The following is a 144179-nucleotide window of genomic DNA, read 5'->3' as shown; positions in this document are numbered from 1 at the left end:
ACAAGCACGATTCAAATGGCATTTTAAAAACTTCTAGAGTTCATAAAATATATTTGAAATAATTTTAAAAATTCACTTTAGTTTATTAACAATAATACTAACTAATTACTTCCACAATTTGTATGAAAAATCCTCAACACTTCTGAGGAATTCGATTAACTTAAGCACATAACCTCAAAAATATCATTTAGAAGTCAGAAAATTGTCGTTTTAACAACTTTTTAGACAATTTTTCGTTTCTAAATTAAATATTTATAGATTAAAATTCTTTATATACATTTATTTAGGGCTTAAAACGGGATTTTTAAAGTTTTGTCAATTTTTTTTAGGTTATGAATTGAAAGATATGAAAATTAGTGATTCAAATTGGGATTTTTTGGAGGAATATTAAATAAAAAACTTGAGTAATTTAGTTTTTAAGCTGAAAAAACAGAAATTATCAAAGAAAATAATATTTTACACCATTATAGATTGAGTTTCCGCTTAGATTTCACTGTGAATTATCTCCTCCTTGAGATTTGGGGCCGAAGAGACGAAAAACACACACACACATTTTGAGCAAATATTTATTTGATTTTCATTAACGAGTAGGAGAAATTATACATAATGAAAACGTGAGTTTAATAGTAAAGGAAGGAAAATATAAATCACCATCAAAATACGGTGGCAAGTTAAATAACAGTTGCGAAGCATTCTTAAGTGGCTGGCGAGAGAGAATCACGGCGAAACACAATTTTCCTCTGCGACATCAGCAATTTTCACACGCGGTGTCTTCTTTTTTTCCACCCTCTGCAAGAAAAGAGGTTGAAGGAAAAATACAGACAATTTCCGGCGAGGAATTCACGCGCGTCTCCTGAAGAGGTTTTGCCGGCAAGAAAAGGAGGCAAAATCAATTAGTTGTTCACGCTAAGCAGTCGCGCTGAATTCTTGGCGAAAGTTGAAAATCATCGTCTGCATTTTCCTCCGGTTCGCGGTGTGAAAAATGCGCTAATTTTCCAACGCCGAGGGGTGAATTGCATCGTGATTGCAGTGCAAATTGAACTGGCAGTGATTTTAGTGGGAATTTTAGTCCAACCCAGAAAAATAGTCTAAAAGTAATTATCAAGGGGGTGATAATACAGTCCAGAAGTGGTGTACAGCTCAACAAGAAGTACTTAAGAAGTTGAAGTGTTTCAAAAACATGCAATATTCCTCTCCTGAGACCTTATTTTACTGTCACATTATCTTGATTCTTTGGATTTCCTTCTGATTTTCACACAGAATCAATCATAAGAAATCTTTTTCTAGGTTATGTAACGATTTACTGACCAGATTTAGTGAATAATTCGCTAATTATTGGCAAAATTAAGCATATACTTCGAAGAAACATTGGTATTCTGACCTCTTCATGTAAAGAAATACTGCAAAAGTTGTATTGAACTCAAACATAACCTCAAAAAGTGTGTTAAAACAAGATCAATCTGAACAATTTTCACTCTGAATCAGCCATTTTTAATTCCATTTTCTTTGTTTTGATCAAGAAAGCTGCCAAGTGAAGTTTTTAAATATCTTTTTAGTTATATTTTAAGGTTATGGTCGAAATTTCAGATGGAAACTTAACAGATTCATTTTAATTTGGAAATTGACGTGGAAACAGTCTGAAACTTCATGTTTTAGAAGTGTTTGGAAGTGGTGTACAAATTTAAGGCATATTATCTCCCCTTCGGTAATTATAATCGTTAACAAGGGGGAGATATTATGATCAGAAGTCATCTGAAGTACAAAGAAGTGAAAGTGTTGAAGAAATTGCAATAATTCGGATCGTTATTTTGAATTTCTACTGGATTATTTACCTCTTAGAAATCAACTTAAAATTCAGTCCTGAATTTTGATCATTTTGACATATTTTCTAGGTTATGTCACATAATTTTATGACAAAATAACACCTCAAAGTAGATAATCTTGCACTAAAAACGATAATATTTCATTTATTCATAGAATTGTGTAAAGAAACTTCATAAAAACATCAATTCTAGACTATGAATGGTAGAAAACAGGCTCAAATCAAACATAACCTCTAATTTTTGTACTTAAAAGTTGCGTTTTTCAGGTAGAAAGATTCTAATTGAGCGATTATAGTATAAAAATATTCTTTGAAGGATGAAAATCATTAAATAATATCTTAAAACATCAGAAATAAAGGTTAGAAAGTTCAATGGTTAGATTTTGGTTAGATTTCAGTTGATTTGTAGTCATTTTTCACGATGATATCGTCAAAATTAACATCATAAAAGGCAGAATATCGTTGATTAATCATTTTATTCACTTCTGTCACTTCTCTGAAGTGTTGAGGATTTTTCATACAAATTGTGGAAGTAATTAGTTAGTATTGTCGTTAATAAACTAAAGTGAATTTTTAAAATTACTTCAAATATATTTTATGGACTCTAGAAGTTCTTAAAATGCCATTTGAATCGTGCTTGTAAGAGGAAAACGATTGGTTTCTCAAAGTCTTACGTTTTTCCGACGGACATTCATACGATTGTCCGATGAAATGTCTTTTAGCATCATTATTATCACTATTTTTAAGCAAAATATCAAGGAAAAGTCACTTAATCTTCTTCAGTTTCATTTCTTCAATTCACGCCAAAGACACTGAGATTAAGTGAATCCAATTGAGCTCTTTAATCGTCAGAGAAATCACGGTTTAATTGGTTTTGAGCTGAAAGTGAGTGAAATCACGGCGGCCATTAAGTGATTAACCCCTCGCGTGCGCGACGGCGGCGGCGGTGAAGATCTGCCCAGGAAGAAGTTGCGGTGAGTCCATGGCCATTAGGAGTGCTGCGCTGCTCCTGGCGCTCCTTGCGAGTGGCGGAACTCAATTTGCCCGCCATGTCGATGGCACTGCGGATGGTAATGCGATTAGTGAGGACGGCAAAGTTGCTCTCGCGCCCGAAGATGGTAATTGCATTGGATGGATGAGTGAAAAGTTCTGGGCTACAGTTAAATGGTACTTTGCCAATGTGCGCCTCGTCATTGTTCTCGGCATTGGTGGTGAAATTGACTCAGCCACCAATAATTTTGTCAACTTTCTCAACACAGGTTTGTGTCCTTTTGACTCTTTGCCCTCAATTTGAAATCAATAGTGATGAATTTTTGGCTTTAAAGAATGTCCTGAAACTTTTCAGCACAGATTATGAGGAAGTTTCTACACATATCTGGCTGATAACCAAATTATAACCAACTGACGACCAATTTATAACTTTGACACTTAAGTTTTTAACGGATTTATGTAGAAATCTTCTCAAAACCACTCTTTTGTGCTCTTTCTCGATCTGAAACCTTAAATAAATCTAATTGATATTTCGTAATCTTGTTCAAACCGTTGCAATGTCAGAGCTAGAAGGCTATTTTCTGGTTAGATTTTGGTTATCAACATAAAATCTACCTTTTTTCATAAGAAATGTATAAAGAAACTTTTAAAATTCATCTGTACTAATAATTGGAAATAATTCTGGTTTTGATGCTAAATTTGACATTTTTGCTGGTTTAGAGAATAATTTTGAAAAAAAAAGCATCCCACTTCTGATTACATATTTCCTTTTTCACGTCTTTTGTCTTCAGTTCCAATGCCAGTTGTTCTGCTGAGGCATCAGGAACGTGATGGATTGGACAGATTGCCTTATGCTCGACGAATTGGCGCTCTTGTGGTGGCGAAGAAGTTGCAAGATCTTGAGATTTACTTCGCCAACACACCCGTTTACAATGTTGAGGGCGTCAATGCGAACTTCCTGTTCATCCTTCTGGATCAGGCATCGATGGAGGAGATAGAACTCTTTGCTCTGGACTTGTGGACAAAGCACAGCATCTTGAGTATCCTTCTGGCGATGCCTTGTTCAGAAGTTCCGAATATGTTTGGCTTCTTGGATCCATTTGTCCATCATCGTGACGATTCTTGGGGTGCCATGAAGTGGTTGAATGTGGAAGAGTTAACTGTGCAGCCTAGTGAATCGTATTCACTCTGGCACGGAGACGGAAACTTCCGGGGATTCCCTATAAAGATTGAGATGTTCCTCAAGTTCCCAACACTACTGGCTGAGGCGGAAATTCCACTTCCCTTTGCCCAATCCTACATTCAGCAGAATGCTGGAACACCAAATGGTTTTGGCGGATTGGATGCTCTGATTCTGGCCACGTTGGCGAACAAGTTGAACTTCTCCATTGCTCTGAAGATGACCAAGAAGATAGATTTCGGCTACAAGATGGACAATGGAACCTTCGCAGGCACTCTCGGTGATGTTCTGTACAAGAAGACAGACATTGCGTTCAACAACAGATTCGTCATGCTCTATGACACCGAAGATCTGGATTTTCTCAATTCCATCATGACAGATCAGTTCTGCTTGTTCACGCCTAAGGCGGGAATCAAGCCAAAATGGCTGGCAACCTTCAAGTGCTTTCGTCCGGATGTGTGGCTGATTATTCTGCTCAGCAATCTCATCTGTGGCTTCATCAGGCACTGCATCAAGCGATGGCAGAGACTGATTGCCCCGAAGCAGGAGAAGAAGCATCCTCTGGCCAGAATTCTCTTCGAGACGTGGAATGTTATGATGGCTGCGCCATCTATAATGCTCCCAAAACGCTCTGCCGAGAGATTCTTCATGGCCATTTGTCTTCTGATGAATGTCATCATCACGGGAACCTTCCAAGGCACACTCTTCACATCCATCACAACTCCGGGAAGCTACAAAGACATTAACACACTTCAGGAACTCGATGAATCCGGACTGATTATCAGCACACCGTCTGAGCAATTGTTTGAATTGTTCGGAGATGGTGGAACACCAGTTCTGGACTCTCTGAAGCGCAAGATGAAAATGATCGAGAGGACAACATTTGATAAGATAAGATACAACGAAGAAACGGTGTTCATTTCGAGGAAAGCAGACAGTGTGCTCAATATTGAGATGGAATATCTGAAGCCTGACGGCAATCCTGCTTTTCACGTCGTTCCCGAATGTCCTCGGAACTACCACATGGCCTACATTGTAAGGAAGGGATGGGCCTTCTCCACGCTCATCAACAATGTGATTAGTCGCTTTCGCGAATCAGGCGAGTGCAATTTTGATTATATTAATAGAATTAAATGGGCGGAGCTTGCGAATGGGCGGAGTATTCAGACGACATATAGGCTTTAATGCAACAGTGTCACCAGATCCTTGGGCATAATGTCTCTTTCCTTGAGACAGACAGTGTGCCATTGGTTGCGGATGGTGTCCTCGGTAGGTATTCTATCATGTGTCTCTTCTCCGGACGGATAGCAGCTTCCTCCCATGTCCAAACGTCTCGGCATCACTTGTCTCTGACTAATACATGATCCTTTTGTTCTCCTGTTGACTTTCTGCCGCATGAGATGGGGTCATGGTGTGCTCCTTCTTGGGTCGTCACGCATGCTTCTCTCTCTCTCTCTTAATGCATCGTATTCTCAAATGATCAATATTGATTTTGAGTGGCATTACTGAAGTATTTCTGAAAACTAAAGGGCTCTTGGGCTGAATCTCTGTCGCTTCTCACGGTGTCCTCCTCCTCTTGAACAGACCTGAACACCTTTTGAACATACAAGACACTCGTACACCTGTATTGTGTTCATATCTCGTTCGTTTTCCTTGCTCATGCCCTCCGTGTGTGTGTGTTTTTCTTTTCTCCTCCTATGGTCCTACTTTGCGATCTCTTGACCATGCTCTGCTCCCCGCTGGATATCTGCGCTCCTTTGCTCCTGTTCCTCCTCCATCGTTTTTGGTTATTGTTCTCAGTTCTCATCGTAACCTCAACGTCAGCACCACAAACTCTCAGAGTTTTAAGCCGTCGTTTCCTCCTCTCCTGTTCCCTTTGCGTGCTTTCTTGCATCTACGGTTGTATCTCAGTCATATCCTGACATGTAATCTATTGTAAATACAGATTATTGTAAATAGTGATTTTGTAATAGGTATAAAACGTTATTATTTTGTACTGTAAAGGACTCAAGAGTGTAATAGTAATAAATAAATAAATAGTTTCTGTTCTGTTTCTGACTGGTCACTTTGACTAGTCGTCACGACGTCGTTAGAGAGTCAAGAAATGTCATTTGGGCTGTTTTTTGTCAGACACTTTCTCAGCAGAATCTTATTGTGTTTTTCTTTCAAATTGCATTAAAAATTATATTTTACACACTAAAATTATTCTGCACTGACGCCATTTGTTGGTGGAATTTGTGAGAACGACGCTTTAACTACTTTCCGGACTTTCCGTGTACTTTCCCAAAATATTTGTTGAGGCATAAGAAAACTTAACAACCCTGATGTGTGGTTATTAAATAGTTATAGGAAAATATCTCTATTATCACGACACGTGTCAACTCATTACCTGTTTATTGAATTTTTCACGAAATACACTCAACACAGAAAATGTCTTGATGTCTTCTGTATTTACCACTTAAGGAATGTAAACAGTCTTTCCTTCAATTACACCTGGGCAAAGCTCACTGTACTTGTAATCGCACGGAATATAGAAACTCGTAAAATACACCAAAATGACATGAGCATGGCTAATTATGAAGAAATCTGACGAAAAAAAGAGGGGGTCATTTTTTTTTGGGCCGTCCTTCGTAAATGAACTTATGGTGCTTAAACGGTGAGAGATATTGACACGTGGTATTACCAAAAGTCAAAATTTTCACTGCCGCCAGAGAATGGTGATGTTAAATCCAACTCCCCACTGCTCCGTCCGCCATTTTGAACACCAGAAAAACACATTTTCCTCATTTATTCAGTCCCTATGACATTGATTGAGCCCAAATTCTAGTATGTTATAGCTGGCATCAAGACCTCTTCAACGATAGCCTACTTGTGGGGCTCAATGTTTCAGGAGCGGAGATATGGAAGGTCAAAGTTCACACCTTTACCGACCTTTATCTTCGCTATTTACCGATCGATTTCAATCATTTCTTCACCAAAAGACGCGTCTCGACGCTCTTCAGTTGGTCTCGTTTGCCATCAATCTGTGACATCATAACAAATGCCGCCATATTGAAAAAAAAACTTTAAGCGCCTGTATTTCGGCAAATTTGTTGTGCATTTCAATGAGATTTTAGCATGTTGTAGTCTAGGTCAGGACGTTTCTAAAAATATGCTATAACTTCTCACCGATATGATAGAACCGGAGTTATGGCAGTTTAAAGTTTCGATCTTGAAAACACTCTTACTTCGGTTCTATTAGTCTGATCATTACGATTTTGAGCTCGTTGGAAAGGTTTTGCGAAGCTCAACAGTTCAGTTAATATTTCTACAGTATTCTACAGTACCAGTGTTGGGCGAAATTTTTACATTTTTACTTTTACACAATTCTTTACATGGTAAAAAATGTTTTCTTTACACACTTTTTTTTTACATGTAAAGAAAAAATGTAAAATATGAAAATTGGGCTCAATTTTTCGAATCGAACATTTGTTAATATCGGGAATTTACTTCAGGCATTTTTCCATGAAGCCAAAATCATTAAGAGTTTTGTGAATTTTACCCTCGTTTAGGCAATTAAGACCAAAATGTGCACACAGATTTCTCGGTTTTATGATTCTTAGGCAAAAATTTAATCTCTTGTAATCCTTGAAGTTCTTGCCAAGATATTTGCTAAACATGGATTTTTCCCGCTGTGCATTCTGGATATGAATATAAGCAACCGTCACATTGTCCTTTTCTGTCCAGGGATGTGAAGATGATTTCTGAAGAGACGTTTTTAGTTCGGAATTGACCATCGAAGCATATCCTGCGGGCGTCTATGGGGTTCCTGGGATGTCCGAAGCTCTTGTCCGAAGACTCAAGCGTACTTAAAGTGGTTTTTATTCGCCAAAAAACAACAAAATGAAGCAATCGGCATGAAAATCGTCTTCTCTTGCCCAAAATCTAAAGAATGAAGTTTCTAAAATGCGATCCGACATTTCTATAGACCTGTCCCAATTGCTGAATGGACATTCTTCTTCCTTGCTTGGTATTTTCCCCGATGGTTAATCGGCAGCAGAAGCACCTCGAAAAGAATACAAAAATATAAGTTCAATTAGCAAATTTGCTTGTAAAATAAGAGTAAAACTTCGATATTCCGTCAAACAAATGTATTGGAACATCAGTTGTTGAATTATTAACTTACCTTACTCAATTATGCCAACAATTTGCAGATTTTCCTGAGTTTTCACTGTTTCGTGGAATTCCACGGGAATTCCACGGGAATTCCACGGGAATTCCACGGGAATTCCACGGGAATTTCAGTAGTTTTTTTAAACTTCAGAAAAGAATTTTTACATTTTACATGACATTTTACATTTTACTTTACATTTTACATTTTTTTTACACATTCTTTACATGTAAAATGTAAAGAGGTATTTTTTACCATGTAAAGGCACAACACTGTACAATACAGATAATATTTTTTGAAATCTTAAACTTAAAAATTTTCATCCAAGATTATTCTATTCTTCTAACACCTGAGTTATGAAGGTTTGAAATTATTCTATTAAAACAGGGTTTTGTCGTCTTGGTCACACTTCGAGTTGTTTGCTTCGTTTGCTTATCGTGTCTTTGAATATTTCAGACACTCCTTGAGTCACTCTGTATAACTGTAATTGCTCTTATTGATAAATTCATGAAAACTTTGACTGTTTTGTGTGCGATAAAAGAGCTTTTTCTTGACTTCACTTTCTCAAACACAAGTGCTTCGTTGTCTTGGATTAAAGTGGATTATAAAGTGTTGGATAAATATGATACTTTTGGAGTATCATAATCAATTAAGAGCACTCGTGATGAGTTACTTTGCAATTTGTCGCTGTGATTTTCTGTCAAAGTGTCACTTTTGCAATGTTAAATTGCTGGTGTTGCCGATGCATCTTCTGTTTGGGATTTTCTGCATTCTATGGCATTTCTTCTATCAAATCAACAACTATGATGATCTCTTAGACTTATCATTCACCTTTGTGTATCTCTTCATTGCCTATCAAGCTTTGGTGATTTATTGTGGATTGATTGTCACGAAAGAATTGGAGTTCTTGGAGATTTTCAAATACTACGATTCTCTGATTTGTGGTGGAAAATCCGAAATTTCTCTCCTCAGACAGAAGTGTCTTTTACCACGATTGAAACTCTCTTATCTGCTGAGCAGAGCTTTTCTCATCGCCTTGACATGCATGGGTTTCATCGTGATAACATTCAATTTGTACAATTCATCCTTCACATCACCAATGATCTTCACAATTCCTGGAATTTCACCATCAAATCACCTCTTCAGACCACTCAACATTGCTTATCAAGTGATTCTCTACTTTACAATCATCGAAATTGTTATTATCTCAGATGTTGTTGTGATGATAACAATTTCCTACATTCAAGGAGAATTTTCGGCCATTGCAGAGTTAATTTCACGACTTGACAGTGAAAATGCAGTGAAAAATCCTGAAGAAATTCTCTCAATTGCCCACAAAAGTCACACAATTCTTCTGCAATGTGTGAAGAATCTTACACAAATCTTCTGGCATTTCTATTTTCACAAACTCTTCGTCATCACACTGTATTTCTGTGGAATGTTGGTTCTTCTGCAGTCACTCAGCACTTCCTGGCCATTGGCAATCATGACTGTGTCCGCGATGGTCACGCAACTCTTCATTCTCTGCTACTTTGGACAGATCCTCGTGAATAGCTCAGAAGGACTTTCCCACGCTTTTTACCTGACAAAGTGGTATGAAATGTGTGTCAAGGATCAGAAGATCTTTCTCATCATCATGATGAATCTCCAGAAACCAGTGAGAATTGATACGTTTGCCTTTGGTGATATTTCCATCTACACTTTTGTGCAGGTTTTGAATTGTTTTTCTATACTTCCAAGGGGGAGATAATATGGCTAAAATCTGTGAAACACTTCTTAAACTCCCTCAGAATTGTAAAAATAAAGGTTTTTGTGCTTCTTAAGGGAATTTCAAAGGAAATTCCAGGAAAATTATGGGATTTTCCCATGATTATTGTGATTATTTGACTAAAATAATCAAAAAATTAATATTTTCTCAAATAAAATTGAAAAATAATCAAATTCAACAAAAAAAATTATCCAAAACGGATTCTTTTTCAAAGTAAAGTTGAAAAAAAACACAAATTTTGAATAAAATAATCAGAAAAAGAATGTTTTCCAAAATAAAATTGCAAAATAATCAAATATTGAATAAAATAATAACAAATAAATTAATATTTCCTAAAGTAAAATTGCAAAAACAAAATCAAATTCGCAAAAAAAAATAAAAAATTAATTATTATTTTCGAAAGTAAAATAACAAAGAAAAAAATCAAAATAATCAAATTCTGAACTAAATAATTTAAAAAAAAAATGAATTTTTTCTCAAGTAAAATTGAACAATATTCAAAATTTGAATTAAAATCACAAATAATTTAAAAATAATCAGAATTTGTATAAAATAAACAATTTTTAATTAAATATTCAAAAATATTCAAAAATATTCAAAAAATAATCAAATATTCAGAGAATTATTTAAAAATATCAAAATTTTGTATTAAATAATCGATTTTTAATAAAAAATTCAGAAAATAATCAAATTTTCATCAAATATTCAGTAAAAAATCAAAAAGATTATCCAAATTTTGTATGAAATAATCAAAATTTGATTAATAATCACAAATAATCATAAAAATGATTAAATAATCATAAAGTTAATGGTTTCAACTTGCGGAGTGACTTTCCCCTTGTTTTCAGCCAAAAAGTAGAGTGAAAAAGCTTTTTTGACAAGAAATTTATTGATGTTTTTGCAAAAATTCTGTCATTTTCTGTCTGGAAAGTTTATTTTGGCAATTTTTAAAGTATTTAGTTGATAATTTTGTTAAAAACTGCTTTAAATTGCTTTTCTGTATTTCTTTATTTGATCATAACCTCAAAAATAACATTGAGAAACTTCTAAAACAGTTCAGAACAAGGGGCAAATCACAAGGCGATTTTTGAGGAAACTTAATATTCTCTAATCAAATAATCAATTATTTGAGTAAAATAATCAAAAAATTAATATTTTCTCAAATAAAATTGAAAAAAAATCAAATTTTGAATAAAATAATAATAAGAGAAAAAATATTTTTAAAAGTAAAATAGAAAAATATTCAAATTCTACATGAAATATAAAAGAAAAAGCTTTTTTTTTCAATCAATCAATCAGAATATTCACAATTATTCAATTATATGCAAAATTTTGAAAAAATATTCAGAAAATAATCAGAAAATAATCCAAATTTTGTATGAAATGATAAAAATTTGTAAAAATCAAAAATAATAAGTTATGATTTTTATTCAAATTTTGATTAATTCTTGATTATAATAAAAAAAAAATCAGAATTTTTTTTGTCAAATAATCAATTTTTAATCGAATATTCAGAAAATAATCAAGAAATAATCAAAATTTGAGTAAAAATCACGAAATAAATGATTAAGACAAGTCAAAACTCTCCCAAAAATCCCAAAATTTGACGAGAAAACTCTTCCCTTGATCATTTTTCAGATTTCAATCATTTTTTTTAAGGTTATGTTTCATTTTATGACATTTTGCAGTGTTTCTTGTCATCAAACAATTCAAATCACGATCTTTATTGCGTGTAAATGCTTGATTTATTCATTAAATCATGCTTAACTTCGTCACATAACCTAGAAAATCAATATAAGGAATTTTTTGTAAGGACAAATTAAATAAAGTTCTGTTTTTGGAAGTATTTGGAAGTGGAAGTTTCTCATTTTTGTACACTTAGAGGTTATTTTTGGATAAAAGGAGTTGTTCTTTACATTTTTCTAGGTTATGTCATTGATTGAAGACAAACTTTGCCACTGAATAACCTCCAAAATCATTCTTTCTTGTGCAAATTGATCATAACCTCTAAAATATTGTTTCTGGATACAAAATTGTCTGTTTTTAAGAGCTTTTTGACAGATTTTCTACTCTAAAATAGCAGAATTTCCTCAGTGTTGTCTTTCAAATGATCTGAATAAGTTTCTTTCAGGGTTTCTTTAAGATATCTGAAGGTAATTTTTAGGTTATGTTTCTGGAAACATTAAATAATTCCTAAAAACAAGTTTTTCTGTAAATTTTCAATGTTATACAAGTGAAAATTGTGTCTTTTTAGGGACAAAGACTCCTAAATTTGAGGTTATGAGTCTTTAGGTGGTTGAAAAATAAGGTAAACGCGTGTTTTAAGCAGAGCCAAAGTTCTGAAAGTGTCAAGAAGTGCAGTGTAAACTCTTCAGCCTGATTATCTCCCCCTTGAATGTCTTCTATTTCACAACAAACCGCAGTTTTTCTTGTTTCTTTGACTTGCAGATCAGCAAAGCAGCATTTTCTTACGCCACAATTTTCTACACTGTAATCCACTGAAGACATTAATCACGACAAGTGCGCCAGACTGGAATTAATACGTTTCAATTTGCAATTTCATTGCTCTCAATTATGTATTTTGTGTGCAATTTTGGGTCATTCGAGAGAGAGAGAGAGAGAAAAAAACCGAGTGTTGTGGGAAATTGTTGGAATTTTAATTACAAGCTTTTCTGCATAAATCCAATTTTTGTTGTTGTGATAAATGGTGTAAAAAAAAAATTATAAATAAATCCTCTCACATGAAACTTTTCAATCAAGCCTGCAAATAATTAAAAAAAAAAAAACGACCACAAAAAATATATGCAAGCATTTCAAAAAGGGAGCTCATAAATTCCTTTAAGCGCGCGAGGATATTTTGCCAAGGGGCTAATCACTAGTGCAAATTGAGACTATTAACTTTGTGATTATTCAATATTTTTTCCGATTATTTCGTGATTTTTACTCAAATTTTGATTATTTCGTACAAAATTCTGATAATTTCCTGAATATTTGATTTAAAATTGATTATTTTTTGATTTTTTTAAATTATTTCCTGAATTTTGATTTAAAATTGATAATTTTTTGATTTTTTTTTTATTATTTCCTGAATATTTGATTTATAATTGATTATTTCATACAAATTCGGATTATTTTTTTGATTATTTTCTGAATATAATCAAGAAATAATCAAAATTTGAACAAAAATCATAACTTATTATTTTTGATTTTTACAAATTTTGATCATTTCATACAAAATTTGGATTATTTTCTGAATATTTTTTCAAAATTTTGCATATAATTGAATAATTGTGAATATTCTGATTGATTGATTGAAAAAAAATCTTTTTTTTTATATTTCTTGTAGAATTTGAATATTTTTCTATTTTACTTTTAAAAATTTTTTTCTCTTATTATTATTTTCTTCAAAATTTGATTATTTTGCAATTTTAATTTTTGAAAACAATAATTTTTTGATTATTTTATTTAAAATATGATAATTTTTCAAAATTTACTTAAGAAAATATTCTTTTTTTTTAAATTATTTAATTTAATATTTGGTTATATTAATTTTTGTAATTTTATTTGAGAAAATATTCCTTTTTTAAAAATAATTTCAAAAACGTTTTGATTTATTTTTATTATATTTAAAAAAAATCAAAATTTGAATAAAAATTATAAACAATTATTGTTGATTTTTATTAAAATTTTGATTAGTCCATACAAAATTTGGATTTTTTTTCTGAATATGTAATCAAATTTTGAATATAAATTGAATAATTGTGAATATTAGGAATATTCTGAATTCATTGATTGAAAATTTTTTTTTGTATATTTCATTTAGAATTTGATTATTTTTCAATTTTACTTTGGAAAATATTTATGTTTTTGTTATTATTTTATTCAAAAATTGTTTTTTTTAACTTTACTTTGGAGAACAATCATTTTTTAAATTATACAATTTAAAATTTGATTGTTTTTCATATTTAACTTGGGAAAATAATCATTTTCCTAAATTATTATATTCAGAATTTGATTATTTTTCAATTTTAGTTGAGAAAATAATCTTTTCTGATTATTCCACTCAAATAATTGATTATTTGATTATCAGAGCAAAAAGTTTCCTCAAAAAACGCCTTGTGATTCACCCTTGGTGAAAATGGAAGGAAAATGGCGCAAAAATGCGATTTCCAAACAAATAATAGTAGAAAATCTCTTAATTTCGACTGGAAAATGAAAATATTTACAACAAATTCCGCATATTCTTTGGGTTTTTTGATGTTGTCAATTTAATCAAGAATTTTATCCATTCCTTCCCATTCCTTGATATTCCTGCTGAACTGATGGTTTGTCCATTCTTCAATTTGAGCAACTCTCGCAAAAAAAAAACAAATTATAATCTGATAATGTGCGCGTGATAAATTCACAGGATTCATCGAAATGTGGTACAAAAGCACACAGGACGCCATCCTTCTGCACCGCCGGATTCACGTCGATCGGCCGGCGAGCAGGCTGAAGGCATTCAACCTGGAGGACATGCAGGCGTCCTTCTACATCCTCGGCCTGGGCCTAATCACCTGCAGCCTCGTGCTTGCCGTGGAATTAACGTGGAAGCGGCGACTCAATTAATTGCCCATTAATTTCCCACACACGGATTTCCTTGCAGCGATACAATCACTGTTTAGGGACACTTTTATGTTCATCGGAGGACTTAATCTCAAGTGTGTGTATGTTTTTCTCCCTCCCTTTCCGTGCACGAGTACAGAATAAATGTAGTGAACAAAAGACTCTCTTTGGACACTCAGAAAAATCTGCGCCTGAATCTGCCATGAAAATGGTGGAAATTACAATGAATTTCACCAGAGATTTTTGAAGCAATTCTCAGTCACACATGTTAGGCTTAAAATGGCGATTGTGTTAACAAAAAAAATCCACCACTTCTGTTATTCTGCTATTCTGGCCAACATACAGTAGCGAAAATTAGCTTAGGACACTTATGAAATTTAGGCCATTTTTCCTTTTGGTGCTCAAAATTCGGTATTTCTTTCAATTTTAGAGACATTCACCTTAAGACAAAAGATAATCAGAATTTAATGATCTTTCAAATGGCGTTGAGATCATGGCGATATCTCAATTCGAACCCGAGATATTGCAAAATGCAGAGAAATGTGCGCAAAAGGACAGCGAAAATTAAGTTAAGACACTGCTTAGCCTGCTCTAAATCCTTGTAAAAAACATGAAAATTACTCGAATAACCACATTAAATCACGAGTTTGGAATGTTTAGAAGACATTTACATTATAGAACGCCTTGATTTGCACTTGTTAAATTGCTTTTTGTATGTTTTTAGCTAATGTTTAACGCTTTTCTATCAATTTCTTCATTTTTCCCGCTCAAGCGCAGACCAAATCTTGTTCACAGGTTTTCTATGAAGTTTTGGAATAAGAGATTAAGTTAATCGCCTAGGAACAATCATGTAGATGTGAAAATTACTGCATTTTCCTCATTAAAAAGTGTTGATTTTTAGTCAATTTCTTATTATAATGTCCAGAAAATCTGTAATTTCTTATCGATGCATGACAGGAAAATGGTTCTAATTGCGTTTGCATGTCGTTTAGCATTCAAGGGTTCCATAATGTGGTAAATGGTGTTCAAGTGATGTCACAAAATCTAGAACTGTGGCGATTATTGCACACAAAATATTCCGAATAACTAAAATCCACTAAATTAAGAATCAATCAAGTGTCTTAGATGAACACCTTAGTTACCTTGGTTTTGTGTAAAGTTTGTATTGGACATCGTTGAGTGACATTTCTGGACAATTTTGATGAATCAATGAAAATATGGAATTTTTGCATCAAAAATGTAAAAATGGCCCAAATTTCATAGGTGTCTTAACCTAATTTTCGCTACTGTATGTGTTAAACAATTTTGTATTCGCCAGAATGTGTAATTTTTGACATGACTTCCAGATCTTAATCTGCAAATATCTTGCAAAAATGAATCAATCTGTCATTGTGACACTCATTTTAAGGCATAAACATGAAAGATCTTTGCAATTAATTATTTTTATCGTAGATTTACTAAATATTTACTTGAATTTTAAAAATTTTCACAAATTTCACAATTTTTTTTCCTCTTTCACACGTTGTGAAATCACTTAGAACACTAAAACATCGTTTCAGCGAGAATATCAAGGGCTGTTTTTCCTTATTCACTTCGAATGTGTTAAACTTTTACATGTTTTAATAATTGTCGTTCATTTCCACCTATGAAAATTGTCTTAAACTGCAGATATTCGGAAATATTCTTTGGGAAAAGACTCAAAATGGGAAAATATGACATATTTTTAATTTTATTCAAAGCAGAAATTAAAAAAAAAAGTATGAAAAGTGTTAAAAATTGACTTTTGACACTAATATTTTCTGTTTATTTATTAACTTTGTCATATTTCAGTTTAAATTTAAAGAAATAGCCAATAAAATCAATCGAAACATTAACAAATTAATTATTATTTATAATTTTGCTATTAATTTTGACTTTTCCATTTAAATTTCAATCATTTTTAAGATTCTTTTTAATAAAATACTGAAATATTTCATTATTTTCTCCACATTTTGCCGCCAGAGGGCAGCAGTTTAAACTCTAAAGTCATGCAGAAGTACCGATTGTATTTTCCAAAGGTAAGTTTTGACTTGTGATTAGATTTTTGTGACTTTATTTTCTCTTTTTCCTGTTTTTACGACATCTTTTTTTTTTACATCTTTGAATAATATCATTTTACTGGAATTATAGTGGATTATTATTATTTAGAGACGTTTAAACCCCCCAAAAACTAGCTTAAAAATTTAATAAAGTCTACAAATTTGCCAAAAGCTGGATTAGAACTCCGAAATGTAGGAGTAAAAGGTCGGTTCTTTGACCGCAGGGCCGAATTCGCCTTTCCGAAATACAATCGGAAATTCTACATGCCTTTGAAACTTGATCAGCTGATCAAATTTCCTTCTCTCCTGGTCAGGATCACGCCAGGAAGTCACAAAGTGGGAAAATGCATAAGAAAGTGCTGAATTTCTTTGATATTTATCCATTAATTCTCGACTATTCATTCCTAACTTGTCATAATAGATTGTAAGGTAAGTTTTTTGCTTCCATTTTTGGATTTTAGAACTCTAAATAAAGAGCTTATTGTCTAAAAATTCAGTTAGGAAGTATATTTACCTTCAGATCCCTGTAAATGAGTCGGTTAAAAGGATTTTCAACAATTTGTGAGGTTATGTATCAGCGGAACAAGCTATTTTTGGTCTCTTTCTGATCTTTACAAAACCATAAAATATTTTTTGAAGCTTTAAAACCCAAAAATAAACTGAAAATGGTTGGAAAATGCATTTTTTAAGTGCAGAAAAGATATTTTTGAGGTTATGTTCAACATTTAAACTGTTTTTCAAGTTTTACGCTAAAGAATTGAGTTTTCAAGTCATTCTAGCCTAGAAAAACATTACGAATTGATTTTCCTATGCAAAATCTTCCTTGATTTATCTTTTTAACTCTATTTTGCTCTGAAAATTGAGTCAAAATCAATCGTAATTTTGGATTCAAAGCGCTGTAACAGATGAAAATTGACAGATTGGAAATGAAAATGGTCAGTTTGTGATGAAAAGTCCTCATTATTCGTTGGTATAAAATCGGCCCTTATGAGACTATAAATATTTAGACAAGGGTTGAATTGACCTAATTACCAAATCATGCTCCGCAGGCAGAATTCATCTGAGTGCACGACGTGCCATTATCAACGATACACGTCGATAGCGTGGCTGCGCAAGGGGGAGATAATCAGGTCAGAAGTGGTGTACAATTTAACAGAAGCATTTGAGAAGTGGAAATGTTTGAATATTATCAATATAAAGCTTTTAAAAGTAAAAAATAATTGTTTTTTGCAACTTTCTAGGTTATGTTATGCATTTAAGGCAGAGTTTATCACTAAATAACCTCAAAAATCACTCATTCTTTCGCCTAAGCTGGTATAATTTGCAATTTACTGGCAGAATAATAATGAAATCTGTTAAAAATCACAAGTTTTCAATGAAAAACTGTGTTTTAATTACGCTAAGATTGAAACATAACCTCAAAAAAAACTGTTTCACGATATAAAATTGTCTATTTCATGAGCTTTTTCATTGATTTTTTACTCCAAAATAGTAAATTTTCCAGATTTGGCTTCTAAAGCTTCCAAATAAGTTTCTTTCACTGATTCTTTTTAGGTATCTCAAGATATTTTATAGGTTATGTTCCGAAATGCATCCAAAAAAGCGATTGAAAATTAAATTACATCAAGAAATTCGCTTGAAACTTCAAATATGTCTGAATTACTGCTTTTCTGTGGGTTTTAGTGTAATAAAAGTTAAAAATTGCGTCCTTTTTAAGGACAAAGAATCCTAAATTTGAGGTTATGTTACTTTAGACGCATTGGAAAAATCTATAAAGTTCAGGAAAGGGTGAAAAAAGAAGGAAAAGCCATGTTTTAAGCATTACTGATGTTCCGGAAGTGTTAAGAGAGATTCTTTATACACAAGGGGGAAATAATATGCATCAAATCTGTACACGAGACTTCCTGACACTTCCACAATTCCTCTGCAGAATCTTCAAAACTTCAGACACTTCTGAACGTTTTTTAGAAACATTTTTGATCGCTTTTTAGACTCTTTCTACTGTTTCTCACACTTAATTCTGTTTTATCACAATCATAACCTCATAATTTGTCTTCAGTAAATGCTTTGAAAACATTTGAGGTTATGAATGACTAATTTTGATATTTATACACATGAATATGAATAAATATAGTGAATCTCTGAATGTTTCTACGAGATAATGAGGTTGAATTTGACACAAAAAGTATTCTTCTAGGCTGAAATTGGATTTTTTGAGGTTATGATTGACTTTTATGCATTTTTCTCAATTAAGATCAAGTTTTTTCGATCAAAAAAGCTCAAATTTGTCAAGAAAAAAAGAAATAATCCAAGTTTTTAACACAAATTTAATGATTTTGAGGGTTATTAACTCGTCAGAATCTGTTTAAAATCAATCACATAACCTAGAAAAGCAATAAAATTTGTTTAATATAAGAAAAATTATATAGAAAATGCCTCAATTTGTTGAGCACACATTGTAATGATACCGAAACCTGGGAAAAAGCCCGATTATGTGAGCTCATATCGGCTTATTAGCCTCTTACCGATTCTCTCAAAAGTCTTCGAAAAACTACTTCTCAAACGTCTCAGACCGTCCATCCGCGAGTGTGTGAGGTTTATTCCAGATCACCAGTTTGGATTTAGAGAAAATCATGCCACAGAAGAAGAAAAGAGCGCAAGAAACTGAGAGTCTCCGTCCCGGAGCCTTTTTGTCAAATCCTGCGAGTCTTTTCTTGAAGACAGATGTCTTTACGTGCATTGCCATGGTGAATCATCGGACCTGCGAGGCGTTGAGATCGGGAGTGCCGCAGGGAAGTGTCCTGGGCCCACCATTCCTCTACTTGATCTTCACGGCTGATCTTCCAACATCCAGTCATACTTCGGTGTTCACATACGCGGATGACACTGCTATAGTATCTGTTGCACGACGATGCAGAGCGAGCCAGCCAATTCCTCCAAATACACCCTTAACATGGGTAGAAAGATGGCTGAACAAATGGAGGATCAGAGTGAATGTATCCAAATGTCAGCAAATCACCTTCACCTTGAGAAAAACTACTTGTCCTCCTTGTGAAGCTGAACAACACCGTTTTGGAGTCAAATACCTTGGCCTTCGTCTGGATAGACGCTTGACATGGAAAAAGCATATCTACGCAAAAAGAATGCAACTTAGTGCACTTTCCCGTCAAATGTACTGGTTTCTGCGATTCCAAAATAAGATCCTACCCAGTAAAAACCAATCCGCTATCCGCCGTTTTTCCACCACATTTCCGTCATGTTGCTCCAGAGCCCAAATTATGCTTTGCTGGATTCGTGCACGAAATCCATCGTCAAATCCGCCATCTGAAAATGACGGAGTCCCGCTGCAGGATTCCTCTAAGAATCCTTAAAGCCAAATCCCTCTTCCCGAAGGCCGGAAAAACGCCGGAAGCCTCCTGCAAGATTCCACCACGAATCCTGCAGGCAAATTCCCTCACCCTGAGTGGCTGAGACACTGGAAGCGCCGGGACGAAAGATTTGCCATGACGGATTAATGCTGGAATCTTGCGGGAGAATTCCAGCGCAATTCCTGCATTTTCTTTCTGAAATGCAGGAATTGCGGTGGAATTCTCCCGCAAGAATCCTCCACTATTCCGCTATTTGAAACGAAAACGGAGGAAACGCAGCAAAATCGTCCTGCAGAATTTCTACCACGAATCCTTGAAGTTAAATCCCTCTTGCCGAGTGGCGGAGATGCCGATTGCACCGGGACGAAAGATTTGCAGGACGTTTTTGTTTTCCTGCAGGATTTCTGCAGGAAAATCCGGTACAAATCCGGCATTTAAGGTCCTTTTGGCCATTGCTGGAATTTCAACGGATCATCTTGAGTGATTCCGGCGAGTAAATCCGGTAAAATTCCGCCATTGTTCTTGCGGAGTTTCAATGTGATTTTCCTCTATAATTCCGCCGAGAAATCCCGAGACCCAAAACCTCCGGGAATAATAATAAATAGCGGAATCATCTGGTGAAAATATTGCGGAATTCTGCGTATTATTCCGCCAAAATTTCTATCAAAATTTCCGCTATCCGTGCCGACAAACAGCGGATTTTTGGTGGAAGGTTCCGCTGCGGAAAACAGCGCAGATAGAGGAATATCCGGCAGGAATCCCGCACGATTCCTATAGGACTGTTTTTACTGGGTAAAGAATACAGCTATGGGGAGCCGCGGCCTTGTCAAATATCGAGATCTTGGAGAGATTCCAGAACAAAACTCTCAGGATGATCACGGGAGCACCTTGGTTTTGTTCTGAATCATGTCTTAAGAAACGATTTAAATATCCAAACGGTGAAAGAAGTTGCCCTACAACGAAGCAAAGCTTACAAAGAACGGCTAGATATGCACCCAAATCCCACGATTGATCACGAGACATCATTCAACACCACACAAGAAGGAGACTACAGCGGAAATGGATATCTTTGTCAAACCAAAATGTTAAAAATTTTATGTTTTTTACCCAAACACTTCCACAGAAGCTATAAACCACTTCCGACCACAATATCTCTGCCTCTTGTTTATAGAAATTATTGATGTGTCAAGAAGTGTTTTTGTTGTACAAATTTCATCCATATTATCCTCCCCTTGTGACTGTTGTGTTTGGGATATTCAATGTATTCGATGTAACTATTAATAATTACCGAAAATCACATCAATTATATTTTATTTATGAGTTCATATGTGTTTCAGGATTAGCGAGACTCCATTTGTCACGTCGCATTAAAGCCACACGAGCTTTTGTCCTGTGCACAGGAGGACATTTTTGAGGTTCTCCTTTTTTTCCACCCTCAATTTACATTCTCTTGCAACCTCTATTGATTCACCTGGCCTCTGTGCTGTGGGTGGGCTTTTTATCCTCCTCCTCACGGGCATATTTTTATCCTGCAAGAGAGGAAGAGAGAGAGTGAAAAATATCCATCTCCCAGTGATATTACCCGGGGTGAAAATTCCTCATCAATTAGTGTGAGGAAAATCCATAGTCATGGCTGAAGCCAACGTGGTGAAGAGTGTTTTTCACAAAGTCCAATATTTCATTGTGAATTTCCTGCGCGAGACGTCAATTCACGGTTTCGTGCATGTCGTCTCAATTGGTGTCCATCTAATTGAACGGTGAGAATTTCAGCTCGCGATGTTCTGAATATTTGTCCCAATCATCAAATTGTTTCCCAATTCGATGCACTCAGCGAGTCAAAAAAGCCAGATATTTTAGCTGAAAAAGTGCTGAAGAAGTTAAGGCTCAAATTTCAGCAGCAAATTTCAACAAATAAAGGCATTTTTAAAAATTATTTTGCTCAATAAAATCAATTTTATTGCTTTTATTAGGTCAAAAAGCTGATATTTTAGCTGAAAAGTGCTAAAAAGTGAGCTAAAATTTCAGCAGCAAATTTCAACAAATAAAGGCATTTTTAAAAAGTATTTTGCTCAATAAAATCAATTTTGTAGCTTTTATTAAGCCAAAAAAGCTAAGAAAAAAGCTGATATTTTAGCTGAAAAGTGCTAAAAAGTCTGAGCTAAAATTTCAGCAGCAAATTTCAACAAATAAAGGCATTTTTAAAAATTATTTTGATCAATAAAATCAATTTTATTGCTTTCATTAAGCCAAAAAAGCTAAGAAAAAAGCTGATATTTGAGCTGAAATATGCTAAAAAGTCTGAGCAAAAATCTCAGTAGCAAATATTTAGAATATCTGCATTGCAACACTTTCTCTTTCAGCAAATTTAGACGTTTTCTGAATTATTTTGCTCAATAAAATCAATTTTACTGGATTTTTGAGGTTATGTGATTGATTAACAACGATTCTGGCGATTAAAACACCTTCAAAATCATCAAAATTGTATTTATTGAGAAGAATTTCTCTTTTTCTTGGTGATTTTAAGTATTATGTTCAAAATATCTTCAAATTTGATGGAAAAAAGCTTAAAAGTCAATCTTAACCTCAAAAAAACTTCATTTCAGCGAAGAAAAATGTCTTTTTGCTTAATTAATTTCATGGCTTGAACTTAAAATTGTAAAATTCAACGTCGATTTCTAAAAAAAACATTATAAGATAAGATTGAAATTAGTCCAAAAAGGATTTTTTAATCTCCTTTCATAACCTCACAATTTTATCAGATGTTTACTAAGCATTTTCCAAGGGAAAAAAACTGAGAAAATTTGAGAGAAATTTGTCATTAACGAATCCTGAGATATTAAGATCAGTTCTTGTAATTTGATTCTAGAGTATTTGAAGAGTTTTTAACTTCTTGAAACGGAAAAATCTAGTTTAGATTGTAATAAACTACAAATTTTGTCAAAGAAACCAGTTGAAAACGATGGAAAATGTCTTTGAATGCGTTCAGAAGTGTCTGATGTGTTAAAGATTCTGATATGAAATCAATTTTGACACTAAAGTTAGCTAATTTTCATAGCAATTTTTATCAATTTTCCTTCTAACTTTTTAGCAGAAGATGTTGTAATTTTTGAGTCAATTTTGAGTCAATTTTTGAATCTTCGAGTCCTTGGCATTGTTCAATGGCCAAAAAATTGGCTTTTCCGCTGATTTTAGGAAGGAAAAGAGCTTCTATTCCCGTCGAATGGCTAAAATCTTAGTGGAAAAAAGCCAAGGGGCAAATCACAAGGCGATTTTTGAGGAAACTTAATGTTCTCTAATGCAATAATCAATTATTTGAGTTAAATAATCAAAAAATGATTATTTTCCCAAGTAAAATTGAAAAATAATCAAATTATGGTTTGAATAATTAAAAAAAAAAGATTATTTTCTCAACTAACATTGAAAAAAAAATCTTATTTTGAATAAATAATTTAAAAAAAAATTATTATCCCGAGTAAAATAACAAAAAAAAATCAAAATAAACAAATTCTGAATAAAATAGTCAAAAAAAATTATATTTTCTCAAATAAAATTGAAAAATAATTGGAAAAAATTTTTATTTCACAAAAAAAATTACAAAAATTTAAAAAAACCAAATTCTGAATTGAGTCATAAAAAAATGAATATTTTCTCGAAATAAATTGAAAAATAATCCAATTTAAAAAAAAATTATACAAAAATTATTATTTTCCAAAGTAAAGTTGAAAAAAAAACTAATTTTGGATAAAATAATCAAAAAATTATTGTGTTCCAAAAATTAAAATTGTAAAATAATCAAATTTTGAATCAAATAATAAAAAAAAAAAATAATTATTTCCCAAAGTAAAATTTAAAAATATTCAAATTCGAAAATAAAATATCAAAAAAATTATTATTTTCCAAAGTAAAATTACAAAAAAATTTCAAAAGAATCAAATTCCGAATTAAATAATTTAAAAAAAAGAATTTTTTCTCAAATAGAATTGAAAAAAAATCAAAATTTGAATCAAAATCACAAATAATTAAAAAATAATCCGAATTTGTGTGAAATAATCAAGTTTTGAAGAAAAATTCAGAAAATAAATCAAAAAATAATCCGAATTTGTATAAAATAAACAATTTTGCATTAAATATTCAAAAAATAATCAAATTTTGATTAAATATTCAGAAAAAAATCAAAAAATAATCAGAATTTGACTTAAAATCACAAATAATCGATAAAAAGATTGAATAATCACAAAGTTAATGATCTCAACTTGTGGAGTGATTTTCCCCTTGAAAAAAGCTAAAGAATTAGCTTTTTAAATCTCAACTTTGAGATCTTAGTATTTTATGCATGCTGAGCAGTGGATGAATTTGAATTGGACGCAGATCAGCAGAGAAGACAGAAATGGAGAGCGAGAGAGAGATTCTGCTTTTGTGGGCGGAGCATTCAAGGGGGCGTGGCATCTCAGACTATTCCGCTTACTCTTCTCTCAACAAAGCAACAAGACAAGCCATTCGAGACGTAAAATAGAAGTTAATTATATGCATTTGGAAGCTTCTATTTTTCTGCTGAATTTATTGTTATAAAAGCTCACGGTGAAAAGCTCTCTTGCGCTCTCTCTCGAGGGCACTTTGCCGTGTTGAAATTCAAAGTTGAGGCAAATCTCATTTGCTCACTACTTTTCCTCTAATTATTCTGAATTATTCTAATGTAAAATATTCCCCTGTGCCATGGAATACACAAAAACTTAAAAGGCTGGAATGGTTGGGAAAGTGCTAAAATGTGGGTGGTCGCGATGAAGAGAGGCACTTTAATGAATGCAAATTTTTCTCTCTGGCATGTGAGAAACTTTTTTTTTTCCTCTCTTTGGCAACAGTGTGGAAAATTTTCACGGTATTTTTTCCCTTTCCTTCTCTTCCGTGCAAAATTCCCTCGTTTTTCCTCACTCCTCGATTTATATATAGACAACTTTCTGTGAGAAAGAGCTTAATCACCAATTAAATATTGATGCACAAGAAAAAAAATAAAGATATCCCGCGGGAAGAGAGCGTGCGCGCGTCTTGTATCGCAAGTACGCGAATTGAGGGTGGAAAAGCAAACAGACAGAAAAAAAGGAGAAACTTTATAATCATTGCACTGCTCATGTAGTTTTGAGAAATGCGCTGCATACGGAATTTTCGCTGAGAAAGTCTTTCTATTTGCATCGTCTGTCTGCCACCCAAAAGGGGGAGATATTATGGTCCAAGAAGTGCAGCAGGAGTGCTTAAGAAGACCTCAAGAAGTGGAAGTGTTTGAATATTTACTGGCATTTTTATTTACAAAGTCATTAATACACTCAAGGGGGAGATATTATGGTCAGAAGTGGTGTACAATAATAATAATAATAATAAATTTATTCTTCCTTCTTTTTCTTTTGTGTGCGGCTGCCGCCGGCTTCATTGCCGACCACCCCCGAGCAAACGGCAGAAAGCTCGGCTCTTCGGTCGTGTTGGACTTGGGGGAAAAGTGTTAGTTACATATATACAGTAGCGAAAGTTAGGTTAGGACACCTATGAAATTTGGGCCATTTTTACATTTTTGATGCAAAAATTCCATATTTTCATTGATTCATCAAAATTGTCCAGAAATGTCACTCAACGATGTCCAATACGAACTTTACACAAAACCAAGGTAACTAAGGTGTTCATCTAAGACACTTGATTGATTCTTAATTTAGTAAATTTTAGTTATTCGGAATATCTTGTGTGCAATAATCGCCACAGTTCTAGATTTTGTGACATCACTTGAACACCATTTACCACATTATGGAACCCTTGAATGCTAAACGACATGCAAACGAAATTAGAACCATTTTCCTGCCGTTCATCAATAAGAAATTACAGATTTTCTGGACATTAGGGGTAAATGGGGCAGCTTCAGATTTCTTAATTTTCTCAGAGATTTTTGCATGAATAAATTCCTGGTCTTCACACAATGTTTGTAGTCCTTAAGGACTACAATTGACGAAAATTTGCACAGGATAGCCTTTACTGTTTAGATAAAATAAGTGAAAATTGAAAATCACTCACAAACTAGAATTTTGCTGCCGAATTGATTGCGTGTTTTCTCCATTAAAAAAGCCACAATTCGCGTGAAACACAATCAAAGGTTATTGAGAGTTAAGTAGAGATTCTAAATGTGCCCGAACTTTTCCTCCTTGGCACGGCCCTTTCAGTGGGTGGTGGAAAATGCACAAACACTGCACACGGGGCAGTTTCGGATCGCCACGGACTGACAACAGCGCGCTCTGACAGTCTGACGCAACATCACGGTCGAAATTTTCTTGTGGCAAATATTGAAGATTTTTCACAAAGTGCCGTTCTGTGCTGCATTGCTTCATCACGTTAAACGACTTCTTAGTGGAAAAGTGAGAAAATACACGCGAAAATCACTGATTAGAGCAGAAATTTCGAGAAGCACATTTTGCGCGGAACTTTCGCGGCGCGTCAAGTTGCCACCACTCACGCATGGTGGCGTTGCGATACAGGAAAAATGACGGGCAACTTGCTTTTCGCTCAGAAATTTTGACAGTGCGTGCAAGGGTCCAGAAAAGTCGCGAAAATATTACTTTAAAGGCGATTTTTAGCGAAATAAACAGTTTCAGTGCGTAGATTAGAAACCAAAGTGATCATTTGCCCGCGATTCTACAATTCCACAATGGAATTTATGGTAAATATCAGTGAAAATCTGAAACTGCCCCAGAGCAATCCGAAACATCCCCGTGCGGGGCAGTTTCAGATAAATTACAATATTATTTTCATTCTCCTTTAGAGGAAAAAGGATCAGTTTTAATGCCCAATGAAAGGCATTTTCTGAAGCTCAATAGACGAGAGTTTATTTGAGCGTTGTGATCATTTCAATATATTGAGCCGATTTTTCAAGAAAAAATCCTAAAGTTGAAACAGCATTTTGAATCTGAAGCTGCCCCACTTACCCCTAATCTCTTATTCCAAAACTTCATAGAAAACCTGTGAACAAGATTTAATCTGCGCTTGAGCGGGAGAAATGAAGAAATTGATAGAAAAGCGTTAAACATTAGCTAAAAAAACATACAAAAAGCAATTTAACAAGTGCAAATCAAGGCGTTCTATAATGTAAATGTCTTCTAAACATTCCAAACTCATGATTTAATGTGGTTATCCCAGTAATTTTCATGTTTTTTTTACAAGGATTTAGAGCAGGCTAAGCAGTGTCTTAACTTAATTTTCGCTGTCCTTTTGCGCACATTTCTCTGCATTTTGCAATATCTCGGGTTCGAATTGAGATATCGCCATGATCTCAGCGCCATTTGAAAGATCATTAAATTCTGATTATCTTTTGTCTTAAGGTAAATGTCTCTAAAATTGAAAGAAATACCGAATTTTGAGCACCAAAAGGAAAAATAGCCTAAATTTCATCATAAGTGTCCTAAGCTAATTTTCGCTACTGTAGGTTATTTAGCTGCGTCTTACAGACCAATAAGCCTCCTGCCTGTATTGTCAAAGGTATGTGAAAAGCTTATCCTGATGAAACTTTCTCCCATTCTGGAATGTGAGGGAGTGATTCCTGATCACCAGTTTGGATGCAGACGAAATCATGCCACTATCGAGCAGGTCCACAGGATATCCTCTGAAATCCAAACGGCCCTTGAGAAGAAATTATATTGTTCTGCAGTGTTCCTGGATATAGCTCAGGCATTTGATAAGGTCTGGCACGAGGGTCTCCTTCATAAACTCAGAAGAGTCGTTCCACTACAGTTCTACAATTTAATTAAATCGTACCTGGATCAGCGGAAATTCAGAGTTCGGTACAGAACTGAAGTCTCTAAACTGTGTGATATCAACTCTGGTGTCCCACAAGGAAGTGTTCTGGGCCCAGTATTGTACCAAATCTTCACCAGCGATTTGCCCTCGTCACCATATGTCACCACAGCCACCTATGTAGATGACACTCCCACGCCAATCCTAACACTGCGTCGAGGGAACTCCAGGAGCATATTTCCGCGATTGAGAAGTGGCTGACTTTATGGAGGATTAAAGTCAATGACGATAAGATAAGATAAGATAAGATATTTAATTCGACAATAGGACAAGGTGTCCATCCAGGTGATACAGATGAATTTATATAAAGAACAAAGAGGTTCTAAGTGCAATCCAATATGCGAGGAGCTGTGACGGTACTTTGGACAACATGTTCCAAAGGACAATTCCCTCAACAAAGAGGGAATTGTGGAGAATGCGACTCCTCGATCCCGGCACACTGAGAGAGGAAGACCCCTGACAGACGATCCGGCAGCCAAGAGCTCCACAAGATATCCAGGCCGGCCCATAAAAAGTAGCCGCGAAATAAAATCGACGGCTCTATCTTCAATATAGCTCAAGACTTGCGTGCCCAGTATCGTGCTCTCATAGGGAGATACATGATCAAATCTCCGCAAATCATGGACAATATCTCAGACAGGAATTAAATGCCTTTTTCAAGCGATCACGGATGTCTCCATGCTAGCGCAGAAGAAGAGCTCCGCTCCATAGGTGAAAAAGGGAACTACAAGCGCTCGGACCAACAGGAGTCTGGTGCCACTGGGTGTGAAATATTGGAGGCGCCGCAACGTACGCAATGTAAGAAAGACCTTCTTGCAGATCTCAGAGACATGGTCACTGACCAAGTCAGTGAACTATTGAAAATGACGCCCAAATTCTTGACTCGATCAGAGAAAGGAATGACTTCATCCGAGAGATAAAGCGGAGATGGGACAGAACGTCTACTAGGCGCATGAACGATTAGGGCCTGCTCTGATACTCTAACCAAAGATGGTCCACGAGTTTTCGCGAGAAACTGTGCTCACTCAGATCAGGCCGTCTCAAGTCTATAGGTAGGGCGTTATACAACATTGGGGCGATGTAGGAATAAGACCTTTTTAGCAGCTCAAGTCTGGGCCTGGGAACAAGAGCAGGGATTCCATCCCTATACGGTCTTGTTCTGGCGGAGTTCAGATATGCACCTCTTACAAAAAAGACCCGTAGCGTTCTGTACTTGACAAATATAGGACAGTGGAAGGATATTGAGCTTGAAAAAGTCTGCAAACAAGGATTCGCGCTTTTGTTTGCGCAACATCGCCCTCAAGGCGCTCCTCTGAGCTGTTCTGGCCGGTCCAATGTTCGATGGACGACCCCGTCTTCAAAACCAATAAGCCATAGCGCAGGTGCGAGTCGATGCAAGCATTGTAGAAGGTGCGCGCAATGTTTGGCGGAACTAGACGGCGAATGTGGTACAGGCCGCTGATCGCAGGGAGTAGGCCATTTTTCAGTTTGACCGCGTGGCGCCCCCAGGTCAGTCCACTATCGAAGACCACCCCCAGATATGTGAAGTCAGTGACAAAAGGGATAGTCAGATTGGATGGACAAGGCGCTCCACGAAGTGTTCCATCAGAAGTGTTTAGAAGTGGAAGTGCCAGAATATTTCCAGTATTAGGCGTTAAAGAGCTGCTTTTACAGCAAATTTACGCAATACTTTAAAAACTTTTACACTATTTTCTTCAATAAAAATCTCATTGCTTGTTTTCTAGGTTATGTAACAAACTTTAAGTGAAATTTAGTGACTAAATAACATCAGGAAACGTCAATTTATGCACGCAAATTAGAATAATTCATATTCTACAGAAAAGTTAAGCGTGAGTGACCAAATATTAAACAGTATAAATGACTTATAATGATTAAAATTGATCATAACCTCTAAAATATTGTTCAGAACTGTTTTATTATTATTATTTAACCTCTAAAATAGCCAATTTTAGCTCATTCTCGATTTAAAACTGATTAAAGTTTCTCAAATTTGTCTCTAAATTATTCCGAATAAGTTTCTTTTAAGGAGTTTTTGAGATATTTCAAAGTAATTTTTAGGTTATGGTCAACAATGTATCCAAAATAGCGTAAAAATCAGTAAAAATTGAGTCTCGTTATGACAATTACGACCTAAATTTGAGGTTATGATACTTCAGATGGTTGAAAAAATCTATAGAGTTCAGAAAAAGGAGAAGAAAATGGGGGAAAACGCATGTTTTAAGCACTTCAAAAGTTCTGAAAGTGTCAAGAAGTGGTGTTCACAGTTTGGTCATATTATCTCCCTCTTGAAAAAACTAATTGGTGTATTTTTGTTGTATAAGAACTTGAATTTCATTAAATTTATCCTCTAGACAAGATTTATCAAAGCAATTTTCTAGGTTATGTAAGAAAATAACTCCTAAAAACATTCATTTCTTACAGTTGAAGTGGAAACAATCTTATTTATTGACAGAATTAAGCATTTTCATTCGATTGAAGAGCCGAGTTTTCTGCTTTCTTTTACTCGGGGAGGTCTGTAATGAAGTCGGCGGCAGCCGCACATATGAAAATTGTGATTAACCTTTGAATAATAATCATTTTTAGATGTTTGATTAAGAAATATTGAGGTTTAAACTTTAATTTTGAGCTTTAAAGTGAATTTAAAGTCTCTTAATGCTGTTTTTTTGAGGTTATGATCAGAAAAATGCCCAGAAAAGTGATTAAAAGCAGTTTTCCACGAAAATATTGATTAGGGGGAGATAATACAGTCCAGAAGTGCTTAAGAAGTGGAAGTGTTGAAAAACCTACTAAATTCCTTTCCTGCGCGCTTCTTTTACTGACAAATCATCCAGATTCTTTGAATTTCCTTCGATTTTCACGCAGAAATAAACGTAATAATCTTTTTTCTAGGTTATGTAACGAATTAAGAACAAATTTACTGCCTATTTAGCATTCTAGCACATTAATTCTTATGCTCTAGTCGGATAAGAGAACATTTTGGGCAATTTTGACTGAGAATCACTGATTTTTAAAACCATAACCTCAAATTTTGAAGATCTCTTAGTGATATTTTAGAGGTTATGGTCGGAAAAGACGCTGAAAAAAGTGGTTCAAAACAATCTTCCTCTTGAATTGAACTCATTTCATGTCGAAAAAAGCCTCAAATTGTGTTTTCTCAAACATAACCTCAAAAATTATCATCGTTTTGGACAATTTTGGCATAAATTTGCATAAATTCTGCTATTTCTTGGCAGAATTAAGCATTTGCGAGCAATTAACAGTGTTTTCTTGATCTTTTGATGTCAAGAAACACAGAAAATTGTGCTAAGATTCGAAATAACCTCAAAAATAATCATTTCTACTTGGGAAATGTTCATTTAAACAACTTTCTGGACAATTTTGACACTGAATCAGCAATTTTGGGAAATCTTGGCAAAATTATTGGCAAATTTTGAAGATTTCTTTGTGACATTTTGAGGTTATGATCAGAAAAATGCCCGTAAAAGTGATTAAAAGCAGTTTTCCACGAAAATATTGATTGGAAACTTTTTAAATGTGTCTTGAAGTGATGTATATTATCTCCCCCTTGACGCCGTCCATCGAAACTCTGCACATCGATTACTTTAAGGCTTTGCAGACAACAGACAAATGCTCATAGAGCGAATTTTTCATCCTAATTTCACTCTCTTAAGTACATTCATTAAAAAATTTTCCATCCTTCTTTTGTAGTCGCTTTTTTTTCTCCTCCTTCGCATCCATTTCTTTAAATATCCCCTCATCACCAATGAGTGAGAGGCGTCAGTGTTGTATTTTCATATTTCCAGAAAGTTTGAGCACTTCGTCCGCTTTCCAATTATTAATTTAATGCTTCAAGTTTTTTGCCGAAAGTCAGCCATGGAAGAATTGGCTTTATTGAGAAAAAGTCCGCTCAATTGTACAAACTTACTCTGGGCAATTTGTCTGTGATGTCTTTGAGAGAAGTTTGTTCTTCAGCACATCTTCCTATCCAATTCCCAATCTTACAACTCCACTCCTCATGTACATATTCTAAGTAGTTTCGAATGCCATAGAATTTTGGTCTCTCTTTGTTAACTAAAGCAAATGTCATGAAATTCTATGAATTATTGTCGCTAACAGAATCATTAATTTCCCACACAAAGTTGCATTTGAGAGCGAGAGATGTTCAAAAGTTGTGCACTGAGAAAGATTGCAAATTGAATCTAAACTCCGCCCACTCACAAGCCACGCCTTTAAAAGAATTAAAACCTTTTTTTTACTGATAAATGATCAATTTGTAATGCGTTTTGTTCCATTAGAAATCTCAAAGAGTATTTAGAGAACAATATTTTTATTCATTTATTCATTTCCTTTTATTGAACCCCATTGTCTGCCATTTTGAACATCTCCAAAAAACGTTTTCCTCATTTGTTCAGCCCCTATGGAATACATCAAGCTCAAATTCTAGTATGTTAAAGCTGGCCTCAGGACCTTTCCAACAGATCGGCACTTAAGAACCTAGGACATTCTGGATCCTAGATATAAGGGTCCAAATTTCTAAATTAAATATAGCAATAACTGCTGTTCTAATTATCCGATCTGAATAATTTAAAGCTCATTAGATAGATCTTGTAAAATGCAATCTTTCTTCTGACCATCATAACTTGATATGACTTCCGCTAGGGGCGCTAAAGACGGAATAATGATTTTCGAACATGTAAAATGAAATATCTCAAAGCCTAGACGGTGTATTTTCTTCAAATTATAGGATGTTGTAGTTGAGGTTGAGAGCTTTCCAACGAACCTTCATTTATGGGAATTGAAATTGTAGGAGAGGAGATATGGAGGGTCAAAGTGCACACCTTGACTGACTCATATTTCTGCTGTTTACCAACCGATTTCGATAATTTCTTCACCAAAAGATGTGTTTTGACGCCATTTAGTCTATGATGTCATAACGAAAACCTTTTAACGCCTGTATCTCGACAATTAGGCTGTTTTCCTAGAAACACGTCATTTTATAAGGTTTTAATCCCTTCTTGGTTTATTTTGGACTAAAATTTGCGTACAAATCAAATAAAGCAAAAACATAAATTTAAAACTAACATTTTCCTATAGTTTTTGGAATGATTCCTTTTTCTATCATTCAATTCCGGTGCTTTTTAACTGCTTCAATGAAGGTTTTTGACAAATTGTGTTGAATTCATATCGATTGAGTTATTTTCACTGCAAAATCTTCATTATCTATCTCACTATCTAACTATCTCAGTCTGCTGAGGCTGACCCTGATGCTCTGAATGACTTCTTTTGCTCGGTTGTTCAGCGCAGAGATGTCACCATTCCTCCCCCTTCCCCGTAGTGGTGCCAATTCCTAAGGTTTCTGGTGCCTCTCTTCACCCTCTGACTTCAGGCCCATCAGTATCTTGCCTGCGCTCTCCAAGCCTCTTGAGATTCTTTTGCATGACCAGATCTCTGCGCACCTTGATAGGCACTCCCTTCTTTGTGCGTTTCAATCTGGTTTCCGGAAGAACCACAGCACTATATCAGCTCTTCTTCGAGTTAATCATGACATTGCTTCTGCAGTTGATAGTTCAATGTTTGCTGTCTTGGTTCTTTTAGAGACTTCTCGAAGGCTTTTGATAGTATTTCCCATGAGCTCTTGTGCCATAAGCTCCTTGACCGCTTCGGCTTTTCCAGTACTGCTTTGCAGCTTCTTCGCTCTTACTTGAGCTCCAGACTACAGATAGTCAGAGGTCTGGTGATGCCTCCTCATCTCCTCGTGATCTCACACCAGTGGTGTTCCTCAGGACTCCATTCTGGGACCCATTTTGTTTTCCCTGTACATTAATGAGTTGCCGCAGTGTCTCAGATACTGCGCTTATCACTTATATGCAGATGATTTGCAGATCTATTGCTTCGGGGACGATGAATGATGATCTTCGCCGGGTCACTCAGTGGGCATCTGATAATGGCCTTGCTCTCAATCCCTAAAAGTCGCAGGCCCTAATCGTTCATGCGCCTAGTAGACGTCCTGTCCAGTGTTGGGTGAATTTTTTACATTTTAACTTTTACACAATTCTTTACATAGTAAAATATGTTTTCTTTACACACAATTTTTTTTACACATAAAGAAAAAATGTAAAATATGAAAATTGTTCTGAATTTTTTAAATCGAACATTCGTTAATAACACTGGGCAACAGAAATCACACTTTTTTCTGCCCTTTTTTGAAGTGTGGATTTTCTGATTCCTTGAATCTTTGAGCTCTTTTTCCTCAAAACCCTCAAGTTCGTCCTTTTTGAGCCTATTTTCCCCTATTTTCTCCCACTTTTCTGCACTTTTGTGTTCAAATCTCGCCCAATTTCCAACGGATTTCCCCCAAATTAGACTCAAATGACAGATATTGAAATTATTTACTACTTTGTAAAACATTGTGAGTGTTTTAGATCACTTCTTGTTGGTCAAAAATGATCTTTTGTGAACCAGTAAGTAAAAAAATCCTTGATTTTTTTACCACTTTTTATCAAATATCTCCGAAACGAAGAAACTTTTATGTTGGATTATTTTTCCTGTGTTTAGAGCACTTCAAGGGATGAATTTCTCCCATACATGCCAAAGTGATATTTCTTTTCCATCTGCCGGAAGAACGAGGTTTTCCCTCGACAAGTTTTGCTTTTTTATACAACGCGCAACCGCTAAAAAACTGAAAGAAGGTAGATTTTGCTGTCTACGCACTCATTTAGATAATGATAATGCTTAGATATTAAAAGAAAAGAGAAAAAAGGCCAATATCTCGACTTTTTAGCTATTTCACGTGAATTTTTGGGGTGTTTTTTGTGCAATTGTTGTTATTAAGATCAAAAAAATTCACGAAAAATAGCTTGTAAAATAAGAGAAAAAACTTCGATATTCCATCAAACAAATGTATTGGAACATCAGTTGTTGAATTATTAACTTTACCTTACTCAATTTATGCCAACAATTTGCAGATTTTCCTAAGTTTTTCACTGTTTCTTTACAATTTTGCGACTTCTCGGCGTGAATGTGACAAAAAGTATTTTCATTGCAATTCCACGGGAATTCCACGGGAATTCCACGGGAATTTCAGTAGTTTTTTTTTAAACTTCAGAAAAGAATTTTTACATTTTACTTGACATTTTACATTTTTTACACATTCTTTACATGTAAAATGTAAAGAGGTATTTTTACCATGTAAAGGCACAACACTGTCGATTGAGTTATTTTCACTGCAAAATCTTCTCTATCTTTAGTCTGTTAAATTGGTTAAAATCGTTAATAACATATGAAATATATTCCTGGTGAGTTTATTTTTGGTCAAGAAGGACTGAATGGTTGCAATTAGAGTTGAATTTGGTGATATCAAAGTCAAGTTATTATTGCCACAATTTCCAACTGCGATGATGGCAAAAAAAAATCCACATTGCCGTCATTCGTCTCAATCACATTAATTTCTCTTCCAGCAAGTCTTTCAAGCTTCAGAAGTGGTGCTGAAAGTGTCTGAGAGAAAAGCTGGGAATTATTTACCATCGTCCGATGAAAATTTATATCCAGTGAGAGAATTTTGAGCTTCTCTTCTGCGTGCAAGAAACTTTCCCATTCACGTGAAATCAGAATTTATTGCCAATTACATTACAACTTGTACACATCCACACACACATGAGCTGTTTTTGAGCTTGCGAGAATCTGGCTTCAAGCGCCACAGTCTGAGGATTATCCAGTTGTGATAGAGAACATGCCAAGGGGGAGATAATACAGTCCAGAAGTGCTTGAAAAACCTACAAAATTCCTTTCCTGTGCGCTTCTTTTACTGACAAATCATCCAGATTCTTTGAATTTCCTTCGATTTTCACGCAGAAATAAACGTAATAATCTTTTTTCTAGGTTATGTAACGAATTAAGAACAAATTTAGTGCCTAATTAGCATTCTAGCACATTAATTCTTATGCTCTAGTCGGATAAGAGAACATTTTGGGCAATTTTGACTGAGAATCAGTGATTTTTAATATCATAACCTCAAATTTTGAAGATCTCTTAGTGATATTTTAGAGGTTATGGTCGGAAAAGACGCTGAAAAAGTGGTTTTAAATGAATCTTCCTCTTGAATTGAACTCATTTCATGCCGAGAAAAGCCTCAAATTGTGTTTTATCAAACATAACCTCAAAAATTATCATCGTTTTGGACAATTTTGACATAAATTTGCATAAATTCTGCTATTTCTTGGCAGAATTAAGCATTTGCGAGCAATTAACAGTGTTTTCTTGATCTTTTGATGTCAAGAAACACAGAAAATTGTGCTAAGATTCAACATAACCTCAAAAATAGTCATTTCTACTTGGGAAATGTTCATTTAAACAACTTTCTGGACAATTTTGACACTGAATCAGCAATTTTGGCATGTTTTGACAAAATTATTGGCAAATTTTGAAGATTCTTTGTGACATTTTGAGGTTATGATTGAAAAAACACTCGAAAAAGTGATTTTAAGTGAATTCTTACACAAATATGGAATGGAAACTCAATATAACATAATCTTTCTCTTCAATTTGGCTCATTTCATGCCGAGAAATGCCTCAAATTGTACTAAGATTGTACATAACCTCAAAAATTATGATCGTTTTGGACAAATTTGACATAAATTCGCATAAATTCTGCCAGTTTTTAGCAGAATTAAGCAGTTACAAGCATTTAACAGTGATTTTTTGATCTTTTGATGTCAAGAAACACAGAAAATTGTGCTCAGATCAAACATAACCTCAAAAATAGTCATTTTCACTTGGAAAATGTCAATTTTTGACGACTTTCTAGACATTTTTGACTGTAAATCAGCAATTTCAGGATCATTGGCAAATCATAAGAGATGTTTTTATGGTCCAGAAAGCTTTCGAATGAAGGTTTTGAAGATCTTTTGGTGACATTTTGAGGTTATGATCGAAAAAAACACCCAAAAAATTGATTTTAAGTGAATTCTTACACAAATATGGAATGGAAACTTGATATAAAAGTAATTTTTGCCTTGAATTGGACTATTTTGTTGCCAATAAATGTCTCAAATTGTGCTAAGATCGTACATAACCTCAAAAATTGTCATTTAAAAAACATTTTGGACAATTTTGAGTGTGAATCAGCAATTCTTAGTTCATTTGCAGATTATAACAGATGATTTTGTTATCTTTAAAGCTTCCAAATGGACTTTTTGAAGATCTTTTGGTGATATTTTTGAGGTTATAGTTGGAAAAATACCCAAAAAAGTTATTCAAAGTCGATTGTGTGGAAACACACTACAAATTTCATCTTCTCTAGAAGTGTCAGTTAAATTTGGAAGTGATTTGGAAGTGATTTGGAAGTTGTGTACAGATTTAAGGCATATTATCTCCCCCTTGAGAGAATGCCCAAAGTGGGTTGGTATTTTGGGAGGGTGGGGGATGGAAAATTCCATTCATCTCTCGCTGTATTTGTTCATTATCCATTGAATTTTGATGAAGCGCTGGCATGTGTTCATAAAACGGAATCTCTTAACCTCCGGAAGTGCACTAAATTCGCAATGTTCTCTATTTCAAATAATCATTTCTACATATACGCCATTCATGGTGGAATAGTAGAATAATAATAAAAAAAATTTAATTTCGCTATGCAGCAATTTATTATATGAGAAAAAGGAATATGAGAAATATTTGAATTAGATGCAATTCCGTGTGCATGCTTTCAGTGGAAATATTCCAAAGTGAAATTCACATGTCGAGAGTCACTCAATATGATTCTTCTCTATTGTGTAAAAATGTGTCCTCACAGGAGTTTTCCTATATTTAAATGTTATAAAAGATGGAAAATGCAATTAGGCTCCGCCCCTTTGGATGCTCCGCCTCTTCTAATACTCTCCCATTGAAGGTGTGTCGTGAATGTTCACGTTAAGCTAGACATTTGAAATTTTCCACAATTCTTCCTTCATTAATAAGTAATGACCATGCCAAGTTTGATGACATTCGATCTAATCCTTCATCCTTTTATGATACCAAAACCGAGCCAAAGCAGAAAACCAAGTCGAGATTTTCAATACTCACCGTAATTTTTGATTTTTTATCCAGTACATTTGTTTTGGGTTCTTCAAGTGGTTTAAAGTAAACCGAGGTGTCTTCAGGATAATTGTCCTGTGGATTATCATTTTTTTTATCTGGACTTTATAAGTGTTCGATATCAAAATTTGATTAAATGCATATAAAGTTACGAGGCGTTAATGTCACATATGAGTTCAGAGATTTTTTGACTGCGCAAGAAAGGACATTTTATCAGGGTCAATAACCAGAAGGACCCTCTTATCCCAACAAGAGAGTTTTGAGTGCAATTGATCGCGTAAAAAGGGTTGATTTCGCGGATAACATCGCGAAAAACTTTTGATCAGCCGAAATTCATCATGTCTGCTTCTAAGATCCATTAAGAATTGTTCCCTCAGGTCCCTATGATCCTTTTTAATACCGCGAGAAACAGATTTCATGAGTTTGGACTAAAAGCAAGAACGCGGAACAACAATCTGCCAAACATTTAGCTAAAACTCCTTTTCTTCTCCGTACAACGTTTAGGGTTTTTTTTAACCCCTTCCTCAGGCATACCTAGATCCCTAGATTGAAGATGGGATTCAGCTTCATTAACTGAACCACTACGAGTGATCATACACTCTGCTTGTGTGCTTGTGTGTTGTTTGAACTGTCTGCATGAACAATCCTGCTTCTTATTGACATTTCTATGTCGTGATAAGAAGATGTGTAGGGCCTCCAATGCTTTGAGTTTGTTGTTGTCGATACACCGATTTAGGGCGGTGATTTGAGTGTGTTCCGAGCGCGCTCATGTCGTTCTCTGGCCTTGTCTGTCCTGCTTGTTTCTTGATATTTTTCACCATTCTCTCATGTTGTGTCACTCTGTCCTTCAGTCTCTGTTCTTGATGTTATCTACACAGAAAGAAAAAATTAGTAGGATTTTGTTAAATTTTTCTAAAAAATTCTGAAATCGTATGGGAAAATTACGAACAGGCTAGTGAAAATGTCTTCCGGGTAAACATTTGTTAGATTTTGTAATTTTTTTTACAAAATCTGCTCGTAATAGTTTGTAATTATTCGTCAAAATTTGTGCTCGTAATTCTTACCTGCCGTTTGTAATTCTATGTAATCCTTCTAATGGGATTACAAATGCTTGTAATTTCTCGCAAAATTTTCTGGAGTTTGTAATTTTTTGGGATGTAAAAGATTATATTTTGCTTTTCTTTCATAATTTTATTGCTGTAAGAAATACATATACATATATATATGAACAAATTTTCATTAAATTCTAACATTTTTTTTTCTTTCTTTTCTATCTATAAACACAAAATGTTATCAGAGGTTAAAAAACTTAGAAAATGAACTTGATTTATTTTAAATTGACATAAAATTACTTGTAAAATGAATGATTAATATGAATTAAATCTGTGAATTATGGATCACAACCTTTTTTAATTATAACAAAATACTTTCGAAATTTTACATACTTAAGCATTTTTTGAGTTAATGAAAATAGTATTCTGAATCTTCTGTTCTTGCGATTTTCGAAAACAACCTCTAAAATCATTAATAAACTCACATTTTTGAATATGAACACACTGGAGTGTTGGTGACTTTGCTCGTTGAAATGCTCTCTAAGACAGCGTTCTTCCAACGTTGTCCGGAATCAATTCCATTTGGAGGCAAGTCCGGACGATGTTCTCTGATGCTCGCGGTCCGATTCCAGTCGTGTTGCCATGGAGTAAAGTTGTGAGGTTATGTTGTCATCTTTGCGTCCTCGGCAACTTTTGACGCACTTCTGTCCTGGACAATACGTGTCCTGCATTGGCTGGTTGAATCCCATCAACATCCTTGGTAACGCGAATTACCTGAGAATGTATGAATGTTTACGTGAGTAAATCCTGGTGTGAATGCGTGAATGTCTGCCTGTATGACTGACCTGAGAATGAAACCCAAATGCTATGAATGTCTCGTGCGTGAATGGGTATGAATGGTTGGTTCGCTACCTGTATGATATAATGAGGATAATTAGAATAATGTTAACTCCAATCCGGATCCGAATGACGAATTCTGCGGACGTCTCCTTGCTGCTTCGATTGATACACAAAACTTGTAATAATTCACTTTAATAACGACGAAAACTTAGATTTAAGAAAATGCCTTCAATGGCTGACGCTTTTTGGTTTGAATCTCCTTCTTTTCTCTCTTGTTGCCTCCTCCCGTTCGCGATCACTTCTCCTCTTCGCGGCAAGTGGCGCGCTCTCGCGGAAATCCATCTGCGTGTTCGTTTCGCGCAGATCCAATCCTTGTCATTTACTGACGATGAAGTGTGGAAAACGTTTTATCCTGAAGAAAGAAAATAAGTCAATTATGAGGCGATGAAATTCACGAATTCAAGGGAAGAAAACACTTACCAAAGAGTGTCTGGGGCAGAGATACATAATTCCACACTTGCTGATGTACATGAAGTACATTTTCATTTATTTTCCGCGGTGAAAACTGCATTTTTTGATGAATTACGGCACTTTTCACGAAACGAATGCATTCTTTTCCACCATTATTTGACAAAAACTGACTTAACACCAAAGCTGTAAAGGCTTGTCTGTCCGAATCACACGTAGCAGGGTTGATCTTAGATGGTTTGCTGGGTCTGCTGCCTTGGACGAGTCTTATGATTTTCCACTCGCTTCCAGAATTTACGCCACACAATTTGAAGCATGAAGTTGACGAGTAGGGTAACGCCGATGGCCATTATCAACTCCTTGTCGCTGTATCCCTTGATGTCTGGTGATGATGAAGCACTGACATGCGTTCTGAGCGCCATTCTGGACCAATGTTTCCCTCTTGTCCTCAGGACACGTACAAGTGCTGCCCATTGTCACTTTTATTAGATGTTTGGACTTATTATTTTTAGTTTCACTTGCTGCGTTGTATTATTAAATGGGGTTTTCTAGACTATTTCAGCATCTCGGCTTTTATCACTCTCTTCACCATTTGATTCACTTTTTCACTGTACAAACTGGCAAGATCGCCATGTAATAAGTATCTTCGGATACTTAGGAAGTAAAAACAACGAGCTCTCTTTTAGTCCGCGTTTATTTTACGTTCGTGGTCGAGTACAGTCCGTAAGAGAATCACATTATTTCTTATTGACCTAAACTCTATGGGCAACCAAAGTATTGCCAGCGTTAGCTGTCTCTGAGGTGGACACCCTCATGGTGAACCTTGCTCAGTCTACTTGCGTCAATACTTTGCTGAATGGGATTCTTATGGTTAACCCATTAGTACCTCATTACAAAGCAAATGAGACAAATATACTAAAAATGCTGAAAATATATTTGTCTCTTTCGCACTTGCAGCTGTGGTCAAATGATGGGTGGTAAAAGTTCGTAAAAGTTTGTAAACAGTTGTTATATTTCGTAAAAATGTTAAGATTTTTACGAAAAATTACCTATTTTTACATATTTTTTGGTAACTTTTCGTGAAAAAGCCAATTACTATCGTGTTTAACAAGCTTTGTCACTATTTCAACTATTTTTTTTCTTTCTGTGTAGATAAATTGTCTTTGCACTCGTTTAATAAAAATCCAATGCGCTGTGCCGATCTTTTACTGTGTTGAAAATTCCCCCGGGAACTTATGCACCGACCGCGTGTATTTATTGTCTCTTTATGATAAAAACAAAATGTAAAGGTATTTCATGGGTTAAGTTTGTCATAAAATTTTTCCAGAATATTGTGGATGTCCTTTGTCGCTGTGGCCTTTTATGGTACAGCATCGCTGAGTCAGAGGATTTGGAAGCGCTACCAGGAATCACCCACGGTCATTTCGATGGACAGGAATATGTTCTTCTGGAACACCACATTTCCGGCCGTCACCGTTTGTCCGCATCGACAATTGGACGACAGCAAAATTGCGCATTATCTGCAGGAGAACGAGGACAAGTATCCCGATGATGAGGCCAAGGAGGAGTTCAGGGACTTCGTGCAGAAGCTCTCCAGGGCGACATTTGAGAATTTTGACGAATTGTCGGTGAACAGGACATTTGGCATTGCCAGCAGTGACTTCATGGAGCTGATCTGGAACCTCAGTTGGCCCTTCAATCCTGACATCAACAGCGGTTTGGTGGGCAAATTGACACTCGTGGAAACAATCACCGAACTCGGCATTTGCTACTCAATCAATTCGCGCGTCGCGGCCTACAATTCCTTTCAGTTGAGTATTCGAAATTGTGGCAATTTCATTAATTCTGCACCAGATATGATGCACCTCAAGGGGGGAGATATATTGCGATCAGAAGTTTAGCGGAAAAGTGCAAAAGAAATAGAAGTGCTTAAAGAAGTGGTTTACCAAATCCAAGGGGCAAATCACAAGGCGATTTTTGAGGAAACTTAATGTTCTCTAATGCAATAATCCAATTATTTGAGTTAAATAATCAAAAAATGATTATTTTCCCAAGTAAAATTGAAAAATAATCAAATTATGGTTTGAATAATTAAAAAAAAAAAAAAGATTATTTTCTCAACTAACATTGAAAAAAAAATCTTATTTTGAATAAATAATTTAAAAAAAAAATTATTATCCCGAGTAAAATAACAAAAAAAAATCAAAATAAACAAATTCTGAATAAAATAGTCAAAAAAAATTATATTTTCTCAAATAAAATTGAAAAATAATCGGAAAAAAATTTTATTTCCCAAAAAAAATTACAAAAAATTTAAAATAACCAAATTCTGAATTGAGTCATTAAAAAAAGGAATATTTTCTCGAAATAAATTGAAAAATAATCAAATTAAAAAAAAATTATCCAAAAATTATTATTTTCCAAAGTAAAGTTGAAAAAAAAAAACAAATTCTGAATAAAATAATCAAAAAATTATTGTGTTCCAAATTAAAATTGTAAAATAATCAAATTTTGAATCAAATAATAATAAAAAAAATATTTATTTCCCAAAGTAGAATTTAAAAATATTCAAATTCTAAATAAAATATCAAAAAAAATATTTTTTTCCAAAGTAAAATTACAAAAAAAAATCAAGAGAATCAAATTCCGAATTAAATAATTTAAAAAAAAGAATTTTTTTCTCAAGTAAAATTGAAAAAAAAAATCAAATTTTGAATTAAAACCACAAATAATTAAAAAATAATCCGAATTTGTGTGAAATAATCAAGTTTTGAAAAAAAAATTCAGAAATAATCAAAAAATAATCCGAATTTCTATAAAATAAACAATTTTTCATTAAATATTCAAAAAATAATCATATTTTGATTAAATATTAAGAAAAAAAATCAAAAAATAATCAGAATTTGACTTAAAATCACGAAATAATCGATAAAAAGATTGAATAATCACAAAGTTAATGATCTCAACTTGCGACTGACTTTCCCCTTGACCAAATCAATTTCATACATTTCTTTGGACAAAGCTTTAAAATGTTAGAAAATAGTGATTTTATAGGTTATGTTACTAATTTCAGCAAGCAAATAGCCTCGAAAATCAACAATTCTCAAGCTCACAAGGGAAAATATCCTTATTTATAAGAAGACTTCAAAGTTTTTAACCAATAATTATCAGAATACTGAATTTTAAGATACTAAACAACGCTGAAAATTGTGTAAAAGTCTAACATAACCTCAAATTTGCGTCTGATTGTGGAAAAAAGGTTATTTCATGAGGTTTCTTATCAAGTTTTGAAGTCAAATCTTAATTTTTTGGGTTTATAAGAGAATTGCTATATAATTTTGAACAGTTTTCTTTAAATCTCAATGGTTTTTTTTGAGGTTATGATGTAGAAAAACAATTTTCAATGGTATTTTCCACAAAATTATCAACTTAACACTTTTAAAATAGTCTAATTAAAGTTTTCGCTTAGTTTTTGATAAAAATTTTCAATGAAAAAATTGACAAATTATATTATAAAGATATGAAAAATTTTGTAATTGTCAAAAACTGTCAAAAGCTGTCAAAATAATTTATTAACCTTACTTTTAGGCTGATAATCTCACAAATTCTTTGAAAATTCTTCTAAGATTCTGTTAAAAAGCCTTAAAACATTTAATTTTTGCCAATTTGAAGGATTTTAGTTAAGTTGTGTAGAAATTTGGGCCATATTTCCCCCTTGGCGAGTTGTGCATTTTCCACACTAAAGCACAGTCGGTAAAGGTGGATGTTTGGAGAGTGATATATAATTCGAATTTGTGGTCAAAGGCCCGCAACACACAAATTACTGGTCGCACTCTCCTTTTGAGTTCGAATCGACGGAATTCCATTAAATTCTTTCCTCTTTCGCCGCCGCGCTGTTGCGCGCCAAAAAAGGTACCGGAAGGCAAATGGTTGGCATCTCATCGCGTCCGGCGCTACAGTCACGGTTCATCCGCTTGATGGTGAAATTTATGCACAAATAATCAACTTGTCAACGGCATACGAGGTCAGTGTTGCTGAAATTTCCGCGCATTACAGCTGAATTAGTTAATGAATTGCTTTTCACTGCAGCGACATTAAATTCAATTGTGAACTCTCGCGCTGTCCATTTTGCAATTTAATTTCACCCTCACACACAGGACAAATCGCGGGGTGAATCGCGGGGAAAGGCTGCACATTGCATAATCCAAGGGGCAGATATTTGCCCTGAAAAAGCTTCAATTTCAACCAAATTGAGGCATTTTCCTAATTAATTTTGCTCTAAAATCAATTTTATCGCCTTTTTTGAGGTTATGTTTAATTTAAAACATGATAAAATTATCAAATTTCTCTGTTTCTTAACAGATTTGAGCATTTTCGTGCGAAAAAACTTCATTTTGATTGAGAAAAAGCCTAAAAGTCAAACATAACCTCAAAAATGTCACTTTAATGCAGAAAAATATCTGTACAAGAATATTTTCACAGTAAAAACTTCCGTTTTATCAAATTGAGGCATTTTCCTAATTAATTTTGCTCTAAAATCAATTTTATCGCCCTTTTTGAGGTTATATTTAATGTAAAAACAGATTAAATTATCAACTTTCTCTGTTTCTTGGCAGATTTGAGCATTTTTGTGCGAAAAAAGTTCATATTGATGGAGAAAAAGCCTAAAAGTCAAACATAACCTCAAAAATATCACTTAAATTGAAGAAAAATGTCTCTTTGTCTTGATTATTCTCATGGTTTTCACTTTACAAAAATATTTTCACTGCAAAAACTTTCATTTCATCAAATTGAGGCATTTTAAAAAATTATTTTGCGTAGAAAAATCAATTTGATCGCTTTATTTTTGAGGTTATGTTATAAAATTACCCTGAAAATCATTTAATTTGTGTTTAAACTTAGAATTTTCATCTTTTCTAGGCAAAATTAAGCATTAGCGTTTGAAAAAACTTAAGATTAGGTTAGAAAACAGCTTAAAAGTCAAACATAACCTCAAAAATATCACTTAATTGCAGAAAAATGTCTCTTTGCTTTGGTTATTTTCGCGGTTTTTACATTTACATAAATATTTGCACTGCAAAAGCTTCAATTTCATCAAATTGAAGCATTTTTTTTCAATTACTTTGACTAGAAAAATCAATTTGATCGCTTTGTTTTGAGGTTATGTGATAAAACAACCCTCAAAATCATTTAATTTGTGTTTAAACTGAGAATTTTTCTCTTTTCTTGTCAAAATTCAGCATTAGCGTTTGAAAAAACTTAAGATTAGGTTGGAAAACAGGTTAAATGTCAAACATAACCTCAAAAATGTCTCAGAGAATCCCCTTTGATTGGTTATTTTCACGATTTGTGCTTTAAAATGGCAAATTTAACCTCATTATTTAATGAAAAAATGGTGCTTTTCGCCATTTTTAGTCGTTTTCAGACTTGAAGTATTTTTTAAGCAAAAATTCATAACCTCACAATTTATTCAGAGTTTCTTTTCAAGCATTTTCCGAAGATTAAACTAGAAAATCAAGACAATTATGCATTTTTAAAGGCATTAAGAAGTGTCTGGAAGTGTTGAAGATTCTGCAGAGGAATTGTGGAAGTGTTTGGATGTGATGTACACTGTTCAACCATATTATCTCCCCCTTGGGTTTAATCTATAGTTTTCAGCTTTCTCACGAGCAAATAAGGTCACATTTTAACGAAATACTCTTCTTCGAATTATTGATAATTAACTTAAGAATTTGTTCACTTTACGACACTTTTCCGTGAAGTTGGAGTAATTTAATTTGCACTTCAAGATTTGAGAAATCTAAATTGATAATTTTATTATTTCTTTAGCTCATTTAATCACTCTTGGCGTGATGAGAAAGATTCTGTGCTGGAAAAATGTAAATTTGGAACATTCTGTTCTTGTTCTTCACTACTTATCACACCATATCTTCCAAAGTTCTTGCTTGATTTGCAAAAGTGACACAGATTTGGAAAGGTGACTTCACAGCCTACAAATGTCTAGAACATACTAAAGTCACCAAATGATCACAAGATAGTGTTAATGGCTATTTTTTGTCAGTAATTGATTTTTTTTAATGCATTTTGACTAAAAACACTCAGAAAAAACACTAATTCTTAGTAGATTTTCATGGGTAATCACGTTTTTGAAAGGAAATTTCACAGCTTACAAATCATAAGAACAATAAATTGAGTTAGAGATTGTTTTTATCGATTTTAAAAATATATTCAGACTGAAATCTATTGGATAAACGCTCATCAAATGCATTTTGCAATGTAAAAATACTCATAGAAGCGTCATTTTTTGATAGATTTTGAAAAATAATACCATTTAGGAAAGGTCAAAAGATATTCTACAAATCTCTAGAACACAGTTTTTCTGTCAGATAAGGTCTTCCCTTATTTTCGATGAGTTTTTAGCAAAAATGCGTACATTTTATGACACTTTTAGCCATTTAACCAATAAGAGTCACAGCCAAGGGGGAGATAATACAGTCAGAAGTGGTGTACAGTTCAGCGGAAGTACTTAAGAAATGGAAATGATCAAAAACTTACAATATTCCTTTTTCGAGTGCTTCATTTAGTATCAAATTATCCTAATTCTTCGGATTTCTTTTGATTTTGACGTAGAAACAATACTTTTTTAGGTTATGTTTAAGATATCAAGAACAGATTTAGTGTGTAATTCCTTTTCTAGTACAAGAATTAACTGAATTATGCATTTGCAGTACTTTTCTGGCACTTTGATGTAAAGAAACACAGAAAAATTGGTCAAAAATTGAACATAACCTCAAAAATACTGATTTAGAATTGGAAAATGTTTATTTTTAATGCTTTCTAGATCATTTTGACTCTGAATCAGCAATTTTAAGTTCGTTGGCACATCATAAGAGACGCTTTTGTGATCTAGAAAGCTTCCACAACAGCAAAAAGCTGAAAGCATTGGAGGCTCTGCATATCTTCTCATCGTGAAATAGAAATGTAAACAAGAAGGAAGATTATTGTGGAGCTATTCTAGTACAAGAATTAACTGAATTATGCATTTGCAGTACTTTTCTGACACTTTGATGCCAAGAAACACAGAAAAATTGGCTAAAAATTGAACATAACCTCAAAAATACTGATTTAGAATTGGAAAATGTTTATGTTTAAGGCTTTCTGGATCATTTTGACTCTGGATCAGCAATTTTAAGTTCGTTGGAACATCATAAGAGACGTTTTTGTGATCTAGAAAGCTTTCGAGTGGAGTTTTTGAAGAGCTTTTAGTAATATTTTGAGGTTATGATCAGAAAAGATGTCCAAAAACAGTGGTTTTAAGTCGATTCTTATGTTTAAGTCAAAGAAATTGCCACTCTAATGCCAAGAAACACTGCAAATTGTGCTAAAATCCAACATAACCTCAAAAATAGTCATTTCTACTTGGGAAATGTTCATTTAAACAACTTTCTGGACAATTTTGACTCTGAATCAGCAATTTTAAGTTCATTGGCAAAGCATAAGAGACGCTTTTGTGATCTAGAAAGCTTCCACAACAGCAAAAAGCTGAAAGCATTCGAGGCCCTCCACATCTTCTTATCGGGAAATAGAAATGTAAACAAGAAGGAAGATTATTGTGGAGCATGTTGATCCTGAATCAACAATTTTAAGTTTATTGGCAAATCAAAATGAGTCTTTAAGAGACTTCTTGGTGATATTTTGAGGTTATGGTCATTGAAATTTAAGAAATTGCGCTTCGCAGGTTTACTTTCACGCCGCCGTGGACATTCCGGACATTTCCAAGCGGCGCTACTCCTTCGACGACTCCGGCTACGCCACAGTGGAACTGACCGCCCTGGAGATCCGCACCACGCAGGATGCCAGGGATCTGTCGGTGTCGCAGCGTCGCTGTCGCTTCCCGGACGAGGCGGACGGCCTGCAATTCAGCGCCGTGTACAGCCTGAATCTCTGCCGGATGGAGTGTCGCATCCGGATGGCGCTGGAAGTGTGCCAATGCGTGCCACATTTCTATCCCAGTCGCAGCAAGAGCGGCAAGCGACATCCTGTGTGCGACTTGGCGGGCATGAAGTGCCTGGCGGCCATTAAGGGTAACACACACACGCCGTGCATTCCTGATGACGCACAGTAATTAATTAGTGATTGTCATTTCATCCAGATGAAATCATTTCGCTGCACTCGAACACAATGAAAATCAAATGCAAATGCGAAGAGAATTGCGATAATTCCAATTTTTTCGTGCAATCCTATGTGAGTACACGCCAACAATGGCCTCCAGTTAGTTCCGCGACAGAGTGTGATTATGATTTTTCCGCTTTCCCACCCTTATTTTCATCCACCCAGCTTAGCTGGGTGTTCTGTGTGTTCGCACTGGTGGTAATAAATTTTAATTAAAAATTGCATAAGCTCAGCTCGCCTGATAAAATCAAGGGGGAGATAATAAGGTTTAAATGTCTGTATTTTCTTCAGTTTGGTCTGTAAAGAATTAGGGGTAAATGGGGCAGCTTCAGATTGGGGCAGCTTCAGATTTCTTAATTTTCTCAGAGATTTTTACATGAATAAATTCCTGGTCTTCACACAATGTTTGTAGTCCTTAAGGACTACAATTGACGAAAATTTGCACAGGATAGCTTTTGTTGTTTAGATAAAATAAGTGAAAATTGAAAATCACTCACAAACTAGAATTTTGCTGCCGAATTGATTGCGTGTTTTCTCCATTAAAAAAGCCACAATTCGCGTGAAACTCTTTTACAGGATATTGAGAGTTAAGTAGAGATTCTAAATATGCCCGAACTTTTCCTCCTTGGCACGGCCTTTTCAGTGGGTGGTGGAAAATGCACAAACACTGCACACGGGGCAGTTTCGGATCGCCACGGACTGACAACAGCGCGCTCTGACAGTCTGACGCAACATCACGGTCGAAATTTTCTTGTGGCAAATATTGAAGATTTTTCACAAAGTGCCGTTCTGTGCTGCATTGCTTCATCACGTTAAACGACTTCTTAGTGGAAAAGTGAGAAAATACACGCGAAAATCACTGATTAGAGCAGAAATTTCGAGAAGCACATTTTGCGCGGAACTTTCGCTGCGCGTCAAGTTGCCACCACTCACGCATGGTGGCGTTGCGATACAGGAAAAATGACGGGCAACTTGCTTTTCGCTCAGACATTTTGACAGTCCGTGCAAGGGTCCAGAAAAGTCGCGAAAATAGTAATTTAAAGGCGATTTTTAGGGAATTAAACAGTTTTAGTGCGTAGATTAGGAACCAAAGTGATCATTTGCCCGCGATTCTACAATTCCACAATGGAATTTATGGTAAATATCAGTGAAAATCTGAAACTGCCCCAGAGCAATCCGAAACATCCCCGTGCGGGGCAGTTTCAGATTAATTACAATATTATTTCGATTCTCCTTTAGAGGAAAAAGGATCAGTTTTAATGCTCAATGAAAGGCATTTTCTGAAGCTCAACAGACGAGAGTTTATTTGAGCGTTGTGATCATTTCAATATATTTAGTCGATTTTTCAAGAAAAAATCCTAAAGTTGGAACAGCATTTTGAATCTGAAGCTGCCCCACTTACCCCTAACTGACTTTTTCCAATGGGCAAATCACAAGGAGTGATTTTAGAGGAAACTAAATCGATTCTTTGACTAAAATAATCAAAAAATGAATATTTTCTCAAATAAAATTGCAAAATAATCAAATATATTGAATAAAATAATAACCAAAAAAAATAAATATTTCCTAAAGTAAAATTATTATTTTCGAAAGTAAAGTAACAAAGAAAAAAAATCAAAATAATCAAATTCTGAACAACATTATTTGAAAAAAAAATTATTTTTCTCAAGTAAAATTGAAAAATATTCAAAATTTGAATTAAGATCACAAAAAATTTAAAAATAATCAGAATTTGCATCAAATAAACAAATTTTTAGTAAATATTCAAAAAAGAATCAAAAATATTCAAAAAATGATCAAATTTTAATCAAATATTCAGAAAATAATTTAAAAATATCAAAATTTTGTATTAAATAATCGGTTTTTAATAAAATATTTAAAAAAGAATCAAAAATATTCAAAAAATGATCAAATTTTCATCAAATTTTCATAAAATAATTTAAAAATATCAAAATTTTGTATTAAAAAATCGGTTTTTAATCAAATATTCAGAAAATAATCAAAATATTCAAAAAATTATCAAATTTTCATCAAGTAATTTAAAAATATCAAAATTTTGTATTAAATAATCGGTTTTAATAAAATATTTAAAAAAGAATCAAAAATATTCAAAAAATGATCAAATTTTAATCAAATATTCAGAAAATAATTTAAAAATATCAAAATTTTATATTAAATAATCGGTTTTTAATAAAATATTTAAAAAAGAATCAAAAATATTCAAAAAATGATCAAATTTTCATCAAATTTTCATAAAATAATTTAAAAATATCAAAATTTTGTATTAAAAAATCGGTTTTTAATCAAATATTCAGAAAATAATCAAAATATTCAAAAAATTATCAAATTTTCATCAAGTAATTTAAAAATATCACAATTTTGTATTAAATAATCGGTTTTAAATAAAATATTTAAAAAAGAATCAAAAATATTCAAAAAATGATCAAATTTTAATCAAATATTCAGAAAATAATTTAAAAATATCAAAATTTTATATTAAATAATCGGTTTTTAATAAAATATTTAAAAAAGAATCAAAAATATTCAAAAAATGATCAAATTTTCATCAAATTTTCATAAAATAATTTAAAAATATCAAAATTTTGTATTAAATAATCGATTTTTAATAAAATATTCAGAAAATAATCAAAATATTCAAAAAATTATCAAATTTTCATCAAATTTTCATCAAATAATTTAGAAATAATCAGAATTTGTATAAAATAAACAATTTTTTATTTAATATTCAAAAAAGAATCAAAAATATCAAAATTTTGTATGAAATAATCAAAATTTGATTAATAATCACAAATAATCATAAAAATGATTAAATAATCATAAAGTTAATGGTCTCAACTTGCGCGACTGACTTCCCACTTGACTTTTTCAGAGGTTCAAAAGAAAAAAAAACCTTAATTAGAAAATAGTTCTATGTTGAAATTATTCTAAAACCTGTTCAAAATCGTTAAATTGTCAGGTTATCAATCAAAAATTATGGATAAAAATACATTTTCCACCAATAATATCTGTGCTTATGCAATCTAAATTCATTTTAGAAGCTTTCAAAAGCAAAAGTTTTATGCACAATTATGCAAATGTTTTAACAATTTCTTCTTTGAATATCTCCCCCTTGGCCTGGGATTGTGTAATTAAAGAAATCCCGGGTGTGGTTTTTGGGTGCCAATCTCCAGTGGGGCATCAGTGATTATCCCAAAATGCAGCTCATCCGCGACGTCCTGTTTCGCTTCACGGATTTACTGGGTAAAACGCACCGACGCTAATTAATTACCTGCCGCACATTGCAATAACTCACCCTCTCTCTCTCTCTTCCGCCACCCCACAGTGTACATCGGTGGCACCGCCGGCCTATTCCTGGGCTGTAGTCTGCTCAGCTTCACGGAGTTCCTCTACTTCTTCACGTGGCGCCTCAGGAAGTTCGTCAGCGTGCACAATTGGCGGGATTTCAAGCTTTGAGGACAAGGGGCTAATCACTAGCGCAAATTGAGACCATTAACTTTGTGATTATTCAATTTTTTTTTTTTTGATTATTTCGTAGAAAATTCTGATCATTTTCTAAATATTTGATTTAAAATTGATTATTTTTTGAATATTTTTTGATTATTTTCTCAATTTTTGATTAAAAATTCTTGTATTTCATACAAATTCTGATTATTTTTTATTATTTTCCGCAAATATTTAATCAAATTTTGAATATATTCTGATTAATTGATTGAAAATAATTTATTTTTATTCATAATTTATTTCAGAATTTCATTATTGAGATTTTTATGTAATTTTACTTGGGATTTGTTTTTTTTTTTGATATTTTATTTAAAATATGATTATTTTTCAAAATCTACTTGAGAATTATATTCATTTGTTTCTGATTATTTAATTCAGAATTTGGTTATTTTGATTTTTTTGTAAATTTTTTCCAAAAATTTTTCAATTTTTGTTTGAAAAAATATTCATTTTTTGATTATTTTATTCAGAATTTGGTTATTTTGATTTTTTGTAATTTTTTTCCAAAAATTTTTCAATTTTTGTTTGAAAAAATATTCATTTTTTGATTATTTTATTCAGAATTTGGTTATTTTGTTTTTTTTTTTTGTTATTTTACTGCGGGAAAATAATCTTTTCTTTGATTATGTATTCAAAATTAGATTTTTTTTCAATTTTAGTTGAGAAAATAATCTTTTTTTTATTATTGAAATCATAATTTTTATTATTTTTCAATTTTACTCGGAAAAATAATCATTTTTTAAATTATCTTATTCAAAATTTGATTATTTTTCAATTTTACTTGGGAAAATAATCATTTTTTGATTATTCTATCCAAAATTTGTTTTTTTTTCAACTTTACTTTGGAAAATAATAATTTTTGGATAATTTTTTTTTAAATTTGATTATGTTTCAATTTATTTCGAGAAAATATTCATTTTTTTATCACTCAATTCAGAATTTGTTTATTTTGATGTTTTTTTTTGTTATTTTACTCGGGATAATAATTTTTTTTTAAATTATTTATTCAAAATAAGATGTTTTTTCAATTTTAGTTGAGAAAATAATCTTTTTTTTAATTATTCAAACCATAATTTGATTATTTTTCAATTTTACTTGGGAAAATAATCCTTTTTTTGATTATTTTACTCAAATAATTAATTAAGTTTTCTCAAAAATCGCCTTGTGATTTGCCCCTTGTTTGAGGAAGTGAAAGATGCTTTGTTTTTCGAACGTAATCTTTTTTTTATTATTCTTCACTTTCATTTATTCTGCTTAAAGTCAGTCTTTTAATATACAATAATTAAAATATGATTGTGTGTGTTTGTGTGTTGTGTGTAATAAGAAATATAACATGATTTATCGCTTCTCTTCATCCAAAAAGATTCTTCAATCTTTCTTCCCCCTTTTTTTTCTCTCTCTCGACATCCTAAACTAAAAGATACACAGAAAATGATGGGTTTTTTGTGTGGGGGGTGTGTGGTTTTGACTGGGGGGTCATCCCCAGTCCTCATGGAAAGCTCTAGAGCAGGGAGATTTTATGTCATATATATATATATATATATAGATATTGTCGGGTTTCTTGTGGTGATTTGTGAAAGAAAAGAACAACAAAGGAGTGTTAAATATCGGGAATTGTTGCGTATTCTTATCCTTAAAGTGACACACACACACATGGATTTCATTCTTCGTGACTGCAGCAAAATTGAGATATTTTCCCTTAAACACTACACTTTCTATCTATTCTACTACAATTTACTCTTCGCTCTCTATACACTTAATCAGAAAGTCATGTTTATCTCATCTTTTTTATTCCTCTCACACAATTATTTAGCACCACATTGAAGAATTTCTTTCTTTATCCTTTACCACTAATTTTTGGGGAGGGGGGAGGAAAGGGTTTTAAGACAGAGAGAAAGAGAGAGAAAATTGGCTGGAAATGCAGTTTGTGCGTGAAAAAGAGGAGCTTGAAAGTTAGACTGATTACAGACTTGCGGATGATCCACGAAAGGATTAGATTAGATTAGAGATGGGGGTGGTGCAAGAAATCTTGCTCCACGGCATCCAGAGGGCTGAATGTTGCTCCATGATCTTGAGCAGTAAATCGCGGGCAATGCGCTTCCTACCGCCGCGTTCCGGAGAGCTATCAACGGAGATAATATCTCGCTGCCGGACTTGTCGTGGAGCGCCTTGTTCATCCAATCTGACTATCCCTTTTGTCACTGACTTCACGTATCTGGGGGTGGTCTTCGATCAGTGTTGTGCCTTTACTTGGTAAAAAATACCTCTTTACATTTTACATGTAAAGAATGTGTAAAAAATGTAAAATGTAAAGTAAAATGTAAAAATTCTTTTCTGAAGTTTAAAAAAACTACTGAGATTCCCGTGGAATTCCCGTGGAATTCCCGTGGAATTCCCGTGGAATTGCAGAAAATACTTTTTGTCACATACGCGTGAAGTCGCAAAATTGTAAAGAAACAGTGAAAACTCAGGAAAATCTGCAAATTGTTGGCATAATTGAGTAAGGTAAGTTAATAATTCAACAACTGATGTTCCAATACATTTCTTTGATGGAATATCGAAGTTTTTTCTCTTATTTTACAAGCAAATTTGCAAATTGAACGTATTTTTTTGTTGTATTCTTTTCGAGGTGCTTCTGCTGCCGATTAACCATCGGGGAAAATACCAAGCAAGGAAGAAGAATGTCCATCCAGCAATTGGGACAGGTCTATGGAATGTCGGATCGCATTTTAGAAACTTCATTCTTTGGATTTTGGGCAAGAGAAGACGATTTTCATGCCGATTGCTTCATTTTGTTGTTTTTTGGCGAATAAAAACCACTTTAAGCACGCTTGAGTCTTCTAACAAGCGCTTCGGACATCCCAGGAACCCCAAAGACACCCGCAGGATATGCTTCGATGGTCAATTCCGAACTAAATGTCTCTTCAGAGATCATCTTCACATTCCTGGACAGAAAATGACAATGTGACGGTTGCTTATTATGCTTATCCAGAATGCACAGCGGGAAAAATTCATGTTTAGCAAATATCTTGGCAAGAACTTCAAGGATTGCACGAGATTAAATTTTTGCCTAAGAACCATAAAACCGAGAAATATTTCTGCACATTTTGGTCTTAATTGCCTAAACGAGGTTAAAATTCACAAAACTCTTAATAATTTTGGCTTCATGAAAAAAAGACCTGAAGTAAATTTCCGTTATTAGCAAATGTTCGATTCGAAAAATTGAACCCAATTTTCGTATTTTACATTTTTTCTTTACATGTAAAAAAAATTGTGTGTAAAGAAAACATTTTTTACCATGTAAAGAATTGTGTAAAAGTAAAAATGTAAAAAATTCGCCCAACACTGAAGGTGCTTCACCATTTCCACATTCATTTTAACGTCCAAAAAATTTCTTCTTTTTTTTCTTTTGAGAACTCAGAGTGTGTACAGTGTTAGCTTGTGGTGCTCACCAATAAAGGGGAGAAAAAAACAATAAAAAAAAATTGGAAAACCACGTGAAAAATCGAGCTAAATGAGAAGAGAAAAAGAAGTATAAAACTTATGCAACACCTTGTGTGTGACTAAAATTGAGCAAAAAAGCGAAAAATTATGAAGAAAAAGCACTGAAAATTTGAACCGCGACTATCGAGAGAGGAAAAAAAAACTGATTATGCACTGTAAGGGCTCGAAAAATATGTTGAAATTAATTTATATATGTGAAATACACACTGAGAAAACTACTTTGCCACGAGGCATGCAAAAATGATTGAAAAATTGCTCCAAAATGCGATAAATTCGATCACGAATATCACAAATTTATCACCAATGTAATCAGAAAAATTACGCAAGCACGGTGGAACTCAAAATTTTCCACGAAAAAGTTTTCTTACAGTGGAAAATTGACTATTAAAAAAAAATTACTATGACCACGAGGCATGAACAAAGGGAAAAAAGTCGTGTGCCTCGAACCACGAGTTGGGCGCCAAAAGTTGCTCCGCGGATTTCGGGGGGTTCGCTCTGAAGGTCCGCTTCCTTCGTCTTCACGCAGTTTTCCAGGAAAATTTACATATATGACGACACTCACGACACTGTTGCACTCTCAAACGCTGAACAAGAAGTGATTTTACTTCGTCAATCCGAGAAATTCGGGATGCAAGCGGCTAATCATCAAATGATAGAAATGATACAAATGATTGCCGCTTCTATATTTCCGCACAGACTGTGTCATATTTATTGAGGCAAAATGCGCCCGTAACACATTCAGTTGAAAAGCATTCAATTCTTCTGCAAATCTTCCATTTTCTTGATTTTATCGTCAAATCAAGGGGCAGATATTACAATCAGAAGTGGTGTACAGCTTTTATGGAAGTGTTAAGGGTTAGAAATGGTAAAATATTTAGAATATTTGAAGCAAATATTTCAGTTAGATAAACAAATTTTATTGTTTTTCTAGGTTATGTGATTGATTTAAAACCGATTCTGACGATTTAATAACCCTCAAAATCATTAAATTTGTGGTTAAGCGGGATTATTTCTCTGTTTCTTCACAGATTTCAGCCATTTTTATCGATAAAACTTCATATTGATTGAGAAAAAGCTTAAAAATCAAACATAACCTCAAAAAAAATCCCATTTCTGTCAAGAAGAATATTTTTTGTGACAAATTTAATCTCGTTATTGAGTAGAAACATTTAGAATTTCAATATATTTACTCATTTCCAGATAAAGATTTAAATTAACCCAGAAAAAGATTTTCTAAGCTGAATTCCTAACCTCACAATTTGGTCAGAAGTTTTCAAAGCATTTTCTGAAGGCAAAACTTAGATTTGATTGTGATAAAAGTTAGATTTGAGTACAAGAAACAGTGGAAGAAGTCTAAAAAGCGATGGAAAATGCCTTTAAAGTCAGGCATATTATCTCCGTCTTGCGTAAAATTGTCATAAATAGCAAAATTGGCGCTAGTGTCGACAAAGAAGAATAACTCCTGAGTGTTTTTAGCGCCAAATCAGCCACGACTTGTCGCTAATCTGATCTTTAAACACTCCAAACTCATCCACGGAGGGATGATTTCAGTTCCTGTCGATTCGAGGGTAAACCTCAAGTCTGTAATCGCTCTTAGGGATGACTTAATTTGCCATCCCAGGTGATACATATATATATATATGAAGAGATTGTAAGAGGGGAAATGAGGAAGAAAAATGTACGATGATGATAGTGAGATTAATTGTACAAGTTCTGTGGCGGTATCATGGTGAATGAGCACATTGAAATATCTAACAAACTTTCGTCTGGCAAAGTTTACCACCCTCTTTTTCATCCCCCCCCCCTGCCATTCAATACATTTGAATGGCAAAAGCGCGCGCGAGACGCAGTGATTTCGTGACTTTCCCAATGATTTTTACTCTCTCTCGCTTCAGTTTTGTCCAAAAGAAAATTGTTGAGTCGCGCGCCTTCCACTCATTTTACCACTTCATGAATTTTTATTTCCACCCCCTCCCTCGCCACCCCTCAAAAAGCGAAAGAGACTCCAGAGCTTCTTGCAAACTCAATTTAAAATTTTGCACTCTGAGCATCAGACAATGGGAGCAAATTAATTATTTCAATTGTTTAAAATGCAAATCAATCTCACACTCTTCGGCACAGGACCTCAACATCTTTGTCTTCCCCATCGACGACCCTAAAACTCACGCCCCGCGGGGGTGCGAAGGCGTCTCTGCATATCATTTACCATCCGGCGAGTCTCGGGGGAATCGCCAATTTCCTCTGTTTTGTGGCGTGGCGCAATTGAAATTGATCGCAAGACATCATATTTTGTGGTGCTGAAGTTCAAAAAGGGGTGCTCATTGAGACTTTGAAGGACTTCTTTCAATTCAAATCAAGCAATAAACGTCAGAGGTGACAATAGATATATTTGAGGGTGGTTGAAAAGCTGTCTTGAGCTTTTCATGGCGATTTACTGTGTGATTTTTTGGGTAACACAAGTGAAGTTTCTGTCAAAAAATCTGTCAAAGTGACAGCTTGTGTCATTTTTGACATTTCACTGTCACTTCTTCCATGTTCTTCTTGTCATGAGCGTTTTTCGCTCTTCATGAAGCATTTTACAGAGGTTTCACTGTGATTTTCTTGTGATAAAAGGGAAACATAACCTCCAAATTGTCTCCGTGCGTCTCATAATTTGCGATTTGAAGATTTTGCACAATATGGCAACACTTGAAATGCCAAGAATGTCATGGATAAATTGAATAAGACTGAAATATGCTGCAAATACAGGAAATGGAGGCATTTTTAGCCACAAATTTAAACACTCGAATGCATTTCGTCCTCTTGTTTCCCATCTGGCAACACTACAAACTCACTGCGATGGGTAGATTTTTCAGTGTATAGTTGATTGTCTTGTGATGTTAATATTGGACTCTTTGTGCATTCTTGGTTCTTCGAGCCGGACGATTTTTTTTTGAAAATCTCTCAAAAAAAGACTTATTTGTTACTTTAATTAACAATAATGTGCTCAATTTTTACCTCGATGACGAACCCCTTCAGTTACCCAAGTTGAACGTGGAAAATTTATATTTTCTTCACATCTAATTGCTAAAGTCAACCAACATTGAGCGTGTCTGTGATTCATCTAATAACTCGTATATTGCTCTCATGGCGTAATGTCCAATTTATATTCCAGCAGAGAGGAAAGGTGAGAGAGAGAGAGAGAGAGTGAAAGAGAAAGGAATAGGGGCACAACCAGTGAGTTTTTCCAGTTGCAACAAAATTGCATTTGCATTGGCAAATATGATGGTGGAAGATGGAAAATTCTGCAGCCACGAAAATTAAACCCGAATATACACAATAATAATAGAAATTTCATATTTCATTTAACAATAGATGCCTTTTGCCAAGGGGTAAACATGTGCCACTCTGAGTGAACCCGGATTGCGAAGATTGTGTGATTGCGCCTAAAGATTGCGGATTGCGCGCAAAGATTGCGATTTTACTCCTGGGATTGCGGGATTGCGTTTCAGCGGAATTTGGGTCATATTTCAGATCAGAGATGACAACTTCGGAACCAAAGACATTCATGAAAAAACCTTTTCATCTGTAGTTAATTGGTCATCTGGAAGTTTTTTTCTAAACACTTTTTGATACCTTGAAATGGAATTTCTATTTTAATTTCTGAGAGTCTGAATAGACAGATGAAAGTGTTCAACTTAACGTTTTCTCAAGCACAAACCATTGATGTAAGGAAAGAAGAAAGTTCGTTACAATAACACTGTGCAACACTTTTCTGCCCTTTTTTTGAAGTGTGGATTTTCTGATTCCTTGAGTCATCAGCTTTTCAACGGTACCTTCCTTTTTTCCCTAGACCCTCATGTTTTCCTTTTAGAGCCTATTTTCCATTTTCCCCTATTTTTACCCACTTTGCCGCACTTTTGTGCTCATATTTCGCCTAGTTTTCACGGATTTTCCTCAAATTAGGCTCAAAACATAGATATTGAAATTAACTACTACTTTGTAGAACATTGTGAATATTTTAGATCACTTCTTGTTGGTCAAAAATGATCTTTTGTGAACCACTAGGTAAAAAAATCGCCGGTTTTTTACCACATTTTTTCAAATATCTCCGAAACGAAGAAACTTTTATGTTGGATTATTTTTCATGTGTTTAGAGCACTTCAAGGGATGAATTTCTCCCAGACATGCCGAAGTGATATTTCTTCTCTATTTGCTGGAAAAACGAGGTTTTTCCTCGACAAGTTTTGCTTTTTTATGCTACGCGCACCCGCTAAAAACAATTGAAAAAAGGTATATTTTGCTGTTTACGCACTCATTTTGATGATGATAATGCTTAGATATTAAAAGAAAAGAGAAAAAAGGCCAATATCTCGACTTTTTAGCTATTTCACGTGAATTTTTGGGTGTTTTTTGTGCAATTGTTGTTATTAAGACCATAATAAATGCAGATCAAAAACATGTTTAAAATGTACAGTGACTCCAAATCAAATAGGACCCCCTGAGCCTCTAAGACATATCGATGTGCCGCGAATTTTCACGTGAAGCTAGAGATCTGAAATTTTCTATCAATCTTCCCTCATTAATGAGTAATTATCATGCCAAGTTTGAAGACATTCGGCCTAATCCTTAATCCCCTTTTATGATATCAAAACTGGACCAAAACAGTAATTAGCCTTAACAATTTGAATAGGACCCCCTGAGTAATATTTGAATCTTGTCCATATAAATATGTTTTGGGTTCTTAATAAGGTTTTAATGAATCAGAGGTGTCTTCAGGACATGTGTCCGGTCAGAATTTACTTTTCTATCTGGACTTCGTAAGTGTTGGATGCGAAATTTTGTTAGGCAAAGAACCAAGTTATGGAACGAGGACGGCACACAACTCCGGAGGAGCGTACGGAGATTGTTCGGCTGCACAAGGAAGGACAATCCACTTCATGAGATAAGCAGAAGGCTCTCTCATTCACAAGATCGTGGAAAACTTCTTCGGCAATGGATCGACGAATTGTTCGAATGTGTAAGGCTAATCCATTAATGTCCGCACGTGAGATTCATCAAGAACTATTCCCTAAGCTGTCTTCAGTCACCGTAAACACTGTGAGGAACAGACTTCATGAATCTGGGCCTGAACGCAAGAGTGCGCCAAGGAAGAAGCCGCTGATTTCCAAAGCCAACCGTTTTAAGCGACTTGCGTTTGCCAAGAAATACGCGTCATGGCCATCAGAAAAATGGCGAAACGTCTTATTTTCTGATGAAACGAAGATCAACCGTCATGGATCTGATGGTAAAAGGTTTGTTTGGCGACCCAAATGCCAAGAACTCAGCCCCAAGTACATCGTAACAACACTGAAGAATGGCGGAGGTTGTGCAATGTTCTGGGGTTGTTTTTCGTGGTCATCCTGCTCCCCAGACCTAAATCCCATCGAGAATTTGTTGATGATCTTGAAAGGAAAACTTCGAGGGAAAAAAATCACGAGTATTCCACATCTCATCGAAGAGGTGAAAGCAGCGTGGGAGAAAATTGACAAATCGTATATTCAGAGGCCCATTGACAGCATCCCTAAGAGATTGAAGGCTGTAATTAAGAATAAAGATTATCCCACTAAGTATTAAGGCAACTATTCTCAAATATTTGGAAATAAAGTCTTGGAAAAATCAACTCGAAGCAATATAAAAGTGCTAATATGAAGGAATTCACACCCAAGTTTATACCAAAAAAATATATTTTGTTAGTGAATTCACTAAATGAGAATATTCTAAACATATTTTTTTACGAGATTGACCGTATAAAGTGATAATAAAATGACTTACTTGGATCAGATAATTACTAGTAAGATATCACAAAGAACAAACCACATTTTTGCTCACCACGCCATGAAAAATTGTAAATCAATCTGAATACGTACCAAATTCCGAGAAAAACTACCCAAATTCCGCGAAATACTCTTAGGGATTGCGGATTGCGCTTAAGATTGCGCTTAGAATTGCGGTGATTGCGCGCAAAGATTGCGATTTTACTCCTGGGATTGCGGATTGCGTTTGGGATTGCGAAGATTGCGTTCTCAGTGAACTGTGATTGCGCCACATGTTTACCCCTTGCCTTTTGCTCTTTACCTAGTTTTTTATTTATTTATATCTATTTTTTTTATTGATTTTTCCTCTTCAAATTCAAATTTTTCGCACGTCGCCCACTTTCAGACTCTCTCTTCAGGAGGTGACCAAAAAACACAGGTTAGAATTCATGTGGTCCGAATGACCCCTCCCCTCCCCTATTTGCCCTTTTTGCTCTGTGATTTATGCTGGGGCTGGTGTTTTTTCTTCTTCTCTCTGGCTGGGCTTGAAAAATTAATTCCACGTCGCTCAATTATGAAATTGGCGGTGAGCCACAGAAATGGGGCATTAAAATAAATGAAAATGTACACAAGAATCCCCCAGATAAATCCGCGAATGTGCGATAAATGTCCCTGGGTTTTGGTCAAAATGAAATTATTTTCCGCTGTATTTCACCTCGACGCTAATCCCAAAGCCTCGGATTCTGGTCAGTGTTTCAAAGGGGTTGAAGGGGGTTGGAAAGGGTGGAGAAAGGATCAGAGAATTCCACTCTGTGTATTGTGTGTGATTGCTGTTCATTCTTCCACATAATTTATGATTAATATTACATTGTTTTTCTTTATAAATATTTTATACAAATATCCCTTTTCATAGAATATGAAAATAGTCAATAGGGGTAAGTGGGGCAGCTTCAGATTCAAAATGCTGTTCCAACTTTAGGATTTTTTCTTGAAAAATCGGCTGAATATATTGAAATGATCACAACGCTCAAATAAACTCTCGTCTATTGAGCTTCAGAAAATGCCTTTCATTGGGCATTAAAACTGATCCTTTTTCCTCTAAAGGAGAATGAAAATAATATTGTAATTTATCTGAAACTGCCCCGCACGGGGATGTTTCGGATTGCTCTGGGGCAGCTTCAGATTTTCACTTATATTTACCTAAAATTCCATTGTGGAATTGTAGAATCGCGGGCAAATGATCACTTTGATATCTCTTCTACGCACTGAAACTGTTTAATTCCCTAAAAATCGCCTTTAAAGTAATATTTTCGCGACTTTTCTGGACCCTTGCACGCACTGTCAAAATGTCTGAGCGAAAAGCAAGTTGCCCGTCATTTTTCCTGTGTCGCAACGCCACCATGCGTGAGTGGTGGCAACTTGACGCGCCGCGAAAGTTCCGCGCAAAATGTGCTTCTCGAAATTTCTGCTCTAATCAGTGATTTTCGCGTGTATTTTCTCACTTTTCAACTAAGAAGTCGTTTAACGTGATGAAGCAATGCAGCACAGAACGGCACTTTGTGAAAAATCTTCAATATTTGCCACAAGAAAATTTCGACCGTGATGTTGCGTCAGACTGTCAGAGCGCGCTGTTGTCAGTCCGTGGCGATCCGAAACTGCCCCGTGTGCAGTGTTTGTGCATTTTCCACCACCCACTGAAAAGGCCGTGATCAGGAGGAAAAGTTCGGGCATATTTAGAATCTCTACTTAACTCTCAATAACCTTTGATTGTGTTTCACGCGAATTGTGGCTTTTTTAATGGAGAAAACACGCAATCAATTCGGCAGCAAAATTCTAGTTTGTGAGTGATTTTCAATTTTCACTTATTTTATCTAAACAGTAAAGGCAATCCTGTGCAAATTTTCGTCAATTGTAGTCCTTAAGGACTACAAACATTGTGTGAAGACCAGGAATTTATTCATGTAAAAATCTCTGAGAAAATTAAGAAATCTGAAGCTGCCCCAATCTGAAGCTGCCCCATTTACCCCTATATTATATCCAATAATTTTCTCAATTTACCCTCAAAATCCCCCCTTCACACACTCCTCCTTCTTGTTCTTGTGCTTTCTTTTTATTGCTTTTTCTCAAATGTCTCATGCTAATTTCGCTCTCTTTGCTTCACTTACATTTGCACTTTGTCTTTGCACAATTTTTTTTTTGCCATCTTCTTCTTCTTCATCTTCAGCTAAATTATTCAATAGAATATATAGATTTCCTATGAGAGACACTCAAAGAGGCGCGCGCGCGCACATTTCACTCTCAACTGCAACATGTTCTTGGATTGCCTTTGACAAAATGTTTAAAGAAGAAAGAAATACTCCTTTTTCCAATAGTTTTTAAGCACCTTATTTTTTTACCTTTTTTTTAATTCATATGGAAGATATTCTCCCGGAAGAAAATGCGAAAGACACTGATTTTTTGGGGGGGAGGAAGAAAAGCAACACTTCGTGGTATTCAAAAAAGGGGCGGAGCTTAAAGATGGGCGGGATTTGACAGTTCTCTGGGTGTTTTGTGAAGAAATTACTTTCTCTAGAATGTTTTTGAGGTTGATAAAGTGGTGAAAAAAGATCAGAAAATGTAAGGGGAGGATAATATGCCCTGAATCTGTACACCACACTTCCTAAACACTACCAAAAATGCCTGAAACTTAGAAGACTCAAAAATTTTAGACTGTTTCCTCAGAAAATCTGCAAATTATAACAAATCTCTTAAGTTTCCTTTCAATATTTCTATTAAAAAAACACTTAAAAACCCTTTTTTGGGGATCTTTTTCAACCATAACCTCAAAATATTACTGAAAGATCATCTAATACTCAGTTTGGAAGCTTTCTTTTTGTGGAAACTCACAGAAATGGCCTTTTTAGCTCAAACTCCTTTTCTTCTCCACAACAATCTTTCTTCTTATTGACATTTCTATGTCTCGATGAGAAGATGTGGAGGGCCTCCAATGCTTTAAGCTTTTTGCTGTTGTGGAAGCTTTCTAGATCACAAACGAACTTAAAATTGCTGATTCAGAGTCAAAATCGTCCAGAGAGTTTTCTAAATAATCATTTTCCAAGTCCAAATTATTATTTTTGAGGTTATGTTGGATTTTAGCACAATTTGCAGTGTTTCTTGGGCATTAGAGTGGCAATTTCTTTGACTTAAACATAAAAATCGACTTAAAACCACTGTTTTTGGACATCTTTTCTTATCATAACCTCAAAATATCACTAAAAGATCTTCAAAAACTCCACTCGAAAGCTTTCTAGATCACAAAAGTGTCTCTTATGATGTTCCAACGAACTTAAAATTGCTGATTCAGCATGAAAATTGGCAAGAAAGTTGTCTAAATAAACATTTTCAAAGACTAAAAAATTATTTTTGAGGTTATGTTCAACTTTAACACAATTTGCAGTGTTTCTTGGCATCAAAGTTGCAATTGATGTTCTAGAATGCGAATTATTCACTAAATCTCTCCTTAATTCGTGACATAACCTAGAAAAGGATTATTTTCGATTGATTTTACGTAAAAATCAAAAGAAATCCAAAGGATTTGGATAATTTTGGCAGTAAAAGAAACGCTCGGGAAAGGAAGATTGTGATTTTCTCAACACTTTCACTTCTTAAGTACTTCTTGTCATTTTGGAGACATTTTGTCATGTCAAAATTGACAATTAATGATGGAATTTGTCCACGAAGTGAGTTGAAATTCATTGAATGAATTTTGAAGAAAGGAAGGGGAAAACTGGAGTTGTAGGCTCTTATCAAATACAGTGCTAACCTTAATCTATATCTCAACTAGTCATCTAAAGAGACTTTATGTACACGCGCGCGGCAACATGGCGCAGTGGAGAGCGGGATGTGCGCGCGAAGAAGTGCCGCCCCGGAGTTTTTACCTGTGAATGATGTGACGCTGCTGGACTCCTGGGAGTCATACGTAGACGACGTGGGGCGTGGGGGTGCCCTTGGGCGTCGGCATGCGACGGTGATCGAAGTAGTCGAACTTCTCATAGTGATCCGGCTCCTCGCGCTCGGCCTCCTTGATGGGAATCTCCCAGGGGCGCAGCGTGCGATACTCACTGGTCAGCGCCTGAGCCTGCAGATATCGCTCCAGCTCCATCTTGTCAATCTGCTGCGGGACAATGCGCTCATTCACATTCTTGCGCTCCTCCATGATGCGCTTCCGGCGTCGCGCAAACTGCAGATACAGCACAACACTCACGCCCGCCATTGTCACGAGCAGCACCGACAGCACGGCGCACACGATGGTGACCAGGCGCGCCGGACACTCCATCTCACCCTCGGACATGTCCTTCAGACGTCGACGGAGGCGCACGTTGTCCTCCACCACGTCGCAGCCGATGGCCTCGCTGTCCAGACTGAGGCTACTCGGGGCGCCGCCCTCCGCATCCAGGCGCTCCTCCTCGTGCACCAGTCGCCACAGCCACAGCAGCGAGCAGTTGCACTCCAGCGGATTGTCCGCCAGCTGCAGACGCCGCAGTCGATCCAGCGGAAACTGCACGGCATCCAGTGTCCTCAGGCCGCCGCCGCGCATCGACACATCCTCCAAGTTGGGATTGCCGTGGAAGAGGCGCGGCGGCAGATCACAGAATGCCTGATTCCCATCCAGTGACACGTGCTGGAGATGGGTATTGTCCACAAAAGCCCTGCGGAGAGAGAAAGGATACAATAAACTTTATGTCTTTGAGAGCGCAGGAACCGCCCATTTCTAAGCCACGCCCACTTGGAAACAACTTGAATTGGATTTGGACGGTTAGAGTTTCGATTAAAATACAGTTTGAAGCAATTTTTGGAAGATTTTACAAACTAATTTACACTTAGAAGCTAAAAATGTTTCGCATTGTTATTAAGAAACACTCTTCTTGGCACTTAATTCTTCATTTCATGCAAAAGTCATATGAAATCTTAGATTTTTCGGTTGAAGTTGCGATGAAAATATAGTTTGAAGCAATCTTAAGCCCCCCCCACTCGAATTCTCCGCCCATTTTGAGTTATTTCGGCCAAAAATAAGCTTCTAAATATAATAGTAATAAATTTATTCTCCTCCTCCACGATTGCGGCTGCCGCCGACTTCACAATCGATTTCCCCGAGAAAACGGCAGAAAACTCGGTTTATTCAAATAACGGAAACTCGTTCGGGTTTTCTTCGTGAATCTTCTTATCTCTTTGAAATAATAATATAAAATTATTCTGCAAAAATTTCAAAGATCGGAAAGTGAATTTCTTAGTCGACGGGTGCCGTGAAGACTATCAAAAGTCAGCAATTTGAAGTTTGAGAGATGATTTTGCTTGGAAATTTTACTAATTTTTCCATAAACTCTCTGTTATCTTTCAGTAAATTGATAAAATTGCTCAATTCTATTTTTATGCAGAATTTCCCAGGTTTTTCCACTGTTATTTGTTTGAAATATTAACTAAAATACGCAGAATTAATAGACAAATTGGGAAAATTTGCTACAAAAAGTCGGTTTTTGATCATTTTTGTTTACTTTTTTTTTCAAACAATTCGTAAAAATCAACTTTTTACATTTTTCCTGTCCATTATTTTCCCAAGAAAATTTGAAAAAATAATCAAATTATGATTTAAATAAAAAAAAATTACTTTCTGAATTAAAATAGCAAAAAAAATCTAATTTTGAATACATAATAAAAAAAAAGATTATTTTTCCGCAGTTAAATCACAAAGAAAAATCAAAATATTATCAAAAACTGAATAAAATAGTCAAAAAAAGAATATTTTTATCAAATAAAATTGAAAAATAATTGAAAAAAAAAATTATTTTCCCAAATAAAATGACAAAAAACCAAAGTAAACCAAATATTGAATGAAAAAAGTAAGAAAAAATGAATATTTTCTCAAGAATATTAAGAAAAAAAGTCATATTTTGAATTAGATTATCAAAAAAATACATATTTTCCAAAGCAAAATTGAAAAATAATCAAATTCTAAATAAAATATGAAAAAAAGATTTTTTTTTCAATCAATAATAATCAATTAATCAGAATATTCACAATTATTCAATTATATTCAAAATTTGATTACAGAAAAAATTTATATTCAGAAAATAATAATAAAAAAAGATTAGTGAGAATCTTGTACGAAATAATAAATTTTTGAATCAAATATTCAGGAAATAATAAAAAAAATCAAAAAATAATCAGAATCTTGTACGAAATAATCAAAAATTGTATAAAATAATTAAATTTTTTAAAGAAATATTTAGAAATTAATTAATAAAAAAATGTACAAAAAATCAAAATTTGTATAAAATAATTAATTTTTAATGAAATAATCAGGAAATAATAGAGAAATATTCAAAAAAATAATCAAATTTTAATGAAATATTGAGAAAATAATCAAAATTTGAGTAAAAATCACGAAATAATCGAGGAAAAAGATGGAATAATCACAAAGTTAATGGTCTCAATTTGCCTAGTGATTAGCCCCTTGGGCGTAAACTATCAAAAGTCGACTTTTCACACTTTTCAACGCAACATTGAGAAATTTTCTACACGCGAGAGTTTTTAAGAAAAATCGTATTTCTTTAATTTTTGCCGATGAAAGACATTAAGATCAATCCAAACAGACTTTCAATAGTCTTCGATTCACCCGTCGATATGATTAAATTGGCCAAATTTCGCAAACCACCCAAAAGCGAGAGAGAGAAACTTGTAATCCTTGTGAATTTCACTCAGTGAAGAGTCCTGAATCAATAGGGAATTTTTCAAATAATTGTCCGCAAATATTTGCCATTCAATTTCCGCCGTGAAGCGCACCTGAGCGTGGACGCTTGAGTGACACGAATGGGTTAACTGTGGACACATCTCATCGCTATCCAAAGCGATTTTAATGCGCACAACTAATCCCGGACACGGGAATCAATGGCCACATTATCCGGCTTGTCTGTAATCGGATTTTCTCTGCTATTTTTCCTCATTTCTTTTCATCCAATTTTTTTTAGGCTCTGTTTATGTCCAAAGGGGGAAATCAATTGCGATTTGAGACCATTTTATTTGTGATTTTAATGCAAATTTTGATGATTTCATACAAAATTCTGATTTCTTTTTAATTATTTTCCGGAATATTCAATCAAAATTTGAATATAATTGAATATAATTGTAAATATTCTGATTAATTGATTGAAAATAATCTTTTTTTTTTAAATATATAACACAGATTTTGATTACTTTGATTATTTTTCTATTTTACTTGGAAATAAAATAATTTTTTAATATTCTTTGCTCAAAATTTAATTATTGTTCAATTTTACTTGGGAAAGTAATAATTTTTCATGAATTCTTAATTCAGAATTTGATTTTTTTTTTAATAATTTGTTTTGCAATTTTACTTAGGAAAATAATCATTCTTTTACATCAAAATTTGATTATTTATCAATTTTTACGTAAAAAATGATAATTTTAAGATTATTTTTTATTCAAAATTTGATTATTTTTCTATTTTACTCGGAAAAAAAAATTTTGTGATTATTTTATTCAAAATTTGATTATTTATCAATTTTTACGTAAAAAATGATAATTTTGAGATTATTTTTTATTCAAAATTTGATTATTTTTCTATTTTACTTGTAATAATGGGTCATTTTTTAAAGATTATTTTATTCTGAATTAGATTATTTAGATTTTTTTGGAATTATACTTAGGAAAAATCTTTTTTTTTCAATTCAAAATTTGATTATTTTTCAATTTTATTTGGAAAAAAAATAATTTTGTGATTATTTTATTCAAAATTAGATTATTTTTCAATTCTACTTGGGAAAACTTGTGGGAAAATAATCTTTTTTTTTAAATTATTTTATTCAGAATTTGATTATTTCAACTACGACGGGTGAATGGAAAACTATGAAAAGTCGATTTATCATAGTTTTCATCTTATGAATTTTTCAATAGCTTTTCATTTGTTCTTTCTGTACAAGAATTTTAAGATTTCTATCTTATGAGACAACAGCAAAAAATCTTATTTATCTAAGAAAGAACAAATGGGAAAAAAGAGTCGAATATTAATTATTTTACGCCAAGAAAAATGTCTCAAAAATTGCACTGAAACGCAGTCAGAAAATAATTTGAAATGTTCAGAATTATTCTAAAATGTTTTTCAAGACTTTAAATGAATATTTCTCATATCTTTTAAATTTTTTCACTTGAAAACTTTAAGAGAAAATTTGAATTGAAGTATGAAAAGTTGATTTTAAGAACTTATAAAGTCAAAATTTTCAGGTTTTTCATTAATTTTGCCATATTTTAGTCAAAAATTCCAATAAATACCGATAAAATCAACTGAAATATTCAAAAAATAAAAAATTCAGAGCAATATTTGCATTTTTACGGACGATTTGAAGGCTTTTTTGAGATAAATTTGGCAAATTTTGCAGCGAAAATCTTGAAATCGTTCTGCTGAAAAATGGCAATTTTGACTTTTGATAGTTTTCGAGGCACCCGTCGATTTGATACTAGGAAAAAAAATCATTAGCCAATGTTTGAAGGATCTTAATGGTCTCAATTAAATATATAAATATTGATTTTTACTTTCAAACAATTAAAATGTGAATAAAAATAACCAAAAATGATTATTTTCCACGTAAAATTGAAAAATAATGAAGAACTAAATATATAAATATTTTCAAATTTCCACTTTTAATTAAGTCAAGCTTTTAATTAAATAAAAAAGCGATAAAAATAAATTCATTTACTGTGAATTCTCAATTTTTTCCGTAATTTCCACCACTGTTGAATCATGCATTGTTAATTGTCTTTGTGTTCTATTTCCAGGAATGCTCCTTAAATTTCCAAACAACAGCAAAGCATTTGGCGTTTAAGGGTAATCTCGGGAATAATCCCTTGACAACATATATATTGATTGAAATTTGCTGTGCACGACAAGAAGCAGTTTATATTATTTGTTGGAATGGAAATTTTTGGGCATCACAGATCTCGTATTTCTCACAAGATTCCCGCCCCGCATTTGTCTCTCCTCAAAATTGAAGGCATCCTGGCGTGGAGCATTCCAACATCCCCGGCCAAGGGGCAGATATTATGACTGGAAGTGGTGTACAACTTCATGGAAGTATATTAATGGAATATTTCCACTGTAAAACCTTTTTATTTCAACAAATTGAGACATTTTCTACATAATTCTGTTTGGAAAAATCAATTTTCTTGCTTTTTCTGGGTTATGTGATTGATTTAAGACAGATTTTTGGGATTAAAAAATCCTCTAAATCATGAAAATTGTGTTTAATCTAGGATTTTCTCTGTTTTTCTTGGTAAAGTTGAGCTTTTCTGTTTAAAATAACTTCATATTAGGTAAGAAAAAGCTTAAAAGTCAATCATAACCTCAAAAATTGTCTTTTTTCTTAGTTTTTTCCGCTGTTTTTGCTCAAAAGTGACAAATTTTACGTCATTTCCTTGTAGAAACATTGCGTTCTTTGTCATATTCAGTAATTTTCTGGGGTAAAAAGGTGAAAATTAGATGAAGAACAGCATTCATAACCTCACAATTTGATCAAAAGTGTTTTTAAACATTTTCTATGGCATAAAACTAAAAAATCAAGACACAAATTTGCTATGAATGAACTTTAATTTCTTGAGATGGAAAAATCTGAATAAGATTTGTGATTAATCAGAAATTTGTGTCAGAAAACAGTTGAAGAAGTGGTAAAAAATGATTTATTTGAAATATTTGAGTAAAATAATCAAAAAATGATTATTTTCCCAAGTAAAATTGAAAAATAATCAAATTATGGTTTGAATAATTTAAAAAAAAAAGATTATTTTCTCAACTAACATTGAAAAAAAATCTTATTTTGAATAAATAATTTAAAAAAAAAATTATTATCCCGAGTAAAATGACAAAAAAAATCAAAATAAACAAATTCTGAATTAAATAGCCCAAAAAAATTATATTTTCTCAAATAAAATTGAAAAATAATTGGAAAAAAATTTTATTTCCCAAAAAAAATTACAAAAATTTAAAATAACCAAATTCTGAATTGAGTCATTAAAAAAATGAATATTTTCTCGAAATAAATTGAAAAATAATCCAAAAATTATTATTTTCCAAAGTAAAGTTGAAAAAAAAACAAATTCTGAATAAAATAATCAAAAAATTATTGTATTCCAAATTAAAATGGTAAAATAATAAAATTTTGAATCAAATAAATAATAAAAAATATATTTATTTCCCAAAGTAGAATTTAAAAATATTCAAATTCTAAATAAAATATCAAAAAAAAATATTTTTTTCCAAAGTAAAATTACAAAAAAAATCAAAAGAATCAAATTCCGAATGAAATAATTTAAAAAAAAAGAATTTTTTCTCAAATAGAATTGAAAAAAAAATCAAAATTTGAATTAAAATCACAAATAATAAAAAAAATAATCCGAATTTGTGTAAAATAAACAATTTTTCAATTAATATTCAAAAAAGAATACAAAAATATTCAAAAAATAATCAAATTTTGATTAAATATTCAGAAAAAAATCAAAAAATTATCAGAATTTGACTTAAAATCACAAATAATCGATAAAAAGATTGAATAATCACCGAAGTTAATGATCTCAACTTGCGCCAGTGATTTTCCCCTTGGTTGAAAATTCTGCAGAGGATTTTAAATTGAACATAACCTCAAAAAGAGTGCTGTAAACTTGGGAATTGCTTTTTTCGACCACTTTTTACAGCAATTTTGAGTTTGGTAATGATTTTATCATCTATAAAGCTTCTAATTTCAATCTTTTAAGTCCTTTTAGTCATCATTTTGAGGTTATGATTGAAAAATGTGCTTTAAAAAGGTGGTTTTAAGTGGATTTTTTGAGAAATCTTGCATGAAACCTTAAACTGTCTAAGAATTTAAAGTGCTGGAAGTGGTTTGGAAGTCGTTGTACAGATTTGTGGCATATTATCTCCCCCTTGTCCCCGACAAATCCCTCGACATCCCCACGAAACATCCCCCGCATATTAAGCGCTTCGTGTTTGCTGAAGAATTTAAACAGTGTGTCTCTGATATGGAACACAATCCCCGGCTGAGTTTCAATTTCCCTCCTTCGGACGCCCACCAACCCCCACCCCACCCCCCTGGAAATTTGATAATTTCATAAAGAAGCTGGGCGCCAAGTAAACACGCGCACGCCGATGGGGGTGGGAATTTAATATGCAAATGATCTCGGGACGCTCCATTGTTGGTCGCCGTCCGTCGTTCGTCGTTTGGTAATTTGTTGAGCTGACCATGCGACTCTCTGTCCATCCCTTAAAAGCGATGCAGCCACCCCTGGCCATTGTCTCTCTGTCAGCGTGGGCTTCTTCGGCAGCCAAGGGGGAGGATAATTTGCCCAGAAATCTGTACACCACTTCAAAACACTTATTTCTTCCATTTATGAGAAGAAATCAGAAAAGAACTTATTCTCACATATTCCCTCGGAGATTAGGGGTAAGTGGGGCAGCTTCAGATTCAAAATGCTGTTCCAACTTTAGGATTTTTTCTTGAAAAATCGGCTGAATATATTGAAATGATCACAACGCTCAAATAAACTCTCGTCTGTTGAGCTTCAGAAAATGCCTTTCATTGGGCATTAAAACTGATCCTTTTTCCTCTAAAGGAGAATGAAAATAATATTGTAATTTATCTGAAACTGCCCCGCACGGGGATGTTTCGGATTGCTCTGGGGCAGTTTCAGATTTTCACTTATATTTACCATAAATTCCATTGTGGAATTGTAGAATCGCGGACAAATGATCACTTTGGTTTCTAATCTACACACTGAAACTGTTTATTTCGCTAAAAATCGCCTTTAAAGTAATATTTTCGCGACTTTTCTGGACCCTTGCACGGACTGTCAAAATGTCTGAGCGAAAAGCAAGTTGCCCGTCATTTTTCCTGTATCGCAACGCCACCATGCGTGAGTGGTGGCAACTTGACGCGCCGCGAAAGTTCCGCGCAAAATGTGCTTCTCGAAATTTCTGCTCTAATCAGTGATTTTCGCGTGTATTTTCTCACTTTTCCACTAAGAAGTCGTTTAACGTGATGAAGCAATGCAGCACAGAACGGCACTTTGTGAAAAATCTTCAATATTTGCCACAAGAAAATTTCGACCGTGATGTTGCGTCAGACTGTCAGAGCGCGCTGTTGTCAGTCCGTGGCGATCCGAAACTGCCCCGTGTGCAGTGTTTGTGAATTTTCCACCACCCACTGAAAGGGCCGTGCCAAGGAGGAAAAGTTCGGGCATATTTAGAATCTCTACTTAACTCTCAATAACCTTTGATTGTGTTTCACGCGAATTGTGGCTTTTTTAATGGAGAAAACACGCAATCAATTCGGCAGCAAAATTCTAGTTTGTGAGTGATTTTCAATTTTCACTTATTTTATCTAAACAGTCAAGGCAATCCTGTGCAAATTTTCGTCAATTGTAGTCCTTAAGGACTACAAACATTGTGTGAAGACCAGGAATTTATTCATGCAAAAATCTCTGAGAAAATTAAGAAATCTGAAGCTGCCCCAATCTGAAGCTGCCCCATTTACCCCTATGAGGAGGAAAATGTTATTTTTAAGTGTTAAGAATCTTGCAAGAAGCTTATTTTGCATGGGAATCGCTGAGATATCGTAGAGATTGTGTTCGGAAAGATCGTTGAAATCTAATTTTGGAAACTTTATAGAATATTTACGATCCTTTTTAATGAACTTCCACCCGAAGGAAAGGACATAAATTGCTTGTGTCTGTTCCTGAGAGAAGTGCTCTTGATTTATATGATAAAACGCGTGGTTTTCATTGGTTTTTCTGGGCAAAAATGCTGTTTTTCACAGATATTTTTGTAATTAAACCTCAAACTCCATTAGAAAACAAACTCCTTGAGATCCTTTATGTTATTTTGTCATCCTTCTTATTTATAAAACAGTATTTTGGGACAATTCAGCAAATGATGCATGACTTTTCTGTCGTTTTCTTTTCGCGCTGAGGCTATTTTGACCGACGGCGGCAGCCGCAACTCAAAGACTTCTCAGTATAAAATTGTAAAAATGACTGAATTGTAATAAATATTCTTATTCTTTATATCAGATGTCTTTTGAATGCAATAAATGGCCTCCAAGAGTTGAAATTGATATTAAAATATTGTTTTCCTGGTCCGGAAAAACAGGGAAAAGCCAAGAATCAAAGTCTCTGCAGAATTAAGTCCACTCATCAATAGCAATTGCCATTGATTCTATTAGAAATAAGAATCAGGCCTTATCCCAGAGAAAAATTGAAGAAAATAGATTATTTGAGCGTTTTTCCTAACACATTTTGTGCTGAGAAATTAAAGATTCTTGTGTTTAAAAGATATTTTCGCGTGTTTTTTGTCACTAAATAGACTGAAAATCATCTGTACACCACTTCCAAATACTTCCAAGTTTGTATGGTGAACTCCTGACACTTTCTTCCACTTATTTTCTTCTATTTATGAGAAAAAAAAATCAGAAGAAAACATTCTCTTTTGTATACGAGAAGGAAAATCTGTTTTTAAGCATTAAGAATCTTGCAAGAAGTTAATTTTGCATGGAAATGGATGAAATATCGTAGAGATTGTAAGTCAAATTCCTGCCCAATTGGGGTATTTCTGGAGAATTTGTGGCGAAAATGCCACTATCTTGGCGGCCTTCTCCTCCTGACGAGACTCTCGCTGTAAGCATTATTCGACGGTAGAGGCGCAGCACTGAGAGTGACGCGGAGAAGAGTGTGAATCAGTCAGTCGTTTTGTGATCGCGAAGCGATGGAGTGTTTTTGCCTGTAGGAACAGGAAACACCGCGAGATGGCGCAGCAGGAGGAGTTGGTTATATATAGTCAATCTCCTAGAGTATTTGGAACTTCAAGAGTATTGTTTGTAACGGTCGTTCAAGTCAAATTTTGGACATTTTACCTTATTTTTTGTCAAATAAGAACAACAAGAGAATATTTACAACCCTTTCTAAAGGATTAATACTCGAAGGAAAGGACATAAATTGCTTGTTTCTGTTCCTGAAAGAAGTGCTCTTGATTAATATGATACAAATTGAGTGGTTTTCATTGGTTTTTCTGGGCAAAACTTACAGTTTATCACAGATATTTTTGTAATTAAACCTCAAACTCCATTAGAAAACTTATTCCTTGAGATCCTTTATGGTTTTTCGTCTTGTTTCTCATATACAAAACAGTTTTTAAGTCAGTATTAATTTTTGTAAAGTATTTTGGGACAATTCAGCCAATAATGCAAGGCTTTTCTGTCGTTTTCTTTTCCCGCTGAGGCTGTTTTGACCGACGGCGGCAGCCGCAACTCAAAGACTTCTCAGTATAAAATTGTAAAAAAGGCTCGAATGTAGTAAATATTCTTCTTCTTTATATTAGATGTCTTTTGAATGCAATAAATGGCCTAAAAGAGTTGAAATTGATATTAAAATATTGACTTCCTGGTCCGGGAAAACAGGGAAAAAACCAAGAATCAAAAACTCTGCAGCATCAATAGCAATTACCATTGATCCTATTACAAATACGAATACGGATCAGTCTTTGTTTTAGAGAAAAAATTGACGAAAGTAGATTTTCTTTCCGAAATTATAGCATTTAGAGGCAATAAATAAATATTTTAGAGTGTTTATTATTTGTCTATGAGACTGAAAACCATGAAAAATGAGATGAATTTCTCATATTTGTGAAATTAAATTGAATTTTACAACACTTCCACTTCTCAAACACTTACCAAACACTTCTGCTAAAAGTGTACACCACTTCCAACCATATTATCCACCCTTTGTCCTCAGCGATGGCCAGTGAGTACAATCAGCAATATGTTTGGCATTGTAATATTAAACCCTCGGCGACTGTTAAGCTATCGCACAATTTCAGGATTGTGCAGCGCTCTCGAGAGCGGGTAAACAGGATCTTTTGTGCGACCACCCCAATGTATATTTATGTATATCGCATGTTGGGGTTTGGGGTATGTTTTGTGTCCACTGATGGATTTATACCCCCGCCCCGATCGTGTGTGTGTGTGTGTTTGCGGAGCCAAAGGCGTAGCCAGAACTCATTTGGCTCTCATCAAGTGACTAGAAAGCACTTTGTGGCCATCGTGGCCAAATTTGAATCTCAACTGTCGGTATTTTCTGACAGTTTGCCCACTAATTCTTGGATTAAATTCATTTTCTTAGCTTTTAATCTCATATTTCTACAAGAATCCACTTAAAACCGCTCATTCTGGGCGTCCTAATCAAACATAACCTCAAAATATCACTAATAAATCTTCAAAGATTCATTTTGACAGCTTTCCAGATCACAAAATCACCAAAAACTGCTCATTCAGGATCAAAATAGCCCAGAAAGTTTTCTAAATGAACATTTTCAATGTCTAAATCAAAAATTTTGAGGTTATGTTCAATTTTTCTCACAATTTACTGTGTTTCTCGACATAATTCTGTCAATTACTAGCGATCTTTTCCATTTTAGCATGAGAATTGATGTGCTAGACATCAATTTGATACATTACATAACCTAGAAAATGCTTTTGTGTTTGTTTCCAGTGCATAAAAGAAAAGATATTCAACGAATTGGGACAATTTAAGTGAAAATGAACCTCGGAAGCACTTGTCAAGTGGTCAGTGTGGCCAGACGTCAGTAGAGACATCTGTGAGTAATAATTTTAATAGGTTCTTTTGACCATAACCTCAAATATCGTCAAAAAATATCGAAAAACGCCATTTAAAAGTCAACAATAGCTTCAATTATTGAATAATAAATTCAAAATGTCTTATTTTGTGTCTAAAATTAGTCAGAGATCGTTCTAAGTAATTATTTTCTAAGTGCAAAATATTATTTTTGAGGTTATGTCACACTTGAGCACAATTCAAAGCGTTTCCTCCTCTCAATTATCAAGAAAAGTGTCAATTTTCTGCAATCTTTCCGACTTAATCATAAGAATTAATATTAAATTGAGGTTAAATATGTCTTAAATGTGTCACATAACCTAGAAAAACACCAGGAAGATCTTTTTTTTTGTGATAAAGAAGAGTCTGAAAGAACCCCAGAGACTCTCATCGTCTCTACGTCCTTGTGCGGAGCCTTGAATGCGAAGCAAAGTGGGTCGAGAGCACCAATTTTAACCCGTGCCGTCACAATGGAAGAGGCGCACCCCCAAAATCGAATGACAACCTCAAGATATTTGCTCCAGTGTCCCGTAAATTACAGGCAGATACGCCTCCCAAGACTCCTCTGCCAGCGGCAGGACCTTTCAATAACCACCCGCCCCCGACTCAATGGGGGCTGCTCAACAGGAGCAGCGCCCGTTTTGCTCAACAATGCGCACAACATCTCCAATTCACATGCTTCAGGTGAATTTCAATCAACAAACAGGTGTTCGGCCCCTGAACAGATTGCGAATCAGGACTTCGACAGCAATTCATCAGGCTCTCGAGGAGCACCTCAATTGGCAAAGGCCGGAAGTTTAACTCTTTAACAAGGAGAATTTTTGAGTGATGGAATGCATAATGCTTTGATTCGAAAGGATGTAATACAGTGGCTGCCAATGAAATACAGTGACTCCAAATTGAATAGAGCCACTTGGAGGCTCTGTGACAAATCTCTGTGTGCTACGAATTTTCACGTGAAGCTAGAGATCTGAAATTTTCCACCAATCTTCCCTCCTTAATGAGTAATTATCATGCCAAGTATGAAAATATTCGGCCTACCCAGTAAAAACCAATCCGCTATCCGCCGTTTTTCCACCACATTTCCGTCATGTTGCTCCAGAGCCCAAATTATGCTTTGCTGGATTCGTGCACGAAATCCATCGTCAAGGGGTAAACATGTGCCACTCTGAGTGAACCCGGATTGCGAAGATTGTGTGATTGCGCCTAAAGATTGCGGATTGCGCTTAAGATTGCGATTTTACACTAAGGATTGCGGATTGCGCTTAAGATTGCGATTTTACACTAAGGATTGCGGATTGCGCTTAAGATTGCGCTTAGAATTGCGGTGATTGCGCCAAAATATTGCGATTTTACTCCTGGGATTGCGGATTGCGCTTTAGATTGCGATTTTACTCCTGGGATTGCGGATTGCGCGCAAAGATTGCAATTTTACTCCTGGGATTGCGGATTGCGCGCAAAGATTGCAATTTTACTCCTGGGATTGCGGATTGCGTTTGGGATTGCGAAGATTGCGAAGATTGCGTTCTGAGTGAACCGTGATTGCGCCACATGTTTACCCCTTGTCCATCGTCAAATCCGCCATCTAAAAATGACGGAGTCCCGCTGCAGGATTCCTTTAAGAATCCTGCAGCCGAATTCCCTCACCCTGAGTGGCTGAGACACTGGAAGCGCCGGGACGAAAGATTTGCCATGACGGATTAATGCAGGATTCTTGCGGGAGAATTCCACCGCAATTCCTGCATTTTCTTTCTCAAATGCAGGAATTGCGGTGGAATTCTCCCGCAAGAATCCTCCACTATTCCGCTATTTGAAACGAAAACGGCGGAAACGCGGCAGAAGCGTCCTGCAGAATTTCTACCACGAATCCTTGAAGTTAAATCCCTCTTCCTGAGTGGCGGAGATGCCGATTGTACCGGGACGAAAGATTTGCAGGACGTTTCTGCCGCGTTTCCGTCGTTTTCGTCTCAAATAGCGGAAAAGTGGAGGAATCTTGCAAGACGCTTCCGCCATATTTCCACTATTCAAGTGGGGGGAATTTGAGTTGTGGATTCTTGGTGGAATCTTGCAGAGCATTCCGCAATGACTGAATTGCCTATATTTCGGAGATTGTCTTTCAAGATGGCAGCTGTCAAAAGTGGGTGGGGAAAAGTCACGCATTTTATCCTCAATATTGGGGAAATAAGGCTTTTGGGTGTGCATATTTGCAGTTTTTCGATGATTTCACATTGATATCCTTGAGAAGCAATGAGAATTTCGGGAAAAAAAATTTTTTTTAAGGGTTTTTCAACCATTTTTCCAAAAATCGGCATATTTCCGGTGCGGAAAGTACTTTTTCCCCTTTCTACTCATCCTGTACCGTGGAAGCATCCTTGCACCTGGTTCTTTATTATAATAAGTGTGAAAAAGGACTTATTTGCGTACTTGAAAATGTCTTGGTGAAATTCCAAGTCGCCATTTTTAATATTGTGAAATTCTCTTGTGTGTCATCAACATGTCACATTTTGTGAATCACAGCGCCACCTCGAAGAATTGGTCCGAAGCGCGCCATATTCAAACTGCAGGTTCACTTTATGATGGATTTTCAGTGGACTTTCTGCAGGAATCCCGCAGGAAAGTCCATTGAAAATCCATCGTTTTGGGTCCTGTTCATCCCTGAAGGATTTTCAATGAACCCCTCCTGAGGGATTCCCGCAGGAAAGTCCACTGAAAAACCATTGAAAAGAGGCCCAAGAGGTTTCTTTTACGTGCTTAAGAGGTGTGGAAAAACCATTGACTTCCCTGCAAGAGTCCCCATTGAAAAACCAGTGGATATCCGCGGACAGGCTCCATACAAATTTGTGTATAAAAATCTGAGGGAATCCCGAGGGACGTTTCCTTCAAAAATCCACTGGGGAACAAGAGACCGCGACCGGTGGGAATCCCGCGGTTTTCCATCGTGGCTGTTTTTACTGGGTATGATTTAAAAGTATTAAAATATTTTACTGAGTAACAAAGCGTGCGTCATTGGTCCTTATTTCTTTGGCGGCCACTGTGCATATATTCTCGTGAGAAATTAATGAGTAACCGCGCTGATGTTTGCCACCCTTCGCTTTTCCCACTGTGAGAGGGATGATTTTCGATTTGCCATGCCACTGAATGCAAATTGCTTAAGCACAAATATAACCCCAAAAACGTAATCCTCTGAAATTGACTGCCAAGAAGAATTATTTCAATTTCACTCTGAATAAATTTTCCATGTGTGTGTTTTTGGCTTTCAATTTTCCCCCTGGTCGATGGGGGTGGAAGTGGGGGTGGGGGTGGCTTTTCCTCCAGAGTGAGAAAACACACCATCCCGAGCTATTTACGATTAATTAGCATGAGCAAGCAATTAATGTTTACTCACCGTGAATCAATTCGAGTCAAGCGCTCGAGACGATCGAGTTGCAGCTCTCGCAAGTTGAATAAATTCAATAGCGCCACCGCGGGCAAATATGAGAAACTATTTCCACTCAGTGATAAATTCGTTAGATTCGACAGCTTCGACAATTGTACGGTCGGCATTACCTGTAGAGAAAGGGAGAAAAAGGGAGAAGTGTGAGGGAATTTAAATAAGACACCACCATTAAATTTATTTGCTTTTCAGCACGACAAGTCAGCAGTCAAGGGGGAGATAATGCGGTTAAAACAGTGTTTAACACTTCCTGTCACTTCCACCATTGATTTAAGAGAATCACAGACACTTTCTGACCTTCAGCAGTGCTTAAAACATGAGTTTTTCTTATTTTCCTCACATTTTAAGTCTCATAACCTCAAATTTAAGATCTTAATCTGCAAATATCTTGCAAAAATGAATCAATCAGCAATTGTGGCTGTAATTTTCAAGCATGAACATGAAAAATATTTGCACTAAAGTCTTTTTATCGTGGATTTAATTAAGATTTACTTGAAGGATCATTTTGTCCTGGAGACTGTGATAAATGTTAAAAATTTAGGCAAATCACAGACACTTCCTTGCCTTCAGCAGTGCTTAAAACATGAGTTTTTCTTACTTTACGAACTTTTTAAGTATCATAACCTCAAATTTAAGATCTTAATCTGCAAATATCTTGCAAAAATCAATCAATCAGCAATTGTGGCTGTAATTTTCAAGCATGAATATGAAAAATATTTGCACTAAAGTCTTTTTATCGTGGATTTAATTAAGATTTACTTGAAGGATCGTTTTGTCCTGGAGACTGTGATAAATGTTAAAAATTTAGGCAAATCACAGACACTTCCTTGCCTTCAGCAGTGCTTAAAACATGAGTTTTTCTTACTTTACGAACTTTTTAAGTATCATAACCTCAAATTTAAGATCTTAATCTGCAAATATCTTGCAAAAATCAATCAATCAGCAATTGTGGCTGTAATTTTCAAGCATGAATATGAAAAATATTTGCACTAAAGTCTTTTTATCGTGGATTTAATTAAGATTTACTTGAAGGATCGTTTTGTCCTGGAGACTGTGATAAATGTTAAAAATTTAGGCAAATCACAGACACTTCCTTGCCTTCAGCAGTGCTTAAAACATGAGTTTTTCTTACTTTACGAACTTTTTAAGTATCATAACCTCAAATTTAAGAGTTTTAGACCTAAAATGACGCCATTTTTTATCCGTGCGACTCTTAAAACTTCCAGAGAATCTGTTTTTAGGATTGATTTGAAGTTTTCAGCGCATCTTAGCGAACATAAAATGCTCAGTTTCAAAAGTTGAGCTTGAAATAGTTGATTTTTAAGCTATTTTTCGCTCAAATTTTAGCAATTCGATTGATACACTAGCAAATGTAGTGACGAACAGTCAAACTACTGATTCGGCACTTAAATGCACAGATGTCGCATCATGCAAAGCGATGTCATTTCAATAATATACTTCATGATAACAACACTCAAGTGAATTGTATAAAGAGCGCCATGAAAATAACCTCAAAAATGAGAGGATTGAAGGAAAGTCAATGGAAGTTAGACTTCCGGTTTTCCTGCTTCATTTCAATCAGAAAAAAGCTCAAAATTGAGTACAGTGTTGTTTAGCGAAAAAGAGCAGAAAAATTCGGAAAAATTTGAAGAATGCTAAGAAAATTGATGAAAAATTTAGCTAAAAAACTGTACTACAAATTGATGTATTTTTAATACATTTTTTGGTCGATTGCTGCTCAAATTTTAGCACTTTTTAGCTAAATTAACTGCTTTTTTTTAAGTTATTTTAGCTCGCTGGGATATTTTGATGAAATTTTGACCATAACCTCAAAATTATCTTGATTTATCGAAAATATTCCTTAAAAGAAACTCATTCTTGTTGTTTTAAAGACAAATTTGGGGAATAATAATCTGTTATTAATCAAAAATGAAGTGAAATTTGCAATTTTAGTAAAGAAAATTACTCAAAAAGCTCTAAAAATTGACAATTTTGTAATCTTAAGCTGTATTTTAGAGGTTATGTGTCAATTTTAGCCAAGGGGCAAATCACAAGAGGCGATTTTTGAGGAAACTTAATGTTTTCTAATCAAATAATCAATTATTTGAGTAAAAAAATCAAAAAATTAATATTTTCTCAAATAAAATTGAAAAATAATCAAATTTTGAATAAAATAATTTTTAAAAATCAATATTTTCTCAAATAAAATTACAAAAATTAATATAACCAAATATTGAATTAAATAATTAAAAAAAAAGAATATTTTCTTAAGTGAATTTTGAAAAATTATCATATTTTAAATAAAATAATCAAAAAATTATTGTTTTCTAAATTAAAATTGCAAAATAATCAAATTTTGAATAAATAAAAATAAGAGAAAAAATATTTTCAAAAGTAAAATAGAAAAATATTCAAATTCTACATGAAATATAAAAAAAAGTTTTTTTTTTCAATCAATCAATCAGAATATTCATAATTATTCAATTATATGCAAAATTTTGAAAAAAATATTCAGAAAATAATCAGAAAATAATCCAAATTTTGTATGAAATGATCAAAATTTGTAAAAATCAAAAATAATAAGTTATGATTTTTATTCAAATTTTGATTATTTTTTGATTATAATAAAAAAAAATCAGAATTTTTTTTGTCAAATAATCAATTTTTAATCGAATATTCAGAAAATAATCAAGAAATAATCAAAATTTGAGTAATTAATCACAAAGTTAATAGTCTCAACTTGCGGAGTGATTTTCCCCTTGATTTTAGCTTTAATTAACACAGTTTAACATTGAAAGCTTGTGATTTTCATCAGATTTCTTCATGAAAGTGATAAATTTGGGGTTTTCCGATGTTATTCAGTCACTAAATTATACTTAAAGTCAGTTTTAAGAAAATAGTGTAAAAAATCTTCAAAGTATTGTATTTATTCTTGGAAATATTCAAGCAATTCCACGGGCAAATAGTTTCCAAATGAATATCTCCCCCTTGGCAGGAGGAGGAGGAATTGTCGCAGGGCTCTATGATCGTTGGCTGCAGTTGGAAATTCAATTAGAAATTTCACCTGCACTGCCAATATTGACAGACACACCGTTTCACAAACTTCACTCGCAATTTTCTCAACTCGCACACACACTTGTTGTTTTTACCAACCCGAGTCTGTCTCAACATTTGTCCAAGCTTCCATTTGCTGTAGCAGCAGCAGAAGAGGGACAAATTAGACAAACACTCAGCTATTTAGGGCACAAAAGGACACTCGCCCAGCGACAATTGACGCTACAAAGTGTTTTTGGGAAAAGTGATGAGTTTGAAACTATATTGTGAAGTCATCAAAGTCACTTGTTCGATTTACGCGTCGAAAGGAAAGAGTTTGCCGATAAAGATAGTTAAAACCAAGGGGCAAATCACAAGGGGCGATTTTTGAGGAAACTTAATGTTTTCTAATCAAATAATCAATAATTTCAGTAAAATAATCCAAAAAATGATTATTTTCCCAAGTAAAAATTAAAAAATCATCAAATTATGAATAAAATATTTTAAAAATTTATATTTTTCCAAGTAAAATTGAAAAAATAATAAAATTCAAAATTAAATAATTTTAAAAATTAATATTTTCCCAAGTAGAATTGAAAAAAAAATTAAAAATAATCAAATTATGATTTGAATAATAAAAAAAAGATTTTTTTCTCAACTAAGATTGAAAAAAAATCTAATTTTGAATAAATAATCAAAGAAAAGATTATTTTCCCGAGTAAAATGACCAAAAAAAGCAAAATAACCAAATAAAATAGTCAAAAAATTATTATTTTCTCAAACAAAAATTGAAAAATAATTGAAAAAAAATTATTTTCCCAAATAAAATGACAAAAAATCAAAATAACCAAAAATTGATTGAAAAAAATAAAAAAATTAATATTTTCTCACACAAAAATTGAAAAATAATTGAAAAAAATGATTATTTTCCCAAATAAAATGACAAAAAATCAAAATAACCAAAAATTGATTGAAAAAAATTAAAAAATGAATATTTTCTCAAGTAAATTTTGAAAAATAATCATATTTTGAATTAAATTATCAAAAAAAAAGATTATTTTCCAAAGAAAAGTTGAGAAAGTAAACAAATTTTGGATGACATAATAAAAAAATAAATATTTTCCAAAGCAAAATTGAAAAATAATCACATTCTAAAAAAAAATATCAAAAAAAAAGATTTTTTTCCATCAATAATAATCAATGAATCAGAATATTCACAATTATTCAATTATATTCAAAATTTGATTAAATATATTCCGAAAATAATTTCAAAAAAATCAAAAAATAATCAAATTCTTATCAAATATTTAGAAAATAATCAAAAAATACCTATTTCATTCGAATTTTTTTTTTCAATTTTGCATTGGAAAATAATAATTTTTTGATTTATTTTTGTTGATTTAATTTTTTTGCAAAATTATTATTTTGGAAAATATTCAATTTTTTGATCACTTAATTCAGAATTTGATTATTAAGATTTTTATGTAATTTTACTTGGGAAGTTTTTTTTTGATTATTTTATTCAAAATATGATTATTTTTCAAAATTTACTTGAGAAAATATTAATTTTTTTTTAATTATTTAATTTAATATTTGTTTTTTTTTTATTTTTTGTAATTTTATTTGAGAAAATATTCATTTTTTGACTCTTTTATTTAGTATTTGGTTAGAATGAAGTTTTTTTTTGTTATTTCGCTCGGGAAAATAAACTTTTTTTTTATTATTTATTCAAAATTAGATTTTTTTTTCAATGTTAGTTGAGAAAATAATAATGTTTTAAATTATTTAAATCATAATTTGATTATTTTGATTTTTTTTTCAATTTTCCTTGGGAAAATAATCATTTTTGGATTATTTTGATATTTTCCCCTTGATTTTTTTCTCTTATTCTTAATCAATTTTGAGGTTAGGAAGCAAAAATCTAGAGAGAAAATTAGTTTTTCACACTAAAAGCAGTCTTTTATGTCTTAAAACTTTCTTACTAAAGCTTCTGAGGGATGTTTTTTTAAAGAATTTTATTTTACATCTCAACTTTTCATATTATCTGCGATCATAACCTAAAAAAATATAAAGAAATCTTTGAAAATTTCAAGAATTTCAAAGATTTCAAAGATTTCTTTAAAGAAAGACAATCAATGCGTTCGAATTTGACAAAATACCTTACATACCCCAGAATTCAAATGATAGAAGACATATTTTTGAGGTTATGTTTAATTTTAGGGCTATTTTTTGCCACAATTTCTAGAATCGCTATTTTAATCAGCTTTTTTAAAGCGCTTTTGCCGATTTAAACCTATTAAACTATCCCGCGACTGTCACAATTTATTCTGCACCGCAATTTTCAACAATATTATAGGCTTTTTTTAAATTCTCTCTCATGAAGTCCACAATTTGGGTGCAAAATTGCGAGCAAAGCAAAAACTCACCCTCATTTTCACAGATTACAGCCTTAATTGAAAAATAATACTCACACACAACACAGCCGGATATCATTTGAATATTAAGATGGGCTCTGGTTATTCCAAGGGGGAGATAATACAGTCGGAAGTGGTGTACAGCTTTTCAATGTTGTGTTAGGAATTGAAAATAGTGAAATATTGACAATATTTGCACAGAAAAAGCTTCCATTTCAACAAAATTGAGACATTTTCCTAATTAATTTTGCTTAAAAATCAATTTTATCGCTTTTTTGAGGTTATGTTTAATGTAAAAACAGATTAAATTATCAAATTTCTCTGTTTCTTAACAGATTTCAGCATTTTTGTGCGAAAAAACTTCATATTGATGGAAAAAAAGCCTAAAAGTCAAACATAACCTCAAAAATATCACTAAAATTGAAGAAAAATGTCTCTTTGCCTTGATTTCTTTCGCGGCTTTTTGCTGTAAAAGAATATTTGCACTGGAAAAGCTTCAAATTCAACAAATTGAAGCATTTTTTTCAATTATTTTTATTAGAAAAATCAATTTGATCGCTTTATTTTTGAGGTTATGTGATAAAATAACCCTCAAAATCATTTAATTTGTGTTTAAACTGAGAATTTTCCTCTTTTCTTGACAGTATTGATCATTTGCGTTCGAAAAAACTCAAGATTAGGTTAGAAAACAGGTTAAAAGTCAAACATAACCTCAAAAATATCTAAGAAAACTCTTTTTGCTTAGTTATTTCTGCTGTTTGTGATTGTAAAGTTGCATATTCAACTTTATTATCTAGTGAAAATATTGTGATATCCACTATATTCACTCTTTTCCAAATTTTAAGTGGATTAAAATAAGTCTAAGAAGGATTTTTAAGTCGAATTTGTAACCTCACAATTTGATTAGAAGTCAAAACAGGCAGAAGAAAGACAGAAATTGTTCATGAACAAATCCTAAAACATTCAGATCACTTTTTACAATTATAAACCTTAAGTATTTGATGAGTTTAAACCTCTTGAGATGGATAAACCCGGATTAGCTTTGTGATAAGTCAGAAATCAATAAAAGAACAATTGAAGGAGTCGAAAAAGCAATGGAAAATGCCTTCAAAGGTTTATGAGAAGTGTCTAAAGTGTTAAAGATTGAAGTGTTGTGAACATTGAAGGCATAATATCTCCCCCTTGATCAATTCTTTATTTTCTGTCATTTTAAATTGTATTTTTGCCAACGCACAGAGATTTTTATCTATCCCATGAAATGATTCAATAAACAATTTTCACTCTGTTTATTGTGCAGAATTTTAGGGGGTGAAAATGATAGAATTGTACATAATCCAATAGTTTCCACACACACATTTTCAGTTCAAATGAAATTTCCGCTTCAAATTATTTTTGAAAAATATCATTTAGAGAGAAACATTATTCAATTTCCGACCTAAATAAATTGCGAACATAAATTCAATTTCAAGCAGATTTTTGCTAAAAAAAAACACTCGCATGAATACCAAAATCAGGTGAAATTGATTTTCTGCTCATCAGCTGAAAAGAAAATTGAGCTGTCCATTTTGCCAGTGCGAGTTTAATTTTTTTGAGTCCAATTGGAAAAAGAACAAGGGGGAGATATTACAGTCCAGAAGTGCTTAAGAAGTGGAAGTGCTTGAAAAACCTACAATATTTCCTTCCTGAGTGCTTCTTTTACTGACAAATCATCCCGATTCTAAAGATTTTCTTTGAATTTCTACGCAGAAACAATAATTTTCTAGGTTATGTAACAAAATAAAGACTTATTTAGTGAATAATTCTTATTCTTAAGTCACCAAAATTGCTAGTAATTGGCAGAATAAGGCATTTTCATGCGAAAAATATTGATATTCTGCACGTTTGATGCCAAGAAACACTGAAAATTGTATTAAATACAATCATAACCTCAAAAAAAAACCATCTTAGACTTGAAAAATGTTCATTTAGAAAAAGATTTTGGCTCAATTTCTATTCTTAATCGACAATTTTGAATACTAGAATACTAGAATACTTTGAAATGGAATTTTTGAACATCTTTTAGTAATATTTTTGAGGTTATGGTGGGAAAAGACACCCAAAAATGCAATTTGAAATGAATTTTTACACAAATATCGGATGGAAACTTGATATAAAAGTAATTTTCGCCCTGAATTGGACTCATTTGATGCCAAGAAATGCCTCAAATTGTGTTTTATCAAACATAACCTCAAAAATTATGATCGTTTTGGACAAATTTGACATAAATTCGCATAAATTCTGCCAGTTTTTAGCAGAATTAAGCAGTTACAAGCATTTAACTGTGATTTCTTGATCTTTTGATGCCACGAAACATAGAAAATTGTGCTAAGATTCAACATAACCTCAAAAATTGTAATTTTCACTTGGAAAATGTCAATTTTTGACGAATTTCTAGACATTTTTGACTGTGAATCAGCAATTTAAGGATCATTGGCAAATCATAAGAGATTCGAACGGAGTTTTTGAAGATCTTTTGGTGACATTTTGAGGTTATGATCGAAAAAACACCCAAAAAAGCAATTTGAAATGAATTTTTACACAAATATCGGATGGAAACTTGATATAAAAGTAATTTTCGCCTTGAATTGGACTCTTTTGATGCCAAGAAAAGCCTCAAATTGTACTAAGATCAAACATAACCTCCAAAAATTGTCATTTAAAAGGGCTTTTCAGACATTTTTGCCTCTTAATCAGCAATTATTAGTTCATTGGCTATTTTTAACAGATGATTTTGTGATTTAGAAAGTCTTCAAGTGGTGTTTTTGAATCACTTTTAGTGATATTTTGAGGTTATAGTTGGAAAAATACCCAAAAAAAAAGTCATTCAAAGTTAGATTCTTCAAGAAATATCCGATGAAAACCTTAAGAAATTCACGAGGATTGCTGAAGTTGGCGAAAAGTGACTTCCATTCCAATCCATTCCATCTATTCCATCCATTCCTAAGAATATTCTTTCGAATAATTACAAAATACTCCCAAATTGAACTTCAATTTATCACAATCATCTCAGAAAGACTTTTGCTCACAAAATTCCAACGTAAATGTTCATTAGAAGAGAATTTAGCATAAGATCTTGAAGTGTCGCGGGTTCGATTCTCCTTCAGTTCTGATTTTTTCATTATTTTTTTTTTCATTTCTGTTTCATTTTTCGAGGATTTTCCTTCACTTTATAGTGTTTTATCAACACTTTTCGCTCAATTTCTTCACGAATTATCTGTAATAATGAGAGAGAATTTTTTTCTCGCTCTTTTTAACAGCTTTTATGTCAATTCTCGGTGTTGAAACTTGTCAAAAAAACCTCTTTTTGACGCCCAAAATGTAATTTTCCACTAAAAGTCGTTTGGAAAGCTGCTAAAATCGCATTTTTACGTCCTTTTCCTTCGCACATTTGCCCGTCATGAGTTCAAATCCAACTCGTGGCAAGTTTTTTTTCACTTATTTTCCTATTTTTTGTCTTTTTTACACCACAATTTAACCCAATTTTGGCTAATTTTGGGGAGTTTTTAAATGGCTTTCAATAAATAATTCGCCATCCATAAAATAAACCCCGGAAAATGTTATTTGTGAAGGAAAAGAATTAAAAAAAAAAGAATCTGAATACTTTAAATTCTCATTCTTTAATCCACAAATTAACAATCCATTCCATGGAATTTTCTACGTAAATTTCCATCAATTCCTGGATATTCTTTGGAAAATGGTTAAATTCATTCCTCACTTGAGCAACCTTTGGAAATTCATTATAATTTGGGAATTATTGTGGAAACAGCCTAAAAATTTCTATTTCTTGAAGTGTTGTACAGATTTAAGGGCATATTATCTCCCCCTTGGGAGGAAAAAAGCATCAATAAATTCAGTCTGCAGAATTGATTTTCAGTCCCTTTTTTGGAGCGAACTGGGAATAAATATGAAAGCTTGTGTGTGTGTGAAAATCGGCAGAAAAATCTCTAATTGCCACTAAAAAACAACCCCATTTTGGCTCAATATCACCGTTAAAATCCACTCAATATTTTCCCCCCGATAAAAGCCCCATTTTCCAATGAAACCCATTCGCTTGGGACACATTTAAATTGTGCTCCAATTTTAATATTATACGCTCTCTGCCATGAATATTAATTATAGTGATGTTTCAGTGGCGCTTTTTTTCCGGGGGTTTTTCTCCATTGAAAGGGCTTTCATGCATGGCTATTTGGGCGAAGTGTAATTGGTCTGTATCAATTACATACGTTGCCAGAGAGAGAGAGAGAGAGTTTGGTATATAAAATTTATTTCAATCACGCATTTTTAGTGCTTGTAATTCGAAACTTTGTGATTATTCCATCTTTTTCTTCGATTATTTCGTGATTTTTACTCAAATTTTGATTATTTTCTCAATATTTCTTAATTATTTCCTGATTATTTCATTAAAAATTTATTATTTTATACAAATTTTGATTTTTTGTACATTTTTTTTTTTATTAATTTCTAAATAATTCTTTAAAAAATTTAATTATTTTATACAAATTTTGATTATTTCGTTCAAGATTCTGATTTAATCAAAAAAAATGATTGATTTCCAAATAAAAAATTACGAAATAATCAAATTTTGAATAAAATAATAATAAAAAATAAATATTTTCCCAAGAAAAATTGCAAAATAATCAAATTTTGAATGAAATGATCAAAAATTTGATTATTTTCCAAAATAATATTGCAAAATAATCAAATCAACAAAAATATATCAAAAAAATTTTATTTTCCGAAGTAAATTTGAAAAAAAGAACCAATTTTGAATAAAATAATAATAAAAAATCAATATTTTCCCAAGAAAAATTGCAAAATAATCAAATTTTGAATAAAAAAATAATAATAAAATAAATATTTTCCCAAGAAAAATTGCAAAATAATCAAATTTTGAATAAAAAATTAAATATTTTCCAAAGTAAAATAGCAAAATAATTAAAATTCTAAATGAAATACAAAGAAAAAGAGAAAATTTCTCAAAAGAAAATCAATGAATTCAGAATATTCCCGAATATTCACAATTATTCAATTCCATATTGAAATATTTGATAGAAGAATAGGAGAAAAAATACTCACTGTCAAGTTGTTGTCGGCAAAGTTGAGCCACGCGAGGGCTTGCAGGCCTGTGAAGGCGTCCACATCCACATCCCTGATCACATTCCCGTCCAGCTCCAGGGCGTCGAGCAGCCTGAGGCCGAGGAAGCTCTCATTGCGGACGGATTCGATGAAGTTTCCGGTGAGATCGAGGCGTCTCAGCTGATGACAGTAGACGAGATTGCTGGTCGGCACCTCGAGGATCTGATTGTTCTCCAGCAGGAGCAGCTGAAGTGCGCCCAGGGAGCGAAAGGATGTGTCCTCGAGGCTGATGATGCGATTGTTGGTGAGATCGAGCTCCGTGAGAGCAATGAGATCCACCAGAGCACCACTGTGGATGCCCTCGATGAAGTTGCTGCTCATGTTGAGCGACAGCAGACGCTTCAATCCTCTGAAAGCATCCTTGCCCAGTGTCGTGATGAGATTCCGACTCAAGTCCAGACGCTGCAAATTGCTCTGATACTCAAAATTCTTCGCACCCAGCGTGTCAATGCGATTCTGGGAGAGATCCAGTGTCTCCAGGTGTGTGTAGAAGGGCAGCGTGTAGTGGACATTTGTGATGAGATTCATGGCGAGATTGATGAATTTCACGTCGGGATTCAGCTGAATTGGCACAACTTCGAGGCCCGCCTCGGCGCACGACACACGCAAGTTCTTGTCACCGTCGCAGGTGCACTTTGAAGGACAAAATGTCCATCCTGACGTCAGACAGAGGACAAAACTGAGACTCAGCAGAAGCACTTTCGCCATGACTCTTGTGATGTGTCACTTCACTTGGCTGGATGATCAACAGCTGATGAGCAGAATTTTCTGCATTTCTGCAAGAGAACAACAACAGCAAAGCATGAGCTTCAACAAGGGTGTGTGTTGATGATGAGGGGGTGGAATTTTATTAGAGCGCAAAATTGTCACAGTCAAGTTGGGGATTTTGTGTTTAGGTTTGGCATTAGAGAGAAATTGTCTGCTTAATCCTTTTTCGCCCCCTTTTTTTACCCCCTCAATAAAGCACAAAACATACGCTTGACCTGACATTAACGTCCATGCTCATGAGGAGGATTTGTGGATGAGAGAAAGAAAGGGATGAGGAGGAAAAAAGTGTGCTTGCCAAGGGGGAGATATTACAGTCCAGAAGTGCTTGAAAAACCTACAAAATTCCTTTCCTGCGCGCTTCTTTTACTGAAAAATCATCCAGATTCTTTGAATTTCCTTCGATTTTCACGCAAAAACAAACGTAATAATCTATTTTTCTAGGTTATGTAGACGAATTAAGAGCGGATTTTGTGAATAATTAACATTCTAGAACGATAAATTTATGCAATAATCGCCACAATGCTAGATTTTGTGGCATTTCATGGACATAATATGTAACATTATGGAACCCTTGAATGCTAAACAATATGCAAACGCAATTAGAAACATTTTCCTGTCGTTCATCAATAAGAAATTACAGATTTTCTGAACATTATAATAAGAAATTGACCAAAAATCACACTTTCTTAATAGCAAATTACAGCAAAATGTTGTAATTTTCATGGTTACATGATTGTTCTTGAACAACCAACTTGGCTTCTTATTCTAAACACTTCATAGACAACCTGTGAACAGGATTTGAGCCGCGATTGTGCGTAAGAAAGGAAGAAATTGTACAAAAAAAGCGTTAAAAAGGAAGCTAAAAACATACAAAAAGCAAGTTAACAAGTCCAAATCAAGGCGCATTTATTATGTAAATATTGTAAATATCTTTAAGATACTCCAAATTCATGATTTTATGTGATTATCCGAGGCAGTTTTATGATTATAACAAGGATTTAGAGCAAAATAAGCAGTGTCCTAACGTAATTTTCGCTGTTCTTTTTCGCACATCTTTCTGCATTTTGCAATAATACGGCTTCTAATTGAGATATCGCTATGATTTCAACGCCATTTGAAAGCTCATTAAATTCTAATTATTTTTTGTCTTAAGGAAAATGTCTCTAAAATTGAAGGAAATGTCGGATTTTTAGCATCAAAAGGAAAAATGACCTAATTTTTATTATAAGTGTCCTAAGCTAATTTTCGCTACTGTAAATTCTTATGCTTTGGTCGAAGAGAGAACATTTTGGGCAATTTTGACTAAGAATTAGTGATTTTTAAAACCATAACCTCAAATTTTGAAGATTTCTTAGTGATATTTTAGAGGTTATGGTAGAAAAAGACGCTGAAAAAAGCGGTTTTAAATGAATTCTTAGACAAATATGGAATGGAAACTAAATACAACACAATCTTCCTCTTGAATTGAACTCATTTCATGCCGAGAAAAGCCTCAAATTGTGTTTTATCAAACATAACCTCAAAAATTATGATCGTTTTGGACAATTTTGACATAAATTTGCATAAATTCTGCTATTTCTTGGCAGAATTAAGCATTTGCGAGCAATTAACAGTGTTTTCTTGATCTTTTGATGTCAAGAAACATAGAAAATTGTGCTAAGATTCGACATAACCTCAAAAATAGTCATTTCTACTTGGGAAATGTTCATTTAAACAACCTTCTGGACAATTTTGACACTGAATCAGCAATTTTGGCAAAATTATTGGCAAATTTTGAAGATTTCTTAGTGATATTTTGAGGTTATGATCGAAAAAACACCCAAAAAATTGATTTTAAGTGAATTCCTACACAAATATCCGATGGAAACTTAATACAACATAATCTTCCTTTTGAATTGGACTCATTTGATGCCAAGAAATGCCTCAAATTATGCTAAGATTGTACATAACCTCAAAAGTTATCATCGTTTTGGACAAATTTGACATTATTTCACAGAAATTCTGTCAGTTTTTAGCAGAATTAAGCAGTTACAAGCATTTGACAGTGATTTTTTGATCTTTTGATGTCAAGAAACACTGCAAATTCTGCTAGGATTCAACATAACCTCAAAAATTGTCATTTTCACTTGGAAAATGTCAATTTTTGACGACTTTCTGGACAATTTTGACTGTGAATCAGCAATTTAAGGATCATTGGCAAATCATAAAAGATTCGAACGGAGTTTTTGAAGATCTTTTGGTGACATTTTGAGGTTATGATGAGAAAAGATGTCCAAAAACAGTGATTTTAAGTCGATTTCATGGAAATATCAAATGAAACCTCAAGAGATTCATTATAATTTGGGAATCAATGTAGAAAAAGACTAAAAACTTCATATTCTAGAAGTGTTGTACACATTTAAGGCGTAATATCTCCCCCTTGGTGCTTGGTAAAAGCTCAACTTTTGCACTTCTTTTTCTGCACTCTCTCTCACTGGATGTTTTTCATGGAGAGCTTCCAAAAAGTGCGATGAAAAATTCACCAACATTTCATTCCCAAATTCCCAGTTCTTTGAACTTCAGCGCTCTCAAGGATGCACAGGAAAATATCAGGATTGCTCCATTTTATTACACCGCAAGAAGTCTGTATAATATTTGGACCGATTTTGATCATTTTTCATGCAAATGTAAGATGATAAAATTCAAATTAAAACAATTTTTAAGAGATTGAAATAAGAAAGTGAGGTTAGGAGAAGAATTTTTCGTTCTATTTCGTCACTGTATGATTTGTTGTGTAATTTTTTAATATTCCTCTTAATTTTAAAATATTTTTTTGAATATCTCAATCAATATTTAAATATTTCAATGTTTCTGATACTTTTTGTTGTATTTTTTATGTTGATTTCTTCTTTTTCAATGAAAATTAAAACATGTAATGAAAAATTGTCTTTATTTTATTCAAAATTTTTTTAAAAATATTTTTCATAAAATTTATAATAATCAAATATTTTATTTTCCATAATGAAAATCACCAAAACTTGATTTTTTTAGGTTATGTATGACTTTAGCGTGGTTTTATACAATTTTTACTTGATTTATCAACAAAATTGTGTCTTTTTTTCTCAAGTCATTTAAGAGTCGTTGAAACTTTACAGGTTTTGTATTTCAGTTCGTAAAAGCTATGAATTTGAGTTGTAATTTTTCGCTTTCAATACGAATTTCTGCTGTCAAAACGCAATTTTTTCACTAATATTGATTGCTTTTTTCCGTGGGAATAATTTAATGTTCTGAAAATAAAATCAAAATTTAATTTTACAACACTTTTAGGATGTCCGGAAACACATAACCTCAATTTGGTTCAATAAATCTGTGCTAATCAACGTTAAAACATCATTATTAACATCATATTTTCGTGTGATTTTCGTGTGATTTTCCCCTTGACTGAATTGTTTAACAATTGATTGTTTCAGTTGTGAAAAACACATTTATTTGTGTTTTGTTCCCAGTTTTCACTGATTTTAGGCCACAAATTCAGTATTATTGATCGATTGCCTAATAATTTGGACATTTTCAGTCAATTTCTACCCTTATTAAATTGAAATTCTCTGCCTAAAGTTGATGAATCCATATTTTACGCCTGCGAGTATGTAAATGTGATAAAATTTCAACTCGCGTGGGGACAATTTGGAGGTTATGTTTCCCAATTTTTAATTTTTAGTGCAAAGAAGACTGAAATTCTTCCCTGTCGACAATAAAATACGACAAAACACAGTGAAAAGCGTGCAGAACGCGAAATCTCTACATAAAGTCTGCTAATTGAGTCATTTTTGTTAAGAATTTGTCCAATTTCTGAAGAAAAATCACAATAAACGACATTGTAAACCGATGTCGATAAAATAGGGTAATTTTTCATGGCACACTTGATTGGTTTCACCAAATTCTCCCATACAAGCTCTGAATCATTTGACGCAGTGTTGTGCCTTTACATGGTAAAAAATACCTCTTTACATTTTACATGTAAAGAATGTGTAAAAAATGTAAAATGTCAAGTAAAATGTAAAAATTCTTTTCTGAAGTTTAAAAAAAAACTACTGAAATTCCCGTGGAATTCCCGTGGAATTCCCGTGGAATTCCCGTGGAATTCCCGTGGAATTGCAGAAAATACTTTTTGTCACATACGCGAGAAGACACAAAATTGTAAACAACAGTGAAAACTCAGGAAAATCTGCAAATTGTTGGCATAAATTGAGTAAGGTAAGTTAATAATTCAACAACTGGATGTTCCAATACATTTCTTTGATGGAATATCGAAGTTTTACTCTTATTTTACAAGAAAATTTGCTAATTGAACGTATTTTTTTGTTGTATTCTTTTCGAGGTGCTTCTGCTGCCGATTAACCATCGAGGAAAATACCAAGCAAGGAAGAAGAATGTCCATTCAGCAATTGGGACAGATCTGTAGAAATGTCGGATCGCATTTTAGAAACTTCATTCTTTGGATCTTGGGCAAGAGAAGACGATTTTCACGCCGATTGCTTAATTTCGTTGTTTTCACTGATTCACTGAATCACTGATTTTTAAAAATATAATTTCTCCACTGTCTTATATGTTATGAATTGTAATCTTGCAACGCATATTTTACGCATTCATAGAATTATCTTATTTAAAATGTGATGAAAATTAAGTTGTAACGACCTCTTAAGGATTTAAGGACGTCGTTGAAGAGTTCTTGCATTAATTACACGCAATCGCGGGTGTATTTAAACATCGCTGAGCATTGAATAAACTCTGGCAAAGTGCATTTAGTGGATTTCTCTTTTTTCTTCCTTCGGCGTCATCAGCATCATTTACTGGGGCACGAAGCGTGTCTCTCAGCATGTCCAGGGATTTCAGCTCAACGAGCCACGAACCACAGAAAGTCGACTGTATCTGCTGCCAAGTTGCCCATTTGCGTCAACCCATTGCGCTTAATTTATGTGAAAGTGGGCGCCGAAGCGCCCCGCAAAAGCTCCCAAAGCTCACCAGCAAATTGACCGTCTCGGCCAAAGGCGCAGAGACAAGGGGGAGATAAGACGGCTTCAACAGTGTACACAAAACACTTCTGCAAATCTTTCTGAAGAATCTTCAACACTTCAAAGGCAATTTTCATCGCTTTTTCCGACTCCTTCAACTGTTTCTCACACTCAATTCTGACTTATCACAAAGCTAATCCCGGATTTTCCATCTCAAGAACTTTTTGAGGTTATGTTTGACGTTAAAACTGTTTTTTTACTCACGAAATTTAACAAATTTGAAGCTTTTTTGATCACAAATGCCCAAAAGTGTAAGGAAAATGTCAGAAAATGCTTGAAAAACATCTTAATCATATTGTGAGGTTATGAATTTTGCCTAAAAATATTCTTTAAGCCTGAAAATGAATAAAAATGGCGAATATCACTAAATAATGAGGGTTAATATGTCATTTTACAGCACAAATCGTGAAAATAATGAAGCAAAGAGAATTCTCTGAGACATTTTTGAGGTTATGGTTGACTTTTAACCTGTTTTCTAACCTAATCTTAAGTTTTTTCGAACACAAATCCGTAATTATGTGCCAAGAAAAGACAAAAATTCTCAATTTAAACTGAAATTAGATGTTTTTGAGGGTTATTTTATCACATAACCTCAAAATCCAGGTTTTTCTGCCTCAAGGACTTAAAAGTCTTCAAAACCTTCAGATTTAAGAACGTAAAAACATGATTTTAACGTCCCAGAACAATTTCTGTCTTGATTTTCCAGTTTAATCTTCAGAAAATGCTTCAAAAAGAATTCTGAATAAATTGTGAGGTTATGAAAGTTGACTTAAAAACCTTTTTAAACTAATTAAAATCCTTTTCAAAATGATCTGAATATTTCTACTGAATAATAAAGGATAAATTATCAGGTAAAAAGACTAAAATAACATTTTTGAGGATCACAAAAGCCCAACTGTGTTAAGAAAATGTCAGAAAATGCTTCAGAAACATCTTGATCATATTGTGAGGTTATGAATTTTGCCTAAAAATATGTTTTTAAGCCTGGAAATGACTAAAAAGTCGAATATCGCTAAAAATTGAGGTTAAATATGTCATTTTCAAGCACAAATCGAGAAAATAACTCAAGAAAGATAATTTTCTTTGACATTTTTGAGGTTATGGTTGACTTTTAACCTGTTTTCCAACTTAATCTTGAGTTTTTTTGAACGCAAATGATAAATTCTGTCAAGAAAAGAGGAAAATTCCTAGTTTAAACACAAATTAGATGATTTTGAGGGTTATTTTGTCACATAACCTCAAAAATAAAGCGAATAAATTGATTTTTTTAATCAAAGTAATTTAAGAAAATGCTTCAATTTGTTGAAATTGAAGCTTTTGCTGTGCAAATATTCTTGTGAAGTAAAAACCTCAAAAATTACCAAGGCAAAGTGACATTTTTCTGCAATTTAAGTGATATTTTTGAGGTTATGTTTGACTTTTAACCTTTTTCTCCATCAATATGGAGTTTTTTCGCACAAAAATGTTCAAATTTGTCAAGAAACAGGTAAATTTGATGATTTAATCTGTTTTACATTAAACATAACCTCAAAAAAGGCAATAAAATTGATTTTTAAGCTGAATTAATTCGGAAAATGTCTCAATTTTGTTGAAATGGAAGCTTTTCCACTGCTAAACACTTCCTTTCAAGCTGTACACCACTTCCGACCATCTTATCTCCCCCTTGGGAAGATAAAGAGAGCCTAAATCGAGCGACAACCACTCTGGATGATGAGAGTCGTTCTGTTTGAGCATCGTTAAGCTGTCAACATTTTAATTTCATCTCAGAGCTTTGAGCTTCACTTCTTTCGTAGTTTATTCACGTCTTCGCATTTGGTCGTGTGTAATTTTCCTTGCCCTTCCTTAAAAGAAAAGAATACTTTTGGCGGAGTAATGAAAATAGTTTCGGAGATTCTTTTGTGCTTGCGCCAGTTTTTCACTGAGATTTTTGCTTTTCCGCATGAATGCGCCGAAAAACAATTGAGCACGAAATCCTAAATAGCTGAGAATGATTGTTTGATTGTGGACAAAAGGCTCAGAAATACAGCGCAGATCAGGTAAAATGCCTTCAATTCACCCTGTCGATTTTCCCTCTCTCTCTCTCTCTCTCTCCCTCCCTTCGTTCCAAGGGGGAGATAATATGCCCTGAATCTCTACTGCACTAAATCTGCAGAATCTTCAACACTTCAGACACTTTTGAAGGCATTTTCCATCGCTTTTTAGACTTTTTAACTGATTTTATCCTTCATTTTTGACTTCTCCCAATCTAAACCGGGTTTTTCTTAGGTTTAAGATTGTAAGAAATGATCTTAAGATCTTTCAGGATGTGTTCAAGAACAATTTCAGTCCTTATTTCTTAGTTTTGTCTTCAAAAAATGCTTAGAAACACTCTGATCAAATTGTGAGGTTATGAATTCCTTCAAAAAATCCTTTTTGGAATCATTTTTGATCCTGAAAAACCTGAAAATGAGTAAATTTAGAGAATAAAACAATGTTTCTATTGGATATTTAATGTTAAATTTGCCGTTTTTAAGCACAAATCGTGGAAATAACAAAGCAAAGAAGCATTTTTTGAGGTTATGTTTGACTTTTAAGCGTTTTCTCAAGCAATATGAAGCTTTTTCGAACAAAAATGCTAGTTTTTGTTCGAAAGGCGACTTTTGAGGAAACTTAATGTTCTCTAATCAAATTATCAATTATTTGGGTAAAATAATCAAAAAATTATTATTTTTCCAACTAAAATTGAAAAAAAAAAATCTAATTTTGAATAAATAATTAAAAAATGATTATTTTCTCGAGTTGAATCGCAAAGAAATTAAAATATTATCAAATACTGAATGAAATAGACAAAAAATGAATATTTTCTCAAAATAAATTAAAAAATCATTGAAAAAAAAATTATTTTTTCTTAAAAAAAATTACAAAAAATCAAAAAAAAACCAAATATTGAATTGAATAATAAAAAAATGAATATTTTTTCAAATAAAATTGAAAAATTATCAAATTTAGAAAAAATATCAAAAAATTTTTTTTTCCAAATTAAATTTGCAAAATAATCAAATTTTGAATTAAAATATTCAGAAAAGAATTTAAAAAAAAATATAGAATTTTGCATGAAGTAATTAAAATTTGAATTAAAATCACAAATAATTTAAAAAAAATCAAAATTTGTATAAAATAAACAATTTTTAATTAAATATTCAGTAAATAATTTAAAAAAAACAAAAATAATCAATTTTTAACCAAATATTCAGAAAGTAATCAAAAAATAATCAGAATTTGTATAAAATAATAAATTTTAGTATTAAACATTCGGAAAAAAATCAAAAAATAATCAGAATTTTGTACGAAATAATCAAAATTTGACTTAAAATCACAAATAATCGAAAGAAAAGATTGAATAATCACAAATTTAATGGTCTCAACTTGCGACTGACTTTCCCCTTGGAAAGAGTGAAATATTCTTAGTTTAAACACAAATTTGACAATTTTAAGGGTGTTTTAATCCCTAAAATCGGTTTAAAATCAATCACATAACCTCAAAAATGCAGTAAAATTGATTTTTCTAGGGAAAATGTTTTAGAAAATGCGTCAATTTCTTAAAATTGAAGCTTTTTCATTGCAAATATTGTAAATATTTCATCATTTTTAATTCTTAACACTTCCTTAAAAGCTTTATATCATTTTCGATCGCAATATCTCCCCCTTGTTTTGTCATTGGCAAAAAAAAAACGTCCAGGCGGAAAGTCATTTTCCGAGCCAATTATCAGACATTCAAGGAAATCAAACAGATCCTGAAAGCATAAATATTCATGGAAAAATAATTTCCCTTTTTTTTCTACCTCCAAATTGAAATCACATGTGTGTGTGTGTGTGTTGTAGAAAAAAGACACCACATTTTATCCCCCCCCCCAAATGCAAATATGTTGAATTGTGTGCAATTTAAATTGCATTTAAAACACTACAAAAGGACCAAAAAGTGGACACGGAAAGAGAGAAAATATCGCGCCAGAAAATGCAGGGAACGAATTAATCATCATTTTTTTTCTTTCACTCTTTTGCAATTTCGACAAACAATTGAAAATATAAAATGAGAACAATTTTCAATTTAACCTCCATTGACAGATGTGGCCGTTTGTGAGTTGGAATCTTGTTTAACTTTTATGGGGGGGGGGGAAATGTATATAATATTATGTAGAGGAAAAGAGCTTCGATAACGGCGTTTAAGCATTTTATGCAATTCACATCACTTGAATTTCTGATTTCAGCACTTTTTCACTTATAAGTATAAGGTCTTATAAGGTCTTAATGACAACAACTCCATAAAAAACACAAAAAAATCACGTAAAATAGCTAAAAAGTCGAGATATTGGCCTTTTTTCTCTTTTGTTTTAACATCTAAGCATTATCATCATCTAAATGAGTGCGTAGACAGCAAAATATACCTTCTTTCAAATTTTTAGCGGTTGCGCGTAGCATAAAAAAGCAAAACTTGTCGAGGAAAAACCTCATTTTTCCAGCAGATAGAAAAGAAATATCACTTCGGCTTGTATGGAGGAAATGCATCCCCTGAAGTGCTCTACACATAGGAAAAATAATCCAACATAAAAGTTTCTTCGTTTCGGAGATATTTAGAAAAAAGTGGTAAAAAAGCCGGCGAATTTTTTACCAAGTGCTTCACAAAAGATCATTTTTGACCAACAAGGAGTGATCTAAAACACTCACAATGTTTTACAAAGTAGTAGGTAATTTCAATATCTATCATTTGAGCCTAATTTGAGGAAAATCAGTGGAAAATTGAGCGAGATATGAGCACATAAGTGCGGCAAAGTGGGTGAAAATAGGGGAAAATGGAAAATAGGCTCTAAAAGGACGAACTTGAGGGTCTAGAGAAAAAAGGAAGGTACCGTTGAAAAGCTGATGACTCAAGGAATCAGAAAATCCACATTTCAAAAAAGGGCAGAAAAAAGTGTGATTTTTGTTGCCTAGTGTTATTTGCATCTTTTGAATCGTGGCCTAATTATTACAATCACTCTGTGCTAATTAATTAGAGAATAAAGTACTTAAGTGAAGCGCGAGTGTTTTCTCTGGTGTGGCAAGACGAGGAATTGGAGCGGACTTTCCTCAGTTTTCTCAACTCCATCACAGACAATTTGGGCAGAGAAAAAGGACGCCGGACACAGAATTTTTTGTCCTTCATCCGCGGATGGAGTGATTAAAGTATTCTGTGTATTTTTCAGGTGAGAACGAGTCCATTTCTGGATTTTCAAGGCGGAAGAACATCCAGAGACTTCACTGAGACAATTCTCGTTCATTTATCAGGTGAGCTAGAGGCAATACTGGGCACATTTCCTGGCGGAGGACTGCAGGAGGCGTGAGGTGTATTAATCCACGCTCTGCCACTTTATTTATCAGGTGTGTTCGTCACAGGCAGCAATAAAAAAAAACTTATTAATCTATTAAAACTATACCCAGTAAAAACAGTCCTATAGGAATCGTGCGGGATTCGTGCCGGATCTTCCACTATCTTCGCTGTTTTCCGCAGCGGAATCTTCCATCAAAAATCCGCTGAAAATACGCGGAATTCCTCAATATTTTCACCAGATGATTCCGCTATTAATTATTATGTCCCAAAGGTTTTGGGTCTCGGGATTTCTCGGCAGAATTATAGAGGAAAATCACATTGAAACTCCGCAAGGACAATGGCGGAATTTTACCGGATTTCCTTGCCGGAATCACGCAAGATGATCCGTTGAAATTCCAGCAATGGCCAAAAGGACCAAAAATGACGGATTTGTGCCGGATTTTCCTGCAGGAATCTTGCGAGAACTTCCACCAAAATTCCTGCATGGACGAAAAGGACCATAAATGGCGGATTTGTACCGGATTTTCCTGCAGAAATCCTGCAAATGAATATAGCGGAAAAATGGAGGAATCTTGCGGCAGAATTCTCCCGTAAGATTCCAGCAATAATCCATCATGTTAAATCTTTCGTCCTGGCGCTTCCAGCGTCTCAGCCTTTCAACTGTGAGGGAATTTGCCTGCAGGATTTGTAGTGGAATCTTTCGGGGGGCTTCCGGTGTTTTTCCGGCCTTTAAATTCGGGATTCCTGAAGGAATCTTGCAAGATTCGTCCACTGTTTGTCTCCCCGTTTAGTGAAAAGGGATTTGGCTTTAAGGATACTTAAGAGGAATCCCGCAGTGTGAACTCCGTCATTTTCAGATGGCGGATTTGACGGTGGATTTTTCTGCAGGAATCCAGCAAAACATAATTTGGGCTCTGGAGCAACATGACGAAAATGTGGTGGAAAAAACGGCGGATTGGTTTTTACTGGGTATTTATGTGGAAAAATTTACACCTAATTTTCATATAAATATCATTTTACATTACAAAATAGCACCAAGGGGGAGATAATACGGTCTAAAGTGGTGTACAGCTCAGCAAAAGTGTTTAAAAACTCACATTTTACTGGAAAATTAACCCAATTCTTTGGATTTCTTTTGATTTTGACATAAAAACAATTATTTTCTAGGTTATGTTATGAATTACGGACAAATTTAGTGAATATTTCGCCATTCTAACACATCAATTCTTACGCTAAAGTCTGATTTTATAATGTTTCTGGATTTGTTCAAGACCAATTTCAGTCCTAATTTCCTAGTTTTGTCGTCCGGAAAGTGCTTAGAAAAAACCAGGAATTAATTGTGAGGTTATGAATTCCTTCACGAAATCATTTTTGGAATAATTTTTAATCCCAGTTAACCCGGAAATGAGGTTAAATTTGTTAATTTTAAGCACGAACTGCTGAAATAACTAAGGAAAGAAGCTTTTTTCTAAACTGAAATGACATTTTTTGAGGTTATGATTGACTTTGAAGCTTCAGATCAGAATAGAAGTGTTTATTTACATGAAAATGCTTAATTCTTGATTAAATATAAATAATTAATAATTATAAATAGTATTATTTTGAATCTTTGATGCCAAAAAACACTGAAAATCGTATTAAAATTGAACATAACCTCAAAAAGAGTGTTGTAAACTTGGAAAATGCTTATTTAGACCACTTTCTTCAGCAATTTTGAGTTTAGTAATGATTTTATCATGTGTAAAGCTTCGAATTTCAATCTTTTAAGTCCTTTTAGTCATCATTTTGAGGTTATGATTGAAAAATGCGCTTTAAAAAGGTGGTTTTAAGTGGATCTTTTGAGAAATTTTGCATGAAACCTTAAACTGTCTAAGAATTTATAGTGCTGGAAGTGGTTTGGAAGTCGTTTACAGATTAACAGCACATTATCTCCCCCTTGGATAGCACAATATTGCAGAATAATTGACAATAATTGCTTGAAATGCCAAACAAAAGTGAGAATTATTGAAAATCACGTGAAATTTGTCCTGTAAAAAGTCAAAACATTAATTCTGACGCGAAATTGAACTCATTTACTCATCAATTGATTGTTTTTATCCCAATTTTTGGTGTGTTTTCATTATTATATGAGTTTTCCAAGAAATTTGTATTACAAAATAGCAATAAAATTGCACGAATTTTCCAGGAATTGCGGACAATTTAAGGCTTTTCCGTCTGAAAATCAACTATATTTCTGATTCAATACAAGCTCTTGAGCTTAGCTTTGGCGAGAGAACGAAGAAAGCAGAGCAAAACGAAGGGGCGGGGCTTGAAAGTGGGCGGGACTTGTGAGAAATTTCCCATTTTACGCATTTATCCACTCTGGGATTTGATATTTCACACATTCTGTCATGTTTTCTGCACCCTGTGAAGAAAACACTTTGGAAAGGCCACAACTGTGATTTTCCCACAATTTTGCCATGGCGGAAAAACGTCAGACACGTCCAAATCTGACCACATGGTGAATTCAGCTGTTGACGGAAAAAATTATTGCCTCTGCAATTTCTATACAAGTTGAGGGATTAAAACATTCAATGGAAAGTGATTCTTGTTCAGCTTTTTTTCCCTCAACATCCGCGTGACAATCTCTCGCCTCTTTGCCACCCCCCCCCCCTCATCCCCTGTCAGTGGTGGGTCCATTGGGGGATGTCATCGGACTCAATTTATGTCCTCTGGTGTTCTTGTGGTCGCTTTTTCCTCGATGTTTGACAACAGAGAGAGGGAAAAAACCACGGGCTCGTGTGGCACAAATTACGATGTGTTTTAGCATGAGTGCGAGGGCGGAGAAAACACTCTCATCAAGGGGGAGATAATATGTCTTAAATCTGTACAATATTTTCAAACACTTGTGAAATTTTCCTGACACATTTCATCGAATTTCTTAAGTTTCCATTCAAAATTTCAGTAAGAATCGACTTTAAAACACATTTTGAGTACCTTTTCCGATCATAACCTCAAAATATATCTAAGAAATCTTCAAGAACTCTATTTGAGAGATTTCTAGATTAGAAAATCACTTGTTGTGATTCTTCTCTAAAACTTCTCGTTGAAAACTTCTCTAAATGAACATTTTCCAAGTCCAAATGATTTTTCTTTTGAGGTTATGTTGAATTTTAGCACAATTTGCTGTATTTCTCACCATTAAAAGGTGTAGAAAAGCAATGTTTCTCTCATGTAAATGCTTAATTCTGCCAAAGACTAGCGATTGATGTGCTAAATTGCAAATTATTCATTAAATCTCTTTGACATAACCTAGAAAAGAATTATTACGATTGATTCTATACGTAAATATCAAAAGAAGTCCAAAAAAAATCGAGAATATATTACTGATTCAGAGTCAAAAGTGTTCAAAAACTCTACTAAATGAATATATTTCAAGCCTAAAGAATTATTTTTGAGGTTATGTTCTTCATCAATACAATTTGCAGTGTTTATTCACATATTTTTGACAAGAAAATGCTTAATTCTGCCAAAACTAGCAGAATTTATGTGCTAGAATGCGAATTATTCACTAAATCTCTTGTTAATTCATTACATAACCTAGAAAAAAGATTTTGACGTTTGTTTCTGTGTGAAAATCGAAGGAAATTCAAAGAATCTCGATGATTTTTCAGTAAAAGAAGCACTCAAGAATGGAATTTTGTAGGTTTTTCAAACACTTTCACTTCTTAAATACTTCTTGTTGACTGTAATATCTCCCCCTTGACTCTCTCATGAATGAATGGTGAGTTTCTTGTGGGGGTAAAAGTGCCAGCTGGGGACTGAAGATGATCCCAAAATATGTGGGACAAAAGCCATTTTTGCCACAGTGTGGAAAATTTTCATAAAATACTCTGCCAATGTCTTTAGCATCGATCCTTTGGCGCACAGGACGTAGTCAAAGTTCAGGATAATCTCTCATTTTATTCTAAATTATATTCTTTCTTGACTTTCCTAACTGTTCAACTATCAAATGTTCATTTAGCGATGGTTGTCAAAGAAACAAACAGATATTTTATTAAAATTCAGCCATTTTCAGTTCATTAGCAAATCATAAGAGACGCTTTTGTGATCTAGAAAGCTTTCGAGTGGAGTTTTTGAAGATCTTTTAGTGATATTTTGAGGTTATGATAAGAAAAGATGTCCAAAAACAGTGGTTGTAAGTCGATTTTTATGTTTAAGTCAAAGAAATTGCCACTCTAATGCCAAGAAACACTGCAAAATGAGCTAAGACCGAACCTAACCTCAAAAATAATAATTTGGACTTGGAAATTGATTATTTAGAAAACTCTCTGGACGATTTTGACTCTTAATCAGCAATTTTAAGTTCATTGGCACATTAAAAGAGACGATTTTGTGATCTAGAAAGCTTCTACAGCAGCAAAAAGTTGAAAACATTCGAGACCCTTCACATCTTCTTATCGGGAAATAGAAATGTCAATAAGAAGGAAGATTGTGCTGACGTAAGCTGATAGTCTATGTTATTGAGGGAAAAATACTAATAAAACGGGATAAAGTGAAGAAAAATACTCGAAAATAAGGAAAGAGAAGTGACGAAGTGATTGTAAAAAAGCGCATTTGCCGGAGAATTGAACCCGCGATTTCACGATCTAGTGCTAAAAGCGCAGTTTGGAACAATTTTCTAAACTATCCTGTCGAAATGTATGAGAATTCTGGGTGAAGTTGTGTTATATTCTTAGCTGAATGCTTCAAAATTTTATTTATAAAATAATTATGCACAATATTTGAAGAGAAAAAAAGCGAATTTATCAATAAATCAATACTTTATGATCAATTTTTGATCTATAATCGTATATTTACGATTTTACGCAAGGTTTTATGAATAAAACGAGTGTGAAATTGGAAAAACCTGGAAGTCTTTAACAATTCTGACGAAAGTCTCTAGTCGAAAGTAAAGAAAAGCCTCAAAGTGTCCTTAATTCGTTCAATATTTTCTCTTTAAGTTACAGTTTTATTTACAGAATATAATTCCTTTTGCAAGTCTTATAGGCTCTATAATGAATCTTCCGAAATGATAAAACCAATTCTGAGGCGTTCAAAATCCATATTAGCAATGTAAATGGGCGTGGCATTCAAGTGGGCGGAGCTTAAAGACACTTTCTATAGGAATATTCATGGAAAGTATTTAAATTTGGTGCAATTTTGAGTACTTTAACCGTTGTTTTAACGTTTCCAAGGATGTTAAGAATATGATTTTCAATTTTCTGGCTACGCCTATGATTCTCGTCCTACTATTGCGCCAAGGATGTGGGAGGAAGACAAGAAGACAAGCCACTATTTGTATCACTTCATTAAAATTCCCATGCAATTTTCCGCACTTTTGCCTCTGTCCAATTCATTTTGCCTCGACAATGGCGATGCGGAAGACGCGCAATTGGCCACGGATGGAGGCCAAAGAGAGAGAGAATCCTTGTGAGTAAACAAGAATTTTTGGCTGCCAATTACACACTGGGCTGTATTAATTTGCCTGACGCGCTAAAATACACAGAATAATGTTTATTGCCGCCCCAAATGAGGCTTGATATGATAATGAGCTGCCATGGCAGAGGGACAAAATTGCTCCTTTTCTTCCTTATACACCATTTTCATAATACCCATCGCGGGCCTCAACACATAAATCTCCACGCGCGCATTTCGCGATACTCTCTCTCTCTGGATAGACATGCTGCCAAGGAGGAGATAATATGACACTTCCTGAACTTCAGCACTGCTTAAAACATGCGTTTTCCTTATTTTCTTCCCCTTTTTTCCAGTCTAAATTAACATAACCTCAAATTTAGGAGTCTTTCTTGTAAAAAGACGCTATTTTTTACTTGTATGATCTGGAAAACTTAGAGAGGAATAGAATATTTTGATGTGATTCAATTTTTATTCGCTCTTTTGGATGCACTTTGGAACATAACCTCAAAATTGCCTTCAAATATCCAAGAAGAATCCTTGAAAGAATCTTATTTGGAACGTTTTAAAGGTAAATTTGGGGAATATTAATCTATTTTAGATTAGAAAATCATCCAAAAACCTCTAAAAAAGAATATTTCTGTATCCTGAAACAGTATTTTTGAGGTTATGTGTCAATCTTAAGTGTTATTAACACATTTTTGCATTGAAAACATGTGATTTTCAACAGATTTTAATATTTTTGCACCAGTAAATGCAAATTAAACCAGCTTAGGCGCAAGAACTAGTGATTTTTGAGGTTATTTAGTGGAAAAGTTTGTCTTAAATTCATAACATAACCTAGAAAAATACGAAAAACCATTTTTTTCTCCAAATATCGCGTTAATTTCTTTTAAAAGTGACTTTTAAATGCATCTTATTGATGATATTCAAGCACTTCCACTTCTCAAATACTTCAACTGAATTCTACACCACTTCTGACCTGATTATCTCCCCCTTGTATGCTCCTAAACAGACACACTGTGGGAGAAGTTTATTAATTGGATTACTCAGAAATGCCATGAATAATGGCGTCAGGTGAAAATACACACACAAATGCACTCAAGTTGGAGAAAAGTGGTTTCCATTCCTTCTATTTCCTTATATATTCCATAATTTATTCCATGTATTCCATCCATTCTTGGAATATTCTTCAAAATAATAACAAAATATTCACTCCATTCGCTAAATCTTACTTGAATTTATCCGAAATCGTCTTGAACAGAAAGATTTTTGCACAAATTTCCCATAAGAGAATTTAGTACAAGATTGTGAAGTGTCGCGGGTTCGATTCTCCTTCATTTTCCTTTTCTACACAATTCTTTTTCCAGTATTTTTCTACACTTTATCACTTTTTATCAGCACTTTTCGCTAAATTTTCACCGAAAACTCTTTATAACACTCAATATGATGATCTCTTCAAGAATAATCTCTAAGAAATGGCTCAGAATTGTCTTTCTTTCTCTCTAAGTTTTGCCTTAACATTCTTTTTTTTTTTAGCACTTTAACGTCAATTTCAGCTGAAAACTTTCTCCTAAGAACACTTTTTGGAAGTGTAAAATGTAATTTTCCACAAAAATCGTCTGGAAAGCTGTTAATATTGCATTTTCACGTCTTTTTCCCTCGCACACTTGCCCGTCATGAGTTCGAATCCAGCTCGTGGCAATTTTTTTTTCACATATTTTCCTGATTTGGCCATTTTTTTCTTATACTATAATTTAACCAAAGTGCTAAAGAAAATCTAATTTGTGTAGCAAATGAATGTAAAATCGGAATCGACGCTCACAAACATGTTATTATGAGTGAATAATGAATATATTCTATATATTCTCCACTATTCTCTATTCTTTGGCTTCACAACATGTTTTTTTTCGAGATTTAAAACTCGAAAACTTAGCAAATTTCCTTTATTTAGCATTTTATTCCCATCCATTCCCGGATATTCTTCAATATTCCAGCTGAAACAGCTGAAATGGTTCGTCCATTCGCCATTTTTCAGCAGAGCAAATTCAAAATTTAACGCTAAAAAAGCAGCAAAATGTGCCAAATTCACTTCAAAACGCCTTCAAATCGTCCGTTAAAGTGGAAAAATTGCTCTGAATTTATGATTTTGTAAATATTTCAATTGATTTTATCGGTATTTATTGAAATTTTTGACTAAAATATGACAAAATTAAGAGGAATTCCGAAAATATTACTTTTTAAAATCGATTTTCTTATCGTTTTTGAGTCAATTTTATGCAAACAAGTTCAAAAAATCAATTATTCATACTTTATTTGAACTTTTTTTCAAAGAATTTAGGTGAAAAATTTAAAAGATGCGAAAAATATTGATTAAGAGTTTAGAAAAACATTTCAGGATGATTCTGAAAAGGCATTTTATGCGTTTAACAGCAATTATTGAGACATTTTTCTTAGAAAACTCTTTCCAATTTTCGTCTATTTGGGCTTTTTAGATAAGATTAAATAAACTATTCATAGTTTTCGATTCACCCGTTGAAATTCACTTTTCTTGATGCGCTGCTGTTTGGGCGAAAAAAAACCTCATCCCTCGAAGGATGAATTCTTTGCGAAAGCAGAGAGCCAAAGAGTGAGTCTTCAATGCTTAAATTTGCATTAATTTGCCTCCCATTTCATGGCCATGGAATTAATGCAATGAAAACGCCAAGCAAAGCAGAGATTAAAATTATTTTCTCTCTCTTTCCCAGACAGAATTAATTGAGTTGCTTCTTTTTGCCCAATTTCCTCAATGGCGCGTCCAGATTAAATATTCATATTTCTTTCTATTCGCCACTGTAATCACCAGATAGAGCATTCATGGAGGGACATTAATTTTATGCCGAAAGCAAGAAGAAGACGATGAAATAGGCTTCGAGCAGAGCACAAATTGAAGGACTTATTCATGCATTCTTCATAAAAGTTATACAAATATCTTTTTGCTGATGCTTTGAATGGGAAAAATAGGAAAGATACTAATTTATGCCTGAGACTCTTTCCTTTGAAGGCAACAATTCAGCTGTATATAATTACATTCCTGGATGGTTGAATTTAGTTTTTATATTTTTTCGACTTCATCGCAATTATGAATGTTTTTTTTCCGATTATTACCCAGTAAAAAAACAGTATTTAGAGCGTAACAGACACTCTGCTGGATGTCTTCAGGAAACACAAAGGAGAAATCCATCATTTCGAAAAAAGATACAGACTTCGGAACATCGACTGAGGGAACAGGAAGGACAGGAGATCAAGGAATAAGAGGCTGCGTAAGCTCTGTTGAGCTTGTGATACCGTCAATGTGTTCGGTTAGGATAGTTCAAACAATAGAAAGCAGAAAACAGACGAAGAAACCGAAGAATTATGCACAGACAAAAGGAAGAGCGTAATAGAAAGAAAGAGAGAGAAGAAACAGTAGGGAAGACAGCAAAAAGTGAGAAAAGGCGAAAGGACACAGAGACGCATCGTACAGAAGAAGACAGGAACCGAGAAGAAGGACACAAGAAGCTCGAACAGAAGGGGAAAAGAACCTCACCGGCAAGAAGAAGAAGAGAAGAAGGACGCACGCAGAAAAACATCACCAGACAACATGATCCAGAAGTAGACGAGGAGACAAAGAGACAGAAGGAGAGACAGTTGCGACACACCCCAAGAGCAGTACCAGCCCCGCAAAGTCGAGAGTCACCCGTGAGGGAAAGACAAATTCATTATGATCTTAGATCAGATCCGGTTAGATCAGAAACTCCAACATCAATTCATTCCGGATGAATTCCGGCCCAGAGCCCAGGAAGAATCCCCAAAAGCCTCACGCTTCACACCTTCTGTTGTGTTACTCCTTCCGAACAGTCACAGAACGGAAAATCCTTCTTTTCATACGCTTTTCGGTCTTGCAGAATTTTTATCGGATTTTTCTGTCGGAATTCTGCAGGAAAGTCCGATGAATCCCGGTTTGACGAGAATGTGGCTGGAGAATACGAAGGATTTCTGCAGACGCTGTTTGTGATTATTGCTAGGGAATTATTTGGAGGAATCCGGCAGGATTTTCTGGCAGAAATCCACACCAATTGTTCACACTCTTTCCCAATTTCCTTACATTTCATCAGACAGTGTTACTGTGTTATTTCATCATATTCCATTGAGGCATTCGTTGATGAACTACGTAAGAATTCAGAACACTTCCTGCGACAATTCCTGTGTCAATTGGCGCAGAGAGAAATTGTGCTGTGGCAAAAGGTGATGTCGACACACACACACGAGGGGAATTATTCATTGTAATTCCCCAGAAATCCTTGTTCGACACACCACAAAAGTCACTGTTGAGAGGCCATATTGCAGCCCTCCAGGTCGTGCCTCTCTCAGCCCCCACACCCCCCACACCCCTGTGACTGCGGGTAGTTTTTGACTTGTCGGAAGAATAATTGCGAATTTCTTCTTTTTCTCTCCCTTTTATTGTGCGACGCTTTGCCGAGGCAGGCACACTCATAAAACACTCACATTCAACTCACATAAAACTTGGAAAACTTCCAATCTTCCTCTCTTTCTCACTCTCTTTCTTGGTCCAGAACCGCCAGAACTATTGGCCAGAACTCTGGGCGATGTGGCGCGGTTGGGAAGATGCGTGAGAAATGCGCCACAAGGAATTGCCATCAGGCAATGTTAGGGATTTAAGCAAAGAGTCTTCATGCAGAGACATCAAGGGGAAAATCACTCAATTATTTCTGATTATTACTAAAATTTTGATAATTTTTTGATTTTATTATGAACATTTGACTTAAAATTGATTATTTTTTGTATATTTTTTTATTATTTTCTGAATATTTGATTAACAATTATTTAAAAAAAAAATCTGATATTTTTATTATAATAAAAAAAAATTAATCAAACTTTGAATAAAGATTATTAATAATTATTTTCGATTTCTTTTTCTAATAATTATTATATTATATACCAAAAAAAATTTTTGGATTATTTTTTGATTATTTAATCAAATTTTTTTTTTTAATATAAATTGAATAATTGTGAATATTCGGGAATATTTTGATTATTGAATTTAAAAAAAAAAACTCTTTTTTTATTATTTAATTCAAAATTTGATTAGAGAGATTTTTATGTAATTTTTTTTTAAATTTATTTTCAAATTTGATTAATTTTCAAAATTTACTTGAGAAAAATAATAATTTTTTTGATTTTTCTAATTTAAAAATTGATTATTTTTCAATTTTACTTGGAAAAATAATTTTTTTTTTAATTTTTTTAATTCAAAATTTGATTATTTTTCAATTTTAATTAAAAAAATAATTATTTTTTGATTATTGTAATTCAAAATTTGATTATTTTTCAATTTTACTTAGAAAAATAATAATTTTTTGATTTTTTTAATTCAAAAATTAATTATTTTTCAATTTTATTGGAAAAAATAATATTATTTTGATTTTTCTAATTCAAAATTTGATTATTTTTCAATTTTATTTGGAAAAATAATTATTTTTTGATTATTTTTATTCAAAAATTGATTATTTTTCAATTTTACTTGAGAAAAATAATTATTTTTTGATTTTTTTAATTCAAAAATTGATTATTTTTCAATTTTACTTAGAAAAATAATTATTTTTTGATTATTGTAATTCAAAATTTGATTATTTTTCAATTTTACTAAGAATAATAAATTTTTTTTGATTTTTCTAATTCAAAATTTGATTATTTTTCAATTTTACTTAGAAAAATAATTATTTTTTGATTTTTTTATATCAAAAATTGATTATTTTTCAAAATTTACTTGAGAAAAATAATAATTTTTTGATTATTCAAATCAAAATTTGATTGTTTTTCAATTTTTGCTTGAAAAAATAATAATTTTATGTTTATTTTAATTCAGAATTTGATTATGTTTATTTTTTTTCAATTTTACCTTGGGAAAAATTCTTTTTTTTATTATCTTGTAATTTTACTTGGGAAAATAGTCATTTTTTGATTATTTCACTCAAATAATTTGGATTACTGTGATTGGAGAACATTAGAAGTTTCCTCAAAAGTCACCCCTTGTGATTTGCCCCTTGAGAGACATTCTAACTAATTGCCACCCTTTGGAAAGTGGGCGAATAAAAGAGTGTTTCAAATGCCATAAGTTGATTTTTTTTCCTTTCCTTCGTCTTTGCTAAATGAATTTTTTTGTTTTAAATTAATTTGACTTTATGCAAAAGATTTCACAATTTCTCTCAACTTTCTATATCAATTTCTGACGCATTTTTACTGTAAATCACAGAAGAACTTTAACAATTGTCAGGAAAAAAAAACATTTACGTTGAGAAATGACTGTGAAAATCATTTCTTTGCATGAAAAGTGAGAAAATTCTGATTCTTGTATCAATTCTCATTAAAACGGAGGAGTGTTAAAAGTGTGTTATAGTCATTAAAAACATAATAAGTAATCTGAGTCACACACGCAAGGTTTAAAATGGCGATTGCGTTAAAAGTTTCAACACTTGTGTTATTTAGAATTCTGAATTAACAGATGTTAATCCAATTCTAAATATGTAGAAATGTCATTTTCAAGCATAAACATAGAAGATTGGAGCGATTTTCAGACCAACAAGTAATGTTAAAAATGTGTTATTTTTAATTTAAAACTTTTGACACTGTTTAAATGTGTAATTTTAACATGACTTCCAGAGGTTGTTTTAATGAATGTGTCAAAAGCCAGAATGACAGATTGGAAGCTGCAGAATAACACTACAAAAATGAATCAATCTATGATTTTGGATTTGATTTTCAAACATTAACATAAAAGATTTGAATAATTTTGATAAATTTAACGATTTTCTTTCAATCTGAAACAATGTGCAATCACTTAAATGACAGTAACACTGTGTTAGCTTGATTTTACGGAGAATATCAAGAAGAGTTTCTCATCATTCATTGGAAATCTTAAACTTAACCTTCTTTTAACGTAAAACATTTCCAAGTTTTATTAGGAATTCAATCAGAATTAAACATTTTTCATTTCATCACTATTCCACGAGTTAACACACAATCTATTGTACAATTTGCATGCACAAAAGAGTACTTTGTGCACACTTCTTGTCAGTCCTCTGTTAAATGGATTCATTATAGTTAAGGAAGTTCATTTGGAATAGTTTACACGCCAAATTGTTACAATGCGCCCAGGGAATTGCGAGTGTTATTCTTGGTGAAACCATGTTGTTGGATTTGTGTGTGTGTTTCTTCCCGCTCAGCCAGTAAAAAAGCGTAAATCTTAATTCATTTATGTCTCCACAGGACGTGAGAGCTTTTATCTCGTCCTAAATGATTTTTTTCGCCTCTCCTTCGGCACTGTTTATTGTGTTGGACGTGAAAGTCGTTACATGTAAGGCGGATGCTGTGTGTTTCTGTATTTCTGTCACACAAGGGGGAGATATTATGCCTTAAATGTGTACAACACTTCTAGAACATGAAATTTGTGGTCTTTTTCTACATTGATTCCCAAATTATAATGAATTTCTTAAGGTTTCCATTTGATATTTCCGTAAAATCGACTTAAAACCACTGTTTTCGGACATCTTTTCTGATCATAACCTCAAAAATATCACTAAGAAATCTTCAAAGACACCAATTGGAAGCTTTCTTGATGATAAAATCATGTTTTCAAATTCAAAATTGCTGATTCAGCGTCACAAACGCCCAGGAAGTATTTTAAAGAAACGTTTTTCAAGTCCAAATGACTATTTTTGAGGTTATGTTTGATCTTAGCTCAATTTGCAGTGTTTTTTGATTTGCTACTGATCTTAAAATTGCTAATTCACAGTTAAAATTGTCCAGAAAGTTGTCTAAATGGACATTTTTCAAGTGAAAATGACTATTTTTGAGGTTATGTTGAATTTTAGCACAATTTTCTGTGTTTCTTAGAGTCAAAGGATCAAAAAATCACTTTTAATTACTTGCAAATGCTGAATTCTGCCAAGGAATAGCAGTGATTTTGTGATTTTATGTCAAAATTGTCCAAAATTATGATAATTTTTGAGGTTATGTACAATCTTAGCACAATTTGAGGCATTTCTTGGCATCAAAAGAGTCCAATTCAAGAGGAAGATTATTTTATATTAAGTTTCCATTCCATATTTGTGTAAAAATTCATTTAAAATCATTTTTTCGGGTGTTTTTTTGATCATAACCTCAAAATGTGACCAAAAGATCTTCAAAAACTTCGTTCGAAAGCTTTCTGAACCATAAAAACATCACTTATGATTTGCCAATGATCCTGAAATTGCTGATTTACAGTCAAAAATGTCTAGAAAGTCGTCAAAAATTGACATTTTCCAAGTGAAAATGAAAATTTTTGAGGTTATGTTGAATCTTAGCACAATTTGCAGTGTTTCTTGACATCAAAAGATCAAAAAATCACTGTTAAATGCTTGTAACTGCTTAATTCTGCTAAAAACTGGCAGAATTTCTGTGAAATAATGTCAAATTTGTCCAAAACGATCATAATTTTTGAGGTTATGTTTGATCTTAGTACAATTTGAGGCATTTCTTGGCATCAAAAGAGTTAAATTCAAGGGGAAGATTGTGTCGTATTGAGTTTCCATTCGATATTTGTGATGATAATTGTGTCTTTTCCGGTCATAACCTCAAAATATCACTAAGAAATCTTCAAAATTTGAGGTTATGATCTTAAAAATCATTGATTCTCAGTCAAAATTGCCCAAAATATTCTCTTTCCGACTCGAGCACAAGAATTTATGTTCTAGAATGTTAATTATTGGCTAAATCTGTTCTTAATTCGTTACATAACCTAGAAAAAAGATTATTTCGTTTATTTCTGCATGAAAATGGAAGGAAATTCAAAGAATCTTGATGATTTTTCAGTAAAATCAGGATTTAAGAAAGGAATTTTGTTGGTTTTCAAACACTTTCACTTCTTAAGCACTTCTGGACTGTATTATCTCCCCCTTGTCTGTCACATTCCCTCTGCGTCACCCCCAAAAACGCACCCCAGAGAAGAGAGAGAGTGAGACTGTCTCTGGCAAAACTGTGCTGTAAATATCACTAAAAGCTGGAAATAGTTTCCATAAATTTCCACCACAATTGTACATCATGCCGGCGAAGAAAGTCAGAGTCTGAGGGAGTTGTCTTCTGACTGTGACGGCTGGGAAATCGTGCTGATGACGCTGGACACGTAGATTGCCGGCAAAGGAAGCAAATTGTGACTCCCCTTTTGCCCATTTTACACGCACGCATACATTTCAAATCAACCGCAAATCGACTTCAACGCCACTCAATGCGAAGATATTGTGTTCTGGAAGTTTTTACTGGACAAGTGAAAAGTTTTCATGCATTCAATTTCACTTCAATTTCCACACGAGGATAAATTCACTGAATAAATTGCGTTTGCAAGAATAACATTTGCAGCTTTAGGGCAATATTTGTGCAATTTTTGGTGAATATTTTTATTCACACTCTCACTGCGGGGGTGGAAAAAAATGGTTTTTTTCCCCTGCACTGACAGCAAACATTTATTGTGTTGCATTTTCGCTTATTCATCAATATTTACTTTTAAATGCGACAGAGTTTTTTTTCCTGGCTATAATGTTCAATTTTTACTGATACGACGCATCGTGACGATGAAAGAACAGCCGCAAAGGCGGAGCTTTCGAGGGGGCGGAGCTTAAATCTCTACATCACAACTCTGTTTCTAATTATCCAATTTGATTAATCTCTTCTCGAGTTTTGAAAATGCCAATTAACCAGTCGTTGCAACTTTAAGTCCATAAATTTTTTTTAATAAACTGTAATAAATATGATTTTACGATTAGTATATTATACGAATGTGGTGAATTTATCTTCTGCGGAGCCTGAAACAATTCAAATGTTGACATCTGACAAGAAAAGCCGTAAATTGACGTTGAAAACCAAGAAAATAGACAATTTGAGCACATTTCAATGCACCAGATTGAGGTTATGTGTTTCCGGACGTCCCTTAATCCTTTCCAGGGGGACTAATAGCGTTTAGACAGCATTAAGAAGTACTTTTGATTACTGTCTCACTCTTTTCGAGTACAAAAACGCGACTGTGCTGAAAAAACACAGAAAAAACATCTTTCCGGAAATCCGGGACAGCAGAATCCTTCCAGAATCCCATCAGAAACACGCCCAATGTGAGAAATAGTCACGGATTCACTCATATCTTCTATTGAACTCATTTTTTTGCGTTGAAAACATCACCAAAAACTCCTGGAAGTTCCTTAGAAGATTATTTCCAGAAGAGCACGGAAAAATGCGCTTCTTTTCCATTGAAGAGCATTTCTTAACTTCCACGTGGAGGAAAATGGTCAGAAACTGGGCGGAAGTTGGAATTTTCTGTCCTAAAAACACCCTCAAAAGAAGTCACAAAGAAATGGCTTTTTGACAGCTGTCAATTCGTATTAAATAAACTTCGAACTTTGCCTTGCAACGCCTTCTCGTTTGTATTTCATTCTTTCTTTACACTAGCGTCGCGTGGTCGCCAATATAAGCTATGAATACATAAAGATGGAACACTTAATTTGTAGCTTTTATGAAATGTCATACGAAATCCGCAATGTTGCAACGACCGGTAAAATTTCAGTCAAAAATAGCATCAGAATTATTAACAACTCTTTAATGCTTATGCTCTTGAATCTATCAAATTCCTACAAAGATTTCCATGGTGTATTTTGCTGAAGACATGAATTTTTCCCGCATATTTTCTTTTCCTGCTTTTTTTTCTTGAGACAAGCTAAAAGCATGAAAATAACCGAGAAGAAAAAAACTGTATCTCTTCGTGGAAATGGACTTCTCAAGTTGATGGCAGAGCTAAGAGAGTTTCTGCGTGAATTTACATTATGCAAAAGAAGAAGTTTGAGCACTTTCCCAGAACTATCACTATCAATAGTTTGGGCGATGGATGTTTGTGTGTGTGGGGGGAAAAGTCTGTCTTCTCTGGGAGATGATTTTAAGTCAATAGAGAGAGAGAGAGATTTGGGAGGAGGAAATTTCACCCCAAGACTGCAGTGCATGTGAAATTTGTGGCGATTGGCTCATGAAAATTCAATTTATCGGCACAATTTGGTGTACCGAAAGCTTTTGAGGATACAAGAAAACCCAGCATGTCTCGCTGTATTTTCGACATTCAACCCAAGCCGGAGTGACTTCCTCCGGCACGGGTGGGCGCGCGTTGCTCCCAATGATGAAGATGGGCGGAAGGACGGAATTCTGGGCCATTATCTTCGTCATTCTCATCTTCATCTAATGGCAAAGTGGAGTTTGTTATTGCTGGCAAAAGAGAAGGACGTCGAGGGAAAATCACACCAAAAGTCACGACAGAGTTGAATCTTCAATAGATAACAGATTATCAAAGAGGAAAAAAGTTTCTAGACTTCTTTCTCTGCTTCAATTACAAGTTTCTTCAAGAAAATGTGAGGTTATGAATAAAAACTGTTGTCTTCTGTCTGCTTTCGGTTTTTGATTGCTCTTTCCTGCATGCTCTCTGCTTCCTCTTCTACTCTTGTCTTGTTTGCATGGTTCCTTCCCTTCTGTTCGAGTTCCTGATGTTCCTTGACTGGTTCTTGCTTCTGTTTGTGTGTCTCCTCTCTTTGCTTTCTCCTTCGTCTGTTGCCTCGTTCTCTCTTCCGTGGTGTCTTTTCCTACTCTGTTTCTTTCTTTTCTCTTTTCCTATGCTTGTTACTTCCATTTCTGCGTCTGTTTCCTGCATTTGCTTCTTTGAAGTGTTCTTCAGTCCTTCTCTGACTGTACTTTATGCGTCCTCTTATTTCTTTAATCCCCGTCGTCTATGTTCCGAAGTCTGTATTTTTGTTAATCAGCTTAGAACAAGGGGAAAATCACTCGCAAGTTGAGACCATCAACTTTGTGATTATTCAATCTTTTTTTCAATTATTTGTGATTATTACTCAAATTTTGATTATTTCGTAGAAAATTCTGATAATTTTCTAAATATTTGATTTAAAATTGATTATTTTTTGAATATTTTTTGATTATTTTCTCAATTTTTGATTAAAAATTTCTGTATTTCATACAAATTCTGATTATTTTTTATTATTTTCCGGAATATTTAATCAAATTTTGAATATACTTGAATAATTGTAAATATTCGGAATATTCTGATTAATTGATTGAAAATAATTTATTTTTATTCATAATTTATTTCAGAATTACATTATTGGGATTTTTACGTAATTTTACTTGGGATTTGTTTTTTTTTGGATATTTTATTCAAAATATGATTATTTTTCAAAATTTACTTGAGAATATATTCATTTGTTTCTGATTATTTAATTCAGAATTTGGTTATTTTGATTTTTTGTAAATTTTTTCCAAAATTTTTTCAATTTTTGTTTGAAAAAACATTAATTTTTTGATTATTTTATTCAGAATTTGGTTATTTTGCTTTTTTTTGGTGATTTCACTAGGGAAAATAATCTTTTCTTTGATTATGTATTCAAAATTAGATTTTTTTTTCAATTTTAGTTGAGAAAATAATCTTTTTTTTATTATTGAAATCATAATTTGATTATTTTTCAATTGTTTTTTTTCAATTATACTTGGGAGAATAATCATTTTTTAAATTATCTTATTCAAAATTTGATTATTTTTCAATTTTAGTTGGGAAAATAATCATTTTTTGATTATTTTACTCAAATAATTGATTATTGCATTAGAGAACATTAAGTTTCCTCAAAAATCGGCCCTTGTGATTTGCCCCTTGGCTTAGAACCTTGTTAGGATAGGTTTTTGCCGTTTATTCCGCTGAGGTTGTTATAAATGTCGGCGGCAGTCGCAACTCAAAGCCCTTCAGATTACGTTTGGCTTTGAAAACATTATTAGAAGTCAAATCTTCCATAATTGTAGTGAGTTTTTAACATGTCTCCCCTGCTTAATATTTCTACTGAACATTACATCACATTCAACCCATATTATTTGCCCCTTGGTGATGACAGAGATTGCCTAGATCTATGCGAAACTGTGAGGTGAACAGCTCTGCGTGGGAGTTTTATTGCAACACTCCATCTCTTGGCGAACTGTGTGTGCTTGTCTGTGGAAATATGCTCATCATTGGTATGCAGCCCTCGTGCTCAGGACCTCTTACTACTTACTTAGGAGCCTGACTCTCCCGTGTGGCGGATCTGTGCTCCATTTTATTCCGCGCCGCGCACCATGGCAAAGTTTGCCGGTGTGTGCGCTAAAAAGCATCAGGTACAGCCAATTTGGTGGAGTTCTGTGGCTCCACTAAATCATGCCTGATGAATGTTGTATTCCGCATGTGGCTTCTCGTCTTCGCCATGTGTGGTCGACCCCCCCCGCCCCCTCCCTTCCCCCGCCCCCTCACCCTCTCACGCTCTCTGGCAGGGGAAATTGAAAAATTCATCATCGCGCAACCCTCAAATATTAAGAATAGATAAAATACCCCTTTTCTGCCGCCCGTCTTTAATGCCTTCCGTTCTTTCGCACCATCTCAAATTGCAAGGGGGCGATAATTTGCCCAGAAATCTGTACACCACTTCAAAACACTTCCAAGTTTGTATGGTGAACTTCTGACACTTTCTTCCACTTATTTTTAAGCATTAAGAATCTTGCAAGAAGTTTATTTTGCATGGAAATCGATGAAATATCGTAGAGATTGTAAGTCAAATTCCTGCCCAATTGGGGTATTTCTGGAGAATTTGTGGCGAAAATGCCACTGTCATGGCGGCCTTCTCCTTCTGACTAGACTCTCGCTGTAAGCATTATTCGACGGTAGAGGCGCAGCACTGAGAGTGACGCGGAGAAGAGTGTGAATCAGTCAGTCGTTTTGTGATCGCGAAGCGATAGAGTGTTTTTGCCTGTAGAAACAGGAAACACCGCGAGATGGCGCAGCAGGAGGAGTTGGTTATATATAGTCAATCTTCTAGAGTATTTGGAACTTCCAGAGTATTGTTTGTAACGGTCGTTCAAGTCAAATTTTGGACATTTTACCCTATTTTTTGTCAAATAAGAACAACTAGAGAATATTTACAACCCTTTCTAAAGGATTTCTACTCGAAGGAAAGGACATAAATTGCTTGTTTCTGTTCCTGAAAGAAGTGCTCTTGATTTATATGATACAAATTGAGTGGTTTTCATTGGTTTTCCTGGGCAAAAATGCTGTTTTTCACAGATATTTTTGTAATTAAACCTCAAACTTCATTAGAAAACAAACTCCTCGTGATCCTTTATGGTTTTTCGTCATCCTTCTCATATACAAAACAGTTTTTAAGTCAGTATTAAATGTTTGTAAAGTATTTTGGGACAATTCAGTCAATTATGCACGACTTTTCTGTCGTTTTCTTTTCCCGCTGAGGCTGTTTTGACCGACGGCGGCAGCCGCAACTCAAAGACTTCTCAGTATAAAATTGTAAAAAAGGCTCGAGTGTAGTAAATATTCTTATTCTTTATATCAGATGTCTTTTGAATGCAATAAATGGCCTGAAAGAGTTGAAATTGATATTAAAATATTGACTTTCTGGTCCGGGAAAACCCGGGAAAAGCCAAGAATCAAAATTTCTTCAGCATTAAGTCCACTCATCAATAGCAATTGCCATTAATCCTATTAGAAATAAGAATCAGGCCTTATTCCAGAGAAAAATTGAAGAAAATAGATTGTTTGAGCGTTTTTCATAACACATTTTGTGCTGAGAAATTAAAGATTCTTGTTTTTAAAAGATATTTTCGCGTGTTTCTTGTCATCAAACAGTCTGAAAATCATGAAAAATTGGAATAAATTTCTCATATTTGTGAAATTACAATTGAATTTTACAACACTTCCACTTCTCAACACTTACCAAACACTTCCAACCATATTATCCTCCCCTTGTGAAATTGATACTTTCTCTCTCTCCTTCTCTCTGTCTCTGGATGGCGGGTGTGGAGTGCAATTTCCACAGACATTCTTCTTAATTTATTTTGTCACACAAATCTCACCCAAGGAAGAAGAAAAAAAACCCCTTGCCACGGGGTTGACAAGTTGAGGGACAGTTTTCTGATGTGCAATCCAAACCTTACGGAAACACGCTTTCGATTTTACTCTTCGCCACGATAGAGAGAGAGAAAGAGAAAAAACCTCAACAAGATTTTCCTTGTCTCATCTCTCGTTTTTCATCCCCTCTCGGCACACGTGGAGACTTTTTCCCGAATGAAATTTAAAGGGATCGTCCGCCTTTTTTGCCGAAGACGCTTTTGTGGTATTCCTTCGTCATTCATTAATCTCCTTTTTCTCTCTGTGCGATTAGAATTTGCCAGAGACGATTTTTCATGGGTCGCCAGGAAGAGAGAGAGAGAGAGATGAATTTGGAGCTGCCTTGCCAGCTGTCTTGGTTGTTTTTGACTGAGAAATGCTAACCGAATTCCTAAATTCAAATTACAGAAATGTAGGGCAATTGTGGGAATCTTGCTTCTCACTTATCATTATGATGGAAGGTTTTGGAAGATTTTCTAGACGGAATTCAATGAAAAACTACTTTTTTCGACATTCCAAGGGGGAGAAAACGTTGCCAGAAGTCCATAAACACAGAAAATTGTGCTGAGATCAAACATAACCTCAAAAATATTAATTAAGACATGGAAAATGTTAATTTTGAATACTTTTTGGACAATTTTGACTGTGAATCAGCAATTTTGAGTTCTTTGGCAAATCATAAGAGATTCTAACGGAGTTTTTGAAGATCTTTTAGTGATATTTTGAAGTTATGATCGGAAAAGACACCCAAAAAAGCTATTTTAAATGAATTCTTACCCAAATATCAAATGGAAACTTAATAGAACACAATCTTTCCCTTGAATTTAACTCTTTTGACGCCAAGAAATGCCTTTAATTGTGTTAGGATCAAACATAACCTCAAAAATTATCATCGTTTTGGACAAATTTGACATAAATTCATATAAATTCTGCTATTTCTTGGCAGAATTCAGCATTTGCAAGCAATTAACAGTGATTTTTTGATCTTTTGATGTCAAGAAACACAGAAAATTGTGCTAAGATTCAACATAACCTCAAAAATAGTCATTTTCACTTGGAAAATGTCAATTTTTGACGACTTTCTGGACAATTTTGACTGTGAATCAGCAATTTCAGGATCATTGGCACATCATAACAGATGATTTCTTCACCTGGAAAGCTTTTAAAAGTGATATTTTGAGGTTATGGTCGGAAAAAATACAAAAAAACTTTTCCAAGTGAATTCTCACAGAAATATTCGATAGAAACTTAAGATATTCATTATAATGTGAGAATTAGTGTGAAAACAGTTTAAAACTATGTTCTTGAAGTGTCAGAAAGTGACAGATTCATGACATATTATCTTCCCCTTGAGTTAATATGACATCAGGAAATCAGGGAAAGTGAATATATTTAAATATCTACAAAATTCATCATCTTTTTCATTAATTTTCTAAATTACATCGGATTTTCACGTAGAAAATGTTCATTTTAACAAAATTTTCTAGGTTATGTGATAAATTTCAAGCAGAATTAGTGAAAAATTCTTATTTCTCATAAATTATTAGTTATTGGTGTGTTAAAAATCACTATTTCGTATCTTTCAAAAGAAGAAACACTAGAAATTGCGTCAAAATGTAACATAACCTCAAAAATAAGCTTCTTTCGCGAAAATAATGGACAATAAGATAACTTTCTGATCAATTTTAGATGTAAAATCAATCATTTCGGATATATTTTTGGATAAATTAGGCTGATTTTGTGAAATAAACTTCTTAAATGACGTCTTTTGATATCTTTTTGTGATATTTTGAGGTTATGTTTGAAAAAAACATGCTTAAAAGGGTGTTTTTAGTTGGTGAATAGAGAAATATCAAATGGAAACGTCAGAGATTCACTCAAATTTCAGAATCATCAAGCAAAACAGCCTAAGAAGTTTAAGCTATTGAGTAAGTGTTCGTTTTCGCTCGGCTGTTCTCTATGGCACAAAAGTCTGTTGCTTGAAATGAGATTTTGTCACAATTTCACAAATAATTCCGCTTGTGCGATAAGAATTGGCAATTGAGCTGCATTTTATCGCTGCCTTTTGCTCCTTTCACAAATAACCTTTCACTCCAGCGACTCTGAAATGATTTGTGATCAAGTGCTCGTGATTAGAGATTGACTGATGCATTTTCACAAGCATTTTCAAGGGGGAGACGAACATTGAAGAATGGCAGTAAAAAAAAACGTTGGCATTTCTGGTGCAGGACGCAGAAAAAATCGTGATGGATCATAATTGGAAATGTCGGGGGAAATTGATTGGAAAACATACAATTTTCTCAATGGTCTTGAGATTTTCCAAAGTGCCTCCCAAGTACAATTGTATGTCCTTTCCTTCTATACTTAATCGACATGTCAGTGTGTGTGTGTGAAGAAAAGTAGCAGAGTGAATGTCTTGGGCTGCTTCTTGACGGTAAAACCATCGGTTGGCGCGTGAATTCGATTGATTTATCCAAGTTTCTTTGGCAAAAATGTCAATAAATATTAACAAGTTTTGCTATAAACATTAATTTTAATTTTTTTAATAATTTTAATAGTAAAAAAAGACATATTAAGGCGTGTAATTTGCAATATTTCATACAAAATATTGCACAAATTTCTGGACAATGTTGATTTTTTATGCAATAATCGCCACAATGCTAGATTTTGTGGCATTTCATGGACACCATTCACCACATTATGGAATCCTTGAATGCTAAACAATATGCAAACGCAATTGGAGTCATTTTCCTGCCGTTCATCAATAAGAAATTACCGATTTTCTGAACATTATAATAAGAAATTGACTAAAAATCACACTTTTTACAGAGGAAAATGCGGTAATTTTCACGGCTACTTGATTGTTCTTGAACAAATAACTTTAAATCCTCTTTGACACTTCATAGACACCCTGTGAACAGGAATTAAGACGCAATTGTGCGTGAGAAATGAAGAAATGCATAAAAAGCGTTAAATGATAGCTTAAAACATACAAAAAGCCAGTTTAAAAGTCAAAACCAAGACTTATTTTTGATGTAAATGTCTTTAAGACACTCCAAACTCATTATTTCATATGATTATCCGAGGCAGTTTTATGATTATAACAAGGATTTAGAGCAAAATAAGCAGTGTCTTAACGTAATTTTCGCTGTTCTTTTTCGCACATCTTTCTGCATTTTGCAATAATACGGCTTCTAATTGAAATATCGACATGATTTCAACGGCATTTGAAAGATGATTAAATTCTCATTATTTTTTGTCTTAAGGAAAATGTCTCTAAAATTGCAGGAAATGTCGAATTTTTAGCACCAAATAAAATATGACCTAAATTTCATTATCAGTGTCCTAAGCTAATTTTCGTTACTGTATATATGTAACAGTATTGTTTCCAGCATATTGAGCTCAAATATAATCAGAAAAATCCATCCGCGAATTATTATAGTTCACCAAAGTAGCAAAGAGTGTTGAAAATCGTCAAGAAAAGTCAGATTTCCTCAGAAATTGTCATAATATTACCTTCAATTTCTTAAGTTTTTCATTAAAATACAACAAATATATCTTATTTTGTGAGAAACATGTATAAAAAGCTGATATTATTGACTATTTTTGTGATTATTTCAAGTGTTTGCAACTTAAACCACGCCCATTCGAAAGCTCCGCCCATTTATCTGTGAATTATCTCTAAATACTCATGAAAATCTATCATTTTGGGCTGAAAAAATATTATTAAAAATCTCTTAAGAACATTCAATGTTATTAAGAGATTGTTTTCATTAAAAAAAAAAATGTCCACAAATGCAATTAGAAGATGAAGATCATCATTAAAATAATTGTGAGTTAAATTTCAGTCAATTTTTAGTCAATTTTCAGTCATTTTCTCTATTTTTCTTAAAAGAGTCTTCTAAATCTCTTAAACATCTTTCAATTAACATTTTATCCAGCTTTATTTCTTATGACAAGAATGAATTACAATTTCAAGCAGTAAAACCACAATTTTGAGCAGTGAAGCGAAAAGTGGCACGTTTTATATTACAATCTTAAGATTCTCGCAGGTATCTTGTGAGAGAGAGAGAGACTCCATTTCATCTAGTCTTGGGCCCATTGACACCCTTTTGCACAAAGCTGAAATCCAACTGAGGATTTGCCCTCAAAGGACTCATTCACAGGGTGGAAATTGAATTTCTCAGAAGACATCCAGAAGAGTGGCGAAGACCACATTTTCTACCCCCAAAATTCCATTCTCAAAACCATTGCAAGTCCAGTGGGATCTTGCTGAAGCTCCACTCTTTTCTCTGTCTCCATCTCACCCTTTCCAGAGGGGTGGGGGGGCGGGGGAAGTGTGGCTGGAGAGTTCTGTGGAAATTTTACATAAATTGTATGGGAAAAACCACCGGTCAATTAACCCAGATCACTTCTCGGTTGCAAGCATGAATGGGCGGGTTGATTCAAGGGGATGTTACTATGGGGGGTGGAATTTGCTCACCACTTTCTGTCCATTTGAAAAATAATTGTACGTTTCAGCTGGGAATTTTTCAATTCATTGCAGTTTATAAAGAAGATTTTTCCAAATCCTAATCAAGGGGAAGATAATATGACTAAAATCTGTACACCACTTTATGACATTTCCATAATTTTTTATGAAGAATCCTTATGCAGGATGATAAACAATATGCAAATGCAAATAGAACCATTTTCCTGTCGAGAATCAATAAGAAATTACTGATTTTCTGGATATTATCATAAGAAATTGACTAAAAAATCACACTTTCTAAAGAAAATTACAGCAAAATGCTGTAATAAATACTTTATAAAATAAATAAATACTAAATACTTCATAGGAAACCTGAGAACAGGATTTGGGCCACGAATTTGCGGAAGAAATGAAGAAATGCATAAAAAGTGTTAAATGAAGGTTAAAAATACGCAAAAAGCAATTTGACAAGTCCAAATCAACGCGTCTTACAATGTAAATGTCTTCTAGACATTCCAAATAGACATTTAATGGGATTTCCGGGTCAATTTTATAGTTAAACCATGGTTTTAGAGCCAAAAATACAGTGTCTTAACTTAATTTTCGCTGTTCTTTTGCGCACATTTCTCTGTATTTTGCAATATCTCAGCCCTAAATTAAGATATCGCTATGATTTCAACGCCATTTGAAAGATCATTAAATTCTCATTGTTTCTTGTCTTAAGGAAAATGTCTCTAAAATTGAAGGAAATATCGAATTTTTAGCATCAAAAGGAAAAATGGCCTAATTTTCATAGATGTCCTATCTAAATTTGCGCTACTGTATATGAAAAGTCTTTGACACTTTCCAAGACTTCACTGGATTGGCATCAATTGATGGACTTCAATGGTTTGTTTATAAGAAGACTAAAATCACCAAATAACTTAAATATAACCGAAAATTGACTGAAATCTGACTAACAATCTAAAAATTGACGTTTTCTTACAATATTTCATGCCTATCTTCTGTTAAAATTCCACTTTACCGCATTTTTCTTGATGATTATCTTTTAATTTATTTTCTTTTTCATTTCTAACTCAATATTGCAACAGTTTTTTAAGAAAAAAGTGGGGTTATGTTTGATTTTAACGTTTTTGCCTCAATTTCCGATTTTTATTCAGTTAAAATACGGATTTTTATCAATAAAGTGAAAATACTTTTAATTTAGGGGAAAGAATATCAAATTTGAGATATTTTTTGGTTGTAAATCAGTCGCATAACCTAAAAAAAAATATCTCAAAATTAAGAATCGGATAAAAATTAATTTCCGCCAGTATAAGAATCATTTTCTCAATCAATATTTAATCATTTTCTTGATCTTGATGAAAAAGAGTTACAAAACAGGGTTATAAATCGGTTATTTCTTGGTTAAAAGCAATAAAATCTATTTTTTAAGTACAAAACATGTAATTAAAGTACACCATTTTGCAGTATAACTTTTGCCACCTTGGCTCAGGTACTTTTAATGGATTGATGATGACCCAAGGTGACCACAATAGAAGCCGGAAATTGACATGTAATCTATTAGATTTTCCATTCTTTCACCTCGTCCGGAGGAGTTGACCACATAATCCGCTTATGGTGAGGTGGAATTGCGGGGAATTTATGTTGGGTGGGATTTTCCCATGTGCGCGATTCTCTCGAGGAAAGGAGAGAATCCTCCCCAGTAAAAACACAATCCGCTGTCCATCGATTATCCATCGTTTTTCCATACTGTGCCATGGAGTATAATGGATGTACCACAGGATTCTTGCGGGAATCCCTAAGGCCAAATCCTTCATCTTCATAGGCGGGCTAACAGTGGACTTGTCCGTCAAAAATCCAGTGGATATCCACTGTTTGCCCAGCCTTTTGAGTTGAAGGATTTGGCCTTAGGGATCATCGCAGGAATCCCGCAGGGCACTCCGCAATTACTGAATTGCCTATATTTCGGATATTGTCTTTCAAGATGGCAGCTGTCAAAAGTGAGTGGCAAAAATCACACATTTTATCCTTAATATTGAGGAAATAAGGCTCTGGGGAACGCATATTTACAGTTTTTCGATGATTTTACATTGATATCCTTGACAAGCAACGTAAATTTCTAACTTTTCCAAAAATCTGCGTATTTCCGGTGCGGAAACTACTTTTTCCCCCTTTTTATTCATCCTGTACCGTGAAAGCATCCTTGCACCAAGTTCTTTATTATAATAAGCGTGTAAAAGGACTTATTTGCGTGCTTGAATTAATGTCTTGGTGAAATTCCAAGTCGCCATTTATAATGTTGTGAAATTCCCCTGTGTGTCATCAACATGTCACATTTTGTGAATCACAGCGCCACCTCGAAGAATTGGTCCGAAGCGCGCCATATTCTAACTGGAGGTTCACTTTATGATGGATTTTCAGTGGACTTTCCTGCAGGGATCCCCCAGGAGGGGTCCATTGAAAATCCATCGTTTTGGGTCCTGTTCATCCCTGAAGGATTTTCAATGGACTTTCCTGCAGGAATTCCGCAGGAAAGTCCACTGAAAAACCATTGAAAAGAGGCCTAAGAGGTTTCTTTTACGTGCTTAAGAGGTGTGGAAAAACCATTGACTTCCCTGCAGGAGTCCCCATTGAAAAACCAGTGGATATCCGCGGACAGGCTCCATACAAATTTCCACAGTTTTCCATCGTGGCTGTTTTTACTGGGTCCTTAATTTCCCGCACCCACAAAACTCGTCGAAAATCACCTTCTTGATCGTGATTTTTGCGGTATCACCGAAGGGTGCATCATTATCAATTCTCTGCACCTCGAGTGGAGTGACTTTAAGTACTTTGGCGCTGAGAAAAGCGCTTCTCGCTTTGCCCCGATAATTTATGGCAATTCCATTGCTCAAGACATTCTCACCACCCTCCAAAACTCTTATGGTCGTTCCCTGCTGAGTGGGTGGGCGAAAAAAAGGTGGAGAAAAATCGAGTTTGGCCAAGGAGAGTGTGAGAAGCATCTCAATGGATTCTCTTCCACTCCCCCCGCTAAAAAAAGAAGGACATTCGCTCTGGGGTTGAATGAAATTTTCACCCACATTTTCCACCCAAATTGGACTTTGCGAGGTGTTTTCCAGCCACTTTCAATTCAATTGTTGATGCAGAGTTTCTCGCATGAGTTTTCCAGCCACACACATGTGAGAAAAGTCCTTGACGGCTGTCGTTGAAATTAAACTTGTGTGACACACACCGTCATCCAAGGGGGAGATATATTGGGGGTGAAAATGGTAAACAGCTCAGAAGGAGTCAAAGAAAGTGAAAAAGCTTCTTCTGAAAGCTTTTCTAGGTTATGTGCTTAATTTTAAGACAAATTTAGTGAGTAAGTCTATCTTTAACAGTTGAATTGAACATTAACATGTAATAAAGATTATTATTAAAGCCTAGAATAATCTCAAAAACAGCACTTAAGATTTAAAAAATGATCATTAGGAAGCTTTCTGACCGATTTTTGAACTTAAATCATCAATTTAAGGTTCATCAACAAAGAATAGTAAATAATTTTGTGCCCAGAAACGTTCGAAACGGAGTTTAAAGAGTTCTTTGTAATATTGTAAGGTTATGGCCGTAAAATATGTCCAGAAAAGCGATTTTCAGTGGATTTTTGTAGAAATCTGAATTGAAAGCTTGAAATTATGCTCAAAACTGCCTCAGAAGTTTCAATTCTCGAAGATTTGGAGCTTATTTTGAGGTTATGGTTGAAAAATATGCCCAGAAAATGCCAGAAAAGCAATTTTTATTGAATTCTTACAAAAATTTGAGTTAAAACCTTGAGATTATGCTTTAAACTGTCTCAGAAGTTTAAATTCTGGAATTTTTGAAGCTTATTTTGAGGTTATGTTTGAAAAATATGTCCGAGAAAGCGATTTTCAATGGATTTTTGTAGAAATTCGAATTGAAAGCATAAGATTATGCTCAAAACTGTCTCAGAAGTTTTAATTCTCGAAGATTTGGAGCTTATTTTGAGGTTATGGTTGAAAAATATGTCTCAAAAAGCGATTTTCAGTTGATTCTAAACAGAAATATGAATTGAAACCTGGAGATTATGCTCAAAACTGCCTCATAAGTTTGAATTCTCGAAGTTTAGGAACTTATTTTGAGGTTATGTTGAAAAAAAATGTCCGGAAAAGCAATTTTTATGGAATTCTTACAGAAATTTGAATTAAAAGCTTCAGATGATGCTCAAAACTGCCTCATAAGTTTGAATTCTCGAAGTTTTGGAACTTATTTTGAGGTTATGGTTGAAAAAATGTCCGAAAAAGCGATTTTTAATGGATTTTTGTAGAAATTTGAATTGAAAGCTTGAAATTATGCTTAAAACTGTCTCAGAAGTTTTAATTCTCGAAGAGTTGGAGCTTATTTTGAGGTTATGTTTGAAAAATATGTCCGAAAAAGCGATTTTAAGTGAATTCCTACTGAAATTTGAATTAAAAGCTTCAGACGATGCTCAAAACTGTCTCAGAAGTTTGAATTCTGAAACTGTTGAAGCTTATTTTGAGGTTATGATTGAAAAATATATCCAGAAAAGAGATTTCCAGTGGATTATTGTAGAAATTTCAATGGAAAGCATGAGATTATGCTCAAAAGTGCCTCAGAAGTTTCAATTCTCGAAGTGTTGGAGCTTTTAGTGACACAATATCTCCTCCTTGTTCTCACCATTTATCATCTGCGCCACTGGCAACTCTGTGTCCACGTCAAGTGATTTTCTTTGCACTTTTCCACACAGCATCGCGGGGGTGGATTTGGTGCCCAGGAGGGACACTTTCATTTGGTGGTTCCTCGAGTGTAAATGCCATTAATCATCTCTCTTTGACTCCCTGCGGACGACGGCGAATTGCATGAAATTGAAGTAATATATCAGTTGGGCGCGCGCATTGACGCTGACGAAGATTACAAGATTCTCAGACACACAAACTCTCCATTCCGGGGGGGAGAATGGAGAACAGAGAATCACTCCCTGGCCTCCTCATGTCACCTGCCCATTTTCTTTAGCGCGCCACAACAAAGGGAGCAACACGGAATTGATGATGTGCGCGACGTGGAGGATTGGCTAAGAGAGTTGAGAGAATGAAGCGATTGAAAATGAACAACAACACGATAAATCTCGTGGGCCTAATGAGACTCTCTCGATGGACTCTGACACAAAAGTTAAATGACTGCCAGACTCACTCCAAAAGCGCCTTTATTTGTACATTCAGCTGTCCATAATCTGTCAAAATCCTCTGTCGAAAATTATTCAACGAACCTCTCATGAGGTGCTCACCAGAAATTGCGGGGGATTCTCCGCATCCTCTTTCACGGCCATTTTCGTCCGAATGGTAAATTGAGAGGTTGGGATGAAAGTCCAGCATTTGAAATGTTGACCACAAACCAACACAGATCATCTGTCCTCGTCACCCATGCGGAGACTTCTTGACTTGTCGCGTGAAGAAAGCACACCCACCAAGGGGCAGATAAGACGGTCAGAAGTGGTGTACAGCTTGAAAGGAAGTGTTTAGAAGTGAAAGTGGCAAAATATATAGAATATTTGCACAGAAAAAGCTTCCATTTCAACTAAATTCTAGCTTAATTTTGCTTAAAAATCAATTTTATCGCTTTTTTTGAGGTTATGTTTAATGTAAAACAGATTAAATCATCAAATTTCTCTGTTTCTTGACAAATTTGAGCATTTTTGTGCGAAAAAACTTCATTTTGATTGAGAAAAAGCCTAAAAGTTAAACATAACCTCAAAAATATCACTTAAATTGAAGAAAAATGTCTCTTTTCCTTGATTTCTTTCGCGGCTTTTTGCTGTAAAAGAATATTTCCACAGCAAAAGCTTCAATTTGAACAAATTGAAGCTTTTTTTTCAATTACTTTGCGTAGAAAAATCAATTTGATCGCTTTATTTTTGAGGTTATGTCATAAAATAACCCTCAAAATCATCTAATTTGTGTTCAAACTGAGAATTTTCCTCTTTTCTTGGCAAAATTAAGCATTTGCGCTCGAAAAAACTCAAGATTAGGTTAGAAAAAAGGTTAAAAGTCAAACATAACCTCAAAAATATCTAAGAAAACTCTTTCTGCTTAGTTATTTTCACGATTTGTGCTATAAAATGGCAAATTTAAACTAATTATTTAGTGATTTTCACCATTTTTACTCATTTCCAGACCTAAAGCATATTTTTAGGCAAAATTCATAACCTCACAATATGATCAAGATGTTTTTGAAGCATTTTCTGACATTTTCCTAACACTTTTGGGCATTTGTGAACAAAAAAGCTCCAAATTTGTTTAATTTCGTGAGTAAAAAAAAACAGTTTTAAAGCCAAACATAACCTCAAAAAGTTCTTGAGGCAGAAAAACCCGGATTAGCTTTGTGATAAGTCAGAATTGAGTGTGAGAAACAGTTGATGGAGTCGGAAAAGCGATAGAAAATGCCTTTGAAGTGTTGAAGATTCTGCTGAGGAATTGCAGAAGTGTTTTGTGTACACTGTTGAAGCCGTCTTATCTCCCCCTTGACACTCATCGTAATCGATGTGACGTGGATTTTCCCCGGGAAAACCATCTGAAGAATGGGGAAAGTGCATTTGAGTGTGTGTGTCTCTTCTCCCGATCCCACCAGGTGGTAAATTACACATGAGAGACGGCCCAAGACCTAAGACGACAGCAATCTCAGTCCCACTGACATCGTGTTATCCGGCGGTGGTACAAAATATGAAGAAATGTGTGACATGGGGCGGATGTCCCAGGGGCACGTCATACTGCACATCACTGTACACCACGAGCTTTTCGGAAATCAATTCATTTTTCATGCGAAAGCCTTCCGAATGTGAATATTTCACTGTCCGCTGGGATTTTCCAGAGGGTGGAAACTCTCTCAAGTATATATCTATGGAAACTGTGTGTGTGTGCTCTTCGTGTGATACACATCACACGAGAGAGAGAGAGATATAAAATTGAGTCGCTATAAAATACAAAGTCTATGTGGAAAAGCTCCCCCTTTCATTCCAATTAAATATTAAAATCAGTTCCAACAGTGTCACAGGGCGCACAGCATTCTCTTCAAGTATTAAAACATATCTGAAACTATGATTGAGAAATTGTGTAGGAATTGTCAACAGTGTGGCCATATGAAGACACTTTGCAGAGAAAATCAGTCTGCAAATCATGTTCTCTCTGAAGATTTTTGATGGAAATGGCAAAAATCATCAATTTTACACTCTCAACTTCAAACATTTTAGTTGTAGATAGAATTTTCAACACATTTCTCCAATTTACATTTACATAAATCAGAAGTGGGATTGCAAGTTTTCCTTGTGTTAGATTGGATTAGATCTAGTTTTGCGGGTTTGGGAAAGAATGTCGTCTATTCGTCCCCTTTGTGGCCCCCTTAAGAGATCAGCCGATCACATTTAGGCTTCCGGAAGCCTGCAATGTGATTTTTGTGGCTAGAGTTTTACGGTCTACCCGTGCATTACTGCCCTCTCGCGGTAATCAGAATGCTCCGAAGCTTCGTCTCTTCCATCCTCGGTTATCTATGTATATTTAGTTCCGGGGATCTTTCAGTGACAATGTCACCTTTGATGACGTGTTTTTGTGTCACGGCGACAAATGTCAGTTGCCTACCAAACCCACTTTTGGTTTCTAACACCACCAATTTCAGTGAAGCGTATGTTTCATCTGTGGAACATTACTGGCACTCTGCTGTGTTCAAACATTTTTGCAATCGGTGAATCGGTTTTGAACACACGACTGTAGCGTCGAGAGACAGCCGCTCTTTCCTTGTGTTTGTTCTGTGTCTGATTTCTGGACGTTTTTCTTGGTTTCCGTTGGCACGAATCGGGTGTCTCTTTTCTCCCTGCATCTGGTTTCTTGATGTCTGACACTGTACTGCGTTTAGTTATCACCCTGTCTCTTTAATCTCTTGGTCGACTGTTGTTACAGTTCTCAACTCATATTTCTTGCTTTTGACTTGACTTCTGTTTCTCAACTACTTAACTTTCCCTCTTCTTGGTTGTTTCCCTGCTCTACTTATTCCTTTTGCTGTCGTAAATGTCTTCTCATTGACAGAAACATCTCTATTCTTCCTCATTGTGAGTCTCAGTTAGGCTGTTGTGAACGTCAGCGGCAGAATGCCACTTGACTCGAGCGTGAATTAGAATGAATAAAAAGAAATATACAAATACTCCTAATTACTGTACCACAATTCAGAGTCCCAGACCAAAATTACCAACTCTGCTGCACTGAAATTGAGAGAGAAATTCAAATTCTCGCACAAATGCCACAATGCGTGCTTAAGTGCTCTGAAAGACCAATAAATCTTCTGAGCTTTTATGCATTTTTTCACAACTTTATTAAGACGTTAAACTCTTGCCTTGTTCCCCTTTTTGTTTTTACGACTGTGTGTGTGTGTGTTTTTATATGTTTGAGATGCCATTTCTCGATAGTGTTTTTAGCAAACAGAGAAAATCCCCCCTTGGAATATAATCATTAAATTGACTTGTAGCGCTGCGAGACCCAAAAATTTTACTACCGCGCATAATTTATGCTGAGTTTCTCTGTCTTTCTCTCTCTCTCTTGAATATTCCGACATTGCAGTGCATTGCAAGTTATCTTGTGGGTGTATTTCCCAACCAGTCACGGGGGATTAATTGCAGTCCAGTAGACGAAATGGAGTTGGATGTTATTGCAATATGTGAATATGTCTGGTCGCTGGACACAAATCTCTGTGGGCTTTTGCGGAGGGGGTGAAATGTCATTTGGGGGGGGAGAAATGAGTGGCCCCTCGGCTTCATATATGCGGAAGAAAATCCAAGGGGCAAATCACAAGACGATTTTTGAGGAAACTTCATGTTCTCTAATCAAATAATCAATTATTAAATAATAAAATAAAAGAATTATTTTTCCAAGTAAAATGGAAAATATACAAATTTTGGATAAAAAAGTAAAAAAAAGATTATTTTCCCAGGGAAAACTGAAAAATAATCAAATTTTCAATAATAAAAAAAATTAGAAAAAATTGTTTTCTTAAGTAAAATTGGAAAATAATAAAATCCTGTTAAAACAAATTAAAAAAAAGAGATTTTCCAAAAAAATTGAAAGAAAAATCAAATTTTGAAATTAATATTAATAGAAAAGATTATTTTCCTAAGAAAAATTGCAAAATAATCAAATTTTAAATATAAAGTATAAAAAAAAGATTATTTTCCTAAGTATAATTCAAAAATAATCCAATTTTCAATTTAAAACCTTAGAAATAAGATTATTTTCTTAAGTAACATTGAAAAAAAAATCAAATTCTGAAGAAAATAATTTAAAAAAAAAAGATTATTTTCCTAAATAAAATTGAGGAATAATCAAATTTAAAAAAAATATTATTTTTGCAGGAAAAATTGAGAAATAATCAAATTTTCAATGAAATAATCAAAAAATAGATTATTTTCTTAAGTAAAACTGAAAAATAATTAAATTGTGCAAAAAAAAATTAAAAAAAAATGATTATTTTCAATCAATGAATCAGAATATTCCGAATATTTTCAATTAATTCTATTATATTCAAATTTTGATTGAGTATGCAGAAAAAGAATCAAAAAAATAAGCATAATTTTGTATGAAATAAACAATTTTTAATCAAATATCTAGAAAATAATCAAAATTAAAGTAATAATCACATTGCGAATGGTCTCAAGTTGCGACTGATTGGCCCCTTGGTGGCCCCTCGACTTCATGTATGACGAAGAAAATCTCTCAGGCTGTCGCTTTCAGTACAATGGCACGTGTGTTGGTGCTCCTGAGGAGCTGAAAATCCGATTAGATGAAAAACCTTTCACGCTCCTCACACAAATTCCCGCATTCAGGCATCACACAGTGGAGCCTTTCACCCTCCCTTATTTATTGCAATGATGTGTGTATCGTGAATATCCTGTCTCTCCTCAATGGATTCCCCACATTGACAGCACAAACACAAACTATCGAGCACATGTCACTGAAAGGGACACCAACAAATACACACAGCGCAAATTCACTCCTAATTGCATTTGGGAAAATTCCTCACTGATTTTCTTTTCACTGCTCAATTGCTTCAATTCGACGGGTGCCGTGAAGACTATCAAAAGGCAGCAATTTGAAGTTTGAGAGATGATTTTGCTTTGAAATTTTGCCTAATTTTTCCATAAACTCTCTTTTATCTTTCAGTAAATTGATAAAATTGCTCAATTCTATTTTTATGCAGAATTTCCCAGATTTTTCCACTGTTTTTTGTTTGAAATATTAACTAAAATACGAAGAATTAATAGACAAATTGGAAGAAATTTGCTACAAAAAGACGATTTTTGATAATTTTTGTGTACTTTTTTTTCAAACAATTCGTAAAAATCAACTTTTTACATTTTTCCTGCCCATTATTTTCACAAGAAGAAATTGAAAAAATAATCAAATTAAGATTTTAATAATGAAAAAAAGATTATTTTCTCGCAGTTAAATCACAAAGAAAAATCAAAATATTATCAAAAACTGAATAAAATAGTCAAAAAATGAATATTTTCTCAAACAAAAATTGAAAAATAATTGAAAAAAAATTTATTTTCCCAAATAAAATGACAAAAAATCAAAATAACCAAATATTGAATGAAAAAAGTAAGAAAAAATGAATATTTTCTCAAGTAAATTTTGAAAAATAATCATATTAAAATAAAATAACCAAAAAAAACAAATCCCAGGAAAAATTACATAAAAATCTCAATAATCAAATTCTGAATTAAATTATCAAAAAATTGATTATATTTTCCAAAGTAAAGTTGAGAAAGCAAACAAATTTTGAATGACATAATAAAAAAGAAAAATATTTCTCAAAGTAAAATTGAAAAAATAATCAAATTCTAAATAAAATATTCAGAAAATAATCAAAAAATAATCAGAATCTTATACGAAATAATCAAAATTTGTATAAAATAATAAATTTTTTAAAGAAATATTTAGAAATTAATAAAAAAATATGTAAAAAATCAAAATTTATATAAAATAATTAATTTTTAATGAAATAATCAGGAAATAATAGAGAAATATTCAAAATATAATCAAATTTTAATGAAATATTGAGAAAATAATCAAAATTTGAGTAAAAATCACGAAATAATCGAGGAAAAAGATTGAATAATCACAAAGTTAATGGTCTCAATTTGCGCTAGTGATTAGCCCCTTGGGCGTAAACTATCAAAAGTCGACTTTTCATACTTTTCAACGCAACATTGAGAAATTTTCTACACGCGAGAGTTTTTAAGAAAAATCGTATTTCTTTATTTTTTGCCGATGAAAGACATTAAGATCAATCCAAACAGACTTTCAATAGTCTGCGATTCACCCGTCGATTTGTTCTTTCTGTACAAGAATCTTGAGATTTTTAACTTAAGAGACAATTGTAAAAAATCTTATTTATCTAAAAAGCACAAATGGAAAAAAAATTGTCATGTTTTACGAATGAAAAGTCAAATTTTCATTGTTTTGTGCTGAAGAATTTTCCCCCAAGAAAAATGTCTCAAAAATTGCAGTCAAATGCATTAAAAAGTCTTTTTAGAAAATATTTGCAGATTTTCAGAATTATCCTAAAATGTTTTTTTGGACTTTAAGTGAAATATTTCTCATATCTTTTAAATTTTTTCACTTGAAAACATTAAGAAAAAGTTCAATTCAAGTATGAAAAGTTGATTTTTTGTATAAAATCGACTCAAAAACCATTAAAAATCGACTTTGAAAAGTAATATTTTCAGATTTTCTATTAATTTTGCCACATTTTAGTCAAAAATTTCAATAAATACCAATAAAACATTTACAAAATAAAAAATACAGAGAAATATTTTCACTTTAACGAACAATTTGAAGGCATTTTGAGTATTTTGAAGTAAATTTGGCAAATTTCGCAGCTGTTTTAATGCCAAAATTTTGAACTTGCTTTGCTGAAAAATGGCGATTTTGACTTTTTATAGTTTTCGAAGCATCCGTCGATTTGGGAAAATTCCTCACTGATTTTCTTTTCACTGCTCAATTGCTTCAATTGCACTTTCACAATAGATTTTTCCACATTTAAGTGATTTTCACTGTCATTTGAAATTCTTCCCTTCTTCTGCATAATTGAGAAATTTCACCTCATTTGCCATCCACGAGAGGACTTTTTTTTTTTAGGGGAAAAGCGTCACAGTGTCAGAAGAATATTTCATGACGAGGCGAAATACAGGAAAAGTTCTCAACCGTGGAAAATGCACAATCCATGTTGTTGTTTGGGTGACAAGAACAGATTTAGAATTAATCGATTGTTATTAGTTGGATATTGGGAAACTTACAGTCCTTTGCAAGAGACGCAAGCGATGGTATTATGCTAAAAGTGCCCTATTTTCACGTATCGTTTTGCAGTATCGAAACGACTCTGTTTTTTTCCACTAAAACAATGCAAAAAATCACATTTAAAACTCTTCTGAGCTATTTAAGTGCGATTTATTGTGTGATTTGTGGAAATTAGACTAATTGTTTGACACAAATGACAGAAATGACAGATCATGAGCGCAGTTTTTACACTCTGCAAACTCTTCACGAAAAATTTGTCGTGAACGTATTTATTTGCCCATCATGAACAATAACACAGCGTTTTTTCTCACGATTCGCGTACAAAATGTAAAACATAACCTCCAAATTGTCTCCGCACGCGCCTGACAGTTTATAGCAAGCCTTGCTTTTCGCAAATTAGATTGACTGAAGAATATGCGATATTTTTTGCCTAATATTAATCAATTTATAGAGATAAATTTATCTAGAGCTTAAATTTTATTGAATTTCTTAAGTTTCCACACAAAATTTCTGTCAGAATCGACATTAAAACGCATTTTGAGCATCTTTTCCGAACCATAACCTCAAAATATCAGTAAAAGATCTTCAAAAACTCCGCTTCGAAGCATTCTAGATCACATAATTATTTGGTTATGTTTTGCAAATGAATTCAAAACAGATGATTTAGACTCAAAATTGTTTGAAAAGTGTTGTAAATGAATATTTTTCAATGTCACATGACTATTTTTGAGGTTATGTTGAATCTTAGCACAATTTGTAGTGTTTCTTGGCCGTCAAAGGATCAAAAAAAAATCACTGTAAATTGCTTGTAAATGCTTAATTCTGCCAAAGACTTGCAGAATTTGTGTTCTAGAATGAAAATTATTCACTAAATCTGTTCTTAATTCATTACATAACCTAGAAAATTAGATTAATACATATGTTTCTGCGTGAAAATCGAAGGAATTTCAAAGAATTTGGTTCAATTTGTCAAGAAAATAGGGTTTCAGGAAAGGAATTTTGTAGATTCTTCAACACTTTCACTTCTTAAGTACTTCTGGACTGTATTATTTCCCCCTTTGAGGTTATTCAATTTAGAAAATTTATTTAGAAAATAATTAATCATTTAGTAAGTCTAAAAAGATACCAATTTCCTTCAATTTCCCACCAAAATGGGGCAAATTTTGTGAGTTTTATCTTCATTTTCCTCCATAAAATAGAGCATTTTTAGTATAATTCCGTCGCAGAGTGTTTTAAAGTTGTCTCAAGAGTGTCTTCTTCCACGAGGAAAAGTCCTGATTGAAGGAGGAGAAAAGCGCACAGACCAATAAGTAAAGAGTGTGTCTCAATTGTTTCTCGGAAATGGATCATGATTGAGAGCCAAAGAGCCATTGAGTGAGGCGAAAAACCCTCAATTTCGCCTCCAATTCACAGCTTTGTTGGCTGGAAAATCCTCAAAATCACAGGCGATTGCAATTGAGATAGTGCGAGGCGTGAAGGCAATTCCATCTTCCACCCCGCAAAGTGGACAGAGAAAACTCTTCCTCATGGCGACGGAGCTTTCTCTGCTCTGCAATGAGGAAAAGCTATATATCGACGGGTGAATCGAAGACTATTAAAAGTCGATTTTTGATAGTTTACGCCCAAAAGGCTAATTAACTTTATGATTATTCCATCTTTTTTCTCGATTATTTCGTGATTTTTACTCAAATTTTGATTATTTTCTCGATTTTTTATTTAAAATTGATTATTTTTTTAATATTTCTTTATTATTTCCTGATTATTTCATTAAAAATTAATTATTTTATATAAATTTTGTTTTTTTTTACACTTTTTTTTATTAATTTCTAAAAATTTCTATAAAAAATTTAATTATTTTATACAAATTTTGATTATTTTTTGATTATTTTCTGAATATTTGATAAGATTTTGATTATTTTTTGATTTTTTTTTATTATTTCCTGAATATTTGATTCAAAAATTTATTATTTCGTACAAGATTCTCACTAATTTTTTTCTATTATTATTTTCTAAATATATGTAATCAAATTTTGAATATAATTGAATAATTGTGAATATTCGGGAATATTTTGAATTCATTGATTATTATTGATTGAAAAAAAAAATCTTTCTTTTTGATATTTTATTTAGAATTTGATTATTTTTCAATTTTACTTTGGAAAAGAATCATTTTTTTTGATAATTTAATTCAGAATTTGATTATTAAGGTTTTTTTTTGTAATTTTAGTTTAGAATTTTTTTTTATAGATTATTTTATTCAAAATATGATTATTTTTCAAAATTTTCTTTAGAAAATATTCATTTTATTTTACTTTTTTCATTCAATATTTGGTTATTTTAATTTTTTGTCATTTTATTTGGGAAAATAAACTTTTTTTCAATTATTTTTCAATTTTATTTTAGAAAATATTCATTTTATGACTATTTTATTCAGTTTTTGATAATATTTTGATTTTTCTTTGTGATTTAACTGCGGGAAAATAATCTTTTTTTTATTATTTTAATCATAATTTGATTATTTTTCAATTTTTCTTGGGAAAAAATGGGCAGAAAAAATGTAAAAAGTTGATTTTTACAAACTTATTGGAAAAAAAGTACACAAAAAATATCAAAAACCGACTTTTTGTAGCAAATTTTCCTAATTTGTCTATTAATTCTTCGTTTTTTTGTTAATATTTCAAACAAAAAACAGTGGAAAAACCTGGGAAATTCTGCATAAAAATAGAATTGAGCAATTTTATCAATTTACTGAAAGATAACACAGAGTTTATGGGAAAATTAGTAAAATTTCAAAGCAATTTCATCTCTCAAACTTCAAATTGCTGACTTTTGATAGTCTTCACGGCACCCGTCGATATATATATATATATATGTATGCTTCAATATCCTCTCTCGGTTTTTGATGATGATCATGATGCGGTGCAGAGAATCTTCCACTCGATGGCACTCCTCATTTCCTCCACTCATGCGGATTCGCCGAAGAATAGCAGAAAGTCCTCTTCATCCCCCTTCAACCCCTCTTTGGCATGCATACACTCATCAAGTGACATTCAATTCCACCAATTTTCCAGCCACTGTGCGGCGCGCACACAATTCGGCCCGAGGCCATGCGAAGATCGATGTGTGCTGAGAGACTCATTTCGCCACCCCCACCCTCTCCCTCTCCTGGGACACTCTCACGTGAGCCTTCATTACCTGGGCGTTCTTGCTGGGGCGCACCTTAGTGCCAAGGCGGAGAGAATGTGGCCCAAAAGCCGAACACCACTTCATGACATGAGAAAAGCTTACAGAATTCACGTATTTGACCTGCTGAAAATCATTTTTCCTCCTTATTTTTCACCATAACCTCAAAAAAAAACCACAAAATGATCTAAATTAATGACAATTTAGGTAATTTTAACGGTCAAAATTCTCTTTTTCTCTCAGAATTTCAAGTTTTACCTTGAAATTCAGTAAAATAGTTGTTAAAATGGTTCTTTTTAGAATTTAAAATACATAATTGAGGTTATATTTGACTAAAATCACTTTCTAGTGTTAGTTTTTATCTTAAAATCCTCACTTTTTACCTTATTTCAGACAATAAGGACGATTTTGCTTATAAGAATTTGCTTTAGATCGTTTTTCTTATTTGTTTTTCACCATAACCTCAAAAATAACACAAAATGATCTATTATAAATTAAAAATGCATGGCAAATAGAGTAATTTTAACAGTCAAAATTCTCTTTTTCTCTAAAAAATTTCAAGTCTTACATCAAAATTCAGTGAAAAAGTTATTTAAATGATAATTTTCAGACTCTAAAACACATAATTGAGGTTATGTTTTACTTTAACACACTTTGCAGAGTCATTTTTCGTCTAAAAATCCTCATCTTTAGCCTTATTTCAGAGATTTCAGGTGATATTCCTTGCAAAAATCATGCTGAAAAACGTTTCTCTAACTTGTTTTTCACCAGAACCTCAAAAATAACACAAAATCATCTTAATTCATGACGAATAAAGCATTTTCAAAGGTCAAAATTCTCTCTGAAACGCAAAATTTCACGTTTTATTTCAAAATTCAGTGAAAAAGAGGTTAAAATGATAATTTTTAGAATCTGAAACACGTGATTGAGGTTATGTGTTACTTTAACACACTTTCCAGTGTTCGTTATTATCTAAAAATCCTCACTTTTATCCATTTTTCGGAGAGTTTAGGCGATATTCGGTATAAAAACCGGATGAAAATCATTTTTCTTGTTTGTTTTTCAACATAACCTCAAAAAAAACACAAAAATCTAAAGGAAATTTAATTAATGGGGCAAATAAAAAATTTTCAACTCTAACAATTCTCTTTAAAGCTTTAAATTTCACGTTTTACTGCAAAACTCTGTGATAAAGTTGTGAAATCGGTAATTTTTATAGTCTGAAATTTATTATTGAGGTTAAGTTTTACTTTAATAAACTTTACAGTGTTCGATATTATGTAAGAAATCTTGGATCGCCAGCTTTTTGCATACATATGCCAAAAAATTTAAAATTTTCTATATTTTACATGTGAAATTACTATTTTTGAGGTTAAATCTCACTTGAAATTTATGACATAACCTCAAAAATTATAAATTTAGTCAGATCAAAAGCATTACAAGCAATTTTTTTCAAGAAATGCATTGATTTGTTTGAGAATAGCTTCAGAAACGGAAATATTGACGACATTTCAGCCTTTCTCAGTCACTCCTGCTGTGCTGTACACCACTGTTGACCGACTATCTCCCCCTT

The 144179-nt window shown here is 33.6% G+C and overlaps 2 protein-coding genes across 2 annotated transcripts; one reads left to right on the top strand and one right to left on the bottom strand.

Annotated features, from left to right (window-relative positions):
- Window positions 1-40662: 40662 nt before the first annotated feature.
- Window positions 40663-51877, top strand: LOC132257301 (pickpocket protein 11). Its single transcript, XM_059754156.1, has 7 exons — window positions 40663-40688; window positions 41559-42041; window positions 44144-44255; window positions 47970-48315; window positions 48384-48475; window positions 51559-51664; window positions 51747-51877. The coding sequence occupies exons 1-7, from the start codon at window positions 40663-40665 to the stop codon at window positions 51875-51877; spliced, it is 1296 nt and encodes a 431-aa protein (XP_059610139.1).
- A 1429-nt stretch (window positions 51878-53306) lies between these two features.
- On the bottom strand, window positions 53307-91668 carry LOC132257300 (slit homolog 2 protein-like). The gene is made up of 4 exons (XM_059754155.1): window positions 90901-91668; window positions 80291-80451; window positions 65121-65891; window positions 53307-54169 (listed from the first exon to the last, which is right to left on the bottom strand). Exons 1-3 carry the CDS (start codon window positions 91666-91668, stop codon window positions 65156-65158), a joined length of 1665 nt encoding a protein of 554 aa, XP_059610138.1. The 3' UTR covers window positions 53307-54169; window positions 65121-65155.
- Window positions 91669-144179: the final 52511 nt, after the last annotated feature.

The sequence above is a fragment of the Phlebotomus argentipes genome, unplaced genomic scaffold (genome assembly GCF_947086385.1).
Source record: "Phlebotomus argentipes unplaced genomic scaffold, Phlebotomus argentipes genome assembly contig_28, whole genome shotgun sequence".
In the NCBI taxonomy this organism is placed as follows: Eukaryota; Metazoa; Arthropoda; class Insecta; order Diptera; family Psychodidae; genus Phlebotomus; species Phlebotomus argentipes.
The sequence above is the reverse complement of the archived record's forward strand: the minus strand, read 5'-3'. Positions and strand labels throughout refer to the sequence as shown.

Excerpts from the sequence above, each read along its gene's own strand:
- LOC132257301 (XM_059754156.1), top strand. The coding sequence starts at position 40,663 with ATGTTTCCCTCTTGTCCTCAGGACAC. Across the intron at positions 48,316-48,383 it reads GTGCCTGGCGGCCATTAAGG|ATGAAATCATTTCGCTGCAC; the intron begins GTAACACACACA and ends CATTTCATCCAG. Across the intron at positions 51,665-51,746 it reads TCGCTTCACGGATTTACTGG|TGTACATCGGTGGCACCGCC; the intron begins GTAAAACGCACC and ends GCCACCCCACAG.
- LOC132257300 (XM_059754155.1), bottom strand. The coding sequence starts at position 91,668 with ATGGCGAAAGTGCTTCTGCTGAGTCTCAGTTTTGTCCTCTGTCTGACG. Across the intron at positions 80,452-90,900 it reads TTGCCGACAACAACTTGACA|GTAATGCCGACCGTACAATT; the intron begins GTGAGTATTTTT and ends CTTTCTCTACAG. Across the intron at positions 65,892-80,290 it reads TTGACTCGAATTGATTCACG|GGCTTTTGTGGACAATACCC; the intron begins GTGAGTAAACAT and ends CTCTCTCCGCAG.